General features: G+C 47.9%; 4 protein-coding genes across 9 annotated transcripts; 2 read left to right on the forward strand and 2 right to left on the reverse strand.

Moving 5' to 3' along the window:
- The first annotated feature begins 576 nt into the window (after window positions 1–576).
- LOC118218108 (girdin-like) lies at window positions 577–87,539 on the forward strand. Of its 4 annotated transcripts, XM_035400524.1 has the most exons (33): window positions 580–1,491; window positions 1,596–1,696; window positions 12,770–12,878; window positions 33,873–33,942; window positions 42,572–42,630; window positions 43,958–44,041; window positions 44,683–44,823; window positions 47,630–47,799; window positions 56,923–57,004; window positions 58,033–58,191; window positions 58,603–58,749; window positions 59,292–59,436; window positions 60,163–60,350; window positions 62,465–62,602; window positions 63,674–64,723; window positions 64,864–64,991; window positions 66,137–66,278; window positions 66,507–66,683; window positions 67,052–67,213; window positions 67,539–67,816; window positions 69,093–69,236; window positions 69,699–69,885; window positions 70,667–70,812; window positions 70,951–71,043; window positions 72,240–72,433; window positions 73,909–73,950; window positions 75,486–75,563; window positions 76,795–76,995; window positions 78,393–78,458; window positions 80,747–81,006; window positions 81,401–81,782; window positions 84,247–84,359; window positions 84,884–87,539. In XM_035400524.1, the coding sequence occupies exons 1-32, from the start codon at window positions 1,429–1,431 to the stop codon at window positions 84,309–84,311; spliced, it is 5,451 nt and encodes a 1,816-aa protein (XP_035256415.1). In that variant the 5' UTR covers window positions 580–1,428; the 3' UTR covers window positions 84,312–84,359; window positions 84,884–87,539. The 4 variants fall into 4 exon arrangements, with proteins under 4 accessions (XP_035256413.1, XP_035256412.1, XP_035256414.1 ...); XM_035400522.1 differs by having other exon boundaries at window positions 577–1,491; window positions 60,166–60,350; window positions 81,401–84,359; XM_035400521.1 differs by having other exon boundaries at window positions 578–1,491; window positions 81,401–84,359.
- A 677-nt stretch (window positions 87,540–88,216) lies between these two features.
- Window positions 88,217–91,139, reverse strand: LOC118218109 (prolyl-tRNA synthetase associated domain-containing protein 1-like). Its single transcript, XM_035400525.1, has 2 exons — window positions 90,891–91,139; window positions 88,217–88,967 (listed from the first exon to the last, which is right to left on the reverse strand). The coding sequence occupies exons 1-2, from the start codon at window positions 90,972–90,974 to the stop codon at window positions 88,539–88,541; spliced, it is 513 nt and encodes a 170-aa protein (XP_035256416.1). The 5' UTR covers window positions 90,975–91,139; the 3' UTR covers window positions 88,217–88,538.
- Window positions 91,140–92,690: 1,551 nt separating this feature from the next.
- LOC118218414 (ubiquitin-40S ribosomal protein S27a) lies at window positions 92,691–95,074 on the reverse strand. Its single transcript, XM_035401043.1, has 6 exons — window positions 95,018–95,074; window positions 94,844–94,908; window positions 94,022–94,076; window positions 93,791–93,876; window positions 93,281–93,412; window positions 92,691–92,877 (listed from the first exon to the last, which is right to left on the reverse strand). The coding sequence occupies exons 2-6, from the start codon at window positions 94,889–94,891 to the stop codon at window positions 92,728–92,730; spliced, it is 471 nt and encodes a 156-aa protein (XP_035256934.1). The 5' UTR covers window positions 94,892–94,908; window positions 95,018–95,074; the 3' UTR covers window positions 92,691–92,727.
- Window positions 95,013–103,761, forward strand: LOC118218413 (clathrin heavy chain linker domain-containing protein 1-like). Of its 3 annotated transcripts, XR_004763412.1 has the most exons (13): window positions 95,013–95,099; window positions 95,717–95,923; window positions 96,337–96,524; window positions 97,925–98,061; window positions 98,470–98,671; window positions 99,095–99,210; window positions 99,505–99,604; window positions 99,744–99,850; window positions 100,368–100,542; window positions 100,935–101,137; window positions 102,323–102,496; window positions 102,812–103,086; window positions 103,146–103,761. XR_004763412.1 is itself a non-coding variant. In XM_035401041.1 (12 exons), exons 1-12 carry the CDS (start codon window positions 95,091–95,093, stop codon window positions 103,021–103,023), a joined length of 1,830 nt encoding a protein of 609 aa, XP_035256932.1. In that variant the 5' UTR covers window positions 95,013–95,090; the 3' UTR covers window positions 103,024–103,761. The 3 variants fall into 3 exon arrangements, 2 of the variants coding, with proteins under 2 accessions (XP_035256932.1, XP_035256933.1); XM_035401041.1 differs by having other exon boundaries at window positions 102,812–103,761; XM_035401042.1 differs by lacking the exon at window positions 95,013–95,099 and adding an exon at window positions 95,108–95,385 and having other exon boundaries at window positions 102,812–103,761.
- The last annotated feature ends 15,904 nt before the right edge of the window (window positions 103,762–119,665 follow it).

Consider the following 119,665-nt stretch of genomic DNA (forward strand, 5'->3'; position numbering starts at 1 on the left):
TTTTTTTTCATGTTTAAGGGGCGTTTTCCCCAGTGGGCGTCTTGCCGCTTGTTACCTTGGTAATCCAGCAACGTACTACTGAGCTGCTATACACTACCATAGCTTTTTTCTGATACGTAAAAAATATGTAGCCTAATATGTAAAAAACAGAGGGTGGCACTGTTGTGCCTCGTGCGTAATAACCGCGTCAATCCGTCACATCCAAGATGAGCGCAGCGGTAGAATTTACATATAAAATATTGGCTATAACAATATAACTGCTCAATTCTCATTATCACATTAAATAATAATAATAATAATAATAATAATAAATTAATAAACACAGTAAGCATTACATTTTGTTTTTAGATCCCGTAAAAAATACAACAAAAAAAAGAGCTAGCAAGTAAGCAGCAGCTGTCAACACGTTTTATATGATGGTCCGAGTTATTGCGTCGTGAAAAAAATTGGGGAATCGGGGCGAAGATGACGTTAAAGGGAACTATTTTCTTGCTTCGGTTTTAAGCGCAATATAGTTATACTTGGCGGATGCAGAAACGGGTAAAATCAGTGCCTTGAGGGGTTGAGGCAGTGCCGGGTGGAGAAGAGGCGGTGCTTCGGCTCCACAGCCTTTCTCGGTCTATGCAGCCGTTAGTTACTTGGCAAGCCGGGCTGAGAAGCGAAGGATAAGAGCATTCCTGTGGAATCATTAATGATATAGACAGCTAGCAAAGCAGTCGGGGCCGGGGTGACTGTACGCACAATTTCATATGAACAAAACGTTTGCCTGGCTAGCTAATATTGTGGATGAGTCGACCTGCTCGTCATTTTGAGGGATTTTTCAATTGAATGAAGTAGCCATCTATTTTTTATGCTTTTGGATATGAAAAAGGATTCTTCCATTTTTTCTGAGGAAAAAGTCAATGCATCGATCCGGTCTTTTGTATTTTCAATATTAGGAAGCATTGCGTTCCAGTCCAGGGAAGGCGTGTGAATTAATTGCGGTGTTCTGTTGAATTAATGTCATTCTCTCTCTGCAGTTGGCAAGCCTACTGTCTGTGTGTGGTTTCTTCTTAACGTTCGCTCGGTAGTAGACGGAAAAAAGGGATTTTTGAACAATGCGAAATCCAGCGACTGCATTCCTGGTTCATGTCAAGAAATGTAGCTAGATAGGAGATAGCTATCTTGTTGGATAGCTAACGTTAACTAATTAGCTAGCGCTCCTTATTGCAGTGCTTTCCCTCAAACGTTGTAATACTGGATTTCAATAAATATTTGGATGTAATGGGATATGAGTGTCTATAAAAATAATTCATTCAACTGCACGAGCAGCGCCACTTAAAGGTCAGCATATTTACTGGGCAGAAAAGAAAATCATCTAAAACCAAAGGATATACCTTTTTCTTTTTACATTTCTGGGATAATTGGCTAGCTGACAATCTACCCAAAATGGAATGCGAAGTATTTACGCCTTTGCTGGAGCAATTTATGGTAACCCCGTTGGTTACTTGGGTAAGAACAAGACGTTACCATTATTTGACACTGGTAATTTAAAGACCGCTAGCTTGTGAATAATACATTGGTACAATTGATGTTGCTGTCTTTTTTTTCCATAGGTGAAGACTTTCGGACAATCTTTTGGAAAAGGTGGCAACAAACTTTCGGAATACATTGACCTAGTGGACGGCATCTGTTTAAATGAGATCATGCTCCAGATGTAAGTAACAGGCGAATGCTTTCTAAACATTAATGGTTCACACCGGCAAGTAGCCCATCTTTAATTATGCCGCCGCGCGCTGTAGGTCATATGAAAGCTTCACGTTAGCTGTAAGGCTACACTGACTTGTAAACGTTAGCCTACCTAAACTGTACTGCAGCGCACATAGACACGAGGTATCATTGGCAGCTATCTAGCTACTGTCCTAGTTAGCCTATATTCCTCATAGCAGGACTGGTTTGCACGAATAGCCTAGCCTAGAAAAGCGTTGTCTGCTTTCTAATTGCGCCTAGACAACTATCCATGCTAGCTTAGACAAAAGAATAATTTGACTAGCTCCAATAAAGCCGGCTTGTATAGGCTCTGGCACCTTATATTCAGATGAGTTACGCAGTCACTTTTTTTTTTTACTTCGATCTGGCATCACGGCAGCCAAAACTGGACCAAGTCGGTTGTGAATGCGAAGTGTCATCCGCAGCCTACTAGACGCTCCGTCGCCGTTGCCTAATATACATGGGTTCGCACACATGGGCGGCAGCAATTTTCCTGCTTCTGTCCCCGTCACATAGCGAGCGACCAAGGGGCCAGAACGCTTTTGGGTTCCTGTTTGGTCCTTCTCTTCTGGAAGTTAATTAACTGCCCAAACCCGTTCAATGATTTCACGGAGGGCAGGTGTAGCTAGCCTGGTCGACAAACATTCTTAACTATCTAATCCAGTTTATTTATTTTGTTTAACTTCCCTAGTAGGCTACAAATAAGTGCAAATAACAACTTTATAAGTGGGCCATTTATTGTTTTTTAATTAGTCTGGAATTAGCGGCTTGTCTTGGAGTTGTTTGGACTTTAGCTAAAGCAAAAAAAGTGCTTTGAACTGTAAAGCTGAACAAATCCGTTTATGAACAGAATGTAGTGCCAAGGTCAATGGATTTAACTAGCTAAATACTGAATTGAATGCTGTTATTGTTTCCGTTATTGCTATACTGCTCGTTGGGGCGCAACAGAGCCTGTAACTGTTTGCGCACCAGAGTCAATATCCCAGTGTGAAAAGCGGCTGTCAGGATGACAGCTGCGGTGGACTGCATTGACTCCTTCTCACAATGTGAGCTCCTGTGGCGGTCTATCAGTCTCTTAGCGCCGTGGTTTACGTTGCATTACCAGAGAAGACCGTTCTTAAAGAGAAAGTTCGCTTTCTGGAGTTAAAATTTTTTAAATCCTGGTTTAGTGTAAGGTGTGCTTTCGATTGGCCCAGTTTTAGTGTGCAGTGGAGAATGTTTCAAGTCTCTGATGACCTGCCTACTTTAATGTGGCAGGTCTCTGTGCATTCAGGTTTACTGTTTCAGACACAAAAAGAGGACAGTTTGTCAGGTGTTGGCAGGACTGCTGCTTATTGCTCAATGATGGAAGCGACGGGCGGTTTCTCTGAGCACAAACTCAAATGCAAGGTAGAATACCGCTAGCAATGCAGCGGCGGGTTTTGCGTGTCAGCGTCCGGGCCCGGCAGTTGTTTTTGCGGCGGGACGGGGGCAGCTGTTCAGGTTTCGAGCGGCCCGCGCTCCCGCGGTGGCTCACGGCAGGGGCAGCGCTCCTGAACAGAGCCCACATTGTCAGACCCGGGCGGCTGTGAACCACGTCTTTGTGCCGCCCGGTCTGAATCCAAATTCCCGTAGGACAGTTTTTATAATCCTGGGACCCCCACCCTGGCTCAAAGGCATCCAAGGGGACGCCCATCATAAGTTAAAAAGTGTTTTATCTAAAAAAATATTTTATATTTTGAAATGTTTTCCCAAATCTATGTGTAGACTTTGTATATCAGGTCTGGCCACTGACTCCCTACAGTACCTTCAATGACTCCCTGGGGTCTGTGGACCTACCTTGTTAGAGACCCAGACTGTAGGGGGGTGGGGGGTCACATTTTTACCGGGCCTGAGTTAGACTGTGACTTCCCCACAGCATGACTCAGTCTTCGCTATGACACATTCCCGGTTTGGAAGATGAACTCCACAGAGTCCCAGGTTGCCTCACGGTGTTCCTCAGGGCTAACAAACTCTGCATGCTCAACGCTGGAGTGGGGAATGTGCTCAGAGGCGACGAATTAAGCCGTTAACGGAAGCGATGTACTGCCCGATGATTTGTAAAGGGAATTTGTTGTGCCCAACGAGCCCCCACCCCTCCCCCCTGCGCCTTTGTGGTCTCCTCTCAGCGCCCGCTATGGGCTGTCATCGCGGGACGCTAACGCACGCGCTGGGTATCGACTGCGAGTGATCAATGGCCTCGGCAGCCTCTTCTCCCCGAGGGTCTGGCGGGCAGGTCCGGACAGGCCGGGGTGATCATGAAGAGAAATGGCAGCGAGCTCCAATGAGGCCTGGCTTCTGGCACCTGCTTCTGGGTAATTTCCTCAACGCGGGGAAACGGGCTTTTCCCGACCCTGAGAGCACAGGGGGGAGATCTGGGGTGCTTCCCCTGCTGCATAAGGAGCGAAGCGTCAGGCGGCTGCACTTTCAGAAGAAAGGGTTCCAGAGGACTCCCCTGTGTCTGCGAAGAGGAACCCTGTCTGGTTCAAGGGTTCTATGTCAGGCAAAATGGCTCAGTCACTTTCTCACCTTTCACCCCTACCGTAGAGGGTTCCTTTAAATAACTAAAAAGGGTTGTCCCCTATGAAGAGAAGCTAAAGAACCATTTCAGAATCCTTTTTTCTGAGAGGGCCACCCTTATACAGGAATGGAGCACGCTGCAGTATGTTGCAAATTATGTGGACTATTTGGAAAATACAATAATAAATGTAGTATGGGGTCAAAAGTGTTTTTGGCGAGCAGTGGTGAACCAGTGATTGCTTGCAGTGGCCATTCATTCCCAAAAGCCATGGAAAGAACAGTGAGGTTGGCCGTGTTCACCCCTGTGTGATTGGGGAAAGCCCCCCAGGGCTTAATTAATGCCCCAGGCAGAGGATATGCATGGTGAAGGGGTCGGCCCTGAGGGACTGTACAGCTCAGAGCTGCCTCATGCCCTCTCTTAAGCCTGCTATCAGCTTTCAGGCTGCAGAGATGTTGGTCAGTGTGTCAGAACTCGGACTTGTTGGGGTGGGGGGGGGGCTGTTGTGGGGGGTGGAGGTGGGGGTGCAGCTTATGTGGGGGGAGAAAGAACCTCTATTGGAGCGTGGCTGGGCCTCCGTTCGTTGACAAATAAGAGTTTTATTGCAGGCTCTGTACGGCTCGCTCTGTGCTGCGGAGAGAGAGAGAGGGAGATGGGGGAGGAGAGAGAAAGAGGGGGAGAGAGTGAGGAAGGGAGGGAGAGTGAGTGTGTGGGGGAAAGAGAGAGAGAGAGTGGGGGAAGAGAGAGGGAGAGAGAGTGAGAGAGAGAAAGAGAGAGCAGGAGGAGAGAGAGAGACAGAGAGAGGGAGTGAGAGAGAGAGGGAGTGAGGGGGAGAGAGAGAGAGAGGAGGTCAATGGGGAAACGGAATGAGAAGGCAGCTCATGCCTGTTTTTACTGCAGCACCGCGGCCCTAAAGAGCACAGTGCTGAATTATGACCCGGCGCTGAGCCCGTCCACCCGCCCGCTACTTCCCGCGAACTGGCCGGAGCTTCTGGAAACTTTCACATTTCCGCTCTGCCGCGTTTAAATCACACGGGGGAACTTGGACCTGCCGCGTTCCTCCCTCCCTCCCCCATAATTCCCACATTTGCGGCGATTCCAAAATTCCCAGCTTCCCGCCGATGGCCGCCGTTCTGCTGAGTGGCGGGTTGTATCTTCCCAACCCCAACGTGCCGACGGGATTCTCGCAACGATCCGGAATTTTGAGATTGATTGATTTTCAAATAATGCACAGCTGAGCTCTCCAGCCAACTGGGAGACACAGTCATTCTTTACCCAGCGTCCTAGCTGTCACAGGGGGCTTCCTCCAACGCATTCTCTCTTTCTCCCTCTCTTAACCCCCCACCCCCCCCGTTCTCCTGGAGAATGGTGCAACCTCCCTGGACCTAATCCCACAGCTGTTCCCTGTTAAGATGCTCGCAGTGCTGCTGAGGTAGAGGAGACGGTTAACCGAGGCGCTGTGTCGTTCCTCTCCTGCCTACAATGGGCTCTTCTGTCTAGCGGGCCTCGTTCGTATCACACAGGGCCTTTTGTGCAGCGTAAATAAACTCAAACCAAGCAGCATTAAGCCACCTCAGCTCGCCTGTAAATCCAGGCACGGAGCCCCCCCCCCCCCACCCCCCCCCACACACTCCCGGCCCCCCCTCGTGTTTTGACAGAGCGGCACGTCCCCTCGTTTTGTCCTCTTGTCCTCGCCCCTGCCGCGGTGGGAGTGGCCATGCTTCGCATTCTTAGCGGAATCCTTGTGCGTACACGTCGGATTCCCCGCCGCCGGTGCCCCGTCCAGGGAGATGAAAGGGCTTTAATCGGTGACTGCAGACGGGAGTGGGGAGGGGTCGCCGCCCCCCCCCCCCCCCCCACAGGGCACTGTCATTTTCCGGACCCTTCAGCAGCACTGGGACCATCCTCACCTCCACACCGCGACGTGACGGGGAGAAAACCCGTCGTGATTGATAAACGATCGCGTTACCACGGCTGCCTGACTCAATGCGCTCCCAGCCCCTCTGCGGATGGATGTGTGCTGACCATGCAGGGGACTGATGTAACGGTATATCTGTCCCCATGGAAACGCCAGCCCGCCCCTGATGCGTTTGCATTGTGCAGCGCACACGGTACCCACTCGAGCCAGGGACCCGGCTGGCTTCCGCTGGGGCCTCAACTGATGCAGCCTGTCATATGTAGGTTAAACACGCACGCGTGCATGCACGCACATGTACATACACACGCATATATACACACACGCACACACACGCGCATATACACACACGCATGCACACACATACACATCCACACACACGCATATACACACACACACACACATGCACAGCACATACACGCACACACACACACACGTGCCAGTCCCCCTCTCCGAGCTGCACTGTACTGCCGTGGACGTTTTATTATTTGCTGAAAGCGTGGCATTTTGCTCTCTCCACGCTGCAGTTCCACAGTTCCGCTCATGAGCGACCACCGTGAGCGCGTCAGATAAAACATCAGCAGATTTTTGCTGAGCGGAAGAACCCGGCTTAAAAATCTGCACGAGCCGTAGCCCTGTCCTCCAGAGCTGGTGCGGTGCCACGTTGTCTTAATTAGTGCCCGAGAAGAGCCGCCCTTTTTATTGCTTTATAACCAGCGCTCTGCATTACAGGATTACATCTCCCTCCTCGGTATTTAATTAAAGGGGTTAAGTCGATCCCCCACCATGCTCTTACAGGGCGCCCCTGATTTGGGAAGGGGGGAGGGGGGATGGAGGGGGTGTTAGGCGGAGGGGGGGGTCACGTGAGTGTCTCCCATTCACTCTGCCGTTAAAAGGGGGACCTTGTCCCGCATTTGCAAGACTAAAGGCCGGCTGTGTGTGTGGGAGCAGCCGCAGCCTTTGTGGGCCGGGGCGATTGGCCGTGTCTCTGTTAATTAATTCATCTCTGTCATTAACTCCTGCAGCCCCCCTGGCTAGGCGAGAAAGGCCAAAGCCGAAAGCCAACCTTCTGTTTAGATTTGTATCGATTCAGATTTTCATTCGCTAGTTTCGACGGGACGAACAAAACGCGATTCAGCCCGCGTGCTTTTGGAGGGAAAGCCTGCGTCGTTACTGTGTGTTAAACCTGCAGCGGTGGTGCATTATGGTCTACCCCGGGTACTATTTGTTATGCCCTCGGTTGTTTAGTCTGTTTCATCAGCAGCCTGGCAGTGGGCCTACTTTTTAAATTGCATAAGGGTTTATAGGATGAGCTCTAATGGAGGAAGGATAACAATTTCATCCTCCGCTGAGGGGATGTGCCGACTTCTGTTCGGTTTTCCAGGACGGAGTTAACGATGAGAGCAGTAACGGTGGCAAGGTTCATTTGAAACGGGCCGTCTCCATACGGGGTTTTTTTGGTGACATCAGTGGTTTTGTTGTGCAAAATCGGTTTAGATGCAGGTATGTGCTTGCTCACGCGTGCACAGGCACACAGAAATTCAAACTGCCATTTCTTGAATTGTTTTTTTGCTATTTTTAATTTTAAGTTTTTGAACGTTCTGAGTGCCTGAGAAAACATTGCTGGAACTGGGAGTCGTGGTCCAGGGGAAGCAGTTTTACGAATCCTGGTAAAACGCTTCCCTCATCCAGGGCTTGGGGTCTCTCTCTCTCGTCTTTGCTGGGCCCTGCTGACTGTACAGTCCTGCACGGATGTACTGTCAGATGTGCTCCAGTGCAGAATTAGGTCAGAGACTAGCCGAACACAAGCCATCTGTGCTTTGAAAGGAGTGTGTGTGTGTGCGTGTGCATGCATGTGTGTGTGTGCATGCATGTGTGTGCGTGTGTGTTTGTACATGTGTGTACGTGGGTAAGTCTGTGTGTGCACATATGTGTGCCTGTGTGTGTGGAAGTCTGTGTGTGCGTGTGTGTGTGTGTGTGTGTGTGTGTGTTTGTGCTTCAATGTAAGTCTGTGTGTGTGTGCTTGTGTGGAAGTCTGTGTGTGTCTGTGTGTGTGGAAGTCTGTGTGAGTGTGTGTGTGCTTGTGTGTAAGTCTGTGTGTATGTGTGTCTGTGTGTGTGTGAGAGTCTGTGTGAGTGCGCGTGTGTGCTTGTGTGTAAGTCTGTGTGCATGTGTGTAAGTCTGTGTGTGTGTGTGTGTGTAAGTAAGTATGTGTGTGTGTGTGTGCCTGTGCCTGTGCCTGTGTGCGTGTGGGAGCCATGTGTGTTTTCACCGCTACATGTTCTAGCACCAGATTTATCATAGAGCATCATGAGGGAAAATGACAGAACTGATCGTGAGGCAGATTTTCTCCAAAGATCCCATTTACTCCTAATCCCAGAGTCCTGATCTTTGCCAGATGAGACCCCCCCCCAGGTTGCAATGTCCTCAGTCCACAAAAATGCAGCGAGTTCATGCCAGTTCAGTTTTTTAAATTGCCAAAATGAAACCGTTTTTCTTTCTGTGGTTTGCAGAAGTTAAATTTGGAAGCCGCAAATTTGTTTAATTGAAAGACTAAGCTTGGAAGACGTAGAATCATAATCCATACATTTCCTTGTTGTTTTTATGGCAGTTTTTATATTTAGGTCCCATTAATTCACGTGCATAATTTTAACCTGGAGCTGAATGAAAAGCGATATGAATAATTTAAGATTGTTCCAACATAGCTTGACACAATACTGACACATTCTTCCAATTGTAATTCAATACTACTGCATATAATATAGCTACTCATAACGCTAATCTAATAGTGATTTTAGCATCTCGGAGGATCAGCAGTACAGTACTTGCACATGTAGAGATGGCACTACGTTTGCGAATATGTTTTCAGATTTCAAACATTGTATCTAAATATTGGTGCAGTGCTGTAGTGTGTGTAGGCCAACATTTCAGACTGTCTCTTTCACAACAAGAGCACAAACACTCTACTGTCCTGATCTGTGAATCTTCTCACTGTGGGGATTTATGATGCAGCAAACGGGAGAAACAGTGCTGGAGCACCACAGTGGTGATCGATGTTCACACGTGAGAAAAGAGGTGTTGGCCTCCCCCTCAAACGTGTCTCAATGAAGATCAATGCCCTCTACGTGGAGCGAGACGTCTGATGGTCTAATCAGAGTCTTAGGCTTGTCTTTGCATTATAATGTGTGTTATCTGTCTGTCTGAGAGCCCTCTCTCTCACACGGATAGAGGCAGTCCTGGTGATAACATCAGCAGTCATGTGTTTTGGCTGATGGTTCCTCTAACCCTGAGGAGGAAAAGACTCTTTCTTCTTTGATTGTCTCAGCAAAAAAAACAAAAAACCTTGTTTTCCCCCTCAGGCTGGTACTGTGCCAAGCCGGTGGATCCTGACAAAACCGTTGCCAGGATCTGAACGGTCAATTTAATAGGGTTAAAAAATAAAAAGAAAACTGTAAGGAAGATGTGAAAGGTCAAGAGATGTAAAAACAGAAGCAGAAGAAGCCAGTTTTGTAGCCTTGGATAAACCGTAGATCTAAGTGTTATCTTGTGCTAGGAAAATTGCATTGGGTATAGTTAGACTTGTTTAGCATATTGTCTTGTTTCTATATTTTAGTCAGCAAAACCGTCAGTGTCAGAGTCAAAGTCATTTAATCAGCAGAGTGGGCTGCATGTTGTGCAGCTAGCTTTTTCTAAGGCAGGATCTGCAAACTTGGGCTTTGGAAGGTCAGAAATACAATTTAAATGACCATTGGTACAACGTAGCTAGCTTCCAACACTAAATCAACTTTATTTTCACTTCAGCAAACTAATGCTCAGTTGCCAGTTAGTAAAATTTTGCCAAGTTGGCACAGAACTGGTTATCATTAGCCATTTATATCTTGATCTCAAAACAAGATATTCAGTGGGACCAACAGACTGAGTGTACTGTGATAGTGTTATCTTACAAGCTGTCTTGCTACCAATATTCAAGCTTAATCTGAATGCAATACCTGGTCAATGTTTGCAAGCTAATGTTACTTTGGGTTTTGCATCTCTTCCTCAGTAGTCAAAGTAGCCAGTAGCTTTTAAAATGTTTTTAAAAATAAATATGAGTTTGGGGTGAACCAACTACAGGTAAGTGTTTATGAAAATGAGCTGAGTTGGCTTTTCAGGTAGTAGCGGTCAGTCAGTGTTCCACAACACAGACATTTTACTATGTATGTGCAGTTGTGCATTTGCCTCATCAAGTTCTTCATTTGGCTCATTTATTTTTGTGGAAAAAGACCAAAGCCGCGTTTCCACCGCAGGAACTATACCCCGGAACTAGGAACCTTTTGAGGAACTCGGTGCGTTTCCACCGCAGGAACTAGGGTCTAAATTTAGTTCTGGGGGCTTTGTTTTACCCCCAAAACGTTCCTGCTCGGGGGGTAGTACTTTCCGAAAGTACAGGAACCTTTTGGGTGGAGCTTGCAGCGCTGAACATTTCTGATTGGTCGAGTACTCGTAGCATTTGTGTTGTATTTATTTTCCGCCATTACCCGCCATGTTTGAAAATATGCAGCGGCAAACCAATTTATTTTCATAATAACTTCAAATCAAACTTGTATGTTATGCGGCGCAGTAGCCTACTTTTGGTTATAGCCTGTCAACGTCTTGGAATTATAACGTGTGCTCTTCTGTTCTTTTCTTGCTTTAGTATTCGTTTTATAAAATGCTAAGCATTCGTGCTGGGGCAGCATATTACGTAGGCTACCAAAACATTCAAACGGATTAATTCGGTTGCTGAATATTTTCTTCCGGATTTTCTTTGTTAGCCCGTTGTAATTGACTCAAAACGTTTGATACAGTTATGTGAGGTATGCGGTAGTTCTGCATAATTAACATTGGTGATACAGTACAAGCAAACTGGAAATCACCTTCCGCACTTTTTATCCGGGTAAAATAGCAGGTTCATTCTAGTAATCTTCCCTTTAGCTTTTTCAGTTGCCGTAATTTTACTTAATTTTACTGCCATTTTTCAATTCCACGAAAAGACCAGGAAGACTATGGACTCATTTATGGTGCATGGTTCGCATCTGGAGGGCACACTTCGCTGCTCGGCTAGCAGTAACTTCGAAGGAAAGCAAACGGTGGCTGTACCACTACTAATTTACATTTTCACGCAAGTCCGAGTTTTCGTTCTATTCTTGTCATTTTGCGATTAGCCTATGTGGAATTGAGGACGAGAAAGTAATAAAACAGCAAATTGTTTACAACGTGTGCATGTTTTCTGCTGTTAATGAATGTGTTTGAGAGGATATATGAAAATCAATAAACACAAAAGTAACCATATATAGTCATTGTTGGTAACCCGTTGTATATAAGTGGAATAAACCCCTCCGGGCTGTCCCGGTTATTAGAAAATAATGTAGGCTACTTCGGTGGTAGTATGGGGTTACAGAAGAAATCATATGACAGATGGACCGACGACAACGTCAGTGGGCTAATTTGCCTAATCTTCGCTGTACTTTAGACCCCGGTGGAAACGCAGACAACCATTGGCTGAAGGAACCTTTTAGTTCCTGGTAAAGTAGTTCCTGGGACTGAAAGTTCCGGGTAATTTTGGTGGAAACGCGGCTCAAGATCTCAGCCCTGTAGTTCACAGAACTGTACTGGAGGATTGTTAGGCTGCCCGTATATTGCGTCAGGAGAAATTAACGTTTTAGTACCGCTCAAGACTGATGCAGTACATCTCCCCGCGTTGGCCCTGTGGGTCCTCATGAATCTGTGTGAGAAGAACCAAAATAAAACTCCTGAGCAGATGGACTGATTTTTAAAAATAGTTCAAGGTTATCTTTTCATTTCTGAATAGTGGGCGAAGACAAATTACATTTACACTAATTAGGCTTGTCTCTTGTCAAGCCGCAGCAAATACGTCAATGGTGCCTGTGTGTTTTCTGCACTTCTGATTGGCTCGTGGATTCCCGCCAAGTCTTTGGGACTCTAACTTGCGGAATCTTGGCAAGGCCTTATTCTTTGATCTCCCATTCACTTGCAATTACACCACATTACATTACATTGTATTGGATTAGTCAGGCCCTGATACTCTTGACCAATCAATCTAATGTAGCCGGGGGTAGTTGGCTTGAAGTAATGGAGCTCTGAAACAGGGCTGTGTGTATGTGTGTGTGTGTGTGTGAGAGGAGATTTGCATTGAGTCGACCGTGGGGCACGCAAACACCCGGGCCCTCCAGCCTCAGGGTGGAGGTTGAAAACCTCCATTTACACAACACATTAGCACGTCACCGCTAACGTGCTACAGGCTGACACGAACAACATTCCAACTGAAACCTGAGCCACTTCGTTTGTCCCCTTAGTTTAACATATTACCCTCAGAGGGTTTTGGTTGGGCTATTGCTTGTTCAACGAGTACGTGTAGTAGTTCTGTTTTTTTAATGTTGGCTTTGTACACATAATAATGGCGCAGTTCACACTTTTTTTTTTGCCAAGCTTTAAGAATTCTGCAATGCAAGTTAGAACTTGTGCACAATAATAATTCCATTTTGGCGGCCGTGACCGTATTTACATCCCTGTTCTGTTCCCCGACCCAGAAATCCGAAGGCTTCGGTTCAGAGAACCAACAAGAACGTGAACAACGACTCGACGCTGCGGATACAGAACCTGAAGATTCTGATTGGCCAGATCAAGTCGTACTACCAGGTGAGTGTGCCGGCCAACCTGTGAACGATTTAAACGATAGTTTGCCTTTCAGTGCGGTTCAGTCCCTCTTCCCCAAAACCTTCGCTGCTCACAGACGTTTAGGCAGGGTTTAGCATTTTGAGCTCTGTGTTTTAGAACTACGAGTTGGTTGTATTGAGAAGAGCCCTGACAGAGCTCTGGGAACCATTGTGATGTCATAGAAGGGTAACCAATAGCGAGGCGCTTTGGCTGTGGCGTGTGCCGCTGTGCTTCCAGGCAGCAGAGGCAGGCCTGTGAGATGCATGTGCAGTCCTGCCTCCTCTGACAGAGCTGTCACTCACCCACAGCCTGGAATAGTGACTGAAATATGCATCACAGTGTCCTTTCCTTTCTCATTCATTTTCATTATTCTTTCAATTTTTTTCTTTTTTGAAATGGCATGTGCAATAAAAAAAGGAAAGCAGAATTGGAGAACTGTCCCCAGTAGTTAAGCATGAGTTGATTTTGCACCCTAGGCAATGCCTTGTCTCCCGCTGCACCACAAAACAGACTTGAGATGCCTGCTTGATTGAACCAATCCACAACTAATATATTCCACATTGTAGGTGACGTGATAGCTTGATTAAACGCAGTGGTGGTGTGGGTGCTCTTTTTTTTTCTTTTTCTTCTCCTTGTTAGAATCTTTGCAGCGCATTGCTGGTGGTCTTTGCTTTTATTTTATACCGCCCTCCTTTGTGAGTAAGCGCAGTCCCCATGTTATGAACTGAGGGGGTTCAGACAGCATGTTTATGCTTGTGGATATGGGGACACACTGAGGATGTTCAGATGGCTGGTGTGTGCTTATGAGGGGGGGGGGGGGGGGGGGGGCTGATTACTTCAGTGCTTCTGCTACAGAATCAGAGTCTATACAGTATATGGTGTTTTAAATGAAATATTATACTAATCGTTTAAGTGCTATGTGATGGATGTTCATATTTTATATGATGATTTCGTTTTTAGTGTTTGCACAGTAATGGCAACTATAAAAGGCAAATTCAGTCAGCAAGGCAAATCTCTGCTGTATTATTGACTATTATTGCCGATTGATTGTTTTATCTGTTTATCGGATGTCGTTAAAAGCGGCGTAGCGACTTTCGCGCGCGTCCGCTCGATGCGATGCACTTCCTGCAGGGACGCGGCTGAAGCGCGTTGTGAAAGAGCACAGCTTCGCTGCTGAAGCGGCCTGGTTACGATCCCCGCTCCTAAACGCGCTTCTTCTCCCGCGCTGCGCAAACACACAGGGCAGAAAGAGGGCCATCCCTAAGGCGGCTGAACGCTCTGTGTGACGTTACTACTGATTGGAGGACATTCTGTTCCGCTGGAGTACCTTTTGTCCATTGTTGACTCATACGAACTGCGTTAAGAGGTAAATAGAGACTGAGCATTTCCGTTGTGTGCTGTGCAGCACCTGTGGATTCTGATGGATTTCCTGCATAGGAATGGAAGTCCTCGCATGTGTTAGGCTAAGTCACGTGCCGGTGCAGATTGTGATTAATGTTCCTTCAGCCGGTTCAGCCTCCCCCTTTTGTTGCTGATATCTCGAGCTGAGTTAAAAGCGAGGGCAGCGGGTCTAAATCTGTAGCATGATGAGCGCATGGCATCGCATTCGCAGCACATCTGGGCAGATGGACAGCGCTGTGGCCTGAGTCACGTGACCTAGTTCCGTAATCCCCTTCTTTGGATTGGCGTTTTTAAATGTAGGACAGCGCGGACAGGAACATCTGCGCTCGAAAACGCACGGGAGGAAGGTCACGGCGGCCCGACAGGAAGCTGGAATCGCGGCCCGGTGGAGTGACACATCGGGAATCAATGGGGGTCTCAGTCATGATTGTTTGGCGTTGGTGTTGAAAGCACTTCCCCGCCCCCTCCCTCCCCCCCCCACGCAGTAGCAGGAAAGATAATCAAGCCTTTCAGGGTGATGTACTGCTCTGAATAATAACCACAGAATGTCCGTGATTCAGCTCGCAGGAAGGGAACTGCCTGGATCTGAGAAAGAGAGAGAGAGTTGTCATCTGTGATGCATCCTCAGCAAGGAAGGCTCTGCAAACCGCGTTTGGCTTTTTACCCTGTGAACTCTGTCACTTTACTGCAGCAAACCCGCCCGTTGAAGTCGGGTGTGTGCGCTTCCACGTTTGGCAACCGTTTGTCAGTTAAAAAGAAGGCCGTTCACAATGGCTGAGTAACCTGGGTGCATCTCAGCTTCATGCTCCTTGAAGCAGTCGAGTTTGCCTTGACGACACCTTTCACTCTTAGCCTTAGCGAATAAGGCTGAGGGTGGTGGCACTTTGAGTTTTGTCATCAGGTTGTAAGATGCTGCCATTTCTTGCTGGGTTGTGTCAGTTACAGAGGATACCCTGTTCAACATCACCGGGATGTTTTGGGTTGAGGACCGTCTATAACTGCACCAGACTGACTTTAATATTGCAAGGGCGGTTGATTTTTGGTCTGCTCATTAAGACCCCACTGGGAGATATTGTCTGTAAATATCCCCTCGTTCCGCTGTGGACCTCTCTCCAAATCTGGCGCCCTCAGCCCCTCACACCATTGTAGGCCAATCGGGGCTGAAGATCAGACGTTCCTCAGCTCAAAGCTCCGAGGAGCGGCTATCAGTTGGCCATCAGCTCGGGAGTCAGCGTCCATTGATCTGCGCTGATCAAGCAGCGGCCCGTTCTGAGGCCTCTCCATTGTCAGGGCAGGGCCGCTTTTCCGCCGTTCCTCTGTCTGCGGGACATCAAAGAGCCCCGGGGGGGGGGGCCCGCGTCAGCGAGGAGCCGATCTGTCACCGGGACCAAAGACGGCGAGCGCCCCCAGCGCCCGGGCCGGACGCGGCGGAACAATGGGGGCTGGCCGGGCCGTGCCACCGGGGGCCCTGACCTCACTCCCGGACCCTCCACCCCAGCGGTCATCGGAGGGGACCGGTCCGGGATCGACCGGAGGAGTCTGGGCCCCCGTGTTCCCACCGTCACCGGCTGTCACCCCTCGTTTTCTGGGTCAGCAGCAGACAGCAGCAGGCCCACCGAGGGACGGGATGGGCTGACAAAACGCCTTTGAGCTCTTTCCCTCTCTTTCCCTCTCTGCAGGCCATTATCCCCCCCCTAAGACCTTGAAGGAAACCTTATTGTTCAGGTCTTTGCTGGGAGAAAGGATAAAGATATCTATTCCATCCGCTTTTTGGATACTGTGACTCAGCCGTTTTTAAAGTAGTATTGCTTTTAAAAGTCGAATTCCGATGTTGGAGAAACTGTTGCCGAGCGACTGTTCCATATCTTCACTTAATAAGGCTCAGCAAATGCTTGTTTTCTGGAGCCATTTTGGCTCGAGTTACAACATGAGTGATTTAACATCTTTTTTAAGAGACCTGGACACTGGCCTGATGGAGGTTTGGTGGTGTCATCTTGGGACATGGGACACCTCTGCTTTACCAAGTTTGGAAAGTGAGATTATCGGCTTTGCACCCTTCCATTTTGACCTTCATCTACTTTTTTCTGTTTAATTTCATGGGGCAAAACAAACTCAGAGAGGAGTCTACTGACTATAGCATTTTCACTGTAATTGTGTGCCATTAGTCCTTTAAACGTGGGACCACACACAGACGTCAGTGACCATATATAATGTGCAGGGGCACTGGGGGGTGGGGTGGTTAGGCAGTGGAGAGGCAGACCTCTCACTCCCAGCTTAATGGCCCGTTGACATGCCCTCTATTGTCTGACTGTGGGGTGAGGATCGAGAGTCCTTTTATTATGGTTATTGGTACCAGTCCCCTGCACAGTGGAGTCGAGCAGGATTGCGTGCAATTCAACCCTTCTGCTGGATCTGCATCTGCATCTGCTGCAGCTGAGGTATGAGGCATGCTGTCTGACTCAAAGTCCTTGGAGGGCCAAGGCGTGCAGGTGTTCATGAGCTTTGACTCTGACCAACAGCCAGTGTAGACCTTGGAAAACAAAAAGGGTGTGAACTCTTTAGCCAATGGGGAACTTTAGTTAATCACTGAAATGCTCCAAAAATTAGGCCATTACCGTGGCCCTCCAGGACTGGAGACTCCCGGGGAGTTCCGGAAACAAGGGTGCCTTTGTGCTGACGGTGATACAAGATCAGCGCTTTGTTCCAGGTGTCAGTGCGCGCTAGCAGATAACAGCTGGCAGCGGTTTGGCCCAGACAGCACGAGCCCCCCCACCTCTGATCCCGGCTCTGATACAGGAGTTCCACACGGAAGCCTGGGACACTGTCCAGTGTTCCACAGGGCCTGACCCAGTGACGGCCCGGCACAGCCTTCTTCAACCGCTTCTGCCCGGGAGCCAGATTCCTTGTAAAAATATGGGTGCCGAGAGGCGCCAGATGTGTCCCACATTTCTGTTTATGAAGCAGCATGTGCAGTACGTTAATCCTGCACACGTGTTAACAAAGCGTGTCTTCCTTAAAATGGCCAGGGCTGTTGCTTGTTATTCTTTCACTTGTGGGAGGAGGTGCTGATGCAGATGCTGTGCAGATATGGAGCTGAGAGATACAGTAGGGACATACAGTAGGGACAGGTTTGGTTCCTGGGCCCCCCGGTTGAATATCCCCTGGCGTGTTGGCCTCCCCTTTGGGCCGTGGACCTGGGTGTACACACTGATTTCCTTCTAACTGGGGCTCCTTCTGGTTTCAAGGTAAACCACCGTTCAGAGCCTCTTTCACTGCACTCCCTCTGCTGCTCTGGTTCTGTGCTCCTCAGCACAAAGACGCGGCATCAGTCAGTGTCTGACCTTGACTTTGACCCGTGGCTAAATTTAAATTTCACCGAACGTAACTCGCCGACTTGTGTGAATAATAAACCCTACAGCGGCATTTAATTGAGAGTAAAGTTCAGGACAAATGTTGATTGAGGCCCTGCGAGGGATAGGTGACCTGTCCAGGTGAGTGGTTTAGAAAATGATGGATGGGTGGGTGGATGGATGGATAAATGTTGATTGAAACACAGGGCCGTAGTTCATAGCAGTGCCTTATACTTCACAGCCCTGGGAAATGTACGGGCGTGACAGAGAGCTCTTTCGTGCTGGTGAGTGTGTTCATACGGACACCGGAGCGGCAGGGGCAGGGCTGACAGCTGGCATGAAGAGCATGACCGTTTGAGTAAAAACTCAACAGAGCAGCACATGGGGCAGCTGTGTGTACCCTGTACCTGGTGAATGTTCATACCACCGCTGTCAATCATTTACCCTTTAAGGCTAAACTGTAAGAATAGAGATTGGAATTTCAAAAAAGCTGTCCAAGTTGTGTATGTTTATTTGAGGTCAGAGGTGACAGAAATGAATGTTTGTTATCAGCGAGGGTCCGGTCATTGTAGTTATTTCTATGATTAAACCCTGTAAAATATCAATCTCTCCATACCATATAGGCCTGGGTATTGGGTTACACCCCGCTAACGTGTAATTTGGTCGGTGGCATACCTTCCATCCCAAAACCAGAAAGGAGGGAGCGCAGATGTGTTTCTGTCTGTGATCCGCCCTGTGTGTTCTGCAGCCTGTCCTGAGAACTCAGAGCCCCTGTGATAAGAGCGTCATCATAAAGGGCTCATGGAATGTTCGGGGTCAAGGGTGCTCTCTGTTGTGCAAGATACTGTATTGCTCATACGGTACTGTACGTGAGTTGCCTGGACCGCCATGGCGGAGTTTGGGCTGCGCGGTTTGGAGGGGGGTTGCATTGTGCCCTCCACCTTGACAGCCCAAACAAGCGAGTTGTCCTGTGACCTGCTGGGTACAAAGCCCAGGAAGGTGCCTGCTTACGTCCTGGTTAGTCATGAGAGGAGGGCTTGTGTGACACTAAATTAATCTCCGCCTGGGCTGGTTAGGGCCTACCCATGAAATGTTAATTATTGGCTCTCTAGGACAAAGGGCAACTATGTTCCACTGTCAAACAGGATATCAGTGGAATGCTTCTGTTTCCACACTTGAGAAAATCAGTCAGGTACTTGAAAACATGCTGTCTTTGGTTGAGGGCAAATTTTTGGGTCTATGTAGAAATGTTTAAGCACTTAAGTTGGTAAAATATTAGCCACTAGCTAGAAGTTTGCTGACCTTTTTAACTGTATCTGACTACACCTACAGCTTTCCAGCTAGCAGGCCTCTCCTGATTTACGATCTGTGTAGATGGATGGCAGGGGACCATTCTGAGGGTGAGAGTTTGAACACAGATTCAGTTTGGTGTGTTGTAAACCAAACACTTTTCCTTGTAAACCAATCAAGTGGGGACACAGTGACTCCGTTGAAAGCCACACAGAGAATGCACTCAGAATCGGGGGTGCAACGTCCCGCAAAGTGGGACAGGGGGCTGAGTGTGCCGGGATTTCCCCGAGTGCCCCCCTCACGGTGCCTGAAATAGAGGCCAACCACGAGCGGCTATCCTTCACCGGGAGCTGCGAGGTCGCTGAAGGTCGCTGGAGGTCGTTTATCTGTTCGGCCTTCGGGGCGAACAGCAGTCGTTTCTCAGAGACAAACGAGACTTGGTCCCTGGGGGCTGAGTGAGCGGTGATTCCCCACAGTGAGGGGGGGGGCGACTGTAGGCCTCTGGCTGTCTGCGACGGCAATCTGAGCTTTAAAGAAACATGTCGGCCCACACCCAGCCGACCGCTGCAGTAGTCCGCAATTTGAAACTTTGCCCGAAGGTTATGCAGACAAACGCCATGTTTGACCTTGAGGGTGAAACGCAAGAAGGCCGAATTATCTTTAAAAGACCACTTTGTCTCTCATTTTCTCCCTCGCTCGTTACTCATCAATGCCGAAAACGTATATTTTTTTGGTCCAACAGGATCATATTCCCAAACTTAGTATGTACTTTGTTTTTGTTTGAATGTTTCTGAGTTGGCAGATTTAGAGGTTTTGGCAAGACTCAGTGACTCCAGTGTCACTGTGGGAAAGCGCAGACATCCGGAAGCTTCTCCACAGTCCACGCAGTTGTGTGAACTGTAAGCCCTGGCTTCCGATACTTTCAGCAATCCTTGGCTTTGCAATAAAATGTGGAATGAAATAGCGTTACTTGTTTGTATGTTTTTCTTTATTTCAGGGCTAAATGTGTCTTTACGTGCATTAAATATCCAGACACAAATTGGTTGGTTCTATCAAATGACATTAATGGTCACCAGCAGTTTTTTTTTTTGTTTTTTTTTAAACACCTCAGCACTATTTGTGGCCTTGCAGGATACACTTGTACTGTGTGCTGAAGAGGAGACCATTCGTTTCAGATTTATGGTTGACAGCATGGCAAGGCCAAAGCAATTGAGAGACGTTTCTGTTTATGCAGTTGGCTGTGATTTATAGGGGAAGTCGGGGCATCTGAGGAACCCTGCTCAGAGGCCCATAGCAACAGAGATCAAGAGGGAAAAGCACAGAATTCCGTCATTGGCATAAATGGGGAAATTTATATGATGAAGAGTTGTTGTGTTGGTAGTTGTAATATAAATGATATGTCGGCGAAATTAGGCTACGTACCTTGGAAGCAGAAGGAAGAGACTGGAGGCAATCAAAAGCACATAATGCATGCATATCAGTGCCACGGTCAAACCAATTCAAGTTAGCCGGGCTATTTGACCTTTACTGGTTGATGTCCTATTAATTATACAGTACCCATGGCTAAATGAACATTAATCATTAGCTGGAAATCATAATAATAGATACTGACTCTGATGACACTGCTAGCTAATTACTGTTGCTGGAGAGCTAGCTGGCTAACATCATTAACTGAGGTGCTAGCTTACTGAGATGACTGGTGTTACAATTTATAACAAAATATTTCTATACAGTAAGAACGTTATAATTAACTACAGGATTTGAAAGCTTCATTGGATTCATGCAAGGTGTTGTCTATCCCTTGTTGCAATGTTATGGCTGGACTGAACTAAATGCTGTGTATCGTTGCCTTTTATCTTCACTCTGACTCAGTAAAATGCACTGGTGGAGTGTTAAAATCTATGACATTATAAAATTTGAGCTGAAGTAAGTATTTAAGTAGATGTCCTATTTGTTTTATTTAGTTGTCTTTCCTGTATACTGTAACTAATTTTGTCATTTTGTCAAGTCTAGTTGCTGTAATTGTAGCCTGCTTTGTTTTTTAGCGAATATTTATGATAGGAGATCATTGAGGGCGAAGGAGCCTGGTATTCAGAGTCTGCTCATTTGGGAATCAACCAGGCTTCTCTGGGTTCAGATTCGATCTAACGTCACCAAGAGGCCTTCACATCCAAGCAGTTTTTTGCTAGACTGAGGTGGAAAAGTTGGTGTGTCCATAAAGAGAACTTTCGATTAAGGATGATGGAAACAGATTTTTAGAATCAATGATGACGTGACGGGGACCTAAGTCATATACTTCAACTCCAGAAAGCCAAAAAAATGGGCCTCAGAATATCCACATAACTGTAGTTCATGGAAAAACACACAAATTCGCATTTTCTTTTGCCAACTTTTCGGAAAACTCACTTAACATTTGTGAAACATTTGGATAGAACCTTAGTGAGGGACTAGAAGCTCAATGGACATTCCTCTCCTACAGCTGCCCCAGTCACTATATGCCACCAACACTGCAGTCTTTCTGGAAGAACACAGTTACCAGGAGTTCAGGAGGTCTCCACAAACAGTGTGGGCCACATTATGCTGCATGTTATCTGGACAATTGCAGTTACTGTTTCTCATTACAAACATGCAACAGATTAGATACCCTTCATTAGAAAACGTTTAGGGAACCGAACGCAGAGCTGCAAACATTGACTTTAGCCCTCTTGCGTGCGGCAATTACCATACAATGCCTTGCTCAGCCCACGAGGAACATATGGCTTCAGGTTTTTATGCTTACGGCGCACTGCAGCTAATTAATACATCTAAGCCTGGTGGTGGCTTTTTAGATGGAGATCACAGCTGCTGTATGCTCCGCTGATGGTCTGGTGAGGAAATACAGATGGGCTGAGATTACTCTGGGGCTCCATGAGGAAACGACTGGTCGGAAATAACTAAACCCAATCAAGCAATATGGGAACTCGCAGAATCAAAACGGAACTATACCATACACCGCAAATAGCATGGCTAATTTTAGCAGACCTTCCTTGGGCACAGGGATATTTTTCATTGCGACAGTTTTTGAAGTGGGATATTTCAAGATATGGTGTGAGATTAGAATCTGGATCTTGACTACCAACAGCCAGCAGTTCTTAAGATAAAATATGATTGTATATTTGATTATGAATTGTCGAAGACAAAAATGCCTAAAATTAGGTAATAGTGAGTAGTTAAAACAGCCTTGCACTCTGGGATTGTAGTGTGGTTGAGATTGTTTACCGTGTGAGCAAGGTTAGCTCGGAACAGCAGATGTGACACATGCTGGATTTACAGTGTGTTGATTCCCCCAGCCCATATCTACCTCCTTGTGTTTCCGGGGAACCCCCCTCACCACCCCTCAGATGATCCGGGCTAGTAGGGCAAATATAGGCAAGGTGCCTGCTAGACTGGTCTGAGCCCACCCTAGTCACTCATATAGCAGGGAAATGCCTTCCACACTGGCAGGAGGTGGCTGACACACTGACTACCTCACTCACTCACCGAGTGGGGAATGTGGCTGATACTCTGGCAACATCACTCACAGAGTGGGGGATGTGGTTGACACACTGGCAACCTCACCGACTCTCAAAGACGGGGATTGTCCTCAATGTACTGGCAACCCTACTTGCAGAGCGGGGCATGTGGTTGACAGCCTGGCAATACCACTTTCTTACACACACAAGCATTTGCTTAACACACAAGCATCTCCCACCCCAGCACTCCCCAGCCTAGCTCTGTGGGGGCGAGTGCAGCGGGGAAGATTGATAGCGCTCGGGAACAAAGAGCGGGAGAGCTAATAACCCCCTCGACTCCCCGTCTGAGCAATTAGCCCGGGCACTTAGCAGAGTGGGGCTCAGTCCTGCCTCTGCCACGGGTGCACTGTCTGCAGCCATATGGGTGATTTCATGCTCTGTGTGCTGCCCCCGCTTCTCATTCAGTACCCCAGGCTTTTGTGTGCCGTACTGGGGGGGGGGGGGGGGGGGGGGGGGGGGGGGGGGCGGTGTACGGGCACTGTGTATTAATGAAATAATTACCGGTTTCAGTTTCTGTTATGGGTGTAATTGCGTACATATTTATAATGAACCGTTCAAATAATTGCAGTCTTGCTTTAACACACATTAATTCTTTTTCTGCTGTACCAAAAATGTACCGATATGTATGTACAGTATGTACCAAACTGAGCTTTTTTGTGTACCGTTACACCACATAGTTTCTGTATATTCATGAATCGTACTAATAATTATGACAAATTAATTGGTTTTGACTATTTGCCCAGGAAGCCTCTTGGGGAGTGCACATGAAGTTCAGCCTCCAAACCGAATTAATATTTGATAAGCCGGATGAGTACATAAGCATCTTTGTTTTTGTAATTGAGAGGGAAAACCCACACGGCTGTTTGAGGGGTTGTGCTGAAGGGAGGATGAATTTTTAAATAAGGCTCCCATATTAATGTTTTTAACTGAACGCCGATGAGTCCACTGGCCTTCTCTTTCACTCAGAGTCCTGTGGAGTAAGAGCTGAAACTGTGGAAGCAGCTTTCCTCACTGTGCTCCCCGTAGACCAGGGCTGCCCAGCCCTGCTCCTGGAGATCTACCGTCCTGTTGGGTTTTCAGTTCAACCCTAATTTGACACCTGATTCTGCTGATTAGCAGCTCATTGAGATCTGTAGCTGTTGAATGCGGTGTGCTCTGTTAGGGCTGGAGTGAAAAGGTACAGGACAGTAGATCTCCAGGGACAGGGTTGGGCAGCCCTGCTGCAGACAGTAGAATTGCATGGGGAGATGTGTGGCGCAGTTTGTTGGGCAGCGGAGACTCAAACCGTGTGATCGTCCCGTGAAGGCGGGGATTTGATTACCTGCCACGGCACTTTCATCGCCGCCATCCCGTCTCTGTCTGTGACCCTGACTGGTTTCCTGCGTCTGAATAAAGCAACAAGAAAAAGAGAGAAGGGCCAACTGTCTGCTTTCCTTTTTAAAAATGTAACAGTAGATTGTATTTATACTGTGCTTTTCATACTGTAATCGCAAAGCATTTTGCTGTGGAGGAGTTCACTTCAGCTCTCCCCCCCCACCCTCCCCACCAAACCCAAACACAAGGTCCTAGAAATGGAGTTGGACACAGCGCCTGCGTTTCTCTCCCCCAATTTTTAAAAATCAGTGCTCGCTTAGCTAAGCAGCTCAGGAGCGTGCTTTATACGGTGCGTCGGTGACTATAGTGTGACATCAGCAGGCAGGTCTCTTTTACCCGTCCGCTATTGCTGCCGCACGCGCAGTCACTCCGTCTATTGTTTCACTGCAACGTTAGCGTTAGCGTCGCGTCGCGTGCCCTCACAGTTGGGCTGGGGTTTAATTAGGAGGCAGCCCGGCGGAGGCTGCAGGACAGATCCGCAGGGCTGCGGGTAATAGCGGGGAGTCTCTGCGTGTGAACGCGCCGGTGTGCCGGTGATTACTGCAGGCAGATCAAAGACGGGTGTGACACGGGCACGGCTGGAGGCTCCATCGCTGCCATGCTAACGGACCGTACCATTCCGTCTGCATGGATCGTACCACGTCAGGCTCGCTCATGCTCAGTGGCATCTATATATGCAGTCTGTGGGTGGTAGTGATGCTGCTTACTACAGTGTGCTTTGGTTAGGCCTTCAGCTACACTGTTAATTAACCCTGATATAATGCCATGTCACATTTTATCTGGGGATTTTCAAGACCAGGCTTGATACGCCGTTAGATACTGTCTAAATACTATCTAGTCTTTAGGTAATCAGAGCACTAGGTACAATTTTGTTGGGAAAATGGCAAGCATTTTTGGGCTGAATGGCCTGTTCCTGTCATTATGCATGTTACAGTGTTTTTTTTTTTTCTTGAAGGTTTAAAATGTGAAGAGGAGTGGGTGGCTGTATTCATTTTTTTTTCTCCACATGCATTTTTAAACATTTTTTAATAACAAAAAAAAAAAAATCAATTTTTCATCCGGAAACAATCTTAATCAGGATCTCTCTGAAGAATAAAAATAATTAAGTTCTTGATCTGCGCTCTGTAACGGTACCATTGTGGTCCTGTGAAATAAGGGTGCTGTCTGTCTGACTGTGCCCAGCCCCCCAGCCGTGTCTGGGGGCGATAAGATTCAGGGGAGAGGTAATTACATTTGAGCTACAGGCAGCGTTTTGCACACAGGCTCATTAGCGGGAGCTATTCTTCACTGCCATTCTTCACTGCGTCTGTCAAAACAAGAGCCGGTCGTCCATCGTGGTGGACGTCCGCCCGCTCTAACCAGGATTCACCAGCGGCAGTATCACAGGGGAATAGGAGCACATGCCCAGTTTTAGTACCATTTTTGCTATAACCAGGAAACAGTTTTGCCCAAAGCCATCTGTTAAATGCATGAACTGTAAATTATGAATTGTAGTCATGAAGGGTGGAACTGCAGCAGCAGCACGTATTTCAGACCCTGTCCTAAAAACGCTGGCGCAGGTCTAATCTGCTGAGTGCTCAAACCGTAAATGATAATAAACGGTTGGGTGGCGGAGACGTTATGGAGCGGTTTTAATAACCGCGGTTGGGAGGTGAGCCGGCGCTGCAGCGTCCTGTTCCTTCAGTGGGCCGGGGAAGCCCTCCCTGCGCGGCTTCATCCATAGTTAAACAGGCAGCGAGCCTCGCCTGCGTGCGCCTGTGGGGCTCCAGTATCACAGGAGCTATCCGTCGCGCAGCCGTGTTACGGTTCCCTCCTGCTGTATTGGTACACGTTGCATGGGGTTAGTCCCTCCTGCTATCTGGTACATGCTGCATGGGGTTAGTCCCTCCTGCTATCTGGTACATGCTGCATGGGGTTAGTCCTTCCCGCTCTCTGGTACATGTTGTGCGGGGTTAGTCCCTCCCGCTCCCTGGTACATGCTGCATGGGGTTAGTCCCTCCTGCTGTTCGGTACACGTTGCATGGGGTTAGTCCTTCCCGCCCTCTGGTACATGTTGTGCGGGGTTAGTCCCTCCCGCTCCCTGGTACACGCTGTACGGGGTTAGTCTCTCTCGCTCTCTAGTACACGCTACGCTGGGGTTAGTCCCTCTCGCTCTGTGCTACACGCTACGCTGGGGTTAGTCTGTCTCGCTCTCTAGTACACGCTACGCTGGGGTTAGTCTGTCTCGCTCTCTAGTACACGCTACGCTGGGGTTAGTCCCTCTCGCTCTCTGGAACACGCTGTGTGGGGGTTAGTCCCATCCGCTCTCTGGTACATGCTGTACGGGGTTAGTCTCTCTCGCTCTCTAGTACACGCTACGCTGGGGTTAGTCCCTCTCGCTCTGTGCTACACGCTACGCTGGGGTTAGTCTGTCTCGCTCTCTAGTACACGCTACGCTGGGGTTAGTCCCTCTCGCTCTGTGCTACACGCTACGCTGGGGTTAGTCTCTCTCGCTCTCTAGTACACGCTACGCTGGGGTTAGTCCCTCTCGCTCTGCGCTGCACACTGCGTGGGGTTAGTCCCTCTCGCTCGGTGCGGCACACTGCGTGGGGTTAGTCCCTCCCGCTCTGCACTGCACACTGCGTGGGGTTAGTCCCTCTCGCTCGGTGCTGCACACTGCGTGGGGTTAGTCCCTCCCGCTCTGCGCTGCACACTGCGTGGGGTTAGTCCCTCTCGCTCGGTGCGGCACACTGCGTGGGGTTAGTCCCTCCCGCTCTGCACTGCACACTGCGTGGGGTTAGTCCCTCCCGCTCGGTGCGGCACACTGCGTGGGGTTAGTCCCTCCCGCTCTGCACTGCACACTGCGTGGGGTTAGTCCCTCCCGCTCGGTGCTGTACACTGCGTGGGGTTAGTCCCTCCCGCTCGATGCTGCACACTGCGTGGGGTTAGTCCCATCTGCTCTCTGGTACATGCTGCACTGGGGTTAGTCCCTCTCGCTCTGTGCTGCACACTGCGTGGGCTGAGGGAACGTGTCAGTCAGCAGGAGAGGTGTAATTACAGCGCTCCCCCGCTCCCACCGTCGCCTGCAGAGGCTGTGACTGAAGAACCAGAAACCAGATGGAGCCTGGAGGTTTTTTTTTCTTCTTTTCTTTCTTTGTTTTCCGCTGAAGAGAAGGAACGGGGATTTTCTGCTGTGTCTCACATGCCCCCTTCCGTGGCTGTTTCATGTTTCATGCCAGGGGTCCCCAGCCTTTCCCAAAAAGGGCTGGTGTAGGTGTAGACTTTTGCTTAAGATCAGTGCTCTGACCCCTGATTCAGCTAGTCATCCAGTTGTGTTTTTTTGGGGACTGTGGGATATGGGGGGTGAAGTGTGGGGTTTTGGGGTGTGGGGTTTAGGGTTTGAGGTGTGGGGTTTTGGGGGGTGAAGTGTGGGGTATGAAAGGTGAGGTGTGGGGTTAGGGGAGAGAAGTGTGGGGTTTGTGGCATGACGTGTGGGGTTTTGGGGATGGGGTGTGGGGTTTGGGGCGAGAGGTGTGGGGTACAGGCAAACGTGACGTATGTTCCCATAACAGAAAGAAGATGCAGTGAAGGGGCTTGTGCAGCTGTGATAAAAGCTAAGTGCTGTATGCAGTTCAGACAGGACCTTCTTCCAGTCTGAGGGGAGGTTTAGAACTGGCTCTGCTGCCTTAACTCCCATGGGGTGACCTAAAGGAGCGGATATTCTCCTGGCTTTCTGTGTGCAGCGTTCAGAGCCCTGCTGGGAGACAGGTGTGTGTGGGGTTGGGGTGGGGGGGTGTGGGGGGGTGTGGGGGGGTGGGGCGCAGTGGGCAGGTGGGGCCGTCCAGCCCCTGACCTAGGCTTGCTCCAGGCCTGCTTGACCATATGGGATTTTCCATTTGACAGCAGCAGGCCTCGGAGACGCTGACGATGCTGCAGTTCCTGCTTCACACCAGTGCTCAGATACTGCGGTGCGGGCCTGTTCAGTTTTAGCCTGGTGCTGCTGACCCTGCCTCTCTCCAGCTAAGTTCTCAGGCCTGAGGATATAGTCTGTAATTTGCCTTATGTAGGTCAGTGGCATTCATAGGCTGCATATCTTTTGTGTAGAGCTCTCTTTTGTTTGGATATGGTGAATAAATTAGGGTTTTTTTTTTACTTCTTATTCTCCTTGAAGAATATTCTCCTCAGTTGAGAGAGCCTTTAAGCTTCGGAAAGTAAGTCTTAATTTTGGCTACTTTCTGTTTTAGCAGCTGTTGAGAAGCACCCTCTCCCTTCTTAGAGCACCTGGCTGCCCAAATTTAGGGTTGTTAGGCTGCAGCACTGCTGTTGCTATGCATCTTATACGTCTATCTTTAAACCACTTTTATTTTGTCCTATTTTAGACAGGCTTTTCTTCTGCAATCCGTAGTTCATTTTGTAAATCACATAACTTACTGTGCTGAAAAATGTATTCCTGGTTGAGAAAAATGCTTTGACTGGCTCGTCTGTAACCTTGAACCAGCTTTGTGGAATGTAACCAGTGCAAGTGTAGCAATGAGAGACTTGCTTCTTGTGAAAAATAAAAGGGATTAGCACTACTGAGCGATAGATTGAGTGATTGAGTGAATGATTGGTTGAGTGATTGAGTGGTTGAGTGGTTGATTGATTGTGTGATTGATTGGTTGAATGGTTGAGTGGTTGAGTGATTGATTGATTGATTGTCTGTCTGTCATAGCCCGAGCTCCAGTGTGGGGGAATGCAGTGACTCTGGGGCTCTGCTCTGTTCTGCTGAATTGTGGGCCTGAGACTCCCAGGGAGGCAGGGCCGTGTGGGTGACAGTACAGGTCAGCTGGGTAGAGGCTGCCAATCAGGAGAGCCCGCATCTTCCAATGTCCCACCCACTGGACTCTGAGGCTGTCACCCTGGGGGCGCCAGGGTCACCTGTCACCCACTGTCTCCCTGGTCACAAGCTGTCTGCCTCAAAGGCACCACCAAACCTGTGCTCTTTTGAAATGTCCATATTTGGGTATTAGCGCTAGCCTGGATTTGCTTATGTCAATGTGGAGCTGTGGCTTGTGAGTGTTTTTTTAAATTTTTTTGGAGTACTTCCCCCCCTGTTTAGCTAGTGTCAGGTGAACACATTTCACTTGTGTGGTAGTAGATGCTGATTCTGTATAAAACAGAGATGTTTATGTTCACGTCTCTTACAGTGTAATTCCACAGGCAAATGGCCATGATCATGGTCGTTTCCCAACGCGGATAGCAAGGCTTGGCAGACTAGCACAGCAAATCCAACTCCCGTGTTGCTGAACCTGTCCAACCGGGAGGCTTCCAGGCGGGATGATCCGATTAGTTACCCGGTACTGCATCCTGGGCCCCCCCCATTAAATTTGCGCTTCCCCCGCCTGCGGCACCCTGCTGGTCAGGACACGTCCCGGGGAACGCCCCCGCCTGCCCCGCCCCCCCCCCCCTTTCAGGCACACCTGGGGGGCCATAAACCGCTCTTGCCTAACCTTGAGAATTTCTAACTGAATTTTCAACATAATTAAATATTTAAAAGAGGACCTGTGTTCCTCGTCGTGGTGAAGGCAGATGTTTGGTGAATAGATGTTTCCTTTCAAGTTGCCATTACTCCGCAGGAACTGTAACTGACTTCTGACTTTTTTTAAGAACAGCAGACAGGGCTGCCCCCTTTTTTTTGTTGCTTTATTCAAACAGGGTAAGAGGTACAGTAGGGACGCCCGCACATAAGATGGGGTCCCGTGTGCAGAAAATAGCATGCTGAAGTGTACAGTATCTATTTTATGCTTGAAGTATAACATGAGGTGACAGGGATCAAACCTGTCCTGTGTGGACGGATTTAACCAGGGTTAAAGTGAGACGTGTTCATTTTAAGTTTTTAAAGCGTGATCCGGGTCTGCTTCTCTGCACCTTACTGTTCTCTGACAGGGGCTGCTCCTGCACCTCCAGGTGAAGAGGAAGTCCGAGCAAACGTGCGAAACACATTCATATGCAGACACGTCACGTTAGACTTCCCCTTTTCCCAGAGTCACAATGAGCAGCGTGTCACACGCTAACAAAATAAGGATAAGGATAAGGGTGTTGGTGTCCTACCTTTCGCATAGAAACCAGGGACGAGCTCCACCAGTCAAGCGGTACGTTGGTAATAAGAGAGCGAATAACGGCGATCATGATTGGTGGATACCTTCTGGCTTCCTGGATACCATCAGGGACCCCTGAAGTATCCACCAATCACCATTACCGTGCTGCTAAACAGAAAGTGGGCACGGATAAATAAGTAAACAAGTCAGCATACTTAAGTGTGTGCAGTTAGACATTGAAGGAAAAACATTCCTATTTGATGCAGCTTATATTAATGAAGGGACTTGACCTAGTACTGGCACTGAATGTTTTGAACTGTAAGGCAGAAGCATGAACTCCTGTTACCAACTGGAACCTCCTGTGGTTTTACAGCTTTACACTACATTATAATCATTTAGCAGGCAGCTCAGTGATTGTAATGTAAGAGAACTAGAACCATGCTGAAAGACAGAAGAGTGCAGGAGCTAAATATCTGGTGAGTCTATAGAATCTGTGGTGGTGCCTCAAGCGTCCCAAATTGTCCAAGAATTTGGGTAATCCCAGGCCGCGCCTCGCATGTGACCCCTGGGAAACCACTGTGACCTTGACCCGCCCAAGACGCCTGCCACCTCGCACCCGAGAGCCGATTTATCCGTGACCGCATCTGCACGGAAAGGCCCAGAAATTCTGTCAGCAGCCAATCCGCCCCCCTACCCCCCCGGCAATCTGTTCCGGGCGCCCCCCCTCCCCTCCCCTCCCCTCTGTCAGCCTCTGCCATGCGGAACACAGCGGTAATCTAATCTTCCGCGGCAGATGCGCCAGTCTCCCCGCGCCGGGGGCCCAGATGTGCGGACACCTGCAGCACCCGCGCGAGCCTCCGTCTCCCCCCTCCTCCCGCCGAGCTTCCTTACCTGCTCCCCCCCGAGCTTCCTTACCTGCCCCCCCTCCGACCTTCCTTACCTGCTCCCTCCCCCTGAGCTTCCTTACCTGCTTCCTCCCGCCGAGCTTCCTTACCTGCTCCCCCCCTCCGAGCTTCCTTACCTGCCCCCCCTCTGAGCTTCCTTACCTGCTCCCTCCCGCCGAGCTTCCTTACCTGCTCCCCCCCTCCGAGCTTCCTTACCTGCCCCCCCTCCGAGCTTCCTTACCTACTCCCTCCCGCCGAGCTTCCTTACCTGCTCCCTCCCGCCGAGCTTCCTTACTGCTCCCTCCCGCCGAGCTTCCTTACTGCTCCCTCCCGCCGAGCTTCCTTACCTGCTCCCCCCCCCCGAGCTCCTTACCTGCTCGCTCCCTTACCTGCTTCTCACCGCAAATGGCCCGTATTTCTGCCGCTTGCTGAAGGTGCAGGAGAGCTGCGGTCTCCCCCGTGCCCCCCGTACAGACGCACTGTATGTAAATCCATAAGTCAGCAGCAAGCAAGCAGGCAGATGGCCCGGAGCTTTCCCAAATCTCCTGCATTAAATAATCTTCTTTTTGATAACGTCAGCCTTGGGTTAAAGCGGCTAAAGGAAGCGCCGCACGGACACAAATGGCATGTGGGGTCACGGGGGGGCCCCCGTTTCGATCCCGCTCTGGCGCACGTTATTAAACCTCCTCGCGGTCGCGTCGATGTCGTCTGCGCATCAGGTATTCAGATCCATACAGGCTAATAACGACGAGGGGGAATCTGAAGACACGATCCATACCTGTTTTGACAGATACGCTGTGTTTCAGAAATCGTCCGCTTAATGGGAGAGAGAGTGGCTGAGGCTGGTATTGACGTTTCGGGCCCCGGCCGTCTGTAATTCTCCTGAAATGTTTGTGTCGGTGGGGGAGCTCGGGGCCCGCGGGGAGCTCGGGGCCCGAGGGTCTCGGCTCCTATTGGCTGTGTGGAGAATTTTCCGCTGATTTGATTTGAGGCCTGTGACACTTGACCAGGTCAGCAGAAACGCGCGTGAGGGGCAGACGGCGGCACGGACACAGAACCCGTGTGGTTACCGCACGGCCGCCGCGTGTGGCTCGCGGGGTTTCCTGCGGGGTGTCCGCCTGCGGTGAGGTCTCAGTTCTGCGTATCGTACAGACAGACACCTGGCTCGGTATCACACAGACCCTTAGCGGGTTTCTGATAGAAGAGGTTGGCGGGATTCCAGACTGCGCTCACGGTGGGCTGTGCAGGAGCCCTGACACAGGTTTGCATCGACACCGGTGCTCTTTGTGCAGCGGCCTCATGGGCAGTGTTTTACCTGACTTAAAAATCAAGCACTTTTCGAATCATTTTGCTGATTTGCATCAGAGGACACATTCGATTTGGCTGTATTTTCCTTGCGCTGCGCAGAGACCGTGTTCAGCAGGTTCACATGTTTATTTTGTTGGTTCCTGGCAGTGCGAAACCAGTCACCTAACGTTGTGGCAGCAAAATCACAATGTGAGGAAGTTAGCGGCGGTGACGGGCTAGCGCCTCGCGCGGAGCCTGCCGCTGGCGTCCCGCCATCTCTGAGTCATCGGATTACCGCGCGGAGAGACCGTGACTCAGGCGCGGAGCGCATCTCGGTGTTAGATCAGCTGTGCCAGGGTTTACAGGAGCTCACACTTCATTAGAGTTTACAGCACTCGTATCAGAGTTAATTTTAAACCGTAGCCGAGGGGGAAGTCCCGGGACGGTCCCGCAAAGGGCCCGTCGCTGACAAACGGCTGGGCTGCCGTCCACAGGGCAGTCTGACGGGACAGAGCCGCCACTCCGAGGGGGGGGGCTGATCCGTGCCGTCCGATTGGCTGAAACTGTCCGGCCTCCTGTCAGTCTCCTGTCAGCCCACCGGACCGCCAGCGCCATCGCCGTCTGACACCGGGGTGAATATTCAGAGCCGCGTGGCGGTAATTATGGAATTACACGCCTGTTTACAGTAAACCTGTTCAGTGAAGCCTGAATGCTGGGCTTTTATTCTGCACTCAGTACACCAACTTAGGCTACGTTAAACGCCAAGCGCTCAAAACCACTGCATCCGCAGTCTGCCTCTTCCGTGTTGCGTTCATAAGTTTCTTCGCTCCTGTGCGGTCAAACACGGATGTTTTACTTAACGGCGCGCTACAAAAACTGGAAGCTTTGCACCACTGTGGTCAATCGTTGTTAACAGCTGGCAGAAGTGTTGCTACCTACGCTGTTTAAACTTTTAATTTGGAAGGTCCAGATGCCCAGCAGTCTTTTCAAAGGGACATTGTAGCTGTTTTTTCTCTTCAGCGCACCCAAACAAAGGCCTCGGCCGTATAAGGTCACAAGCTGGACGGACCACACTGCCAGGCCACAGTTTTCGGTGGAGGCGGTCACATGACGGTCACAAGCGCTCTCTGCGCTGCCCTCGGGCTGGTGACATCAGAGGTCACATGAGGCCTTCTGCCTGTGATCATTTAGGTCAGGCCCACATTTTTCTGGCTCGTTCTGCTAATTGCAGAGGCTGCCTTTTTATTTCTGTCTGGTGAGACTGTCCTGGTCTGGCTGGCCTTACTTTGCCCATCGCAACTACTGTATTAAAACCTTTGTGAGCCTGTCCAGGCTGTGTAAGAAGAAGGTTAGCAGGTTTCAGTGAATTCAGCATGTGCGTGTGCATGTCTGTGCATGTATGTGTGGTTGTGTGTGTGTATGTGTTTTACTCATGCCAAAATCACGGGTTGTCCTGGTAACACCAAATTCTGCACATCCACCCAATCAGCAGTGCCTGCAGGAAGTGGGATGATGAGTCACTCAGTGGCTTTGAATGAGCCTGCAGTGATACGGGCAACCTGTGTGTGTGTCTGACCGTGGGCCTGCCTGGCTGTCTCTCTCTCTCTCTCTCTCTCTCTCTCTCTCTCTCTCTCTCTCTCTGTCTGTCTCTCTCTCTCTCTCTCTCTCTCTCTCTCTCTCTCTCTCTCTCTCTCTCTCTCTCTCTCTCTCTCTCTCTCTCTCTCTCTCTGTGTGTCTCTCCGTCTCTCTCTCTCTCTCTCTCTCTCTCTCTCTCTCTATACAGGAGACGCTGCAGCAGCTGATCATGATGCCGCTTCCCAACATCCTGGTGCTGGGCAAAACCCCTCTGTGCGGTAGGTCTGCCGTTCATTTCCACTCGCACCCCACAAACAGAGCCCTCTTTACAGCCCCGTACCCCTTTTCCAATACTGCTGAACCGCTGCGGGGTGTGAGCCACCGTTTCTATGGCAAAGGAAAGGCCTGGCGTTTTTGGCGGCCTTTCTCTGTTTGGTGTGTGAGCTGGCACAGCCTGCCTCTCCGTCGAACACGCACATTATTTCCCCCCCCCCCCTCCTCGTTCGTCTTTGGGCTCAGCTCCCACAGAATACGAGAACGTCGCTCCTCTGCTTCCCCTTTTTCCTGTCGCCAGAGAGATCCCTCCGTCTGTGGAGCGGCGACACGCGCTGCCCTGCGTGAAGGAACATGCCAGAGATGAGTCAGCGCAGTGTGGCTCCTCATCGCAGGCCTGCCTGACTGTTTCATAATGCTGTGTGCACACCGATCCTGTTTTTCCAGATTTGCAAAACACACACGCTCTTTATAGTCTTTTGTTTGGGGCGTTAAGTTTGTGGGTGCATGAAACGGTGGTAAAGATGGTTTTCGTCTTGCCTAATTTGTGGAACGACGGGAAAAGGCGTGCTGCAGCAGCCAGGTCATGCTTCGGCTCGGGTTTAAAGAAAACAGTCTGCCTGCTCCATTGGCCACAGGGACTTTGAAGTCATTCATCCGTATCGTAAAGGTTCATATCTAAGCTTGATAATGAAATCAGAAGTGTTGGCGCTCTTTGGTGTTTCTCCACGGTTAAAATGCTTGACGGTTAATAAAAGGTGAGCCCTCGATTCTTAGGTTTTGCCATAAAAGAGAACCCAATACTGCTGCTTTCATGTGGGAATCCATGTCTTTCTTTTTCTGGCTGCTGGTGACCTTTGAACCCTGAGCCTGTGGAGCAGTGCTCTAACATCTGAAAGTGATTGGCTGAGATCCATGTGCCCTTAATTACGCTGCAATTAGTGCTGCCTGGGGGATGGTAAAGCCATGGTGCAGAAATGCATGCAGACACAGAGTACTGCACATGGTATAGCTACACAGAGTACTGTGTGGTTTAAACACCGAGTACTGTGCCCTGTATAAACACAGACACAGAATACTGCACATGGTATACACAGAGTACTGTGTGGTGTAAACACAGAGTACTGCGCCCTGTATAAACACAGACACAGAGTACTGCGCCTGGTATACACAAAGTACTGTGCCTGGTACACTGACAGAGTACTGCGTCCTGTATAAACACAGACACAGAGTACTGCGCCTGGTATACTCTGAGTACTCTGCCTGGTATACACACTGAGTACTGCATCAGGTATAAACACTGACACAGAGTACACTGCCTGGTATACACACAGAGGACTGCACACATAGAATGAACCCAGTCTCTCAGTGTGCTCTGTATCTGAGCCCTGCAGTGCTGCAGACTCTTATCTCTCTCTGGTTTATCTAAATCGCAGTTTCCAGCTTCATGGAAAGATTCATTCCAAGGCCTGTGCTTTCAGAACAGCCTCTGTTCTTCTGATAGCCTCCTCCAATCAGAGGGTCATCTGAAAGCATCCTCCAATCAGGGGGCCATCTGAAAGCCTCCTCCAATCAGAGGGCCATCTGAAAGCATCGTCCAATCAGGGGGCCATCTGAAAGCCTCCTCCAATCAGGGGGCCATCTGAAAGCCTCCTCCAATCAGAGGGGCCTTATTTTAATGATCTGAGCCTGACGCCAAGCCACTAGAAGGAGCGGTCGGTGTTTGGCATGACCTTTTCTGGACATCAGAAGGAGCCACACTGGGTCACGAACAGCAGTAATCAGAATGTGCAAATCAAATTCCTATATAAGGCATTTGAGTTGCAGGCTCAGGCTCCAATAAAGTGGTGAACACGAGAATCTAAACGATGGAGGGTGTGGCAGCCGGTTTGGAGCCGATGGGTCTCTTGCCGTGCCTCTCGCCTTCTTTTCGTGTCGTTGCCACTGGGCCACGGGGCCCCAGGACTCGCCCCTAGGACTGGAAGAGCGCGTTTATTTGGGCTCTGAAAAGACAGTCTCACTTTCAGCCCTCCAGCGTCCCACCACACCTCCGGGAATCTGAAACGGATGAACGAGGCTGAACCTTTTGCATCTACCGGCCCGTGTATGATAAACAATTGCGTTTTGATGGCAAGGCGTGTTTGGATCTGTTACATTGTGGAAGCGGTGATTGCTTTTTGAGTCTCGTTACGCCCCCGTCACTCAAGGAACACTAACGTTCGTTGTCACGTCTCTGTCACGGTTGGGCTCAATTGCATTTCACCAAAGTCGGTTCAAATTCAGTTCATGGATTGACAGGTGGCTACAGCGTTCTGTGGAGATACCTCACTCCATTCAGGAAATGGTTGGAAATTCAGTTTTTTTAACCGATCTGAACTGAAACTGAACCCAACCGTGATCCCTGCATTCACCTTTCGATTGAAACCATGTTAATATTGTGGGACTTATGGTTGCGATGGGTTTTTCTGTCAGCATAGTGGAAAGATGACCAGCAGACTTCACAGTGAGTCAGCACTTTTTTTCCTCTGATGGGAGGGGCATCTGTAGACATGCAGAGCTGTGGGGCCCCTCTGGGAGCTATGATGACCTATGATGACCCATACTGCAGGCTGAGAGACAGAGAGCAGGCCTCAAACCATCAGCGTACAGCAGACATTCACTTTACTCCATATGAAATATTAAAAATGAAAATATTGCCTGTCGTTATGAAGTGCTTTCTGGCGGTATGGTGCTTTGCAGATTTATGCAGTTTCTGAGACGGGTCACTCACACCATAAAGCGTGATACATTTTTTTTTCTTGCGGGAAATGTATTGAGAAGAAATGAACATCCAGCTGAAAGTGTTCAGAGATAGAAGAAAGGAAATGCATATGAAAGGGAACATAAATGCAAAAGATATCATGAATGGCAGTATATTTGGTACACATGTTGTCTTGACCAGTGTCAGGTGTCCTAGCTGGTGTGGGGGGCGTGAGAGCTGCTGGCTGTTAACCTTTGGAGAGGTTTCAGGCAAGCAGTTACGACTGCGAAACAAATGGCCAACGACAGCTGGGCAGTCTGAGAACCCCTCGGACTGTGGGAACCAGCAGTGATGGGTCAAAAGACTACACACTGAAAAACTCAAATCTGATAGGTTAAAAAAAGACTACACACTGAAAAACTCAAATCTGATGGGTCAAAAGACTACACACTGAAAAACTCAAATCTTATGTGTCAAAAGACTACACACTGAAAAACTCAAATCTGATGGGTCAAAAGACTACACACTGAAAAACTCAAATCTGATGGGTCAAAAGACTACGCACTGAAAAACTCAAATCTGATAGGTTAAAAAGACTACACACTGAAAAACTAGAATCTGATAGGTCAAAAAAACTACACACTGAAAAACTCAAATCTGATAGGTTAAAAAAAACTACACACTGAAAAACTCAAATCTGATAGGTCAAAAGACTACACACTGAAAAACTCATCCGATGGGTCATAAAAACCACACACTGAAAACTCAAATCTGGCCCTCGAGGCCAGTAGTACTGCTGGTGTTCATCCCCCCCCCCCCTCTAATCAGGACTGATTTAAACCTGTGACATCAGGTGAGTAAATCTCTGGCCACTGAGTGGCGTTAACAATCAATTAACTATCAGGTAGAAATGAAAACCAGCAGTACTACCGGCCTCGAGGGCCAGATTTGAGGATCCCTGAAATGTGGCCTACATGCCTAGTCATTAATTAAATCAAATGGCTAGTATCGGTCTCCTCAACTCAGTTGAAATTTAGCCGGATTGGTGCCGAAATGAAAAAAGCTACATGTTGCTCGATCATGCTTTGTACAGCGTAGTTGGAATTCATTAATATTCTATTTCATGCTGTGGGATTAAATTGTACACCCAGCCCCCGTACTGCAGTTTTTGGCCCCAGTTATTAACCATAGCTGTGCTGAATGAGTGATTTCGTTTGAGGGCTGTGCCCGGGCATACAGCACACGTGTGAGGCTCAGCGGTGACAGAGTCTCCCCAAACGGAACCCCTTCCTGTCCAGGACAATGCTGAACAGGATGGGGCGCGCCTGTGAGGAGTTTAGTGAGTGTCTGTGTGAGGCTCTCTGCTTCCTGGCAGAGATGAGCGTGGTGACATTACTAACGTTCTGTTTCCTCTGGACACTAAGGAAACTTCCGTCTATTTAAAACATTGACTCCCCCCCCTTTCTCTCTCTTTCTCTCATCTCTCTGTCTCTCTTTCCCAAATCTCTGTCTGTATCTCTGTACCCCCTCTCTCTCTGTCTCTCTCTCTCCCTCCCTCTTTCCCAAATCTCTCTAGCCCCCTCTCTCTACTTATGTCTCTCTATCCCCTATCTCTGTCTCTCTCTTTCTCTCTCTCTCAGTCTCTCTCTTTTTTCTTCTCTCTCTCTCTCTCTCTCTCTCTCTCTCAGCGTATGCGCTTGGTTAACATCCAGTCACATTCTTTAAATTATTTATCCATCGCCTCCTTCTTCTTCTTCTTCTTCTTTCTCCCTCCCGGTCATTTTCTTTCAAATGTCGCTTAGCAGGGCCTCCCACACAGGAACTGCGTGTGGCTCGTGTATAAATAACCCCCCCCCCCCCCCCCGTGCGGATGTGCGGTGAATAAACCTGTCCGTGGCAGAGGTGTTGAAGGGGCCGTAGTGATTTGGCGCTGGGAGCGGCAGGGTCTCGGGGGCAGCTGTTTCGTGTCCTCTGGTGTTTACGCGGCGGGGTCCTCTTCTCCTGCCCGCGTTTCCGACGTCGCGTTTGCCAGCCTCAGCTTTCTGACGAGATGATTGCAGTTCGTAGTGGAGCTTAATGAACGTGCACAGAGACCGAACAATGTTAGCGATTGAATGTTTACTTGAATAATGAAACAGCACGCAGAGTGATCTGGAGAGCTGTGTCGAAAGCTAGCTGGTTGGCAAGTCAGTCTGATTGTTGGTTGGGTTGAGAGAAGTGCAATGGAGTGAACAGATTTAATACATTATTCAGTCTGACAAGGTAATTTCCCTAGTAAATGTTAAAGCTACTCAGTAAGTATGGACGTGGGAGCACCATCTGAAAATGTCATCTGTTTTCATCAGAATATTACTTCTTAGGCATTACTAATATATCTTTTTTGTTAGTTTACTATTTTGTTTTCAGTATTGTGTTGGCTGGCACTGTTCCTACTCCTGTTGCTGCCATAGCCCTGTACTCTGTAGATGTGATTATTATCTTTATTTGGGCCAAACTAAGCTTTGAGCTTATTCATTGAACCAAGTGAAAAGAGATATTACAAAAAACGACTTTGGGGAAAAAAAATATACAGTTGACTCTTGTCCAGAGGAGAATACAACTTCCTCCTCATAGTTTTGTAGGCGCTGGGCAGAAAATCCACCTAGTTGGTGCTCTCTGAGCTCTTTCAGATTGAGATGGTGTTTGATTGAGCTCCCAGCATGCTCTCTGATTCAGAGGAACCCAGGGTGGAGGAGCTGGGCCCTCAGAACCACAGAGCTGTCAGTGGGGGGTTTGTACTTACGAAGGCAGCGTTCAATCTTATTTTCCGTAATAGCATGCACGGCTACAGCAGTAAACCAGCTGTGTGTTTTCCCCCTTCTTTCCTTTCAAATCTGTAATCAGAAGATAATCTTTGCTGACCTACTCGTTTTCTTATTCCCTTCTCCGATTGTGCTGAAATTAGGTCACTCCGGAGCTGCATTCCTTCTAAATACTGCAAACCTGAATGGGCCCGAACGGCCTGGTGGAACCTTACTCATCTTTAGTATTTATGTGCTGGAATGCTGGGACAGGGCTGGAATTTCCTGCTGTAATTGATTGCTTTGTAAATCCTTTTAATTCCAGTGCATCATAAAGCATTAAAGTGAATGTGTCCTTAAAACCTGACCCACGGGCTAAGTTCCTGCTGAATTTATAGCCATGACATACTTGCTGAAAACAGAACAGATGCGGAGCTCATAGTCACATAATTTAGGTTGTGTTCTCATTCGCCGTACACCCCTGGCTATGGAGAAAATACTCACTTTGTTTGCCTGGATATGAGTAAACATGGGGATTTTTAAAAGTCATTTCTGAACTGATTTTGGTGGGTATTATTATTCATCCCAGACTTCTAGGGGGATGTTTATATTTTAATCTATCCTAGTAGCATACAAATTGAGTTGACCTGTGGTAGTTTGTGTGTTTTATTTGAAGTGAAACGGTTGTTGTATGCTGATTGGATCAATGGCTTTCAGAAAGGTGTCTGTGTGCTATTGAGGTCCTAGATGAATTATAAACCCTGGAAGAGACATTGTATATTTTTTCAGTTTTAACCAGCTTGTAAAATGTAAATTGATAAAGTAATTTGCCAGCATGCAAGATTACTTACTGCAATTTAGACCAAATATTTTATGATGAATAACAGAAGGTTTAAATTATTGCTGTATTGATCTCTTCCCAAGCACTCACCACAGGGCTTTTGGTCAGACCTCTCAACTCTCCTTCTTATTCATCCATCCATTAATGCGTCTCTTTTTTTTTAAACTGAGGACTAAATGAAATGGGCTAAATGAATGGCTGATTACCGCTGGGCCGGGTGGTCTGTTCTGGTTTGTGCTGTGTGGTCTTCTCCTGGTACTTCCATATGTACTTTAAAATCTCTGGTTTGGTCAAGGATTCCAGAAAAATGTTTCGAATTCCATGCATGGAATCACGATGAGTCTCGACCACTCACATTTACTTCTAACTGCCCAATCACACTGACCGGTCATTCCCAGACGGCCCCGTTGCCTGGATACAACACAGAAACGGCGTGTGCCTGCTGAACCAGGAATCACAGGAACGCGGACTCAACCGGAAGTCTGGGCCTCGCGGTTCAGATGAAACTATTTCTGAATAGAGCCAAAGAGACTGTATATGTAGGCCAGCAGCTATTTTTATTTGTAATTGGGGGGGGTTGTTTGGAGTCGACGGCAGAAACACATTCCCAAAAACATCCTGTTCATTTATCTGAGAGCCGTTTTTGGCGGCCTCCCGTGGATGTCCTGTCGGTGTGTTAGCGTGGAGCCTGAGCGTGCGGCTGGTGGAAGCTCAGAGAGGCGACTCCTGTGGCGGGATCTTCAGGGCACCCACCTTCCATGTGCCCCCCCCCCCCCCCCCACACACACACTTTTGCTTACACGAACCTGGCTGACAGTTGGACATTCCGCAGACATGCTGAAATATATGCATTGGCTTTATGGAGGCCGGTCACATTTCTGTCACAGACGTGGTCCCTGGCACTGGGGGATTTACTGAATGTGTTTTTCCTGCTCTGCTCTGCTCTTTTGTGTGTGTAAACATATTTAAGCCTCTGCCTGCAATCTGTGCCTTATTCAGCCTTTCTGCCTGCCCCTCCAGCCAATGAGCTGCCTTATGAGAACAGAGGTCCAGCCAGTGAGCTGCCTTATGTGAGCAGAGCTCCAGCCAGTGAGCTGCCTCATTGGAGCACAGCTCCAGCCAATGAGCTACCTCTTTGGAGCAGAGCTCCAGCCAATAAGCTGTCATATTGGAACCCAGGAGGGACGGCAGACAGTTACCAAGGATTTAAGACGATAATTAATCTCATCAATCTGAGGGCCAATCCTGCAGATTAGCTGCAGGTTAGCTACTCAACAGCTGCTTCATAATTTCATCATTCGTAGCCCTTGTCGTGACTGTTTTGAACAGTGGAACTGCTGGCTATCTTTGCAGTGCAGAACTTAATCGATCTATTAAAGCAGACTGTTTGAATCAGTTGGGCTTGGATCAGTGGCTGATCTTCACAGAGCAGTTTGTGCAGAAACAGTTGGCTCACGGATGGGTCTGAAAATTGGAGATATGGTATTTATTAAGGACATAAGCCAATCCTTGAGATGTTCCATCAGGACACAATGGCTGTGATCACTGTAGCTTGTACCTGTTGCTATGTCAAGGCTTTTATCTAAGACACTGGTTTTGAAGTCTGAATGAAATGTGCTAATGGGTGGCTCAGGACATAAATCCAGGGCCTTCGCCCTATTGGATGTGGCATACATAACAGTGAATGTGGTGTTTCTGTACTGTGATGGCCAGGAATTCTCCTCATTTAATCTCATATTACTTTTCTGCTTTTTGAGTCACACAGTTCAGAAATAACTGGCTATGGCCTAATGCTCCTAATGCACTCAAATCACAACCTTCTAACGGACCACATCCATCATACAGATATACACCAATGCCCATTATTGCCACTTGGTCTAATGTTTTTCCCTAGTAATAATAATATTTAATAATAGTTTGAATGGATTGCATTTACTGCACACAGATCCTTAATAACCATGGTGATCCAGAACCTCCTTTTAATATCTGATCTGAAATACTGCATCTCTTTTAGCACAGTGTCCCCATCCCTTCATTGGGGAATTCGTTTTCTGCAGGGTTCAACACTTTTGTAAACAACAAACAACTCTTTCCAGTGTGGCTGCAATACCAAATTCTGTCCCAATCCAGCACCTCTTGGAGTCAGAATCAGGAGCAGGGTACCGATTTACACATTTGATGATGAAATACTCTGGATGAATTTGCTATGAATGTTGGTCAGTAATATTGGTCAGTAGTTTTGGTCAGTAATGGCGTCGAACGTGTCTTTGCAGAACAAAGTCTGGAGGAAATGAAGAAGCTGTTGCTGCTGCTGCTGGGATGTGCGGTCCAGGTGAGTGTTGTTAGCAAATCATGCAATATTAATGCACAGATCAATGTCTGTTAGGGAGTCCGTGTTGCTTGTGAAATGAGTATGCAAATTCTGATTGATTCCCTTTTAACAAACTGAATAATGGGGCTGGCAATGACAAATGTCACGTTTTTGAAGGTCCTCCTCGACTTCTCTTCAGAAACGTGTGTTCCTCGGGCATTTAATGTACCTCCTGTAGCTACAGGGCTTGTTGAGTTAAAGCACTGGGCTACAGTCTGGTGTTGAACTGAATCCCTGCTGTGTCAGTGTGGACTGCGGCTAGGACCCGCGCTGGACTGTGTGTGATCAGGTGGAACATCACGCAGGGATGACGGATTCGCAGGCGAACACGGTCAGAACTGCAGCCAGATTTTGGTGCGCTCTGTGGTCTGGCCCGGTCATGCCTACGGACCACAGACCCCACCCCCAACCCCCAACCCCCACCCCCCAGGTCCCCTGAGCCTCACTCAGACAGTGATTACCCTTGGTACCGGCTGGCGTTGGTCATATCTAACCCAGGGGTCGTGGTGGGGTCAAGGTTCACGGTGGGGCGGTGCGTCTGGCCGTCGGGGGTCCTGCTGGGGGCGGGGTGGGGGCACCGCTTGATCGACCCGCTGAGACTCTTCCGCCCCGTGTCTGTGAGCCACAGACGCCTCCCAAAGCCAGATTTGCTAAATCTCTGCGGAGCTTCTTAAACCCACAAGCAAAAAGATCAGCAAACAACCTGGGTCTGTCTTTGGAAGACTGGACTGGACCCTGCTCTGCCTGTCTTTGAGGACTCTGCAGGTTTGATGGCTCTTGAGGAAATTTTTTTTTTTGTGGTTTCTTTTGTGTTGCTCCACTTTCAGTGATACGTAATGTCTGCATTTGGCTTTTTCTTTTTTCTTTTATTTTTATTTAACCAAAAAAACGAAGTCAGATGATTTTGTACGGTAAAGGGGCTTTTCCCCAGACACTGGCTGCAGTGTGTTCAAGCCGCCCGCTGGCGGTTTAGCAACCGCGCGGCTAAACTGAAAACAGAAACGCTCTCGCTCCCGAGAAGAAGGAAAGAAAGAAAGGATGTTGTGTGCGTTCTGTGTGGCCGGCGGAATGACAGTGTGTGAGAAGCCTGCAGCACACACAGTCTCACACGGTCTCACACGGTCTTACACAGCTCAGCATCGTGCTGCTCGAGTCCGCTGCTGCGTTTGAATAGCTGGGGCCGGGGTCCTCTCAGAGACCCCCGGAAGAATGTACACATCCCAGATGTACACTTCCCAGATTCCTTCCTTACCCCCCCCCCCCCCGTCCTCTTCCCTTTGTCTTCCAGTGTGAGCAGAAGGAAGAGTACATAGAGAAGATCCAGGGCCTGGACTTCGACACAAAGGCGGCCATCGCGTCTCACATACAGGAGGTATTTAACAAGCCGGCCTGACGTAGCGTCCGGCTAACAGGGCTTCTGGGGTCTCGCAAATGCGTGTTTTATGTCTGCAACGTGTGCTCTCATCATTTTTTTAAAATTACGCACCGAGAAAAGGCTGTTGCTTCTATATACAATGCAACCTGTTGCCATTACAAGCTTTGTACATTTGTTGGGTATGTCTTATCTGCCAGTCCAGATCAGGAGAAGCTGAAAGGCGCATCAGCAGTGTGGCTAACACTGGGCTGACATTTCATCTGTTTGTTTTAGTGGAGCAACGTCTTAGCCCTGACGGAAAGATAGATACGCTAGCAAGTCAGCCTCCAGCTGTAACGTGAAGCACAATTAACTATTTACTATTCACAATTCAAGCATTCAGCAGTTGCTTTTAGCCAAAGGGACTTGTAGAAGGTGCATTTAACATGGCTAGAAAAACATTGAAGCTAGAGATAAGGAAAGCTTTGATCAGTGCGATCGTAGAGATGCAGTGATTTCAGTAATGTAATATCGGATAGGCATTACCGCCATCTGTAATCACTTAATTGGAATTAGCTCAGCCTACTCACTCTGAGTGTGTGGGAGGCGGGGCTCCATGCAGGAGGGGGCGTGGCTTTGAGCCTTGTTGTGGTTGCCAGGTGACCCATAACCAGGAGAAGGTGTTGGACCTGCAGTGGCTGGAGGCAGGCTCGCTCGCCCCGGAGGACCTGGACTCTCTCTCCAGGAGCATGGCCTTCCACCTCAAGCGGCTGGTGGACGAGAGGGACGAGCAGCTGGAGGTACGGACCTGTCACTCAAAACACGGATACAGCCTTCTGTTATCTCGAAGCTAGGTGCATCTCTGCTCTGTGACTGAAAAAATCCTCTGTAAAATCTAGATTCAATTAAAGGCAAATCCCACTACTTATTTTTTACTATTGAGAATGCACACGCTCATACCAATACGCACACACACACACTCAGACATATTAAAGTCTGGTTTGAGGATTAAGGAAGTGGTAATCCAGGAGGGGCCTGAGCTCACAGTAATCTGTACTTGTTAGGTGCTCACAGAACATTATATCATGATAAGGGGCCATAATCAGAAATGTTTGGGAACCTCTGCTCTCCTGGGTTTTCCCACTCTTTACAACAAACCTTGTGGTATAGATAATGAGGACTGCATCTTTCTGGATTTCATGCCAGTTTTGCTTCTGATTATTTACTTAGCCCAGTCACTTATGATCTGATCTGACATGTTGGCTAAATGTATTGATAAGACCTGTTTCCGTGACCCGGTATCAAAGATTTTCCTGTGGCCTTATCTCTGTGTGAGCCAGCATTGGCATATAGAGAGTTAATTGAGCCAGGGGAACTGCTGGAGCAGATGCCTGCATGTACTCCTGCCTTCTACCTCTACAGCACAGTCAAATGCAGCACATCACAGTCAACTTCTTAGCAATTAGATAATTTAGAATAAATAAATTGTCTTATTCAGGTTAATCAAAAACCCTGTTCCAGTGTCTGAATCTGCATTTATAAGGATCTTACTCATATACTGTGAATAAATAGGATGTGTGATATGTTTGGCTCCTGTGTCCCATTTTTAAGAGAATCCAGCCCCTTCGCTGCTCTACATTAAGCTGTGGCCTACAATTCACCACAGAAGAGAATGAGACACTAAATAAAGGAAAATTCAAATCAGACGTGTCCTGGATTGGAACTCAGACTAGAAAAAAAAAATGGCAGAAAATGTTTTTTTCCCCCCCACGTTGAAGTCAACATTTGCAACATCTGCAATTTGCACAACACAAAAAAATGTGTTGTTTTACGTTCTGCAGACTGTAATGCAAACACCCAGAGAGTGGCATGTGTAGACAGGAGAGCTGAAGGATTTTGGCATGAAGAATGTTGGCACAGGGCTTAGAAACTTTACATCAGTGTTCGTGCTCTCGCCTGCTTGTAATTATCTTTATTACTTCAAAAGGGATCGTCTGTACACGTGTGGGTACTTGTCCTGTGTCTGTAGGCTGATTTGTTGATTCGGAACAGTGTTCATATCTTTTAATCATTATCTTTATAGAGTGTGTGCATACATTTCCGTGTGTCCCTGGCCTCAAGCTCCCATAGTTCATGGGGAAATCAGGGCTTATGACATCTGTGTGATGCCGGTGAAATGCTTGATGGGAATTGTGAGAAAGTTTGCCTTCGCCTAAGTTTGGTGAATGTTTCTTTAAAAGGAAAAAGTTTGATAACTTTTATGGATTTGAACTGAAATCAGTATCACATTACCGGAATGGAATACATTTAAAAATATTCCAATATATTATCAAGCCATTGAACCTTTTTACAATAAATTATGTGAAGATTATTGCCACTATCAGATATTGCTAATATATTTTTTCAGTAAAGAGCTGTGAAACGTACTTGTGAATATATTTTCAAAAATGTTGATATGTTAAGATATATTTCAATATAGGCCTTTTCTGGAACGGTTGGACTGAGTGTAAAACAGCTGTTAGCCGCCCGAGGTGTACTGTGTGGACGAGGGTGTGATTTAAAGAGACCTCAGCCGCTAACGTACTGCCGTCCCGTTAGCCTAGCGCCCGGAGCCTCTGGTGTCTCATAACAAACCTCAGCTAGGCTCTCTCTGGGCCATCCTGCCTTCATTAAAACGCTGTTTACTCGGGAGAGCTGTGAGTTATGAGCAGCCTGACAGCAAATTCAAATACACCCTCCCCCAACACCCCCTCCCGGCTCGAGTTCCTGTGCTCTGCGGTTCATTTGAGCCCAATTCAGACCACTTCCGACCACTTCAGCCCACTTCACCGATTGGTCCGTTTTCCCGTGGGGCTCAGCCAACCGCGGCCCAGGTCAATGGCCCCGGTGCAAGTTAGGTAAATCCGTTAGACCAATTAGACGAGTGCTCCTAATTACGTTTGGAGTTTCCATTTAATGGAGTGTTCCCCCGAGGGTGCGGTTGGGGCCCCAGGGGGCGTGGCCTAATGTGTGTCATCCCTCTAATCGCACTCCTCTTAGAGAGCAGAGAGGAGAGGGAGGGAGCACAGAGAGGAGAGGAAAGGAGAAGGGAGAGATGGAAAGAGACACACTGCCTCTTTGCATAGGCAACTACATTAGTGGCCCGTTCACACTTGAGAATATGAATCAGCTTATTGGCTGTAGGTGAAGTGAGTTGGTGGATTTTCTGTGATGTGCTACTGGGCAAATTATTAATTTAGAAAGACGTTACACTTTTTAATTGAGTCAGTTGTAGAATAGCAGGTGAAGTCTGTGGGGATACAGTGGCTGAATGTGTGGACATCTGATCACTGAAGCTACACCATTCATGGAAAACGATTGAGCAAAATCCAGAGAAAATGGCGACGTGCCAAGCCTGCATTGTGTTGCGATGTGTTTGAGGGAAGAGTTATGGAGGAACTTAAACACGGTTTCCGCAGCCTTAATTGATTAAGAGGCCGGAAGTGTGATAAAACAGCACACAAGGGGGAAGCCAGGGCCAAGGCTGGGAGCTACTGTTTTGCAGGAGTTGAAAATGAGTGTATTGTTTCATGCCTGATTACTAATCGCCCCTCCTTCCCTCCCCAGACGATCGTGGAGCTGACTCAGGAGAGGGACTGCGGCCAGCTCGCAGCCCCCGCCCCCAGCGCCCAGTCCCCCAACGACTCTCCCAGCATGCACCGCACCGAGAGCCGCCAGCACCTGTCCGTGGAGCTGGCCGACGCCAAGGCCAAGATCCGCCGCCTCAGGCAGGAGCTGTGAGTACCGCCGGCGCCCCCTGGCTTCAGAGAGGGAACTGCAACGTTTCGCGTGAATGTGGACACAGACAAACTCATTATTGTGTTCTTCTAATGTTCAAATTTTCAAATGGGAGAAATCCGTTGTTCAGTTGAGGTTGTTAAATTTGAAATTCTGTTACATTTGAACTGCGTTGTTGTTGACAGTGTGATACAACACCCCCCCCCCACACACACACACACCAAATTGACTGTAGCACAAAAAGCTACAGTGCAGTTTATTCATATGAAAATATATAAATATTCATATATTCAAAATGAATATATTACTGTACAAAAATAACACACAGTATTGTTTTTAATGCCATATTTTGAATGTCCTATGAGGGCTATAATGACATGAAGGTAAAATGGTTATAAATGACAAGGTCTTAAAGGAGGCATTTATTGGGCCAAAAAGTTCCCAAAAATGGCCACTTTGATTGCAAATTTCTAAAAAGGTGTTTGTCACCCAAATCTCAAGTTAATGAGTCAAATGGCTTTCCTCCATAGGTTCCTTGTGGGAGATTTCTTTGACGTTGTCGGAATTTTGTGTGCACACCCATACGGGCTGTCCCATCAGAACATCTTGGGCAGGGTTCTCTCCTCCCTGCAGCTCACTTCATCACGAAGGGGAACCACTTGCCCCCCCCCCCATGTCTCTGTTTGACCTCGTTCTGCTGTCTGTATCTGAAGAGGAAGGAACTGCTCATTTTAGCCTTTCGGAGCTGCAGAGTTCAGGCGTCTCAAACGGCTGCTCTGGTTAGCAGCCCTAATCTTAGTCCTCGAGGTCATCAGGGGTGAGAAATCTGCCTTACAGCATCTCTCACAGAATCGGGACCTTCTGCAATACGTTGTGTTATAAATATATCGTCCTTATCTGCTGCGATATGTTTTCTGATCTCATCTGTGTAATATGCTTTATTGCGATATGCTGCAGTCTATCCCTTTTCTGTAAGGTCCATCCTAACGCAAAACGTTCTCACAACTTGCCATCACGTGCAGTGGTGGCAATGTTGTAACGTTGACAAAACATACGAGAACGTTTTGCTTTGGCTGGGATGACACGTTTTGTCCCGTCTTTCGCGAGAACGGAAGAACCCGTTTGTTCCACGCCGAAGAGGAACTGCAGCGCGCCACAGCCGTTAGAGTTCCATAACGCTGGCTTGTCTCGTTTCCTCTTTCTGCAGGTCATTTTCGGACTCTGTTCTGCCGGCGCGGGCGGCGCGAGAGCTTTTAGAACCCTCATAAGTGTTGATGAACTTCCTGTTTCCCGGGGGGGCGCTGACCTTGTGGGATGGGAGCACGCAGTCAGCGTGTGCTAACGTTCCCCGTAAGAACAGCGACGGACGTGAGCGCGGTGTTACACCAGTGCGTCGCTCCTCCTGTTAAAGGAACAGACCACGTGACGTGAATTAATCTGCATGCTGAGGTCTATTTTAAATTGAGAAACCATCTGTTAAAGCAGTGTTGAGTGGAGCCGGTATCTCGACAGGAGTCAGCGTTAGTGCTGTATTAAACTGAGCGGGTATCTGACCAGCTAATTACCCGTCAGATCTTTCTGACGTTCCTAATGGGGAAGTACAATGAAACTCCTTATGAAGCACTTTCATTTAAACATCCCGGAGTGCTTTACGATAAGACCGAGATTAGAGAGCCTGTGTCTGCTGAAAATTCAGACTGTAAGAGTAATTTGCACAAGAGTCTTAAGACCTGAGTTAAGGGCCAATTGCTGCTGTATCTCTAATAGGACTTGGGATTGAATTCCAGAGACTATATGGCGAACTGCTGAAAGTGTCTTTCCCACAAATTAATGACCCAATAACTGAAAAACAATGTGTAAACAGGTAAATCAGTTCAACATTTAAAATATGGCACTGTTCTAGTGCATGCATGGACCCTCCTCAAAGTCTTTGCACTTTGCTAGTAAAGTGAAGTAGTGTGAGAGAAGCTCATCAGCATAATGAATAATACTTAAACATTTTAATTCTTTTGACAGGAGAAAAACTGCTGCGGTTTTCTGCAGTTAAAAGAGACGTCCATTTGCACTAATGTTTAGAACATACTTCTCCTTTCTTTCGATTCATGTTTTGGTTGGTAAAAGCGTTTTGTTGAGAATCACCGGGGACCTGCTGGGTTTCCAGAAGCTGTTCTTGCAGCGTATGAAGCAGAGGTGGGCGTGGAGGGCCGTATCTGTGTCTGGATCTCCCGCCAACTCCTGCTCTTAATGATTTAATCAGATTAAAACATGTAGGCAGTTATGACATCTGGGCAGGATTTATTGGAAAAACTCAAATGTATAATAGAAGAATAGAAGTCTGTATGAGACATCTAACTGTGGGCTGATCTGAGTGAAGTGGTGTATATAGCGGTGTATTTAGCGGTGTATATAGCAGCCTGTGTAGCGGATTAGCTTAGCTGAGCCAGGGTAACTAACTGAAGCAGAACCCAGCAGCCCTTCAGGAGCAGTCGCCCACTCCTGGTATAGAGAGTTAACCCTGCATACACAGCAGCCCTTCTGGAACTGTTGCCCACTCCTGGTATAGAGAGTTAACCCTGCATACACAGCAGCCCTTCAGGAACTGTTGCCCACTCCTGGTATAGAGAGTTAACCCTGCATACACAGCAGCCCTTCTGGAACTGTTGCCCACTCCTGGTATAGAGAGTTAACCCTGCATACACAGCAGCCCTTCAGGAACTGTTGCCCACTCCTGGTATAGAGAGTTAACCCTGCATACACAGCAGCCCTTCTGGAACTGTTGCCCACTCCTGGTATAGAGAGTTAACCCTGCATACACAGCAGCCCTTCTGGAACTGTTGCCCACTCCTGGTATAGAGAGTTAACCCTGCATACACAGCAGCCCTTCTGGAACTGTTGCCCACTCCTGGTATAGAGAGTTAAAGTGTATAAATAGCATCTTTGGCCCAGGTGTGCCGGAGACACAGGCCCTGCGGGACTGGCGGCTGGAACAGCCGCGCGGAAAATAGCGGCGAAAGGTGACCTTCGCGCGGTGGCTGGCGTGCGGATGTGCCGCCCGCCTCTGTCTAGAGTACCGAGACTCGACGGTAACGCGGTGAGACGCTGCCTGCGTTTCGCGGCCCAGATCGGGAGCGGCCTCGGAGTGATGGATGGCTGCGGCGTGACTTTGACCCATTTTAGGTCCCGCTTTCCCGCCGTTCCCGCCACGAGCACAGAGCGCTGCTCGGCCCGCTTTACCCACAATCCCGCCTGCTCTTTACCCACAGTCCCGCCTGCTCTCCGCGCTTTCCTGCAGAACGCGCGCTCTCCATTATCAGGTCATATTCTAGCTGTAGGTTTAGAAGTGATAATAATGGCGGTAATGGCTCAGTAGTCGCTGGTGTGCTGTTCTGTTCTGGTTGATAATGACGGTCGTGGTGTTTCCTGGGTTGTGATGGAAACAGCTGACCGCTGCTGCGGCTCACGTAGGGCACACCGCTAGCAAAGTCCGTTACTGCTCTGCCATCCAGAACAGCCCACAGATCAGCCTCCCCACGACCAGAGAGCAGCACCAATACACAGGTTCACAGGTGACAACTGCAAGCAATAAAATTCTCTTCTTCCTGTCTCTTTCTGTCCAGTTAGGGTCAGAAAAAAGGAACGAACTTTGGCCTTTCCTGAGAACTGTAACTGCTATACCTGCAGCTCTGTGCTACTCTACAGTTTTAAAAAAAACATGTTAAAGATGTACACCACCTGTGGTAAACGGTATCTTTATAGCTTTTCGATTCTGTGAGTTGGAATGTTAATCTATGGAGGGGCGACATAGCTCAGGAGGTAAGACCGATTGTCTGGCAGTCGGAGGGTTGCCGGTTCAAACCCCGCCCTGGGCATGTCGAAGTGTCCTTGCGCAAGACACCTAACCCCTAACTGCTCTGGCGAATGAGAGGCATCAATTGTAAAGCGCTTTGGATAAAAGCGCTATATAAATGCAGTCCATTTACCATTTACCATCTAATCCTGTGTATATTTACCCAGGACTGGCTGGGGTTAATTTTGATTTTTTTTTAAATACTCTAAATAGCAGGGATCAGCAGTCCCTGGTCCAGGAGAGCTGCAGGGTCATGTGTTTTTTTTTGTTGCTAGGCAATGCTTATTTGATTAATTGAAGCGGCTGATTACACGGTTTACCTCACCTGGATTCTGCGGTCTGAATCGGACTGAAAGCAGAAGGCAGCAGCAGACCCTGTGGCTCTGAGGTGCGAGAGATATAGTGCTCGGTGCTGAGGTTATAAAAACTGCCTTCAATAACAAGAATTCATTTTCACCCCTTCAGCCAACTGAACACATTTCCCCTCTTCACTGCTGGCAGTCATGCTGTTCCAATTATTTTGTCTCCTACAGCTCACAGAAATATAATGTAGATTGGAGCCTTTTTCCCACCACAGAAATTGCATACAAAAAAAAAAAAAGAATTCAAACCCACAAAAATGTTCTCCCTCTCCTTATTAAACAAGGCCAAGTAGATGTTGGGGTTCAGCAGTTACCAGTGGTGGAATGGGGGGGGGGGGAATCCCACTCCACCCTTGTTGTTTATACACCTTATTTATTTAGCATGGGCCATGTATAATTAGAGCGTGGATTCCACAGACTGAAATCTGAGGCAGCATACCACTGGTACTGCAGAGCCCCTCGTTTTCGCCCCAGCGAGATGGGTGTGAAAATGTGTGGCGAGGGTGATGAAGAGCAGGCGGGAGGAAGGGTGTACACATGCTGCCGCATGATGAAACCGCCAGGCTGCAGTAGAACTGAGAACAGGTAGACCCGCTGGTCTTTATTCCTGTGTACTGCGTTTCACACAGGTAGACCCGCTGGTCTTTATTCCTGTGTACTGCGTTTCACACAGGTAGACCCGCTGGTCTTTATTCCTGTGTACTGCGTTTCACACAGGTAGACCCGCTGGTCTTTATTCCTGTGTACTGCGTTTCACACAGGTAGACCTGCTGGTCTTTATTCCTGTGTACTGCGTTTCACACAGGTAGACCTGCTGGTCTTTATTCCTGTGTACTGCGTTTCACACAGGTAGATCCGCTGGTCTTTATTCCTGTGTACTGCGTTTCACACAGGTAGACCTGCTGGTCTTTATTCCTGTGTACTGCGTTTCACACAGGTAGACCTGCTGGTCTCTTTGTTCCTGTGTGCTGTGTTTCCCACAGGTAGACCCCGCTGGTCTCTTTGTTTCTCTATACTGTGTTTCTTGCAGGTCGACCCCGCTGGTATCTTTGTTTCTCTATACTGTGTTTCCCACAGGTAGACCCTGCTGGTCTCTTTGTTTCTCTATACTGTGTTTCTCGCAGGTAGACCCTCTGGTCTTTGTTCCTCTGTACAGTGCTTCCCACAGGTAGACCCTCTGGTCTTTGTTCCTCTGTACAGTGCTTCCCAAAGGTAGACCCGCGGAGATGAGAGTCAGGCCTCTTGCTGTGATCTGCTCCCTTTGTGGCAGAGGATATTGAGCTGGGGGAAATGCACAGAGGTGTTTGAAAGCGTGGCGTGCGGTTGTAACATTCGGTTCACCGCGAGGAAGCAGATCACTGCGGGGGTGTGTGTGTGTGTGTGTGTGTGTGTGTGTGTGTGTGCGCGCGCTGCGTGACTGTGGACTGCCGCCGTACGCCGGACTCGAAGCCCGTTTCCGTGCGGCTCTGGTGCTTATCAGCACTTTCCAGCTCCCGCGAGTTGGATTTGGTTTTTTTTCTTGTGGAATTGCAATGGCGTGTGCCATGTGTGTGGCTGTCCTCCCAATCCAAACACCATCTGACTGCACGTGGGGGGGGGGGGGGGGGGCTGTCCTGTCCAGTCCACATCTGAGCCCAGCCGCTAACTCCGCGCTCCCGCCGTGTTTTTAAAAGCACCAGGTGACGCGCTGCGTTCCCCGCTCAGAGCCCCGGAGCCACGCGTTGTAAAACAATCCTCCCGCGGCTCTGCTTTGCATCCAAACAAACAGTGCTCACCGACCGTTAGAGCGCGTTTGAATGCGGCTGCTGGGTGGCGCGTCCTGATAAGGCACTGCTCTAGCGCATGGGTGGGGCCCCCAAGGGGAGGAACAGAATCCTGTCAGTATAGTCTGTGACCAGTAGCCTCACAGGGCGATGCCTAATTGGCTCTAACGTCACCTGGGTTAGGGAGGGATCAGTCAGCTGGAACCTGCATCTCTTTGCTCTCTAGCGACCCCTGCTGGTCTATCAGGCACCCGCGGTACATATGCTGAAGCTGCGCATTAAGTGCCTTCCTCCAGCTCCTGTGTCTGGAAGCTTGGTTTGTGGACTGCAGTGTCTAACCCTTCAAAGTGTAGGTTTTTATGGAATGGTTTTTCAAAATTCTAAGTCGGTGTTCTAGAACTTCATTACTTCAGTATTGGAATGTTCAGTTAAGATTTTTGCATTTGCGATCTTGCACCTTAAAGGGTTAAAGAAGCGGCTGCCATGCTTCATTACCTGCTTTGAGAAGAGTGTGTGCTTGTCTGCACTCTCCCACATCAGCTTCTGAACTTTACAGCGCGAGCTTGGCTGTGTGCGGCTGGGCGTTAAAAAAAAAAAAAAAACAGGATAAAAATGAGGGAAAGGCTTTAAAAAATGGATTTGAATATAAACGCAGGCTAATTTGGTTTAATGCGTGCAGAATTTCCGCCTCAGTGAGTTCATCGACCTTTTTCCTTGGAAATGCTTTGTGCGCACAGTGTAACAAATAAAACATAAATGAAAAGGCAGTGTCACTTTTTTATCGCTTTTTGAACAACAATGTAGATTACAACATGGGGAAACTAAGTCTGCCTGTACAGGTAGAGATTTGCATATTTCCATCAGGGCCTCCGCTGGCAGTGAGGGTTTGTTTCAAACTGTTCCTGTTTTTATCGGTTTCATTTTACTGAGGGTTTTGAGCGCGTGGCTCTGTAGGGGGGATTTATTGCATGCTTTTCTATTCAGTCCACAGGGGAATGAGTTCTTAATTTTTTCCTTACTGTAACGTTGTTTTCTTGTCAGTATCCTTTTGTTGGATTGAATAAACTCACTTGAACATGCACACACAGGCACAGAGACACACAGGTACACACACAGACACACGCACAGCCACACAGGCACACACACACACGCTTATACACTAAAATGTGCCCCAGGTTATTTCGTCTTCTATAAACACGCATTACAGTATCTGTCTGTTTTGAGTGCCAGTGTATGCAAACCTGGCTGTAGCTTTGTGGACGTGGACACATCCACGTTAAGGCTGAGGGAAACTCTGTGTGTCACAGTGAGCCGCTACCTGCGCAGCTAATGCTAGCACTGGTGAGGCCCTACACATTACAGCTAATGCTAGCACTGGTGAGGCCCTACACATTACAGCTAATGCTAGCACTGGTGAGGCCCTACACATTACAGCTAATGCTAGCACTGGTGAGGCCCTACACATTACAGCTAATGCTAGCACTGGTGAGGCCCTACCCATTATGGCTAATGCCAATACAAGAGGCGCATTTTCGTCATGGTGAACTTGTGCCCATTATTGCTAATGCTAACTGTTGTTCATGTCAGTAGTTGTTTTGGTTAATGCTAATGCTGAGTCTGTCACCCGGTATTCAATTTGACTAATGCTAATCGATGAGCAGGGGTTCACAGACGCGCGCACCAATGCGGGGCTCTGAAGTGAAGGATTGTGGGGAGGATGTAGAGAGCAGAGAGATTGAGAGGCGTGACCTCTGTCTGACCTTAGGAGTGACCCTGCCGGCTGCACCAGAACTTCCTCTAGCCGGGGTCATCAGGAGGGCAATGGCTAGCTGTGTCGCTCCGGGCAACAGCCTCCACTGAGCACCCTCCCAACAGGCACACGCGCTGAGCATGCTCATAACAGGCGTATGCACAGAAAAATCTTCAGTGTGAAGTCAGATTTGATAGAGTATTTCAAATCTGTAATTACAGAGTAAACCTTGTCCAGTTGTTAGAGTTGATTGAACACTAATAATTTAGCTGTGCACACATGTTAGCCTCTGAGCGTTTGAGCCATTGAACATGTGTACATGAAATCCATGATTATCTGCAGCGGATGATCTGGAGCAGGGCTTATATACATAATCCGGGTCGGCGAGAAGAACAGGTTCTTCTCGTTTATGTTTTCACCTTAAGCTCAACTACCAGTTTAGACTCGAGGAACCAGCTGAGCTGAGTTTACTGCTTAATAAGCTGTTTTAATTGGGTGATTAAATGCTCAGTGACAACGAAAACCAGCAGACCATGCGGCTCTCCAGGACCGGGGTTTGGGTTGAGCCCTGATCTCAGGCTGGCCTCCCCGTTCGCACCTTCTGGGATAAGATTGGAAACAGACGATCTAGAAAATACCAATGATGATCTAGGTAAATACCAATGACCCAGCAGTATGAGAAGTATTTCAGTAACAAGCCGTAATAGTAATATTATCTGTGATAATGTAGCGCAAGATCAAATATAATGGGCCTCCTCAGCCCTATTTGAGTGCTGTGTGGTTTTAGCAGCTCAGTTTAATGAGTGTAGGTCAGTTGCGCCTTAGGGTGTGTACCACTGCTCACACGCGAGGTAGCCGTAGCGTGGTGTGGGACGTGCAGTGTGGTTTTTTTAATTGCTACAGGGCATTGTGCTCCACCTGTGGCCTTCTGTTCACCTGGGCAGGTGTGCAATGTGTGATTTCCTCTCGGTCCATCAGCAGGCTTCTTAGGTGGAAACACTGGAACGCTTGTCCGGGTTATTTGTTTCAGACGACAGCTGTTCATTGAACACACTTGTTGAGCTACTGTAGAACAGCGGGCTGTTATGTGGGGCGTAGCGCGGTTGTGTGTGTGTGTGTGTGTGTGCGCTTTGTCCTGTCGGTGTGGGGCAGCCCTGCAGGCGGAGGTGTGCTCACTCTGTGGCTCGAGGGTTCAAATCCAGCCCATCCTTCCTTGTACTCTTCAGAAGGGAACTTTACCTGCATTTACCTGCATTCCTTCAATAACCTGAAACTGGCAAATGCCCACTCAGTAAACATTATATACGCATGTGTGCTAAAAGCCCCCTTTCTCTCCCCCCACATCCCCCTCTCTCTCCTCCCCCCCCCCCCTCTCTCTCTCATCCCCGCCTCTCTGGCAGTGAGGAGAAGAGTGAGCAGTTGATGGATTGCCGGCAGGAGTTGGAGAATCTGGAGGTGGAGCTTAAGAGGATCCAGCAGGAGGTACAGTGAGGGAAACAAGTGGTTAATCACAGCTCCGTTACACCCACCACCACTGGCCAATCACTGATAAACGCTCCCTGTCCAACATCCACTGCCAGCCAATCACAGCTAAAGCTTAATATCTGACACAAGCCACCAGCCAATTACTGCTTAAGCTCCATGTCCGACGACCACCATCAGCCAATCACTGCTTAAGCTCAATATCTGACGCTTGCCACAAACCAATGACTGCTAAAGCTCCATGTTCAACCACCAGCCAATGACTACCACAGCCCAGTTCATTGGAGTGTGCATGTTACCTTCATATTGTGAAACATCCAGTCAGGACAGCCTCCATTCTCTAATTAATTCCTATTGCACTTAACCAGTTAATGACTGAGCTGTGTCATAAAATGGCCCTTACAGTGTTCTCTTATTTTCACACTTTCTCTTTGAAGTGAACACACTTTAATACATGCAACATGCCCGAGTTATTTAGACCCCCTACTGTTCTTGTGACTCTTTAGAAAGGGAAATTCCTCCTTAAATGTAATTTGGCTGAAAAATAAAAAAAAAATAAAAAAAAAATCACATAGTGTTCTCTACCATGTCATTTACTTGAGAGCAGCTGGTGTAAATTGGGCACTGCCTTTGATTTTCAGCCAGAAAGACAAGAGGAGTGGATGCAGGGTGTGATTTTATTGGGGAGACGTGGGGGACGGGGTGCATAATTCAACCGCAGTGAGTGCTGGGCTGAGTCATCCTCCTAAAGACAATGAAGGCTTGTCTACTGTATTATTTCAATACATTCATTATTTAAACGGAAGTAAGTTGGTTTAAAAAAAAAAAACAACAAACTGAAGATTTAATTATTTAAAATGATGACAGAATCAGCCATTTAGAAAAATGTACTTTTTTTAAAACATGAAAGTTATGGTCCTGGTTATGGCACATTTGTGCGCGATTCCTCGGCATGTGAATATTTAATTGAAATTTCTGTTGTCATGGGAACACAGCTCTGAAGTACAGTGTGTTTCTTTGCATGCCAGAACATGCAGCTGCTGTCGGACGCGCGGTCGGCCCGGGCGTACCGCGACGAGCTGGACGCCCTGCGAGAGAAGGCCATCCGTGTGGATAAGCTGGAGAGCGAAGTGGGCCGCTACAAGGAGAGGCTGCACGACATCGAGTTCTACAAGGCCAGAGTGGAGGTATGAGAGACAGGATGACCATAGAGTTCTACAAGGCCAGAGTGGAGGTATGAGAGACAGGATGACCATAGAGTTCTACAAGGCCAGAGTGGAGGTATGAGAGACAGGGCTCCCATAGAGTTCTGAAAGGCCAGAGTGGGGGTGGGGGTAGGAATACCATAGAGTTCTACAAGGCCAAAGTGGAGGTATGGGAGTCGGACTACCGTAGAGTTCTACTAGGCCAGAGTGGAGGTATGGGAGACAGGGCTACCATAGATTTATATAAGGGCAGAGTGGTGTTAGGAGGCACAGGGCGACCATAGAGTTCTACAAGGCCAGAGTGGAGGTGTGATGAGTTGAGTGCGCAGTAGGGCCCTTGTCATTGAGGCGGTGCGTGTGTGTGAGCATGTATTCTGTGTGCTGTGGCCTCAGGAGCTGAAGGAGGATAACCAGGTGCTGCTGGAGACTAAGACCATGCTGGAGGACCAGCTGGAGGGCTCTAGGGCACGCTCAGACAAGCTCCACGAGCTGGAGAAAGAGAGCCTGCAGCTCAAGGCCAAGATCCACGACATGGAGATGGTGAGTGTCCGAAAGTGCTCTGAAAAATGTGGGGGGAAAAAATGGCTCACCAGTGCTAGCATTAGCTGGAATGGGTAGGGCCTCACCAGTGCAAGCATTAGCTGTAATGTGTAGGGTCTCAGCAGTGCAAGCATTAGATGTAATGTGTAGGGTCTCAGCAGTGCAAGCATTAGCTGGAATGTGTAGGGCCTCACCAGTGCTAGCATTAGCTGGAATGTGTAGGGCCTCACCAGTGCTAGCATTAGCTGCACAGGTAGTGGCTCACTGTGACACACAGAGCTTCCCTCAGTTTAGCGGAGATGTGTTTTACCTCATGAATGACGGCTCTATGCACTCGGGATCTGAGCGTTTGCCCACAAAGCCACAGCTAGGTTTGCATACACTGGCAATCAAAGCAGAGAGATAATGTGCGTTTCCAGAGGAGGAAATAACCTGGGGCACATTTAAATGTATAAGTGTGTGTGTGTGTGTGTGTGTGTGTGTGCGCCTGTGTGTCTGTGTGTTTGTGCATATGTTCATGTGTGTGTGTGTTTGCGTCTCAGGACCGGGACATTGGCAGGAAGCGGATCGAGGAGCTCCTGGAGGAGAACCTGGCCCTGGAGATGGCTCAGAAGCAGAGCATGGACGAGTCTCTGCACCTGGGCTGGGAGCTGGAGCAGCTGACCAAGGCCCCCGAGCTCAGCGAGGGTAGGGGCACCTCATTTACTCATGTAATTAATCTGTAATAACTGCCAAACCCCTCAGCTCAATGGGTACTTACACTTGATTTACTTATGTAATTAACCTGTAATAACTGCCAAACCTCAATGCTCAGTGGGTACTTACACTTATTCATATAATTAATATGTAATAACTGCCAAAGCCTAATGCTCAACAGGTACTTATGCTTAATTTATCCATCTAACTATTATGCAATGATTGCCAAACCTAGATTGCATGTGTCCACAGTGGTTCCTGTGCACATTAGCGCTTACCTTAGCTCTTAGCCTCTTAGCCCTGTGCACATTAGCATTTACCTTAGCCTCTTAGCCTCTTAGCCCTGTGCACATTAGCATTTACCTTAGCCTCTTAGCCCTGTGCACATTAGCCTTTACCTTAGCCTCTTATCCCTGTGCACATTAGCGCTTACCTTAGCTCTTCGGCCTGCGCACATTAGCGTTTACCGTAGCCTCTTAGCCCTGTGCACATTAGCGTTTACCTTAGCCATCTTATCCCTGTGCACATTAGCGCTTACCTTAGCTCTTAGGCCTGTGCACATTAGCGCTTACCTTAGCTCTTAGCCTCTTAGCCCTGTGTACATTAGCGCGTACCTTAGCTCTTAGGCCTGCGCACATTAGCACTTACCTTAGCGCTTAGCCTGTTATCCCTGTGCACATTAGCGCTCAGCCCTGCTTTTCTTGTTGTCGTAACCAGCAGTCCCGCAGAAGTCCCTGGGTCACGAGGTGAACGAGCTGACCTCCAGCCGCCTGCTGAAGCTGGAGAAGGAGAACCAGGCGCTGCTGAGGACGGTGGAGGAGCTGAAGGGCGCCGGCGAGCCCGCGGAGGAGGGAGGCGCGCGTCTCCTCCGGGCGGAGCAGGAGAACCAGAGGCTCACTCAGAAGGTGAGGAGGCCGGGGGCGGCCCGTGGTGCTGAGGTGCAGCCGTTACAGGGAACGACTGGAGCTCCAGTCAAAATCTAACTTTATCTAATCTAGCAGCAGATTTCCATAGCTCGTGATATTAATCAGGGTCTTTGGACAGTTTTATTTTATCGGAATAGCCATTACCTACAATTAATTTATTATGGCTTAGGGCTGCAGCAATCAATTATTTAGAATCTATTCTTCTATTATTAAAAAAAACTAAATTAAAATGTCTTACAAATTGTACAGGAGACAAAAGGAACATTGTTAGTAGATTTAAAAGACTTTGGCCGTTCTCTTGGGAACCCGGAGAAAACTGGGGGTTTACTCTTGGGCCATTTTCAGCGTGTTTGTCAGCTTCAGTCAGATAGAAAGCTGATAAAGCAGGAAGCTCGCGGAGGAGAACCCACTGTCAGCGCTGTGCTGTCACTGTTATTCCCCAAACTGCACACCCCAAGCTCGTTATTGGTTGGGAGACATTGGAGGTGATGGAAAAAAGATGAATTAAATCTATTAGGTGGGTGTATTTAGTGTTGCAGTTCTGGAGGGTTGTTAAAAAATCACCAGAATCTGTCTGGGACAGATCCGCAAAAGTCGATAACTCCGTCAAGGTAATTTTTCACATTCCAGGCGTTTTTATCTTCAGAGATTAAAGTCACCAAAGGATCGTCAGTCTAATACAAAGTAGCCGGGATGATATTTATAGTGTTTTAGAAAAATACAAAGATGAAAGAAAACCCGGAAAAAATACAATTGGGAGAGAGGTAGGAGGTAATTTTTCTGAGTGTGTTTTGTATCCTCTCTCTTCTCTTGCCGGCACGCGCTTATTTTTAGTTCATAAGCTTCCACTGCGCTTAAGAGAGGAGGCTCGGCACAGAACAGGCCATGCCTCGCACAAAGCAGAGATTAGCTTCTGCAATTGAAGGAGGCTGATTTACCCACTGCTGCGCGGCGGCGGCGGCGGCGATGGCGCTCTCCACACAAAGCTCTGCGGCTCCTCGTCAGGCACATGCTGCTGAGACTGAGGCTGAGAAACGGAGCCGCCGCCCGGACGAGGTGCGGTCATAAGCCGCTTAGCGAGGGGTAGATTGTTAAAAGCGTATTTCTGTTATCCGGCTGCCTGCCTCCAATATCGCAGTTTATTAGCTACTGCTGTGTGTGTGCGTGTGCGTGCCTGTGTGGTGTGTTTGTGTGTGTGTGTGCCTACGTGTGTGTGTGTGTTAGTGCCTGCGTGTTTTTGTGTGTGTGTGTGTGTGTGTGTGTGTGCGTGCGTGTGTGTGTGCCTACGTGTGTGTGTGTGTTCGTGCCTGCATGTTTTTCGTGTGTGTGTGTGTGTGTGTGCGCGCCTGTCTGTGTGTGTGTGCGCGTGCGTGCGTGTGTGTGTGCGTGTATGTGTTTATGTGTGTGTGTGCGCGTGCGTGCTTGTGTGCATTTGCGTTTCTGCGTGTTGGTCTGTGACTCTGAACACGAGGATGACAGTCGCAGCGCTAGACGTGCTCCTGCAGTCTGCACACGCAGCAGGCAGCACGGGCTGCAGATGCAGCAGGCGTGGCAGCCAGCCCAAGAGCAGCAGTGATATGCTAATTAACGCAGCCCCGCCCACATCTGGACTCCTCCCCTTTAATCAGCCTCAGTGAAATGGGTGCTAATGGATTGGGCCTGGCTGGGGGCCTGCTCACTGGTCTGGCAGACTGCCTGTTCCGGGCTCTGTACAGATGGGGCTCTGCCCCCTGCCCCCCCCCCCCCCCCAGCTTCCAGTTCACAGGAAACGGGGACATAGCTAACATGCTATTATCCTCCTGCACTTAGCAATTCACCCCTGTAGAGGACATGAGTCTCAATCTCAAGAACCATATATTCTGCTATACTGAGTTGGACGCTTCAAGGGACGTTCAACAAAAAATACAATGAATCATATTTTTGAAATATTTTAGCAATTTGGAATTTTTTAAGATAAACATGAAGCCGGGTTACTGAGTGCATGTGGCAGGGCTCAGTATGGGGGGGCTGGGGCCATGACTGGTTCAGTGGGCCCTACTGCAGTGCACTTTCCCCTCATTCACACCCCACCCTCCCCCCATGTGTGTGCGCAGCTGGAGCAGCTGCAGACCGAGCTGCGCGCAGACAGGCAGGGTCTGCACAGCTCAGAGAGCCTCAGCGCTGACCTGATGAAGGAGAAAGCCCAGCTGGAGAAAACACTGGAGACACTGCGGGAGAACTCTGAGCGACAGGTACACACACATATATATACACACACGCGCACACACACACACAGACACACTCACAGAACTCTGAGAGACATTTACACACACACACACACACACACTTATACACCCACACACACATGCACACTGCCAACAGACTTTGATGAAGATGAAGGCAGTCTTTCAAAACCGACAGTAATAAAATGTCCGCCTTTTTTGTTGGTATAAATTTTTGTTGTGTGGTACAAACACATAGTCTGCATGCTTTGAATATTTGGGATTTGGGATGTGTGATCTGAGGGCTTTATTGTAGTGTCCCTCTTAGGAAAGAAGAAAGCAAGGCTGAACTAAGCCTTTTATTGAGACGTGATGAATTGTGTTACAGCTAAATCTGTGAGTGCCTTGAGTGGCTAACTGGGATATAAAGGGATTTCTGTTTGAGCTGAGTACCTATCATTAGATTAGATAGGGACTGAAGTGGAAAACCCGATTTACAGATTTATAATGAAGATACAGAAGGCTGTCATTGTGACGTTTGACAGGATAAAATTTATGAAAAGGGTAAGATGTCAGCAGGTCAATAAACTGCCCTTTAGTTAGTTCATCATTCTAAAATCTGATTAGGGGGCAATTTAGCTATTTTTGGAACAAAGTCATAAGACCTGAATGCTGGTCCTGAAGGGAGTTCTCTCTCTCCCCCTCTCGTTCAGTGTCTCTTGTCTTTCACTCTCTCACCCTCTTCTCTCTCATTCTGCCTCAATTTAAATTCAATTCAAAATGGATTGACATATTTGAATATATTTACAAAGCTTCGCATCAATAAACATTAAAGACGTAAATAACAGTTTCCCTTGAAGCAATAAACATCAACTATGTTTCTTTGTGTGTGTTTGTGTGTGGGTGTGTGTGTGTGTGGGTGTGTGGTGTGTGTGTATTGAGGTTACAACATTTTGTTTGTTCCACGTGGACAGAAAAGCACTAAAAATGCTAAAAAAGAATGTTCTGGTGTGTTACTGGCGTCTGACTAGTTTATTCCAGAGCAATGGCAGTGCCGTTCTGTGCAGCTGATTCTGTGCCCTGTCTCTGGCCTCGTTGCAGCTGAAGGTTCTGGAGCAGGAGAACGATCACCTGACGCAGACGGTGGCCTCGCTGCGGCAGCGCTCGCAGGTGAGCGTGGAGGCGCGCGTCCGGGACGTGGAGAAGGAGAACCGCGTCCTGCACGAGTCCGTCAAGGAGACGAGCGCGCGGCTGAGCAAGGCGGAGTTCGAGCGCAAGCAGCTGCGGCGGGAGCTGGAGGAGCGGCGGGAGGCGGGCGAGCGGGCCGAGGAGCTGGAGGCGGAGCTCCGGCGGCTGGAGCGGGAGAACGAGGGCCTGGCGAAGCGCGCGGCGGGCCTGGGCGCCGCCCGCGACCGCGCCGAGGCGCTGGAGCGCCACAACGGCGAGCTGGAGGCGGAGGCGCGGCGCCTGAGGAAGAGGCTGGACGGGCTGCGGGGCACGGAGCTCCAGCTGGAGGCGCTGGAGAAGGAGAACGCCCAGCTGGAGGAGGAGAACCTGGAGCTGCGCCGGTCCGGGGAGGCGCTGCGGGCGGCGGAGCAGGAGAACCGGGAGCTGGAGGCGGAGCGGAGCCAGCTGCGGAAGAGCCTGGATCTCCTGCGCGCCTCCTCCAAGAAGACGGAGCGGCTGGAGGCCAGCTGCCAGGGCCTGGACACGGAGAACCAGCGGCTGCAGAAGGCCCTGGAGAACAGCAGCCGCAAGATCCAGCAGCTGGAGGACGAGCTGCGGGAGGTGGAGGCGGAGAACCAGGGCCTGCAGCGCAGCCTGGAGGAGCTGAAGGTCTCCAGCAAGCGCCTGGAGCAGCTAGAGAAGGAGAGCCGGGCGCTGGAGCAGGAGACGGCCCAGCTGGAGAAGGACAAGAAGCAGCTGGAGAAGGAGAACCGGCGGCTGCGGCAGCAGGCCGAGATCCGCGACGCCTCGCTGGACGAGAGCCACGCCCGCCTGGCCCGCCTGGAGCAGGAGAACCGCGCCCTGGGCAAGGAGGCCGCCGTCTCCAGGGACTCCTGCGGCCGCGTCCGCGACCTGGAGAAGGACAACAAGGAGCTGCTCAAGCAGGCCACCATCGACAAGAAGACCCTGCTCACCTTACGAGAGGTAGCCTCCTCCACAGCCTTCTTCTTATGACAAGCTTTCTGTTTATAGCTGGTTATGTTAGCGAGATGCGTTTGACTGGGGTCTTGTTTGAGTGGTTTTTATAGCTGGTTATGTGTTAGCGAGACGCGTTTGGGTTGCAGGAGCTGGTGAGTGAGAAGCTGCGGACTCAGCAGATGAACAACGATCTGGAGAAGCTGACGCACGAGCTGGAGAAGATCGGCCTGAACAAGGAGAGACTGCTGCAGGACGAGCAGAACACGGACGACAGGTAACACGCTCACGGGAGCGCACACGCACGCGTGCTCGCACATAAACATGCACACAACTGCACACACGTTCTGACATCCATGCTCACGCACACGTGCACATGCTTACACGCATCCATGCACACACACATGCAGGCGAACACACACGCACACCTGTATCCATGTGCAAATATACACGCACATATGCATGCATACACACAAAAACACACACAGAATATGCGCAGAGAGGAGTATGTATGTATACACGTAAATGCACATGCGCACACACACACACAATGCACACACAAACACACATGCATGCATGCTCACAGACAGGCACAGCACATGCATTATGTACACACACACACATGTAGTCACCACAAGTCAAGGTCTACAGTTCACCTCACTCAAGGCTGTGAGCTCTGTCTAGTGCCGGGGTTTCAGGAACAAAGAGGGGACTGTTCCCGTGTCCGAGCCCCATGAACGCTCGTGTAATCAGTGATGTGTGACAGGGTTGCCCTGCCTTATCTAGCCCCAAGGCTGCCTGTGTGCAGTCACTTTGATATTGACAGCAGGGGAGTGTCAGTTTTATCTCACAGGCTTTCGACAAATCAGCGACTGCAGCATCAAAAAAGAAAAAAAAAAAAACGCCTCTGTTATTGATTTTTTTTATGCCACAGAAGACATGGGGGGGAGTACACGCCAACAACAAAAAACTGCAAAACCTAAACAAAAGAGAAATGGACAAAAACCATGACTGAAACCAGAGCGTAACTACAGACACAGAAGTACTGACCGTACAACTCTACCTAAACGTTTAACCCTTTCATGCATGAATTATTACAGCGGACAGAAGTTTTGTCATGCACAGTATAAGAACTAAAGTAATTTTTTATTTAAAACATAACTTATTGTGCTACTTGCATCTTATCTAACGGATGCATCGGTTTCTTATCATTTTAGAAGCAGTTGAATGCTTCTCTGCTTTCGTTGTTAGCACGGCTGCCTCTGCAGCATTGTTTTGTCTCCAGGAAGGTTTCTCCTCACTCAGACAGGCAGCCTTTTATCTCTGACGAGCCCCGATGCTGTGTTCTGTGGGGGCTCAGAGGGGAATAGCGCTGGATCAGATGAGGGTAGAAACGCTCTGTTGTGTGAACCTGCCCCACAGCAGGTACAAGCTGCTGGAGTCTAAGCTGGAGTCCACGCTGAAGAAGTCCCTGGAGATCAAGGGGGAGAAGATTGCCGCCCTGGAGGCCAGGCTGGAGGAGTCATCCAACCTCAACCAGCAGCTGCGGCAGGAGTTGAAGACTGTGAGTCACATACACACACTCAAGCACGGTCTCACACAAACTCGTACACACACACACACACACACACACACACTCATAAAAGAGTCTGTGTCCATGGAGATCTCCCCTTCTGTGTGTTCACTGCTGAGAAGCATAGGCTTTTTCATCAGAATCCCCCGGGCCACGGCGTGGGTGTGTGAGTTTGAGGGTCGGGGAGCAGGCCCCGGGCTAACCTTTGACCCCTTGCAGGTGAAGAAGAACTACGAGGCCCTGCGGCAGAGGGAGGAGGAGGAGCGAATGGTGCATAGCTCCCCCCCGAGGGCAGGGGAGGAGGTGCAGGTGGCCAGCAGGTGGGAGAAGGAGAGCCAGGAGGCCACACGGGAGTTACTGAAGGTCAAGGACCGGCTCATTGAGGTGGAGAGGAACGTGAGTACAACCGCACAGTACAGTGCACTATGACACATTATAATGCATTATAACACTGCGTTAAATACTTACTGAAGATAGTACAGCCACACTGTAAAGCACACTGACACATTATAACGCACTATAACACATTGTAGTTATAGTATGTTATACACTTACAGAGTGAGTGCAGCTGCAATGTACATCACACTATGACACATTATAACACACTGTAAGACATTATAGCACATTATAACAGTGTGTTATATACTTTTAGCCCTTATTCACTTAAAGCTGAAAATAGTCAGAATGGCCTCATGCATTCAGAGCAAATGCATCGTGTTCCTCTCGCTCCCCATTCACGCTGGTGCTCGTGTGCGGCTGCTCAGAACGCCACGCTGCAGGCGGAGAAGCAGGCGCTGCGCACGCAGCTGAAGCAGCTGGACACGCAGAGCGCAAACCTGCAGGAGCAGATCCTGGCTCTGCAGCGGCAGACCGCCTCCCTGCAGGAGAACAACACCACCCTGCAGACGCAGAACGCCAAGCTGCAGGTGAGTCTGCTGACTGCAGACCTTTAGGCGACTAAATCATTTCCAAATATGCAAACTTCAGGACTGAACATTTGCATGCATTTTAATGACTGTTTGTAATTTCAGTTACTTACTGTAAGAATGCATTCATTGCATTTCATATATGTGCTTTCAGCAGGGAGTGACCTGAATCAAGTCTTGAAATAGTGGGCTGGGCAGCGTGATTTGCAGTAAAAAATAAATTTAAAAAACCCAACCACTGCCGTAGAGGAACTCAGCCGTAGGACGACAGTCGATTGGTCAGTCTCCTCCGGTGTGTCAGTCCCGGTTGTGCTCCCTCCCGCAGGTGGAGAACTCCACCCTGAACTCGCAGAGCGCCGCCCTGCTGGCGCAGAACGCGCAGCTGCAGAGCCAGCAGTGCAGCGCCGAGAGCGAGCGGGAGGGGGCGCTGCGGGAGCGGGAGGACCTGCGCTGCGCCCACGAGCTGCTGCTGCGCGACCACGAGAAGCTGGCGGCGCTGCACGAGCGCCAGGCCGCCGAGTACGAGGCGCTCATCAGCAAGCACGGCGGCCTCAAGGTGGCGCACAAGAGCCTGGAGCTGGAGCACCGCGAGCTGGAGGACCGGTGAGCCTGGAGTGGCCTTACAATGCTCTCACAACCTCTATACAACCTTTTAATAACACTCTCACAACCTCTACACAGCCTTATCACAACACTGTCACAACCTCTACACAGCCTCATCACAACCTTCTCACAACACTCTCAACCTCTACACAAATCTTCTCACAACACTCTCACAACCTCTATACAACCTTCTCACAACACTCTCACAACCTCTAAACAACCTTCTCACAACACTCTCACAACCTCTATACAACCTTCTCACAACACTCTCACAACCTCTATACAACCTTTTAATAACACTCTCACAACCTCTACACAGCCTTATCACAACACTGTCACAACCTCTACACAACCTCTACACAGCCTCATCACAACCTTCTCACAACACTCTCACAACACTCTCAACCTCCATACAACCTCTACACAAATCTTCTCACAACCTCAAAATGCACTCACAATCTTTTCACAACGTTCTCACAACACTCCCACAACCTCTGCACGTTATCACAATGCTTTCACAACCCCTACACAACCTTCTCACAGTGCTCTCACATCCTTTTTTTCCAAGGTGCACTTGCGTGGAGTCCTGCCTAATGCTTCTTGCCTTATCTGATGAGACGGAAGTGGTCAGACTCTGGCCTGCCGCTGTCACGTTAGATGGCATTAGTGCGCTGCTATAGACTGCACAACCACAAACACATCTCCAGTTAACAAAAAGGTGTGTGGTGTTACACCACAGCTACATGACCCCCATTGTTCTGTGGCGTGTTGCCAAGGGAACAATAAGCAGCCGCTTGTCCATCTGCATGATCCTGAAAGCAGCGCATTGTCTGAAAATGGAGCCTGAAAATACTGCTGATAACACATCCATAACTGTCGTTTAAGAAGACAGGAAGTTCAATGGATGTTTTGTGTATATCACGCAGTTATGTAAAATACTGTTTTGTGGACCCTGTATGGTTTAATGTTATCTTATCTTAATATGTTCCATCAGGATATTAGTCCCCAGTGTCAGTGACTGAAGTAGCGGTATTTTACATTACTGTATGTCACTCTGGTGGATGTAGGTACAGTATTATCAGGTAATCTGTACTCCGGCCAAATTTGCTTTTTGGCTATCCTACCCACAGTTACACATATCGTTGCTAATTTCATCCCTGTCTGTCCAGTACAAAAATGTAATCGGGTACAGTACAGTAAGGTGTGGTACTCGGTAGCTGATAAAACGGTACTGCTGGTGCACTGTAGTTACGGTGTTGCTCGTTGACGGTTGCAGGTACAACCAGCTGCTCCAGCAGAAGGCCCAGCTGGAGGACCTGGAGAAGGCTCTGAAGGCTGAGCAGGAGAAGATGCTTCTGGAAAGCAAGAACCACGAGGCCACCGCCAAAGAGCTCCACAAACTGAAGGAGGAGAACGACAAGTAAGAGCAGAACCAGAGCAGAACCAGTGCAGAACCAGTACAGAACCAGAGCAGAACCAGTGCAGAACCAGAGCAGAACCAGTACAGATCCAGAGCAGAACCAGTACAGAACCTTGTTAGCAGGCGTCAACCAACCTATAGACCAGGTCTGCCCACCCCTGTTCTTGGAGATCTACCATCCTGCAGGTTTTCACTCCAGCCCCAACAGATTTGTAGTAACAGGCTGTAGGCCATATGTCATTAACAGTCAGAAGGACAATAAAATAACATTTTTGACCTTATATAAAAATATGATAATAAGATGCACAATGTGCTGTTTCAGGGTGGCTCTACAGTGTCACCTGCTGGTAGAAACCAGGAGGCGCATTCCCGTTTTATACTTGAATGGTGTAAGACCCGTGTGGGTGTGGCTGGGGCTGCAGTGTGACGCCGGGGTGAATGTGTTTAACCCCTCGCGCTCAGGCTGAACCAGACGTACCAGCAGCTGGTGAAGGACAACGAGGGCCTGCAGGCCGATCACAAGAGCCTGAAGAGCCAGCTGAACAGCAGCAGGCTGGAGCACACCCGCCTGGAGGCCGAGTTCTCCAGGCTGAAGGAGCAGTACCAGCAGCTGGACATCACCTCCACCAAACTGACCAATCAGTGCGAGGTACAGGAGACACACACGCACGCACACACACACACACACACACACACACACACACACAAACTCATACCTTCATCATCACCTCCACCAAGCTGACCAATCAGTGCGAGGTACAGGAGACACACACATACACACACACGCACACACACCTCTGACAGTTCAACCAGCATGAGTACTGCAGAAAGCTGTTACTGCCCCTCAGGCTGAGCAGGATTAGAGATCCTATGCCAGCGACTCACCAGGCACACTCTAATTGGATGCACCTTCAAAAAATTCAATAAGGGGCATGGCCAAGCACAGCACTGTGGAAACAGAACTTCTGTGTCTGACTCTGTGGAATCAGTGCTGGGACAGTGGAGATAGACCACTCTGAGCTTTATCCTGCATAGTCTGGTCTACTTACTGTGTGGTGTGTGTGCAGTGAGATGTGTGTGTGCAGTGTATTAAGGCTGTCTGTGTTAAGGCTGTCTGTGTGTGCAGCTCTTGAGCACAGTGAGGTGTGTGTGTGCCCTTTGTTAAGGCCCTCTGTGTTAGGTCTCTCTCTGTGTGTACAGCTCCTGAGCACAGTGAGGTGTGTGTGTGCAGTGTGTTAAGGCTCTCTCTTTCTGTGTGTGCAGCTCCTGAGCACAGTGAGGTGTATGTGTGTGTGGTGTGTGTTAAGGCTCTCTCTCTGTGCACAGCTCCTGAGTACAGTGTGATGTGTGTGTGTGTGTGCAGTGAGGTGTGTGTGTGTACGTGCAGTGTGTCAAGGCTCCCTGTGTTAAGGCTCTCTCTGTGTGTGCAGCTCCTGAGCCAGCTGAAGGGGAACCTGGAGGAGGAGAACCGGCACCTGCTGGACCAGATCCAGACCCTGATGCTGCAGAACCGGACCCTGCTGGAGCAGACCATGGAGAGCAAGGACCTGTTCCACGTGGAGCAGAGACAGTACATGTGTGTGACTTACAGTTGCAATACACACACACACACACACGCACATACATATATACACGTACTGTACAGAGACAGTAAAGCACCATTTCGGCTCCCAGCAGCCCCCGGGGTGACCTTTGACCCTTCGCCTCCTTTCAGAGACAAACTGAACGAGCTGAGGAGGCAGAAGGAGAAGCTGGAGGAGAAGATCATGGACCAGTACAAGTTCTACGACCCCTCCCCCCCACGCAGGTACGCGCACATTAGTGTCACTCACGCAGACTCCTCCCCCCGCACAGGTACGTGCACGTTACTGTCACTCACACAGGCCCCTCCCCCTCACGCAGGTACGCACATGTTAACGGCGCTCATACAGTCTCCATCCCCCATGCAGATGCGCATCACTGGCACGTGAACATTTTAAAGAAAAGCCCTACAGTTTAGGCACTGGGGGGGGGGGGGGGGGTGTAAGCCTGGGGCTATAGCCCTGTAATGAACTCCCCCAAGCGTTTTCTTACAATTTGACATTTTCATTTTTAATTAAACAATAAGGACATCTGAAAGCCCCCTGTGCATGTTACTTGTTCATTCTGTGTGCTGGGAGCAGAGCCTGTACCCTCTCCCGCCCTCACCGATCAGGACTCAGAGTGTTTGTGCGAGGCCGCCGCCGCCGCCGCTGACAGTGACTGACCTGGCAGACCGTGCGCACGCCACGCTCTGATTTAATTGGTCGTTAAGGAGCGTCTGAATGAAATTAGAGTCGCTCGCTGGCAGCTGCCAGGCTCGCCGGGCTCCCTGTGGGACGGAACTCGATGTGAAAGCTGGAGACCGGCCCGCGTCAATTCGGGGTGACAGCGTGAATCTGGGGGGTGACAGCCGGGGTGCGGTTGTTTCGGCACGAGCGGTTATAACTCGTTTGGTTTGGGCCTGTCTCCGTGTCACGCGTCCCTCTGTGAGTCACACACGCTGATGTGTGTTCGTGTCGTCCCGCTCCAGCGCGTTCACTCCAGCGCGTTCAGATGTGGGAGCTCCTGGGCTAGGACACAGTGTCACGTGTCACATGTCACATGCCCACAGCTGCGGTGATGGCGGGGGAGCTCGCGCGTACCGTGCCAGCGCTTCCTGCTTTTCAGCAGCCACTTCCTGGCTTCAGCAGGGCTTCAGTCACACTTCTCATTCTCAGGCCTGCACATTGGGGCTCTCATAGACCGCTTGGTCCTCCCTGGGTAATACAGGGTAAAGGGACACACTCACGGTCAAGGGTGGGGCTGTCTTATTATCAGTGTGTGGTCATCTTAAGTTAGCGGTCGACGGGAGTGTGGCTGCGTTGGGAGGGATTAGCGCGTTGGCGCCTCTGGTGGACGGTTTTTTCACGTGATGCTTTTAACTCAAGCTTGTTGCTGTCAGTCACCCTGTTTCCGCCTGCCCCCCCCCCCCCCCCCCCCCAGACGAGGGAACTGGATCACGCTGAAGATGAAGAAGCTGATCAAGCCGAAGAGCCGCGAGAGGCAGCGCTCGCTGACGCTCACGCCCCCCCGCTCCGAGTCCAGCGACGGCTTCCTGGGCCCCGCCCCCCAGGACAGCCAGGACAGCTCGTCCATGGGCTCGCTGGACGACACGCTCAGCCACAAGAGGAGCAGCAGTGAGTACTGTTACACACACACTACTTACGCATTACACACTGCGCACGCTGTTACACACACACTACTTACGCATTACACACTGCGCGCGCTGTTACACACACACTACTTACGCATTACACACTGCGCACGCTGTTACACACTGCATTATACACACAGGCTACACAAACACTACACACACACTACTCACGCATTACACACTGCGCGCGCTGTTACACACACACTACTTACGCATTACACACTGCGCGCGCTGTTACACACACACTACTTACGCATTACACACTGCGCGCGCTGTTACACACACACTACTTACGCATTACACACTGCGCACGCTGTTACACACACACTACTTACGCATTACACACTGCGCACGCTGCTACACACACACTACTCATACATTACACACTGCGCACGCTGTTACACACACACTACTTACGCATTACACACTGCGCGCGCTGTTACACACACACTACTTACGCATTACACACTGCGCGCGCTGTTACACACACACTACTTATGCATTACACACTGCGCGCGCTGTTACACACACACACTACTTACACATTACACACTACGCACGCTGTTACACACACACTACTCATACATTACACACTGCGCATACTGCTACACACACACTACTCATACATTACACACTGCGTGCGCTGTTACACACACACTACTCATACATTACACACTGCGCACGCTGTTACACACACACTACTTACGCATTACACACTGCGCATGCTGTTAAACACACACACTCATACTGTATATTGTATTATACACGCAGGCTACACAAACACTACACACACACTGCACACACTACACATACACAACACATACTGTACACACACGTGCATACTGTACACACACACTGCTCATGCACTATACATACTACACATACTGTACACACACAGCGCGCATGCTGTTACACACACACATACTCTACACACACATGCTACACATACTGTACACACACAGCGCGCATGCTGTTACACACACACATACTCTACACACACATGCTACACATACTGTACACACACGCTACACATACTGGACATGCACATGTACACAACCCCCCCCCCCCCCCCAGATGGGGCTGACAGATGGGTGTGTCCCCTGTGCTCACAGTCAGTTTCACTCCTCATTGTCACCGACAGGCAAGCCAGATAAGGACCGCCCCTTATTCCCAGACTCCTCCCACTGTCCCAACCAATAGACCGGCCCCTCATTCGCACAGCTCCTGCCATAGCTGTCACCACAACAGGACAGGAAGATAAAGCCCACCCACCTGCATGTGGGAAACACCCCATTTCATCCCACCACCACAGACAGACAGACACAGACAGACAGTCAGTCAGACAGACAGGAAGAGCTCAGCGAGCACTGCAGACCGTGTGCTAGAGGACATAGGACGGTGTTTCTCTTCTCTCTCCTCCTAACGCGCTCTGTGCTTCTTTTTCTCTCCGTTTGGAAGGGAAGAGAGAGAAGTACATCCAATTGCAGTGCCCCTCTAACGGTATGACGAGGGGCGGAGGGAGTGGGCGTGGCTTCATGACTCATCAGCCTGTCTGTGTGTCTGTATTAAAGGGTGCAGTGCGCTTCTCGCGTTGACATGACTGACAATGGACCTATCTTACTACTGGGCTACTCTACGTACAGTCTTACACCGGGGCTACTCTGTACAGGCTTACACCAGGACTACTCTACATGTGGTCTAACACCAGGACTACTTTACATACGGTCTTACACCAGGGCTACTCTGTACAGGCTTACACTAGGACTACTCTACGAACAGTCTTACACCAGGACTACTCTACGAACAGTCTTACATCAGGACTACTCTATGTACAGTCTTACACCAGGACTACTCTACAGACAGTCTTACACCAGGGCTGCTCAGTTCCACAGCTGTGCTCTCTGAGTAAATGTGGAGCTCAGTGGAATCCATGTTGCTTTTCATTTGCCTGTTTTCTTCTAATCACATAATTTAATCGGTTCCCCTTTTGCCCCCCCTTGCAGCGAGCTGTGTAATGTGAGCCAAATGAAGTGGCCAAATTGAATTAGGAGTCATCTGAGACGGTCTGATTTGGGAATAGAGTAAAGCGTATGCGTTGTTTTTCGTGACGTTGAACAGCGCAGCTCTTCGAGCGTGCGGTTCCCTGGGTCAAAGTAGCGGCTCGATAACGGCTCAGATTAACGAAGAGATTAACGAGGGCGCTGGCTTCGTAATTAATCGGTATGTCGGACACGCGCCGCACGCGGCATTCTGCGGTCGAATGGAAAATCGATGGCGACCCTGGAGGCCTGCGTAAACACCCAGTGCACAGAGGCACGGGGAGGAACGGCCTGCTTTTTACAAAGATTGAAAAATGAGGAACGAACCCGGGCGAGGGTCCAGAGGACTTAAAACGGTCTGTGTGCTGGCCCCATGAACCCCCGTCCCTTCCAGTGGCCTGTCCCAAAGCGTGAACCCCAAAAGCTGTTCTGCCCCTGTGATGTCACCCTCGCTGGCCCAGGAGCGCCGTTCCCTTGGAAACGCGCTTCGGTTGCACCGTTTAATATGCGCCAGCAAGCGCTTGTGTGTGTGTGTGTGTGTGTGTGTGTGCGCGCCATGCGTCCTGATCCCACTCAACCAACAGCCTGTCCCACACCTCACAGCCATCCCACAGACACTCCACAGTGTGTGTGCGTGTATGTGTTTGTGCGCATACATTTGTATAAGAGACTGGGTGTGTTTGTGTGCATGTATTTACGTGACAGCGCAATGTGTGTGTGCGTGCGTGTGTGTGTGTGCATGCGTAGGCCTGTGTGTGTATGCCTGTGTGCGCGCATGTGGGTGTGTGTATACGTGTGTGTGTGTGTGTGTGTGTGCGCGTGTGTGTGTGTGTTCCTGCTGTTCCTCCCAGGCTCCAGGGCGGCGCTGTGGGATCTCCTCCCAGTCCTAAGTGTTGTGTTAACGCCCCTCTGTTCTCTCCTTGCCTCCTCTCTCTCTCTCTCTCTCTCTCCATTGCCCGACCCCTCGTGCGCCCTCCTCCTGCCCCGCCCGTAAAGCCCTGAAACGGTTGCCCTTTATGAGGAACAGGTCCAAGGAGAAGGACAAAGTGAAGGCAGCCTACCGCCGCTCCATGTGTAAGAGCCCTGGGTCCCCGCCGGCCCCGCCCCTCTCTGTCTGTCTCCGCCCCCCTCTGCTTCTGCCCCGCCCCCTTCTGCTGCTTCTCTGTGTGACTCCACCCGCATGGCGGACGTTGCGCTGTGCTAAACGCTGAGCCTGGGCATGTCACTGTGCTGCACACCTGTTCGGAAGTCAAAGAAACAGTGATTTCTGATTTGCGCTCGTTGTGGTTTGATGGCTGTTTGCAGGGGAGCTGTTAGATATGTTTGTTGCTGTTGTGGTCTGATTGCTAGTGAGAGATAGAATGGTGATGTTCACTGAGATGGAGTTCCCTGGATGTGTAGCCTGCTCTATCTCTGACCTCATTACTGCCTGCGGCACAAGCTGAGCACCCCATCACCCCTGTACCTTCCCCCACTCTCACCCCTACCCCCCACCTCACACCTACCCCCCACCCTCACACCCCACACCCCCAACCCTCAACCCAACCTTGCCCCCACCCTGGCCCGTACCCCCAACCTCACACCCTGTGCCCCTCTCTGCTGCTCGCTCGAGGCTCGCAAACAGCATGGCTTTGCAACTGTCCACCAGCGAGAGCCGAAATGGTGTTGGAGCTGAAATGCTTGCTTTCTCTCTTTCTCGCATGTGCTGTCTCCCTCTCTCTTTCTCCTTCACTCTCTCAAAATCGTGTTCACTAAAGCGCTGTAAACTTCACACTCTCAGAAAGTGACACTGTGCACACAGTCTGCTCTGTTTTTATTGGCTGTGGCAGGATGACTCATACTCAGCTGCCAGGTTAATGGCTTTTTCATTCTGTTTCACGGCTCAATTTCCCAAAGTTGCACTTTTTTCTTTTTCACAATTTCTCGGCTCTGTCCCTCTCTCTCTTTTTCCCTCTCCATTTCTTTTTCTCTTTCTCCATCTCTCTCTCCCCCCCTTTAATTAAAGGTGTTTGTAAATAAAAAAATCTCCCCCCATCTCTCTCTGTCACACCCTCTCTCTCTCTCTCTCTCTCTCTCTCTCTCACTCACTTTGGCACTATATCTCACTCTGTGCATGTCATGATAGGGTGGGAAGCACACACAGTGTTAGAGTCTGCCGTCTCTCACATAACGGCTCGCTGTAGATTTAGTGCATCTGCTGTAGAATCCCTCTAGAAACGTCCCCCCCCCCCCCCCCCCCCCCCCCCCATCCTCAGCACACCTCAGGTAGTCGCTCACTTCTCCTTCTTACCCCCCCCTCCCCCAGCCATGAACGACCTGCTGCAGACCATGGCCCTGGCGGGGGCCCAGTGGCCGGGCAGCTCGGAGAACCTGGACGGGCCGGAGGCCCCCGAGGGCGGCCCCCGCATGGAGCTGGGCTCCATGGCCTACTCCACCACCGCCATCAACTACGCCACCCTGCGCCTGCCCTCCCGCCACCGTGCCCAGCAGCAGCGCGCCGCCAAAGGTGGGGCCCCGGACTCCGCCCCCTTTCGCCCCCGCGGTGACATCACTGTCACGGCTGAGTTTTGACGGTCGATTAATCGGTCCACTGATAATATGGTTTAAAAAACACACCGGTCTTCTGCACGTCTGTCTCCTGTTCTGTGTGATGCCTCATTGGTGCTGCCCCGCCCACTCAGTGAGGTCACAAGAGCGTAGCTCTGTCAGACAGGTGTGTTTCAGAGGCAGGGCCGGGCAGGTAGGCCGTCTAGACAACAGGTTTTTTTTAAAAAAAACCTTTTAACATTGGTTCAACAGCAAATGGAGAAAAGTATCAGTTTTCACTAGAACTTGGCATATAAAAAACTTAAATGAGTTTTATCAGGAGGTCTCCTGTTCAAGGGTACTGGGTGGGGTGACTGCTTAGCTTCAGCAGTTTGACATGAGAAGGGTACAGGGTGGTATGACTGATTAGCTTCAGCTGTTAGCCATGAGAAGGGTACTGGCTGGTATGACTGCTTAGCTTCAGCAGTTTGACATGAGAAGGGTACTGGGTGGTATGGCTGATTAGCTTTAGCAGTTAGCCATGAGAAGGATGCAGGGTGGTATGGCTGCTTAGCTTCAGCAGTTAGCCATGAGAAGGGTACAGGGTGGTATGGCTGCTTAGCTTCAGCAGTTAGCCATGAGAAGGATGCAGGGTGGTATGGCTGCTTAGCTTCAGCAGTTAGCCATGAGAAGGGTACAGGGTGGTATGGCTGCTTAGTTTCAGCAGTTAGGCATGAGAAGGGTACAGGGTGGTATGACTGCTTAGCTTTAGCAGTTAGCCATGAGAAGGATGCAGGGTGGTATGGCTGCTTAGCTTCAGCAGTTAGCCATGAGAAGGATGCAGGGTGGTATGGCTGCTTAGCTTCAGCAGTTAGCCATGAGAAGGGTACAGGGTGGTATGGCTGCTTAGCTTCAGCAGTTAGCCATGAGAAGGATGCAGGGTGGTATGGCTGCTTAGCTTCAGCAGTTAGCCATGAGAAGGGTACTGGGTGGTATGGCTGATTAGCTTCAGCAGTTAGCCATGAGAAGGGTACTGGGTGGTATGACTGCTTAGCTTCAGCAGTTAGCCATGAGAAGGGTACTGGGTGGTATGGCTGATTAGCTTCAGCAGTTAGCCATGAGAAGGGTACTGGGTGGTATGGCTGATTAGCTTCAGCAGTTAGCCATGAGAAGGGTACAGGGTGTTATGGTCCTCTCTACCTTCTGTTGCTATCCATAGTTAGCATTTGTCCTCTGTGTGTGTGAGCCCCCCTCTCTCTTGTCAGTGCTTGAGGGGGCGGGGCTTCCAGCAGGCTGCTCGTTTGTCACAGGCCATTTCACCCCGTCTGACCGCATTAGCGCTGACGGTAACGCGTCCTGTCATTTTCCGTCTCCCAGACAACGCGTCCAGCGAGGACGTCGCCCCAACCTCATCGGACAGCATCAACGGGCCGAGGAGTCAAGGTGAGGCGGGAGCCCGAGCATGCTGGGAAACGGGGCCCGTCCCCGTCGCACGCGCGATAATCGGAAACAGCTGCGCGTCCGCTAACAGCCGTGGAGCGCCCGCGTCAGCACGCTTCTCAGCTCCTGTTGAGCCCGCAATAACTCAGCGCCCGAAGCGGCTCCACGCGTGTCAGAGCGCAACGCGTTCCCCAACACATTCGGTCCGGAGACAGGATTTATTACGGCCGTTTTATCTCAGGCACGGTGCGGTCTGTGGATTATAAATGCAGTCGTAGCTCAGCGCAGCTGTTCACTAACGTGATGTGATATGATATTCACACAATTACAAGAACGTTTTCGAATGTAATAGCAAATGAACTTCACTGTACAGATACCCTTGCATCCATATGTAAGTTCCAGCTACATTTTTACATTAAAGGCATACTCATTAGTTATTTTACAGGGACGGATACAAACACAGGGACATATTGAACGAAGTATCATCAGATGCTTTGCATTGCTCCCTGTAGTGCTAACGCTAATTGTCAACACCCGTCCTTAAATGGGCTTTCATGAAGACAAAGATATAAAATTCCCAGTAACTGCCTGAGAATTAATGAGTAGGTAGGGGTTGGCTCAGATCTGCAGGAGCTCTGTGCCCCTCCCCAAACTGCCCCTCCTCCTCCCCAAACTGCCCCTGCCCCTCCCCCTCCCCCTCCCCATATTGCCCTTGTGTGAGTGTGTCCCTGGCAGGGCTGCATGCTGCACAGTCTTTCTCCCTCCCTCCCTCTCTCTCTCTCTCTCGCTGTCTCTCTCTCCCTCTCTTTCTCTCTCTCTCTCTCTCTCTCTGTGTGGGACAGCATGCGCAGCGGTGCCTCCATCTGCTGTGGCTTTCCCTCTATTCTCTCTGTCCTCCCCTCTCCTTCTCTTCCCTGCTCTCCTCTCTACCTCCTCCTCCTCTCATCCCTTCTCCTCCAGTCTCCAGACCCACCAGCCTGCACAGTAGTAAGACCAGCAGTAGCTATAGCAACCATAACTCCCCCTGCTCACTGCACAACTCAGTTGCTTAGGCTGCCCTGCCTGGACACTTCCCCTTTCCCTCTCTCTCTCTGTCTATCTCTGCGTCCTTCTCTCCATCTGCTCTCTCCCTCCCTCTCTCCCTGTCTCTCTCTTCCTCCGTCTCTCGCTGCTTGATCTCTCTCTCTCTTCCTTCCTCCCTCACTTCCTCCCTCCCTCCACTCAGTCTGCACTGGATTGCTGGTGTGTACGCCCTTTTTCACACAGACCATTTGCTGGAATTGGAAAATCTGTGAAAGGGAGTAAACATGACTGCTGTATTGTGGCCTCTTGAATGTGTCTTTTTACACGCGCACACACACACACACACACACACACACTCACACACACACACACACACACTCACACTGCTGGGCATAATGTTGGTGTGTGTGAGAGGACAGAATGGCCGCTCAGTGATGCTGTGTTCTCCTCCTCAGTGATCAGGTCATTGGGTTGTGCCGTTAACAGTCACTGACTCAGTTACACGGTGGTTCCTCTGTGGGCGGGGCTGATCATGTTAATGAGCAGATTAGCAGATGGCGGTAAAGCTCCCTGACTCCAGCTTTCACATTCCAGAGCCCTCTCTGTCTGCGCAGTCCTATTAAAAATTCATGATTATTGTAATGAGCAGTGCATTCTTTCAGCACCGATTGGCTTGTTTCTTCAGGACCACCAGGCCTAAAATGGCCCCCACAGCTCAGAGAAAAAGTTGAGAGTGTCCGTCCCCGTGGATGTGGTTCTCTCTGTGGCGTTGCAGTCCAGTTTAGTGTCTGGTTCACAGTCTCTCCCCTAACCCCCCCCCCCCCCCACCCCGCCCCTCATTGGGCGTGTGCACAAGGTGGCACAGCCGCGATGCCTAAAAACAGATGGTTTATCAAGGCCCCCCCACACACCCAGCAGCCGGTCTGCCCAGTCTGAGCTGTCCCTGTCAGGCGTTTTAGGCCCCCCACCCCCCATCCCCCCAAAAAAAAGCCTCTGTCTGGCTGTCAGAACCTCCTGTCGCCTCACGGATAAATGCGGGAACAAGAGAGAAGGACAAAAAAAACCAAGCAAATGTGGTTCTGCCTGCTGAGATCAGGAGCGCCCCCAACAGGCCTGAAAAAAATGCGGGGCCTGGTCCTACTTTAGCAATTTATAAGCTTCATTTAAAAAAATGTTTTCTCTCTGTTTCTCTCTCTCTGCTCTCTTTCTCTCTCTTTCCCCCCTCGCTCTCTCTCTCCCTTTTTCTCTCTCTCTCTCTCTCTGTACAGGCACAGTGAATGGCAGCCACAGTCGCCCCCACAGTGAGAGCAGTGGGGAGTTCAGTCTCAGTCTGGATAATGAGGCCTGGTCCAGCAGCAGCAGCCCCGTCCAGCAGCCCCCCTCCCACAGATCGTCCCGCCAGAGCCCCCAAATCTTCCGCAGGAGCCTGGAGCCCCCCGTCCCGCAGGCCCAGGGCACAGCCTCCTCGCCTGGGAGCGAGGTGCTGTCCCTGCAGCAATTTCTGCGGGAGAACAAGGACCCAGCGGAGGTGACCGCAGCAGCACTGTAGTACAGAACATCACTGTTACTGAGCATCACTGTAGTACAGAACATCACTGCTTCTGAGCATCACTGTAGTACAGAACATCACTGTTACTGAGCATCACTGTAGTACAGAACATCACTGCTTCTGAGCATCACTGTAGTACAGAACATCACTGTTACTGAGCAGCACTGTGGTACAGAACATCACTGTTACTGAGCATCACTATAATACAGCTAAGTGTGTTTTTGAGCAGTACTATTGTATGCATCTGTATGTGGGTATTTGTTTCTGCAGGTTCTGAAGCTGAATGTACTGTGAGTAGGTATTAAATGCACATGTAAATATGCTTGTTCTATGAAGAGCTGTCATATAAGCATGAATATGCCCCTCCCTGCAGTCTGACAGACAGGAGGCTCCCCCAATGGAGACCAGCCGCAGGACCTCAGATTCCGCGAGGGCGGAGCCTAAAGAGCGCGCCGCCCGCAGCGGTAAGGGCATCCTGCGCTCGGCCAGCGGGAGGGCCGACCCCACCCCCGAGGGGCGGGCCCTGAAGGGGGCGGGGCGGCCGGCGCTGCGGAAGGCGGAGAGCGCGCGGGTGAAGGTCCGAGCCGCCTCCACGTCGGACTGCCCCGCCTCCTCCACCCTGCCCCGCGCCAGCAGCGTCATCTCCACCGCCGAGGGCACCACCCGCAGGACCAGCATCCACGACTTCCTGTCCAAGGACGCCCGGTCGCCCGTCTCCGTCGACCCCGCCCCCGCAGGCGGCCAGGCCACGCCCAGTGAGTACCTCCCGGATCCACACCCTTGCAAGCGCCCCCCGCCCCTGACCAAATCGGCCAGTGTCCCGGGCTCCGCCCCCAGCTCCTCCCCCTGGCTCTTTAGCCCCTCCTTCACCGTAGACTCTCTCTTTACGGACACCATCTTCGGCGAGCCCGCGCCAGCCCCTGCCGTTAAGAGCCACGCCCTCCTGTCACTCAACACCTCCCTCGTCAGCAACATCACCGGCCCACGCCCAAACCCCACCCCCGGCCCCGCCCCCTGCACCCACACCCCAGGACGGGAGCCCGGGGCGAACGCGGCCCCCGGGCAGCCCCCCCACCACACTAACGGTGATGTCACCACTCCTGATCACGTGATTCCCGACCCCCAATCCCGGGCCTCGTCCCCTGAGGAGCCGGCGCCCCTGTGGTACGAGTACGGCTGCGTTTGATCCCGCCGCCGCGGGCGTCCCGGGCCGCCGCGTCCCCGAACCGATCCCACATCCCGCCAAATCCCCTGCTTCGGGACGTTTGGCGAGAAGTGGGCGCGCCCACCTGCATGTTTGGGAAAGACTGGCGCCTCTCAGCTTGCTTGAATGATTGAGAAATCGCTGTCCTCCTGATCTGTGCTGTCAGGTGTGTGGGACTATCCTCTGTCTAAAACCCCATTTCCCCTCTGACTCAGCGAATGACCTCACCCCCATGATCCACCTGTGATGTTTCCTTTGTAAATATCTCATACGTCTCTGTTAACCATGCGGATCCAGCAAATATGTCAATTCATCTGTTAATCTGCTCATGCTTTGACAATTGATTCTTTTTTAATTCACTCATTTTATTTGCATTGTAATTTTGTAATTTTTGTTCATTTTTAACTGGCTTATTACATACAGAATAGTGTGTATCTAGCATGATTATCTTGATAATTATTTATGATAATGCAACTCATAAATAACAAATTCAGCATAAAAAGCTGTAGATTTGCTAAGGTGTTCATATCGTCAGTTATAGAAGGGTAGGAGAGACAGAGGTAGTTTTGGCTTAAATGTGACACTTTTCAATATTGAAAAATCACACATAATGTACAGAACCGGTAGTGTGACAGTTGGTATCACTAAACGGTTAACATGGAAACCTAACTGATAAATTTAATGTAATTAATGCCAAAAAACAATAATTTATAAGAATATGAAAGGCTAATTACTTTAATACCATCTTTTTCAACAACACAAAGTATGATAGCTTTAAAAATGTTACACTTTGAGTCCCGGTATTGGTGCTGATAGAAACAGTCTGTCTGAAGTAGCTGTTTACAGGCATTAATGTGCTAAAAGTTCTGGAAGTTTCTTGCCTTTAAGTATAAACGCTTGTGGAACGAGCTGGAATCTCTAAGGGCCCTGATGGTGTGTCATATTAAGGTCATTTTAAGGGCTGACTCACACGTCTGTATACATGGCTTCTGGGAAAAGATACTGACAGCGGCTGAGTTCTGTTCATAAGGCTCACAATTTGTTTTTTAAAATGTACATAATCTACTTACGCTCTGATTTGTCTTGGGGACAGAAGCATATTGTTTAATGTTAAGTTATACAACCAAATTAAACTCAAGTTTATAAGCTAGTTAATCGTGTATTTAAATATTTTTTATCATTTCTGTGTTGAAGGGTTTTTGGTTTTAAGAGCTTAATTTAGGGTGTGGTGGTACAGATGTACAGACGTGTTTGTTGAAAGTGTTTTTTGTGTGTGTGTGAGACGTGTGAAAGCTGCGGGGAGGCGTGATCTTAGCGTGTCCCCGCAGATCACCAGCATGTTCACCGAACCGCATGGCTGCGCTCCTCCTCTCGTCTGTCACCAGGCCGCCATTTTGACCGTCGCAATCAAAATGGACATGCGTTCGGTCTCATGCTCCTTTTGCTTTGTCCAGGATCAGTCCCAGAAATGTAACTCTGCTGAGTTCTCCGCAGTAAGGTGGCTACAGTTCTGCTTTTCCTTGTATATGGGGGCTGGAAGATGCTTTTTTTCATTCACACGGCTAATTTCAGATACTCAAATGAAATTCTAATAGTCTTTGGCAAACTTTGTCAAGGTAAAAAAAAAATACAGCCCAACTGAAGAGTAATCATGTCTCATTTTGCAAGACAAGGACAGGTTCTAGTGAGTGAACCATGGGAGCTTTTTTGGAATGAAACCAGTCCCCATAAAGGCCCTAGTGTGTGATTTTCAAGCCAGTCTGAAACACGGCCTTTATGAAGTCAGCCCCCATAATGATCAACCACAAGAAAGGCGAAACTGTGACCACCTTATTGAGCCGCGTTCGGTGTGGAGGAAGCAGAAACTTGATTTTGGCCAACGTGCCCCGGGACCGTGGAAGTGCGCGTCCGTTTCATTCTGTCCTCCGTTTGCCCTCGTCTTCGCCGCGGCGCGAGACGGCGCGCTGGCCCCGCCCAGCGTGTCACGTGTCACAGCGAGTGCCTTTGTTCTGCAGATGTGGAGGGTTTAAAGGCACGCAGAAAGTCGCAAAGCAGGACAGGGGAGCGCCAGAGCTCCTAAAACGCAGCCTTCTCCCCACCGCCGCTGCCGGAGGAGCGGCTTCCAGTGGTGAGTTTCCCTGCCAACGGTTTCAAAAAAAAAAAAAAAAAAAAGAGATCCCGGTATCCATGGAGACGAGGGAGCTCCAGGTTAACCCACTAACAGCATCGTGCTCAGTGATTGGTGTGGATGTGCCGCTTCCTTGCTTTGTGCTGTGTCTTTGCTGTCCTCCTGCATGGGTTGCCAGGTCCGTCCTCTCGGAGCACTCATGTAAAACTCCTGTCCCACACGGCTGTTCCGCCTACCGTTCATCCCACGCCTCTGTTCTGTTGGTTAATTTTGCTGTTTTTTTTTTTTGTTGACCTTGTAGCCGTTGGGATAATAAAAGTGAATGATGATGATGATGTGTAATTGGGTGTGGGGTTTGTGCTGGTTTTTGCATGGCTCGGCTGTCCAGTGGTTTCTCTGTCTCTCCCCCCTTCGAGTTTCAGTGTATTTGACATGTCCCATGTCTTTGTATTTGTGCGTGTCTTTACTGATGTGTCTCTCTTTGTGTCCTGCTGTCAATTCTTTCCTGTCTGCTCTCAATTTAGAAAGAAAAGTGACCTTCCTGCTGTCGGTCTGAAGCCTTTTTATATCTGGTCTACTGAGATGGTCTTCAGTCAAAAAAAGGTGAACTTTAAAAAGAAGCAAAAAAAAAACCCATCAGATTCCTTCTTCAGTAGAGAACTAGACTTCCTGCCTTTCCTTGAATCAAGGAGAAATCACTTCCCTCATAAATTGTATTGTGACAAGTTTCCCATTTTTTTGTGAACATTTGACTGCCAGTGGCGAATTGCACTGCCTTGTGGTTTTAACACTCTGCTAATGAGCACACACAATGGACTGGTGTTTCTGTGCCAAGATCCACTCCTGGGAAAAAAAACCCGCCAAGCTTTTCACGGAGCTCGAGGACCGGAACACGCCGGAGTCTTCTGTCAAACTCCATTCTTAAAGCGTGTAAAAAAAATGCGACTTTCTCCAGGAATGGCTCTGTCTCCGTTCAGTCACCGCGTAGCCTTTTAACTGCACGCGGAGGCCAGAAACGGAGTCTTAACAACACCCTGGACGAAGCGGTCGAATCTTCATGATCCCTCCGCAGAACAGACATGGATGCAAGTTCTCCGTTTTTCCCCCCAGATGTACGGAAACAGCATTACGGGAGGACCTTTTATATCGCTTTTTTTGGGTTTCGTTTTTACCGCGGTGTGCTGGATGCCGAACGGAGCTCGGACTCGTGGAACACGGACTGCATGTTGCTGCAGGAGTGAAGACGGTCGTTTCGTTTGGTCCTTTTTCCCCGATTGAGTACAGTTCGATTCCTTTTCCACAGACATAAATGCATTTGATGTGAGCCCTGCCAGTGTTTTATTTGTCTGACGATCCATCTCCTGCGCACCACTGACTATTATGACTATTATATTTATTTGATGAATCAGCGTTTTGTTTTATTTAAGACATTCAGCAGATTTTCTAATCCTGAGCAACGTACTTAACTTACATTATTTTACATTAAGTCAGTTTAGATATTCAGTGAAGCAATTCAGGTTAAGTATTACTCAAATGTACACTTGTGTGCTCTACCCAGGAATCAACGCAACAACGTTGGAGTTGCAAGGCCAATTCACTAACCATTATGCTACACTACTGCCCGTCTGCAAACACCCTTGATTGGGGTAGACTGCCCACTGCCATGCTTCAATACAGTGGACCATTTTATTCAATTGTACTGTAAATGTGCTACAGCAGCTGTGCCTCTACTGGATTCAGACCCGCAAACCCAGTTCCAATGTCACTATACCACTCTAACTTTTCCTCTTGACCTTACCTATTTCACATCTGGCTCCTGAAGATTTTTTGGATTTAACAGGCCTTCTGGTTAATTCTGTACAGTCATTCAGTGGAAACAGTGCAGGTCTGTTTGATAAATAAAGTCATTGTACTTCCTTACTGAAAGTCGGTATTAAAGAAATCTCTGACGACCCTGAGAAATGGACAATGGGAACCATTAGAAGACACTGTAGGACGCCGCCTCTAGACCTGCAGTGGCAAATGCAGTACCTTCCCGTTTTAACAGGTACTGGTGTTTTCATCTCCCAAGAAATTCCTCCCAGTCCAGTTCAACGGACATATTTTCCCACTAAACTTCATGTTTTTAAAGATCCCCTATTTTTGGGGGTAAAGACCCAGCGTGAACCCTGGATGGTGTGTTTTGCTGTAAATTCTGTATATTCTATTAGTACAATGGTCCCTCAAGATGGGGACCCACAGCAGTATGATGTCCTGGCCCCAAAGACAGTCGTGTACAGGCTATCATTGGTATCATTGGTCTCTGTGGCAAAAGCAGGAGTCTAATGATGTTATGGAGGTCTTGTCAAAGATGTAAAAAATGGATTCCACACCAGCGTAGTAACTGGGATGTTTGTTGCTAGAATGATGAGTCAGTCCCAGCACTCATTCTGGTTGGTTAAATTGGACTAGTCTCACTGCTCTAATCTGATTGGTTAAACTGGGTTAGTCTCAATGCTCTAATCTGATTTGTTTAACTGGGCTTTTGATAGCACCTATATCATCATTTCCATCTTCCAGTTATCACTGGAGTGAACACCCACCAATTAAACACTGCCTTTTACCATGTACCCTATCCTTGGTCTACCACTGACTCATATGACAGATCTCTGAGCAAAATACAACAAAATGGCACTGAATTATGCCACAGGAGAATTGTAGAAGTACCCAAGAAGACTTGTAGTCCAGGTTAGATGTTGGAAATTAAGTTTTTTTTTTTTCCCTGTTCCTGCTTGTGAAAGCTCCCATTGTAGGATGTTCTTATTTCCCCGACATTGCAGGGAGTGTTTCGCTACTGGGGATTTGCTGTTTAATAAGGTTAGATGAGAAAGGTGCCATTGCCAACTATTGTAGACACTGACACCTGCTGGAGAAAGAGGTGTAACAACAGCATCTGTTTCTTTTTAGAGCTCAGTACCCACAACTTATCCATCCATACACTGGCCCATACAAGCTTTTGATTGTTTTTATTCTTTATGTGCTGGATTTAGAAAATCTTTGAAAATTTGTAAAACTTAAGTTTATACCAATATTCACCTACTGCCTAGTAAAAAAAGAGGTTCAAGTTTTGTGATCCTGGCTTAATTGTTAAATATAAGCCAGTTGATTCCTAAAAATAAACTTAAGTCATTGGAATTTAGTTTTACTTTAAAAAATAAGATCAAATAAGTACACTAATTGAATAAATATCCCTAAATGGGATATTTCCATGTCTGAAACTGACCAGCTTAATCCTGAGCTCCAAACTGAAATACTGCCATGCTAAACTTGCCAATACAAGCTCTATAATATGTGCTGTGTTCCACATCAGACCATTGGTAACCTAGCCCATTTCTATAGCAAAATATGCCAAAATATTTACCATACAAAAGAAAATGGGTACCTCTGTTTGCCAGCAGTTGAAAAATGAAGACTGACCTGAAAAAACAAGACAGGGCTCAAATGAAACCTTGTTCTATAATGACCTTGTATACATTATTGAACTTGTTCTATAATGACCTTGCATGTGACTTTGTAGACCACACCAGCCTGGAAATGTTTGGATGTCAGGGGAGCCCAGGTGAGTTCAGGTAGCACCAAATGTCCTGTCCCTTAATAAGCACAGAAGAGACTTGGGCAGTGTAGACACCACACAAGAAACCAACACAGGAGACTGCTGCTGGTACTATACTACTATTACATATAAATATGTAATATTGTGAGAACCATTGGAAATAAGCATGTGCGTACCGTGGTAGTGCACTTGTCTAGCTTCTGTTACTATTTACTATGAAGGACTGGACTTAAATCAAACAACCACTGCTTTGCACAATAAAAGATCCAATACAAATCAATGCTTTATTTCTGTCTAGTTGCATATGCATTGTGATCTTTAATGCCAACGAGAACAGAACAAATGCCATTAGGCATTTTAAGGAGGTTACAGAATAAAAACATTAGTATTTACCTGAGCTGATTGTTTCAGAAGAGAGTTTTGAAAACTCTGTTCAGACGAACCTTACATCAACAAATTTAAAGCTTCCATCACAGCCATGAGCCACAGTGACAATGACTCACCCAGCAGCCAAACAGTCACACAGAAATCACAGCCTGAGCACCCTTCAGACTCAGACACCCAGCAATGAGGTGCACGCCTTCCCCTTAATCAAAGCTCTGGAGAATAGGGTCGTGTCCCGTTTCTTTTAAAAACCTGAGGAAGTCTTCTGGCCTTAGGCCCATGGTGGCGGCGTTGGTCATGGGGTGGAAGTAGACCCTCTCGTGGCCGCCGTTGACCAGGTCGCCGTCCAGCACGAACTTGACCTTGGGCTCGGCGTCGCAGAAGAGGGCCAGGGCGGTGGCGCAGCCCTGGCCCACCTTGAGCTTTTCCAACATGGCCGCCTCCTCGGCGAAGCGCAGGTTGCCGCTGCCCACGCCCAGCTTCTTCGCCAGGTCGTTCAGGTTGACCGGGCGGTCGTGGCGTACGGACACGAGCCACAGGCCCTTCTTCTTCTTGTCTTTGAGGAAGAGGTTTTTGGTCACCGCTCCGCTCAGGTGCTGCACGTGGGGCATCATTTCCTCAACAGTGAACACCTTGAAAAAGGGTCGAGAGGCATATTGTGGATGACTACAAGAGACACCATTTTGAGAGCTTTGAATTTTTGGGCTCTATCGGGAAGAATGCTCTTAATTGAAATGAAACCTTGATGCCCTGTTTTTAAATACTACATCTAATATATAGCAAATACAAATTTGATATGGGATGTGGAAATCGGAAAGGATATCTACATATTCGTATTATAATAATATCTGCAGATAGAACATTATTTTTTATTTAAATTGGGTCTCCAATCTTACCTAAGAAGAGCTAATGTGGGTGCAGCCTTTTGTAAGTGCCTACAGCAGCTGGTTCACCTAATCATGATCTTAATTGAAGGCCATGATAAGATGATTAGTTAGCTGATGGGGTCCATTACAAAAGCCTGCATCCACACCAGCCCTTCTCGGGTAAGACTGAAAACCACTGGAGGACCTGTCTCTTTCTGTTCTGCTGGTGTGTATGCAGATTTTTGTTTGCACCAATTTCCTTGGCTTAATGAGCTAATTAGCTATATACATCAATAGTGATTTACTCATTGGCTGTACCACAGTTAAAACTGTTAATATAGAGACAAAAAGTTATCTGAGATGCATGAGTTGGTAAAAAAAAAAAAAAAAATTAAATGTTAGATCACTCATGATTAGGTTAAATAGTTAACAGCATAAGTTGCCATGAAACCCGTGCCCATTCTAGACCCATAATTAAATTTAGTACCAATAATTACATCTGATGTGCCAAAATTTCCGTTAGCGCCGTTAACATGAAAATAACAATTTGATACATTGCTCCATCTGGTGTCCATTTAAGCATAGTACCGTCGCAAAAAGACAACAAACATGCTAATCCAATATGAAGTGATACGTGTCCAGCACTATGGACAGCTATCGCCACTCTCAAACAGCAATAATTTAGCCAATGTGTCCGTGAAATATATATGTATTTTACTGTTCAGAAGATTTGGGTAAGTTTGTAAAGTAAGATTAATGAAGAGAAATTAGCGAGCTTTGCTGGTCCCCCCGGCCCCTCTGCTGCACTCGTTTTGATTACATAATTCTGCGATATAGGCTATAGCTCGCTGTATTTCAAGCAGCTTGATGCGTTCTCGTGTACTTTTTTTTTAAATTTGCGAAACAAAGGGTAGTAGCAGGGAATTAGTAAGGCTCAAGCCCATGATCTCCCATGGGAGAGGCTGTCGTGCCAACCACTAGCCTACACGAATAACCTAAACTTGTATTTTCTAAAACATTATTTCTTGAATGAAACAGATTTAATATTTTGACATGTTCATCTACTTCTATCGGTAATACAGTTTTATTAGATGTACCACTAGTGACAATTTTTATTATTATTATTACTAAAACATGTGTATAAGATGTAGGAAACTGCATATGTCATTTTGGAGTGCCGTGGAATTGTACATTATTTACAGGAGGTACCTTGGGTCTGTAAAGTTTGGAAACCACTACTCTAGTCTTGTTAGGATGCACTCAATAATTTTTTTGCTTCATGTACGCTCTGCCTTTTGCTTTGTAGCCTAATAGGCGTATAGGCACAGATAGACACCTAACAAATGCTGTGTTGAATCATATGCCCCCTGTCCTGAGAGCAAAAATGTAGTCCCCACCCCGTTACTATCATTGCACATTCTTGTTTGGCACTCGGAAGTTAATCACTGATGTGTTGAATGTTCATTCCTGATTTTGTACAACTTTGCAAGTCGACTCTAGTAAGAGAGTCTGCTAAATACCAAATTGTAATTGCAAGCATTTTATATCGCAGCTGGCCACATCCTCAAATAGCGCGATCTGAAACAAATGATCCAGCGATGTTAACGTTAGTGTTACCATATATTGTCGAATGAATCATACACATTAAGCTTAGGCTAACCGCTGAGCTGTTCGCGATTTGAGTTTTACCTCTGGATGGTCCACGCAGACAGTTTCAATATTAAGATTTTTCAGATACTCCTCCAACTCTTTTCGAAGCTCTGATGACGCCATATTTTGCTAATATTAAAGATTAATAGCTACTTGGTGATTAGGGGTTATACAGTCGCTTGTAAAACTCAATCAGGCGTGTAGTCAATTTCTACTAGTTCCCCATGTATGGTTCCATTCAATGTTAGCGTGGCAGCACTGCGCAGACGCAATATAGCAAACACACTAAAAATGTCTGCATTTAGGGCGGTTTCGTTTTGTGCATGTCACGTTTACGCATGTGCCAAAGGTTACAGCAGGGTTGCCAGATTGGTAAACACCCACATTTGACGGTTTGCTACATTATCTTAACTGGTGGGAATGAAAAATACAATTATGGCTTTATTTTCACGATTCAAGGTATTGATATTCTGCTTTAACAATAGCAAAAACACTTTGGCACTTTACTGAACATGTACATGTATTACTAATAATGTTTATATATTTTTTCTTTTCTACTGGGGTATGAGCTTTCATTTGAAAATTAATCGAAGGATTTATCTCGATATCTTTCTAAATATTCTAGGCTTAGGAATACGGCCTGTTTATCTTATTATAAAATAATACAAAAATTGACCTGGCAATCCAGTAATTGCCTTCTGACCAGAAAAAGAGCATGCTGAATTATCTGAATGAATTGCATTGTGCTGCTGTTCTTTGTATTCTGATTAGAATGTTTTCCTAAACTTGTCACAAATTGGCTATTTTGGTTAACATGTAAATGAGTATGATTTTTTTTTTTTTAAATAATTGCCAAGCTGATCAAGAAAATACTCGACAATAGCCGTGGGTCATTAGTCAATTTAGTTAATAATCTTCTCAACAGTACTTTCACTCCACACGTTTCCTCGTTTTTAGTAAGTTACCCTTCCTGATGAGCGCTGTTATTAGTGTGCCAGTAGGTCCCCTAATGCACTACTGACTACAGCTCCCAGACTGCATTGTAGATGGGCTTTATAAACACAATTCAAGGTATATTTGGAAGAATGTACCGTTAAAAAATAACACACCAACTGCCAGAATACAAACCATTATGCACGTGGTCATCCAAAAAACGCAATCACAGGCTCTTGTTAGGCAAGGACGACAGTGGCATCAGTCAATAGAAACACCCAGGAAATGTTTATTTTCAATGTGTAGCACAGGTACAATCAATCTCCGCTATTGGCTGACTTCCACCTGGCAGGTCTTAAAGGTCACACAGGTTGAGGGAAGCTTGGGAGTAAAAACTAGTCAGGGGACTAGAATAAAAACCTATACAATTCACAGCCCCACAAAACGGGAGTTTTAACACCAAGGTAAGAACCTTAAAACCTCACCTTGCTTCAATGTTGTTGCATTTTACTTCCTTCTGCACTACAGGAAGAAAATTCGTAGTTATGTATATTGCCACATTGGGCATCTGAAACACACCTCCAACTCAGTGTCCCTACTGCATGGCAGGGACTTAACCCTAAATGAGATTGTTGGCAGTTAATTGATCTGTCAATAGATACATTTTAAAAAGTCACATTTCCAACATACCAGTCTGCCAGACGCTGTTCTGCAGGAGTCAGAGGGCAACATCTAGCAGACTGGTATGTTGAAGCAGCTACTTTTTAAAAATGTATCAACGGACAGATCAATTAACAGCCAAAAAATCAAATTTAGGGTTAAGGGCCCTCCCCGTAAACTGGATTCTAAAATGGAGACTTCTCCCGCCCCAAGCGTGCTGCACACAAAGAAACGGGACACAGCGAATGGGTGGTGGAGGCTTTATTGGTTACAGTCCATGGTCTCACTTGTCCTCGGGCTTGCTGAAGCAGTAAGTGAGGCAGCACTTGCCGCAGTACTGCCGGTCGAAGTGGCTGGCCATGAAGACGCCGGCGCCACACTCGTCCGCCGGGCACTCGCGCCGCAGGCGGTGGATTTTGCCGTTTTCGTCAACCTGCGGGGACCGGGAGGGGAAAAAAACCAACTGAATAACTGAACCGGGCATGGTCATCAAAACCTTTGACCAATTACAGACAGGCTGCCCAATCTGCTTCAATTCTGTCAATGCAAGGAAAAAACTAAGACCAAACGTAGGTTTTGGAGTATAGTACCTGAATGTGTTAACATTCACCATACTCCCCCCCAAAAAAGTTGACAAATTACATCCTTAAATTAGGCACTACAAAATTTACAGTTGCAGAGAAATGCTCAGAAATTGACAATAAGTCACTGCGAGCCCATCTATCAAACAAGCATTGCTTGTCAAGGCCATACCAGTACCAACCACATGCACTACTAGAATAAAAACCATGAATGTTTCCCAAACTGCAAAGGGGCAGTACTGAGGAAAGCCGTACCTTGTAGTACTTGAGCACAGCGAGCTTGACCTTCTTCCTCTTGTGCTTGTTCTTCTTGGGTGTGGTGTAGGACTTCTTCTTCCTCTTCTTGGCACCACCTCGCAGCCTCAGCACCAGGTGCAGAGTGGACTCCTGAAGGTCAAACACAGGTCAGTCAGAACCCCGACAGGCAGCTGTGCTTCTGTTATGCTAACCCCAGCACAGTCACATCAGTAACTTAGCTTATCCCTACAACTTTTTAGATTTTTGTATAAAGCAGCCTCACAGTTCAATAGGGGCTACACCACTTTCTATACTAGTGACAGTAATTAGCACCACTCATAGAAAACATCTTAGTGCTTCCAAGTACAGCTGGTGCTCTCCAAATCCCCAATTCCCAGCTGTATGTTGTATTAGTGTGGCTTATCATAGACTCAAATGCATCACGCTGGGGGAAATCTGCAGCGCAGGGCAACTTAGAATGAAAAGAAGACAGAACAGTGTTCAAATCTGTAGCCTGTAGGCACTCACCTTCTGAATGTTGTAGTCAGACAGAGTACGTCCATCTTCCAGCTGCTTCCCAGCGAAGATCAACCTCTGCTGATCGGGCGGGATACCTGACAAGAGTTCACGCATTAAGATCTCCGATTCCATGCTATAAATACAAGCACGTCCCATACAAATATACAGGAAAAGTGTGAACTGTTCTTTGCTGATTCCAAAGGAAAGAGGCATTACAGAACAATGCAGAACACAAATCACCTTCTTTGTCTTGGATCTTGGCCTTGACATTTTCGATGGTATCAGAAGGCTCAACCTGTAAGGTACATTGAATTTGTGAATTATAAATCAAAGGTAACTCAACATTTAATTCTTAATTCTCTACTTAATTCTACTCTTATACCGCTCACATGAAATATACAGCTATCTTAGTTCCCTTCATAGTAACACCACAGTTCACAAAAACCTAAGTGTATAGCTACCATCCATCCCACCTTGAGATGCTGATAAGCAAAGTCCTGGCATATCCTACTCCCTGCTCAGTACCACTTTCATGACACTTGACCAACATGTATATAACGCAAATAAGCACTTGGATCATAAACAACATTGGGCATTACACCCCGTTAGGCAGACCACTCGCTTGGAAGCAACGACACCTCTTAACATGGACCAGTTAACGCAGTAGCGTAACACAATGTGGAAATAACTGTAGCTACCTTGCTGGCTAAATAGATAGCCGTCCTACTCTCCCAATGTTGGTAGACTATCATCTTATTACAATGTGTATGCAGCATGAACAAGAAAACGCCACATTAGGCCAAAAGCATCATTACAACAGTTAACTTGGCTAACGTTAGCCAGACACGTGTAAGTTATAAAAATTCGAATCCCCTATCATATTGGCCAAGTAAGTAATCAAAACATTGGTCAACTGAAACTTACATTATATAAATCGTAAAAATATATGGGGCAGGCAGCCTCAGAATGTAAGTTCGTTCAATTTAATCATGTTGGTGTGGACTGGATTGATGCTACATGCTAACTTGCGCGGTAGCCACTATACCGGTCCAGAGAACCCACCTCAAGGGTTATAGTTTTCCCCGTAAGGGTTTTCACGAAAATCTGCATTTTGCAATCGAATCCACCTGCACAACGGAACAAATAAACAGTGGATTTCGATTAGGAACAGTTACATGCGCAAAAAGTGTCAATAATAATAACATTTATCAATTTATGCCAAGAGCTCTAACTCACCACAAGCCTCTTGCTAATGGCGGATCATGAGAAGAGGACTTCCAAGGCGTGCAACGGGGTTTTCTGAAAGCGCATGCAGGGAGTAGGTGTCTTAACAAATGCCTGTGTGAAACTATTTAATAGTACGCTCGTATTGATTCATAATTGAATAAGTCGCATTATCTTTGTTCAGTCGAATTTTCATATTTTATTATAAATAGTATTATTTATTATAAAATTGAATTTAAAGATGTTTCTTCACGTGCGCTGTTGTCGTAATTCCCGTAGTAACCTTCCTGGTTACGACTGCAAACAAACGTGTTTCATTTTAGGCATCATCAGCTACAGGACTTAGCTACAACATGTGTAACTAGGAAAATAATTCAAAGGTAATTGGTGTAGTAAAAATGTATGATATAATTTATCATTACCTTAATACTATATAGTACACTGATATTTAAATCCTACAAATGTGTAGCCACTACCAAGCAGGATAATTTTAAAAGTGCGAGTCAGCTCTAGTTAACTACTGGATAGGCGTCACGTTACTAGACTACTGTTTGAAATTAACAGATAACCCAGAGTCGCATCAGCATTACAAGAGCATTAATTTTTCCCTGTGACATCCTTTCTCTCAGAATGGCGACTTTGTGAAATGTAGCTTATTTAATTTTGCTAAACAATAGTATCCAGCGTTACATTTATTTTCTTTTTGAATAGATGGCTGGATTTCAGACTAGAAAAGCAACTTCTTCTAAGTCCCCTTTCATTGGAACAAGGGCCCTGCCACCCATTAATTCAACCTCTGACAGAAAGTTCTTCGACTCCTTACAAAAGTACATACAGGACCAGAAGAAATGCTTAAATCGCCCATCTGAAGGACCCGACCTGCAACGCTACAATGTCTACAGTTCTGCATTTGATAAGGTGGCTAGTAAAAAGGACCGTGCATTGCTCCTGAGGGAACGTGTGTGTGTGGGTTGATGGACGATTGATTTTGGACAGCAGTGTGACAGAATAGTCTATTTTGAACATTACTAAATTATACTTATTTACTATCGTATAAAGATACTGAAGTGCTTATCTTGAATTATGGTAAATTTAAGTCTGTATACAGTACACTTACTAATAATTTAGATGCTTTTAACCCGGATAAAGTGCATTTGAGGAGCAAATGAATGATATAATATCCCAAATATGAGTAGATTTTTGAGAGACAAATGGTATAAATATAGCTTCAAAACTGGAGTGGAGACATTCATAGCTATTGTCGTATCATAGTGATCTGTGTGCTGAAGCTTCTCAGTGGATTTTGTGCAATGAATCGGTCTCTCTTTTAGGTGATCGAACGTACCACAGCTTGCAAAATGGTCCTGTCTGCCATCAAAAAAGATTATGATGACGCCATCAGCGCTGTGAAGAGGAGTGAGTACGAGGACAGGCGTACACAGAGGAGGCTGAGGGGCAAGGCAGGAGAGCCCACTGCACTCATGTACTATAAAATGAGAGCTGCACAGCTACAGGAGAGGTACTGTCGCAAGTATTATAACCAAACAGATCATCAACTCCTACATTCATTCTGCCCAGCTGCAGAACAGATACTGCTACAAGTATTATAACCAACCGGATCATCAACTCCTACATTTATTCTGTCCTTTCTTTTTTCTACAAGAGTTCCCGGTGCCTCTGAACATCCAAACAGTATTGTCCTTGTGACATTCCTTAATAGATTTTCAGGGGGTGCATCAAATGGGGGTGTTTTGGGGCTGCTGGGTTTCTCATCCTCTTAACGCATTGTTCTGGTGCATGGGTGGGCACTGCAGTCTGGTATCAAATTTTGACCATGCCAGTTCCATCTGTGTGTTTTAAAAACAAACATTTCCCACATGCTACACAGTAAAATGCTCTGTGATTACGTAACTGTTTACAATGTGTCCGCAAGGAATAAAATCTACTCTATCATATGAAAGGGTTCTCGATTTAACACTGAACATTCTACTTTGTATTGTATGCATGAATTAGATAAATTGTATCCTAGGAGCATGTAAGCAAAATTGATTCCTTCTTAATATATGCAGGTATGTTGACGTTGTACACATACAGCCCTGGGTCCTGTTCTTTGGGCGTGATGAACTGTGTTAGCTGGCTTAGTTTCTGGATAACTTGGCATAAGCATGAGGTTTTACATTCTCCAGAGTGTTGCCAAATGTGTTGCTAGATTAACACATCATTAATCAAACCTCTTCAATGGCAAGCTTTCTTGAAGCTAGCTGGCTATGAGCCTGAACCCATTTAATCCTGGCTGTAAAATCTCAATTGACACAACCCCCAAAAATGGCAGCACTGTTCCTTCCTGAGCCCATACATCTAGGAGCAGTAAAAAGCCTTTCACTTGTCAAGATCCTTTAAATTATTTGAACAATTATTTATCTGAGCACTAGCGAGACGGTCAGCAAGGTTTAATTTTCCCAGTAGATTTGTGACCCCTATACATCACGAACGGCGCCTGCATTGGTGATGACCCAGACTCTCTGTGTGGGACTATGCATTTTGGCTAGTGCTGCATACTACTGTTTCTTCTCACCCACAGGAATGTTTCAGGGAAGTATCTATTTTCAAGGCTCAACTTACTCTACTACACTCTTAGTCATTTTTTAATCATAAAAATAAGCTGATCATAGTAATTTAACCACAAAACATGTTGCATTGTTTAATTGGCTAATAAACTAGTTGATTTATCGAATGAAACAAGGTAGTCTCTTAGCATTTCTGTTGTTAATGCTGACTTAGTAGATTTCTGAGGACCAATTTTATCTAGTCATCGCCAAACTTGCTTGTTGTATGTATAGCCTGTATGGTTTTATTTTGTATGTACCCACAGTTTTCCGTTTTTCAGGTACGTGCATACTGTCTGTGTTCTTCCCACAGGATTGCGATCATTGAGGAGAATACAGCTCAACTCCACGCCGAGCTGAGGAGACTGCAGGAGAGGAGGAGAGAGAGAAGACCCTCACAACGGAACGCCTCAGACAGCAAAGACCTGCCAGCTACTGCAGCAATACCAGGCAGGAATGCATGCTGTTTAAACGGTGTCACGATCTAAGACGGCTTAATTGGAAAGCATTTCCCTAATTAAATTTATTTGACACCAATGTGAAACCAATGTTTCTCACCAATCAACAGGCATTTTATTACAACTGCAAGTCCTATGAATGCCCATAGCCAATCAAAAGAGGTTATGTTTCCTAAATGTAAGGGGCTTTGTTTCATTTCTTCAGAATGGAAGTCTGTGACTATATATTAAGTCAATATAAAATTGTATGCGCCATTCTATACTTGAGATACTTCCTGCAACAGATGCACAAATAGTTCCATCAGTAAGCATAGGGATTTGCAGTAATGATTTTTGAACTTACTGCTGGGGAAAAAAATATTTTATTGATTGTAATTGCCTTTGTCACATTATTCCCTAGGCCTTACGCTTCAGCAGTCGGTGAACCTGGAAACCCTGCAGACGTACCTGGAGAAGCTCGAGCGGAAGCTGGCGGACCTGCAGAGAAAGAAGCATAGCCAGTATGTGAGCAACGAGGTGATGGCAGACCTGGAAAGCAAGATGCGGTGTGCCCTGGACCACAGAGACGAGCTAGCCGCAGAGAACCTGACACTGGAGCTCAGGTGAGAACCGTTTGCTCTTGCTCTCTGTTGCTCTGGCTCACCCTAGTGGTAATAAATCATTTTGCACCATCAGTATTCGTCATGGGTGTGAATAGTTGCATCGTACTGCAGTGGCATTTTTACATTTCACTGTCGCACCCAGTGTGTCTGATTTGAATGGAACAGACCAGGCCGGTTCTCGACATGGGGCCACGGGTCTCATTTGTCTGCAGAACTACCCCTGGTCCGCTGTCACAATTTCCCTCAGCCCCCATCCCCCAGTCTGCAATCATAATGCCCCCCCCCCCTTGATTTTCCACAAGGGTAGTATATAACTCAGAAGGGGACCTCCAAAGCAAAAATTCTCAAAGGTCTCCAATAGTCTAGAGCCAGCCCTGAGAATGGAAACTGTGTCAAATGATGTTTTCTTTTGCTGCTGTCCAGACACAGGAAGATGGTATTTCTGTATGAAGCCTTTAGTTCCTGGGAGAATTCTGAAAGAGCCGTGCCCCTGTCGGAGTTCCTCCCATCAATCCTCGAAAAAATTTCACATTTCAAAGGTTGTCCTTCTGTTTTGTTGTTTTGTAAACATTTTGTGAGGTTACAGCTTAAACTAATTTGTTTAAATACCTAATGACTAGTGTTTAATGTCTGACACCTTATACCACAATTAAAATGTAAAATGATTTTTCTGTAATGCTTCTCATGTGCACATTACAGACACCAGTAAAATGTTCTGTAATTTCGTCTGTGATATTGTGGAAAGCTATTGCAGTCAGATATGATAAGTTTATGCTGAACTTTACAAAAGCGGTCACATTAAATACATATGCTGGATATATGTTCTGTTCCAGTACGTGACGCTGACTACCATGATGTCATTACCAGAGTATCAGAGGAGGACGACCCCTCCGAAGACGAGGAATCCAAACTTTTGTCAGACTACGTGGAAAGGTACACACGGCTTACACATCCTAGGACAAGCAGCCGAGTTTTAGCGCTAGCCTTAGCCTTGTTAGCACGTTAGCGCTCCACCAGGCGATTTGAACGCTGTATGTAGCGTAGCTAACGAGGCGCTGCGCTCTGTCGTCAGGTTCACGCAGCTGTTCGAAGGCGGGGAGTACCAGGCCGCCGCCCTCCATGCCGCGCGCGCCCCTCGCGGAATCCTCCGGAACATGGAGACCATGGATAGGTTCAAAGGCAAGTTCCCGTTACAGTGCTGATATTCACTCTCGCCGTTTGGAAAGCCACAGAGTGCACAGGCTTGTACTGTCAGCACTTCACTGATCGATTGAAGCGATTGATTATGCAGTTGGCTCACCTCCTCTGGTGTCCTGAGTCTGCATTGGTTGCTGATTTTTTAATGAAAGCAAAAACCATTCCTTTGAATGACTCTCCAGAGGAAGAGTGAACACCACTGCTGTTATTTCTCCCACATTTAAGCCATGCCTTTTCATAGCCAGAATACATTGCAACATATTGTTAATATATAGCCTGTTTTCACCAGCCTCTTAGCCATATTCCTGCCTAAACTATACATTTAATAGTCTAAAATTCATTCCCTATAATTGTACTTTACCTTTTGTAATTGCCTTCAGATATTTTTTTAAAACTAAAATACGTATTCCTGGTGTAATTGTAATGGAAGGAACAGCTGTAATGTAAACACCTGGTGAAAGAGGGTTCCTCAGGACGGGTGTTGTTCCGTCTCCTGCAGCTGTCGGGCGGTACGAGGGGGCGCTGCCCCCGGCCCTGCTCTACTTCCAGGCCCTGATGATGGCAGTGCCAGCGGGGCAGCGGCTGCCCGGCGAGGGCCTGGCGGTGGAGGGGGTCAGGTCAGCCCTGCAGAACGGCTGTCTGGAGCAGGCGGTGCACTGGGTGACCCAGCACAGGTGAGAGGCTCGGACAGGGCAGGGGCGGCTTCAGTTCAATTCGGCCATTTTAATTCCAATCATCATAATTTTATGGGATTAGTTCAGTTCATGAATTTAATTTAATTTCCTGAAATAACTAAATTGACTGAACTTTGGTAGAGTTAACCACAACCCTAATCAGGAGTGTAGTGTACTGCTGTCGAATGGCCAGTAGTATTAATCTGTATAAAAGATTGTGCTTTTCTTTATAGCTTTACGGCTGGTAAATATGGAATGTCAGTTTCTGTAAGTGGTTGACTTTCTTTTTATTCTTTTAGTTGGTTGTCTGAATGGTGTCATAGTGTGTGTGTGTGTTGACTCATGGGAAATGTAGTCTTTCAGTGGATCTGTCTGCCTCTGTCCCAGCGCAGGTTGACATTCTCGGAGGCGCTGGGGGATGTCCTCAACGCACACGCTCAAGAGGACGCGGTGGCGGCTGACTCCTGTTTGGCGCTGGCCCAGGTGGTGTATGGCGCCTGTGAGCTCCACAGCAAGGCCGCCGTGTGCATGAGCAGGAGGGGCTTCATACACAGAGCAGTGGAGTTCATCTACAGCAACAAGGCCTTCACTAAGGGTGAGGAGGGGGTGTATTAAACCCAACAAACAGACACACACAACTACATGTAAGCGCTGTACTGGTTAACATATGCATCGTACAATTAATCGACTGATGCTTTGAGCACCAGCTCATTTGTACATTAGTCAGCTGTTTGAATGTGAAATCTTAACATGCATAATGCAGTGGTCAGGGAAAGAAAGTGCCATAAAATCAACACTGTCCAGATTGTTAAATGTACTGGCATTTAAAAGGACATTTAGTAAAATTTTGTGAGTTAGATGCAGAGAGAAACGTGACTGTGAAAACATTCTGTTGAATGAGGTGTGCTTTGTTAAGGTTAGTGTGAAAAGCTACATGATGGTAGATCTCCAGGAACTGGATTGGTTACCTCTTGCCGATATGAAACCGATCGATAGCCAGCTAATTTGAGGTCTGTGTCCTGCGACCGAAGCTCAGCCTGTGTAGCCTGCACACTGCTACTAGAGTCTGTGCTCTTTCTGAAGGCTGGTTCAGATCTAAAAGCCATCAGGTGAACAGATGGTTTCAAAGCTTTCCGAGGACCGTTTCTAGAATAAATTATGTTTGGCTTGAAATACTGAGTCTTAAAAACATCTGTTGATAGCTGCTGTGTCCTTAAAGATTTTGTGATGTCAGCCTCAAAAGGCAAAATACTGAGTAAACATGGGAAATGTAAATGTAATGATAAAAGGCTAATTTAAATTATTCATAATTTAGGACATTTCCTGAAAGGTTGTTTTTATTTTTCCATATTGATCACACAGATGCACTGTGGTGTTTAACAGTTATTTTCCACCAGAGCAACTCACCTACTTCTTTGGACTTTTGCACATTGCACACATGAATGAGGCTGATATCTCTGGAGAAGGGAGAGTTCTGTGTGTACGGAAGATATGATGTACTTTTTTGTGTAGACGACTGCCTGTATTTGTGTGCAGATGACAGCCTGTATTTGACTGCCTGTATTTGTGAGCAGATGACTGCCTGTATTTGTGAGCAGATGACTGCCTGTATTTGTGAGCAGATGGCTGCCTGTATTTGTGTGCAGATGACTGCCTGTGTTTGTGTGCAGATGACAGCCTGTGTTTGACTGCCTGTATTTGTATGCAGATGACTGCCTGTATGTGTGTGCAGATGATTGCCTGTATGTGTGTGCAGATGACTGCCTGTGTTTGTGTGCAGATGATTGCCTGTATGTGGTGAGGAGCTGCCCCAGCGTAGCTCTTCTCCAGGCTCTGACTCAGGAGCTCCAGGGCCGCCCTGCAGTTCTGTCCCTGGGCTGGGCTGCCCGCTCCCTCATGGACACCCAGAGTGAGGAGCTGGTCTACCAGCTGCTGGAGAGCATGCAGGGCTGTGGTGAGTGTGCTACAGTCTGTACACCTCAAACATACACACACACTCTCTGCACCTTACACACACACACACACACCCACTCTCTGCACCTCACACACACACACACACACACACACACTCTCTGCACCTTACACACACACTCACACACACACTCAGCACCCTGTAACCAGTATAGCTACAGCAGAGGACAGAGGGGTAAGATCACAGGAAGGCCAGCAAGCTTCTGTTACACTCATTACCATGCAGGACAGGAGTCAGGGTTGAGAGGTCAGAGGTCATGTCCCTGCAGCGGCTGTCTGTTTCCCGCCCCTCTCTCAGGTGCCCTGGAGCAGGCGGTCCGGGGCGACCGCGCCTACACAGCGGAGGGGTGGAGTCAGATCGCGGGCCGCTGCAGAGAGACGGGCCGGCCCCAGCTGGCCCAGGCCGTCAGCTCCGCCCTGGCGTCTCTGCGGGGGGCTACGCGGCTCCCCCCGGGCATCGAGCGCACCAGGCCCACGGGGCGCGGCTTCAGGCAGGACGCGGGTCTGTGAGCTCGGCCCTGGAGGGCCGCTGGATCTCCTGGGCTTCATTTTCAGCTTAAAATCAGCAGCCAGCTCACACCCGAGGGCCAGGGCTGGTGAGTTAATCGCCAGCGTTCATGATCAGTAAAGTACTGAGCAGCAGCAGACTGCAGCAGACCCTGCGGCTCTTCAGGACCAGGGCTGCAGACCCACTGATGTAGGGCAGCAACACGGCCACCAGAGGGAGCCCTGGAGTTAGAACTCCCCCCTGGCTGAGGCAGTAAGGGAAGGGTCACATGACACCTCAGCCCTCACAGGGTGCATGGAGTCCATATGTCATTGCTGCCTCCAAAAAAAAACCAGACACCCCAAGACTAGAAAATCCTGCTCACAGGTCCCTGTGACTTAAAATGAATCTTTTTGTCCTTTTGGTTGCAAGTCTGGTGTTTATAATGCACCTTGAGGAATGTGCATTTCCTCTTAAGTGTGCAATGAAAGTCAAACAGAGCTGTGTCTTCTTTTATGCATCTTTAGCACTGGTGTCCTTTCACCTGGTTTCCTGTTTCTCTCCAGGTGAGCAAGCCAGTGGCATTGTATTCAGATGTTACCTCACCGCTTATCAGAATGGTTCATATGTTGCTTTTCGTAACTGGCAGAACTGTAAGTCCTGTGCATTATTACATAATATTCACCACTGCAGACCTCTGTGTTCAGCACTGCACCCTATTGGCTGTATATCCAAATAAATTTGCTTCAAATTCAACTGTTTATTTCGTTGGTTTTAAGACTATTTAAATAGGCTTCCATGCAAACAAATGGTGCAAATTGATTTGCATGAACCAGTAGAATAATAATAGGTGACTAGCATTGTAACACTAACAAATTACAGCATTACCTTCAGATACATATATAACAATGAGGTCAGATAAATATCTATCATAATCATTCAGTCACTCAGAATCCCTGTCTTTTTGTCAGCTAGGATGCACATCTCTATGGTACCTGGCAAATAAAGAGGATTTGTGCAGAGCTCTCTGACTGCAGATAGTCCCCATAAGGCCAGTGGGATCTCCTATCTGCTGCAGTAGCACCAACACTATGCTCTATAATACAGTCATATCACAGTGCGTGGAGGTACAAGTCTGCTGAATTATTACTGTAGGATGACTGTGTGTGTGTGTGTGTGTGTGGGGGGGGGGGGGGGGGGGTTTGTGTATGTTAGTGTTTGTGCATGTTTGTGTGTGTGTGCGTGTTTGTGTGTCTGTATCGAGACTGTGGCTATGGAGAAAGCTTGTAGCCCAGGGGACATAACCAGCAGTCTAGAAAGAAAATGATTAAGGAAAAGAGTTGGGGAATGAGAGAGAGAGAAAGAGGAGACAAAACTTTTATATCCCTTTATTTAAACATTGCATTACGTTTTGTATTTAAAAATACGACGGTAAAAACCAAAAACTAAAGAATTAATTAATATCCTTAATAATAAAACAAAAAAAACTGAAAATAAACTATTAGAGAGAAAAATAAACCTGCTAAAACCATTCATTCACAATCCACCCTTTTCAGATATAATTTATTTTAACTCATAAAACCTCTCATTGTGCATCCTGCAAATTGTTTCGTTAACATACCAAATCTTCTGAAACCTATTTTCATTATTAACCAAAAAACCATTCACGTATTCAACCCTAAAGCACTGAGACCATGGCACTAAAAACCAACACCGGATCTGTCTCTCAGATCTTATTCCAGCAAGAGCGGCTAAGAGAGAAAAGAGAGGTAGACTGAGAGAGGAAGGAATGGAGAGAGAGACGGGGAGAGGAAGGGATAGAGAGAGACTGGGAGAAGAAGGGATAGAGAGATAGACGGGGAGAGGAAGCAATAGAGAGAGACAGGGAGAGGAAGGGATAGAGAGAGACAGAGAGGAAGGGATAGAGAGAGACAGAGAGAGGAAGCGATAGAGAGAGAGATGGAGAGGAAGGGATAGAGAGACAGGGAGGAAGGGATAGAGAGAGAGACAGGGAGAAGAAAGGATAGAGAGAGGGGGGAAGAAAGGATAGAGAGACAGGGAGAGGAAGGGATAGAGAGAGAGGGGGAGATGGAGAGAGGATGGGTGAGAGAGTCTGTCGCATGAGTGCGTTCTCTCTCTCTCTTGCTGTTATTGATTTCCTGCAGTGAAAGGAGAGCAGCCAGGCATTGCTGGGACAGAGCCATGCAGAGCTCAGAACAGCCTACTAGGACAGCCGCTCACACATTCATACACTTACACACACACACACACACACTAACACACGTACTCACACACTCATACACTTACACACACACACACACACACACACACCCTTACACATACTCACACACTCATACACTTACACACACACACACACACTCAAACATACTCTCACATATACTTGCACACGTGCAGACTCGTCCACCTGTGCTGCTACACACATTGAAACACTCACACACTGGCACTGCTTGACAAACAAGTAGCTTAACTCTTACTCCCACAATAATATTGCACACATGCATAGTTGCAGCTATCACAAACATGCTATCGCTGTCACATTTTGCTTCATAGCAAGCATATGTCTTTTTCTGTAGCATTGCAAACAAAGCAAATGCCTCTGTAGCATTGCAGAAAAAGCATGTCTTTCTCAGTAGCATTGCAGACAAAGCATGCCTCTCTGTAGCATTGCAGAAAAAGTTTATGCCTCTATAGGGTTGCTTGAAATTGCCTAGTCATGTTCACACATTAATTCCTCTCATAGATTATTGTCCAGTACAAACGGGTAATGCCTTCAATACTCAATATTACAGAAATATTGAGGTGATATGGGCTAGTTATTGTGCTTTAAGGAGATGAGCAATGCAAATTGATATTTGCCTTTGGAATTTAAATGTGTTGCAAGAATTGCAAGAAGACAGCTTACTGTACTCATTTAAATACTGCTGATCTTCATGGAACTGTATTCTTAAGTGAAGGAACTAGTGCTATAAAGTGAACATTGGTTTATTCCAAGACAGGTAATCCACAAATGAAACACACACTGGTCTTTATTTTGACTTACAAGTAAACATAAGGATCACACATTTGCTTTGCAAACTCCATATGAAAAGTTTGTTTTGGTGAATGCTGAACAAGCCAACTGAGTTTGGAGAAATTATAATTCCTTGTGTCATTTCCATGTCAGACTATCCTTGACCAGAAATGGTAGAACTCCCACAACTGTGTCACAATGGTGAAGGATCAAGTAACACACAGAAACCGGACACCTCTAAAACACCGCTCTATTCTCTGTTCCAAAAAGCCAGCGTCCAAGTGGCCTGGTATAATTTGGTAATCTTCTTAAATAAAGTTACCATTTAAAAAAAAAAAAAAAAAACCTCCTCTAGTCTGGACTGGATGTCTGAAATGCGAGAGTAATTAAGAGCTATCTGTGCTCAAAGTGGAGGGCTGAAACGCTCGAGTCTGTTTATGATGACGGCGGATAAAAGCGTGAACGCGCACTGGATGACTGGCCCTCCTGGGAATAAGTGGAATTGTCTGGCCGTCGGGAGCAGTGGGGTTTTCCGTGTGCAGTGCTGTGGCCAGGGCTGCAGTGTTTTTTTTCTCTCCCCGCACCCCAGCCCTCCCCCACGCTCTGTGTAAAAGTCCCGAATCACACCGTCTCTGGCAGGAGGGGCGAGCTCCTGAGTCCGTCGCGGACCGGCCGTCAGGTAGCGCCAGGAGGACTGAGGTCACTTCCTGTTTATAGCGCTGTTAGCGCACGCACCCTATACCGTGCTGCAGCTGCTGCAGGACGAGGAGGGGGGGGCAAAGAGGGATGGGGAGGAGAGGGGGGGAGAGTCACAGAGTGTAAGAGAGGAGAGGGAGAGGGGGAGGGGAAAATAAGGAAGTTGGAGGGGGGAAGGGGGAGATGGGGTGGGAGAGAGGGAGAAAGGAACATAGCACGCAGTTTGTTTTATAGAAGCAGAGGATAGCGCCAGTCCACTGCATTCAGTCCATACCTGAACATTCTCACTGCACACCCTTCAAAAACGCAGTCAAGGGGCTGGACTGCCATTCAATGTTGTTCAAAATAATGCCTCGTTGACACTTTTTTAAAATACACTTGATATTAGAACACGAAATGTTTTCCCTTTTTTTTGTCAGGGAAAAAGATTACTTGTTTAGAAGCATTCATAATCCACAATCATAATCCGCAAAAAAAGCACTTCAGTTTTTGCTTTCCTCATGACCTCCTGTTCAGAACCCCTCTAGCAGGAAGTGGACCACCCTTGCTTTTCCTTGAGTTCCCAGCCATGGCCCGTTTCTCCTTATAGTGGAAGTGGCAAAAGCATGCGGCCAGGTCCTCATGCATGCATTATGCAAACTGCTAACAGCCCTCAAGCAAGCCGATGTCATTAATCCATAGCCAGGGGGCTGCGTTCTGACAGTGTTTTCTGTTTGTTTCAGCACCAGTGATACATTTAGGTTATTGATCAGTTAAAATTAATAATCCAATCGCATTGTTCTCAAGGTCTTAATTGGTTGCTGATTGAAAGGGAACCATAGAAACCCCGCAGACCCTGCTGCAGTCCAGGACTTGACGTTTTCCTCATCCTTGAGTGAAGTGTCACCGTTATCTTTGTGTTTATCAGCGGGTTTTTTTCCCCAGAGATTCTGCGAGGATGATGCTTCCCCTGCTTATGTACGGGGTGCAGAGGGGAGTAAACAGCGGCGTCAGCCCCTATTCCGGGACTGTGACTCGGCCCTTTCGGCGTTTGTGCTTACTCCAAAACCGCGAGTCACTGCGGAGAACGGTGATTACGGCACGCTGTCTCATCCTGCTTCAGCTCTTAAGTGCTACAGTAGGCTCCGCAGTCTGTTTCCACAGCTTAGATTTCCGATTGCGCCGACAAAACAGAGACAGCTACCTGAATTAACAAGTTTGTTTAAGTTAGCAGGCATTATGGCACAGGAAAGAGAGGTTTTATTCAATACGTCATTTTTTAAAATATTTAGGTGCTTGAGTGTTTCAGCGTAGGGCAGCGAAACAATGACGGCCTCGTTTGTATATTTAAAGTTTAATTAGCAGAGCAGAGAGAAAGGTTGCGCATTGAGTACAGGCAGTGCTCTCTGCCCACGCGCTGTTCTGTTAGCCTCCAGAGGAGAATTCCCCCTCGCTGGGCCGCGTTACATCACCACGGGTTCTCTGCCCGTTGGAAGTGTCAGGCCAGAACTGCCACCAATGCAGCCCCAGTGAAAACACTTTAAGCGTGCTTTTTCAGGGCTCTGAGTTTCTGTGCCACTGTTTTTCGTGCAAATACAAAACAGATGTACGGTGTTGTAAATGGAACCTGAGACCGGATTCGGATCCTGCATTCCTTCCATACGCTCTGCTTCTTAAATACAGGAAATTTCAAGTTGGTCACGGGAATTTCCAGTGCTATTTTTAGTACAGTACGTCCATTGCCATGGTTTCGTATGTTGTACTGTACACTATACTGTTGTGCCCCTTGATAAAACAGAAACAGACAGAGGGATAATTTTCACAATTAGGAGTACAGAGGTAGGGCTGGTCTATCCTCTTAGGGCAATGTTTTAGTGCATGGATGGACCACACCGTCGAGGATAGAATCCCAACTGTGACAGTGCGGCCTGTGGCAAGTACCCCACATAATTTTGAATTCATAATTGCAGGGTTTGGACGGGTTCTGTCGGCTGGGATCTGTGTCTCATTGCTCACCAGTGACCCCTGCTGGCCAGCTGGTTGCTACATATGAAGTGTCTTACTTTGACTCGTGTCTGTGCAAGCTTGGCTTGTGGGCTGTGGAGAGAAAAGTAGCATCTGATGACATCACATGCTTCAGAGGAGAGAATATTGCTTGTCTAAACTCCCCTGCATCAGAGAATCAAGCCACTCTCCTACGCTGAAGTTCCTTATGAACCTTGCTGGGCCAAGGATCAGATCTGCTTTTTAACTCTTAATGGATAAAGTTAGAAGATGTACAGAGGAAACATAATCCTATATCTACTCTGAAACGCTTTATGAATGCCAGCCCAGGTGTAGATTACATGTCAGATACCATCAAGTCAAACCCAGTCCCCACCTCCATCCTTTCTACTTTTTACTGCAGGGTACTTTGCATATAGATCCAATTAATAGGAGGTTAGAATGCAGAAAAGTCTCTTTCATGCGGCTCGCTTTGAGACGTGCTGTGTGGGTGAAAATCCCGCTATGCGGTCGCCGTGGTTTCCATGGCGGTACAGCACTGCAGGCCTCTGGGGGATGTGTGGGCTGGGGGGGAGGAAGGGGGGGGGGGGTGGGCGCCTGTTCTTGATTCTCTTATCAGCCACGCGTCTCCACAGAATCTGCGCTGGCCCCTCCGTCAGCAGACGGCTTGCAGATTGCGTCCCACGCTCCTCTCTCTGGCGGGCAGCCTGCTGCTGCTCTAACTGCTGCTCCTCTAACTGACACTTCTCTAACTGCTGCTCCGCTAACTGCTGCTCCTCTAACTGACGCTCCTCTAACTGCTGCTCCTCTGACTGCTGCTTCTCTAACTGACACTTCTCTAATTGCTGCTCCTCTAACTGACACTTCTCTAACTGCTGCTCCGCTAACTGCTGCTCCTCTAACTGCTGCTCCTCTAACTGGCGCTCCTCTAACTGACGCTCCTCTAACTGACCGTCAGTGATCAGAGAGAACCTGTCCTCTGCCGGGGGGTGGTGGCTATCGCGTATCTGCCGGTATCTGCTGTCATCTCTGCGGATCCTGTGAGATCACTGGCCGTCAGCCGATAGCCTTTAGCGCCAGAGCGGCGGTCTGATTCACGTTCTTGTGTGTCACCAAAAAAACAATGGGAGGCGTCACCTGCTGTGATGTACAGCTCTACACCCCCCTCTCCCACTCCCCCCCCCCGGGTATCGCTGTCTATCTGCTGGCTGGACAGGTGGGGACATCAGCAGGTTCCCGGCATCCTCCGGGTCCCTCCGGAACAGGTGTCCTCTGGCCAGCAGCCAATCACTGCTGCAGGGGGCGGGGAAAGGCTTGGTGGCCTGGTGCCAGGGATTGTGGGTGCTCACAGAGAAAGGGACACTGAAATATTGCCACGGTATTATCATTATTTGAATTATTTTATTTTATTTTTTTAAACCAGGGGGCGTTTGTTGAGTCTGTTGTATCATTTATACACAGAAAACACAGTCAAATTTGTTTTTTTGAGGCCTTTAACATAAACCCACGTGCCTTGAAACAATGTTGTAAATCCTGTTTTTAAAAGAAAAATTTAAACGAGTTCTGAAACACAGCTAGTCAAAATACCCTCCCACACAGTAGACACTTCATTAATAAAACACCGGAGTTGTGTCGTGGCGTCATTCTGTCCCTCTCGGAACATGATACTGTGTTTCCGGAAGGACGGAGCCACACTATAGTGGATGAAAACAGTTTGGCCATTCCGGTCTCAGCCACTGAACCCTCTGATAGGGTCCATGTTGTCATTTAAAGAGATCGCATTTCTGTGTATCAGGGACACTCAAATCTGGCCCCGGAGGCCAGCAGCGCTGCTGGTTTTCTACCGGAGAGTTAACTGATCGATTAATTCCACCGGTTGGCCAGAGATTTAACTCACCTGGTGTCCCAGGTTTATATCAGTCCTGATTGGAGGGGAAGAAAGAAAACCAGCAGTACTGCTGGCCTCGAGGGCCGGATTTGAAAATCTAGGCCTTAAGGTGACAGGTGCTTTGAGACAAGATATATTCTGCATGTCAAAAGCCCACTCCAGTGAACTGTTTCACTACGTAGGAACCAGACCTGGGATCAAAAGCATGTGGAAAGTACTTTTGAATATTATAACATGAATCCCATGGAATGGGTTTGTTTTGCCATACCAAACAAACACCAAATAGGAAATGGCAAACAGCGGCAATCCATCACTGGTGGCCTTCACTGAGAGTGTTATGCAGACCTGCGTTAACTGCACAGATCATTTATGCTCCAAAAAGTATCAGGACTCGTATTACAAAAAAGGTTGACAAACCTCTGTGTTTAGAGGGTCTCGATGTTCAGCTGATAAGGAGCTCCTGTCTACTGTCGAAAGCACGACGAGGGCGCAGAGATTTGCGATCGCTCGCATGTTTCGCGTTGCACAAAGGCGAACGCATATTTCAATCTTGAGCTGGCATTCCGTGGTGCTGCGGAGCATTGTGGGATAGCCTGAGAGAGAATGTGCACAAGCGCCCACTCCTTAGAGATAGGGGAAGTATAAATAAACAGTGGCTCATGTGGGCTGACTGACCTCGCCCCATAGCAGAGAGGAAAGTCAGGGCACAAATCTGCAAGTCAGTGGGTGGGGTTTGGGGGGGGGGGGCTGTCCTTGACAGGAGAGAGGGTGGGGGGAGTATCAGCAGCCTCTGGAGGCCGCTGAGCGCCCCCACCCCACCCACCCACCATTTCTGAACACCATGGCCACAGGACACCTCCAGTCACCACTGAACAAAGCCACAAATAATCTCTGCAGGTCTTGCTTGTGTGGCAGCTGCAAGGAGAACCAATTTGTTCTGCCGCCAGTGTGCACTGATGGATTGCAAAGGGGAAATAACAAACCCACACAAAATTACTCTGCAGTCACAGGCAGAGGTTGACGTTTTAAGCACAAGGCAGTGGGGGGGGGGGGGGGGGGTCTTTGCAGACCATTGGGCCACATTGGGGGGGGGGGTATTAGACTCATGGCTCCCCCCTTAATTTCTGCTTGTCTGTAGTATATTTGTAGTGTGCTCCAGTTGAAACCACTTGCTGCTAGAAAAGCCAGGACTGCTACGCTTTCACCAATATTCAGAACAATGTTCTTCCTTAATATGGTAATATTCTTTTGTTAGTAGGATTTTTTTGCAGAACAGTTTTTGCAAAACTCCCTGCAGAAGTCTTTTCAGATTGTATCAGCTGAAGTACAAAACTTTAAAATAAATAAAAGCAGGGTGAACGAATGATTGTTTTCCGGATGCCCACTGAGAGCATTCGGTAACATGCAAATTAAAAGATGGACAGTACATAACGGTTACTCGCAATCTTTTATTTCCAGCCTGATCATGAGTCTGCAGCGGATTTCAGCACGGTGGCAAGCTGAAACTTGCTTCTCGATTCTGCTTTTTAATATGTTGCCATGGCAGCCACTTCTTCCTATGGAGTTTGTGCTATATAATGGCTTAATATATAATTCGCTGTAAAACTATAGACCGCTGCAGAGTGTGAATTGAGGGGGCACCCTGTGGCTTGGCCATGAATGTCGTCTAGCCTGTTACAAAATGTTACTGCAGCTCGGAGCAGGAGAGACTTTGAGACACACAATTAGAGAAAAATAAGGTCTTGTCTTGCTAAAAATGGCGGGATTTGTTCGCGTTTTACAAGCGGGTCTGCGGGCCCTCGTCTTTGAGACGGAACACGGCGAGCCGCTCGGGCGTTCTGCGGTCACGTCTGCCGCCTTACCCCTCCGCCACGTAACGAGGTCGTCCCGCCAGCTGTCCCCTTGAGGCCAGAGACAGGAGGAGCGGCGAGGAGACAGAATGAGGGCCCCCCATTCGAGCCCCTAAAACCCAGCCACACCCCCCTGCAAATGAACAGCCTAGCGATAAGGTGTCCTTTAACAGGCCTGAAAATAAATATAACTGATGGGTGTAGCTTCAGCAGGCGGGAAAGGGGAGAGCGGTCGGTGGGGACCGGGGGGCCCGGAGAGAACGGAAAAAGCCGCTGTTTCCACTTCCACACTGTCTTCTCCAGCTCCAGTGGGACTGACTACCCAGGGCCCGAATGGGGGGAGGGTCCTCGAAAAGCCTGGAATGATGCGTGAGAGACATGGATCAAGAGAGGAAGGGGGCCCACAGAGACTGCTTGTGTATAGGGCCCAGAATTTTGTGCTACACCCCTGTCCAGCTCACATTACACCCGCCGTGCTCGCTGCGCGTCGGGGGGTCAGGCACGCCCGTGTCACCAATACTGGGGTCACAGCCACACCCCCCGGAAGGATCCTGCCTGGATACATGGCCATCCCGCCTAACACCAAGGCCTGGGTTTGCCCTTACAGTGAAACGATGAAAACATTCTGAAATAAAATGTATTATCAAGAATACATATTTCATTCCTTCACAATATATAGACAAATGTACACATTTTGCCCCTTTCAAAAATCTATAAATGTATTGCAATATATTCAATTTCCAGTAATGGTGATCAACATTTGTTCTTTACTCTGGCAATTAAAAACACATTTTATTTATTTTTTCTTCACAAATATTCTTTTTGAGTGATGGTGAGTTCAGCAGTCAATAAAATTAACTTAAGTCAAATGTGCTTGTGAAATGAGTCCAACCTGACTCTAACAAATGTTACACAGAGTGCATCGTGGTAATTGTAGTCCTGATAATGTGATTTTGATGTGCTTTAATACTCCCTGAAAACCGCTTTGCCTTGCCTTTGGTGCTATTATCTGGAGCCCCCAGGGGAGGGGTGTGGTCCGACCTCAAAGTCCTCAGCCTGGAGCGATCTTTCTTACAATGAAAGATGACTCTTCTTTCTCTGGCGAGAGATGGATTTAAAACATAAATCGCTGACTTGATGAGATTCAGAGACATTTTTTTCTCTCCTGCCTGCATAACGGCATGGGATTCCTCTATGTGCTTCCTCTATGTGCTATCACTGTTGCCTGGTGGTGACAGTTGCCAAGCAACCCTGGGTGAGGCGTGGCCTCTGTACACAAAACTTATATGATTCATGAGCTAGATCAGCAGAGTCAGGGTTCATACAGAGTGTGCACTGTGGCAAACACGCCTGCCACAGGCCACCGAAGTGGCTTTCCTAGGGGCCCTCCAGCACAGAGACACAGGGAGATGATGTTCAAATAGTCCACATTTATTTACGAGGGTTTGGCAAGATCTTACAGCCAAAGTGAGCAGATGTAACACAGTCATGACCGAAGCTCCCTTGTGTGGGTGGGGATGGCAGATTTAACCTGTGCGCAGTGATTACCTCACTACGCACAGGTGCAGCCACTCCTGTTCCTGGGTCCAATTAGCCTGGCCAATTATCTAATTCTTAACCAATTATCCAATTGGCCAGGTCTAATTAGCTTGACCCAGGGCAGGTGTGGCCATTTAAACCAGCCATCCCCACACCACATGCACCAAGCCAGCCTCATAAGGCAACCAGCTGTGACCTACCCCTCCTGACCCATCCACCCTGTACTGAGTGTGGAAAACTGGGAAAGGTGTGGCTGCAGTTCCCTGATCTGAGCCAGTTGGAGAATCATATATTGGCATAAAACCTGGAGCCACTGGTTCTGCAGCATCTGCACTGGGTGGCTGGCTGAGAAAAGAACCGAGCAAAAACCAGGCCTGAACCCCTAAATAGCAAGCACATGAGGTAAAATAAAGAAAAGTCTCAGTAGGGATAAAAAAACTCCTCGATTGGAAAAAATGTCAGGAGGAACCCGGCTATAGAGGGAGAGCCCATCCTCCACTGGCCGGCCTGTAACAGAAATATAATAAGCCACAGCAAATAAAATGGGTTGAGCAAGTTACAGTTACAGTGGTAATAAGCTAACTGGAGCAGCAGATGTCCAAATTGTACAGTGTAGTGCACTGGACTGTAAAGGATGGACCTGCTACTCTGTGCTTGACACACTCTGGCCATGATGTGGTCCTGGTGAGACTCGGCCTATTGGGTGAATCACCAGCGGGCTGGAATAGCTTAAGCCTCATATCCCGGTTTAAAGGGCCTCTACTCAGAGCTTTGATATGTGTGTGTGTATGTGTGTGTATGTGTGTGTGTGTGGAGACCCCTGGAAGCTGAGGAGGTGCAGCTGGAGCCTCTCCCTGGCCGTCGTGGTGCGTCGTCCCAGGGGAACAGGCACGCGAGCGGCTGCAGTCCACGTTGGGTCGCCCTGGCCGGCCCGTTTGAGATCTCCAGCAGATGTCAGACAGGCTTTTTTTGGACTCTTCGATCACCCCCGTATTTTCAGAGCGAGGGATACGCGGCCCGGGTCACAGCCGCGTAGCGTGCCTCTCGTTCGCGAGTCACATGACTTCTCTGGGCTCTGGCTGAGCTTTTTTTTTTTTTTACCAATTACGTTCAATATTCAGCCTTAAAAAAAGGAGCCAGTTTAAACAGCTTTGCTTTTCCAATGCGGGGTCATGGAAGCTACTTTTTAGGTGCATTTTTGTGATTGAATTATTCTTTTTTTTCATCTGTATTTTTCATCTGCACCATTTTTCTACAAGGTTGTATGCTGGCCACATTTTCCCCTCTTTCCCTGATCCAAACAGATGTTGAGTCTGCTAATAAAATATGTAGGCAACTGTTGGGAGTTCGTCGGTAGGCCTGCGAATGAGGTGATTATTTCCGAACCAGCGTCTTTTCCTTCTTTGATCTCATGCGGTCAGGTTGCGTTTGGAAACAGATACAGTAGGATGCCAGGACGCCGTTGTCCATAAATAATGTAACCGCATACCACGTTACACTGCAGCTGCCATGTTCATTACACACGGGAAGTCTGGCGACTCCAGCAGAGAGATAATTCGGTGTCTGAACATGTGACCAGCCCACGGAGCGCCACTGCAAAACTTTTTAAAATTTTTTTTTTTTTAATGCTGTTATTTGAAAATTCATAACAGGAAGACCGGGGCCTGGTACTATCCAATGTTGTGACGATGCACGTTTTTTCAGTTTCTTTTTTATTTTTACAGTTTTCAGACAACAGACCTTGCAGTAGTTCCTGAAACCATGATGAAAAGGAACCTCTAATGGGGTTAGGGAAAACCACTCAGCCTCCCCTAGAGCAGTGGCACCACATGGGGGAAGACAGTTAAGACAATTCCAAGGGCCCGCCTGACTGGAGCCCTCAAAAAATGTTAGAACAAAGGATTTAATGTGGTAGTGGGGCCCAATTTGACAATTTGAGGTCTTTTCATGGGGTCCAAAATCCCTGGTGGCGCCCCTGCCGTAGCCTTTATCATCTGTTCTTTCCTGGAGACTAGAAAGGTTTTTTAATGTTACACATGGGCCGCAGAACTTTTGGGTTCCCTTCAAACAAGTTGCCAGTTTAGGCCTTGGAAACAAGGCACAGACTCTTTAGCCAATCAATAACTTAAACGAAGCACTTAAGTGCTGAAACACACCAAATAAATCCAGCAGACACTGCAGCCCTCTGGGATTTGAGTCTGTGAATGTCTGTGAATAAAATTGAAGCATTTCCTGTGTGGCTAAATTCTTTTTTTTTTTAAACCTATTAAAAATTGGGATAAAATGGTCTGAACAAAAACATTTTTATTTGAAAATCATATAATAGAAATGCTTGAAAAAGAATATCAGTCTTTTTTTGTGAAATAATCTTCCACTGGGGAAGAGGTCTATGGGAATGTACTGTTCTGCTGTTTCATTCTATGCAGGATACCAAATATATCCTTTGGTGGAGAACAGCCATTATTAATTTATGGCAAGTGCTGCAAAAAATTTGCAAGCTGAATGGTGAAATGGGAGACAGTTGGAGGTCTCTGATCAGGTGATATCCCAGAAGCCACTGTACAGCATGGAGCGTCCAACTTCAGTTTCCCAGTAACGCAAGGCTGTGTTCTCCTAAACTGTCACTGAGCCAACCTTTATGCACGCACACGCACACACTCACACACACACCCTCCACTCACACAGACAAATGCATGCACATGCACAAACACTTGCACACATAGATACACACACGCTCCACTCACAGACATGCATGACCAAACAGTCCATTATCTTTTTCTCACACGCACACACAAACTCAGTATGATCGCACACACACACGCACGTACACCCACGCACATAAACACGCTTATTCATACATGCGTGTGCACACACACACACACACACACACAGGGCTCGGCAGATCTGTTAATCAACCTGTCATTAGAGTGTGACAAAACCGTGCAACAATCAACATGTCCACATGGAAATGATTCAAAATGCCTTCCTGTTCTACACCAACTGCACAGACCATTAACTTGTAATTGCAGACTACATAGGCAGAATAAGATCTTATGAATGTTTCAGTTTAAACGTCTACAGTGCATGAATGCCCATCATTAGAATAATTCTGCAATATTTTGGCATGTATACACCTGACAAACCCACGCTGTCAGTTTATATGCACTACAAAAGAAGATCTTCCATATTTAGAAGACCTGGCGTGTCAATCGTAAAAGCAATCCCGGTGACTGATATAGTGCTAAGATTTGAACTTGTCTCTCTCGCAGATCTGTTCAGCTGATCTACTGCGATGTGAGAACGGCAATAATTTGGGATTTGCGTTTCCTTTCTCATCAACATTAAAGGCAATCCCCTGTGGCGGGTCATCTTGCAGAGAGAGTGGGGCTGTAGTGTCTCCCGTTAGATCCCTGCTAACCTAATCTTTTCTTCTGTGCAAAGTGCCGGAGCTCAGCATTCAGCTCTGCAGTGCAGTACCGGAGAGGGCAAGAGGAAAAGGGTCTGAAAGGTTCACTAAAATCAATGTAAATGCTCGCTGGCCCGTTTTTTTTTTTTGTGCGCAATGTGACTTTCGTGCCAAACCAGAAAATAAAATTAAAAAACAGGTATCATTTTAAAATACGAAAATGTTTTACATGACCTGTATGTCTAGGATTCAAATTTTTGATGAAAGTTTTTTTTTAAATTATACCAAGTATACTGTTAGATTCCAGGAGTTGGTTGAAAAGGGTACGAGGCAGGAACTGTAAGCAATGAGTATTCTTTATTCTGCAGAAGGGGAGTCAGTTCACACAACAAGATGCACGTTCCCACAGAGGGGCATTTATACCATTCATATCATAGCAAATCATCACTTGCTATGTTTCACTGGTCTCCCAAATAAGTTTAAAAAGGTAAAATTTATTGTCTTGGAAGAACTTTCTCACCAATCCAGGCCCCTCACATCTAAATGACAATGTTACTCAGTAATTCTGAACTATGGATACTATTGATTAGATATGTTAGTAAATACACACACGCATACATATATATTAAGTGTAACATTTTAACTTCAACAATACGTCAGTGTTCAATGAAAATAAATAGAAAATAGCTGAGCAACTGTGCCTGAAAGTGGACAAATCCTGAAATTCTCTAATGTCTGTCTCCAAAGCATTCTGGTGCTCTGTTGACAGGTAAGACTGTAACTAGAGTGGATATATACCTTGCGGTAATTCAAGAGCTTGCCAAAATGGAATAACCACACTCAGCACATTACAAAGAGTCTTTACATGCAGGCCAACATGGCAGATTCATGCAAACGTGATTAAACAGGTCCCAAAAGTTTGGCAAGTCCTTCATTGATGCCCAAATAATAATTAAAATTAATTCAAATTTAGAAATGATCAAATATAGTGTTCTGTCAAATATATGCCTAACTGATTGCATTCTATGTTAAAATATATACACACACATGTATGTATTTGTTTAAATATATATGTAGTTACTCATATACATACGAGTGTGTGTGTGTGTGTGTGTGTGCACAGACCTACTATGACCTTTAAAACTCAAATCCAATACATGGAGACCGGATACACTTGCATGCATATATTTTTAGTGCTGCTTTCAGCTATGGCATATGGCACTGCTATAGTGCAAGGTGAATGATTATCCTGCTCATACCAGGTATGCAAGCAAGATAATCTAACCACTGTGAAAAGAAACATTGAGAGTTATTGCCATCACAATTAAGACATAATGACTGCTGTTGTACTGAACGGAGTCAGATGTATGGAATCATTATAACAGAGCCGACAGATGGCCTTAGTTCTCCTTTCCTGAAATTTGAAATATTATCCTCCTTTCAAACTATTTTAAGTTCCTGCTAGTGCAGCCCTAACAAGTCTATACTAATGTAGAGGTAACAGCATAAGCTACTTTCCTGCTGTAACTCTTGAGCATGTGATGATGACATTACGTTTTTAATTGCGTTTCAAAGCTGTGTTTGACAAAAATTGGACAAGAGAAAATGATACATTCTTTCTGGTGCAAATTTGGAAAGACTCCTGTGCCGCGTGAATAAGCACCTCTTGTAAGCTACGAAAATGCATAGCACACGCACACAAACACACACACAGAGGCACTGTACATAATTTCAATGTCATTGTAGCAGGTGTTTCTCGTCTCTTAAGTGTATTTTGCGCCTGTCTTTCACACAATTGTCAGAAACGACTCATTATGAATTAGCACTGATCCATGGCAATGGAAACAGCGCTCCATACTGATCGGGAGTTGGTCCTAAGAGGCAAGTGGCGAAATATAACAAAAAAGGTATACTTCCATTTATTCAGTGTTTTCTCTGAAACTGTTTAACTGAATATTTTGTTGGCTATCGATTTGTTTGACTACCAGTAAATGTTTTCAAAACTTAACCTCAAAATTTGGCGCTAAGTCAACGTTTATCATGTCATTATTTGTAGCTTAGCTGGCACCTTTTCTCTGAGGTATGTCTTTGTGGCGGACCTGGTAGCTCATCCGTCAAGTTTCTTGGCCAACAGTCTGATATATTTGGAATCATCTGACTAAGTTGTTTTTCTTTTTGTGCGTTAATACATTCGAGAGCGATTTGTTCACAGTCAACGTATTGTAAAGTAAGCAGAATAATTTAAAATGGCTACTTTAAGCGTTAATGTAGT

Source organism: Anguilla anguilla, chromosome 18, assembly GCF_013347855.1.
Source record: "Anguilla anguilla isolate fAngAng1 chromosome 18, fAngAng1.pri, whole genome shotgun sequence".
Taxonomy (NCBI): domain Eukaryota; kingdom Metazoa; phylum Chordata; class Actinopteri; order Anguilliformes; family Anguillidae; genus Anguilla; species Anguilla anguilla.

Excerpts from the sequence above, each read along its gene's own strand:
- LOC118218108 (XM_035400521.1), top strand. The coding sequence starts at position 1,429 with ATGGAATGCGAAGTATTTACGCCTTTGCTGGAGCAATTTATGGTAACC. Across the intron at positions 66,684-67,051 it reads TCATTGAGGTGGAGAGGAAC|AACGCCACGCTGCAGGCGGA; the intron begins GTGAGTACAACC and ends GCGGCTGCTCAG. Across the intron at positions 67,214-67,538 it reads CGCAGAACGCCAAGCTGCAG|GTGGAGAACTCCACCCTGAA; the intron begins GTGAGTCTGCTG and ends TCCCTCCCGCAG.
- LOC118218414 (XM_035401043.1), bottom strand. The coding sequence starts at position 94,891 with ATGCAGATTTTCGTGAAAACCCTTACGGGGAAAACTATAACCCTTGAG. Across the intron at positions 94,077-94,843 it reads GGAAAACTATAACCCTTGAG|GTTGAGCCTTCTGATACCAT; the intron begins GTGGGTTCTCTG and ends TGTACCTTACAG. Across the intron at positions 93,413-93,790 it reads CTGACTACAACATTCAGAAG|GAGTCCACTCTGCACCTGGT; the intron begins GTGAGTGCCTAC and ends TTTGACCTTCAG.
- LOC118218109 (XM_035400525.1), bottom strand. The coding sequence starts at position 90,974 with ATGGCGTCATCAGAGCTTCGAAAAGAGTTGGAGGAGTATCTGAAAAAT. Across the intron at positions 88,968-90,890 it reads TCTGCGTGGACCATCCAGAG|GTGTTCACTGTTGAGGAAAT; the intron begins GTAAAACTCAAA and ends CCCTTTTTCAAG.
- LOC118218413 (XM_035401041.1), top strand. Across the intron at positions 98,062-98,469 it reads AGCTACTGCAGCAATACCAG|GCCTTACGCTTCAGCAGTCG; the intron begins GCAGGAATGCAT and ends ATTATTCCCTAG. Across the intron at positions 102,497-102,811 it reads GGAGAGCATGCAGGGCTGTG|GTGCCCTGGAGCAGGCGGTC; the intron begins GTGAGTGTGCTA and ends CCCCTCTCTCAG.